Source organism: Varanus komodoensis, unplaced genomic scaffold (assembly GCF_004798865.1).
Source record: "Varanus komodoensis strain SLA01 unplaced genomic scaffold, ASM479886v1 scaffold4, whole genome shotgun sequence".
In the NCBI taxonomy this organism is placed as follows: Eukaryota; Metazoa; Chordata; class Lepidosauria; order Squamata; family Varanidae; genus Varanus; species Varanus komodoensis.
In genome coordinates, this window is record NW_025335941.1 from 49,543,989 (window position 1) to 49,678,306 (window position 134,318).

Here is a 134,318-nt window from a genome sequence, read left to right on the forward strand (position 1 = left end):
AGCTTCATCCAAGAGTGCTTGGAGTTGTCCCGCCACCACCCACTCTAGCACCTTGCCCAGGAACGGGATGTTGGCCACCGGTCTATAATTGGCGGCCACCTCTGGATCCAGGGAATACTTCTTTAGGACTGGCCGGACTACCGTCTCCTTTAAAGGGGCAGGTACCCGGCCATCTCTTAAAGAGGCATTGACCACCTCCAGGATCCAGGTCCCAATCCCGTCCTTGGCTTTCTTAAGTAGCCAAGATGGGCATGGGTCTAGTAAGCAAGTGGTAGGACGTACTTGTCCAAGCACCTTGTCCACATCATCAGGCCGCAACAACTGAAATTCATCCATTAATTGTGGACTCAACAGCATCGATGGCGTCTCCCCAGTAGAATCTGATTCAATAGCAGAGTCAAGCGCATGGCAAATCTGAGCGATTTTCTCCCTGAAATGCTTGGCAAAGTCATCACAGCTGGCCTTTGAGGGTGGCACAAGATCTTTCTTTGGGCCCGGATATATCAGCCCCTGCACCACCCGAAAAAGCTCCGCTGGACGGCATTTTGAGGAGGCAATGGAAACAGAGAAGAATTTCTTCTTCGCCATCCTCACCGCCACAGCATAGGCCCGATAGTGGGCTCTTAAGTGTGTTCGGTCAGAATCACCCCGTGATCTCCTCCATCTACACTCTAGACATCTCCCAACCTGCTTCATCGCCCGTAATTCAGGCGTATACCAAGGAGATGAACGGGCTCTGCCAGGTGGGAAAGGATGCTTGGGAGCGATCGTGTCGATAGCCCTGGTCATCTCCTCATTCCACAGTTCAACCAGGGCATCGACAGGATCACCAGCCTTGTCAACCGAAAAATCCCCCAGAGCTTCCAGGAATCCATCCGGATCCATCCGGCTCCGGGGGCGGACCAATACAATCAGGTCCGCACCCTTGCAGAGGGAAAGGCCGCTCTAGAGCTCAAACCTTATGAGGAAGTGATCTGACCATGACAAGGGCGTCAAGCTTAAATTTCTCACCCTTAGATCACCCTCTTCCTGCCCCGTTGAGAAAACCAGGTCCAGAGTGTGTCCACATTCATGGGTCAGGCCAATGACGTGTTGAGACAGCCCCATGGTCTCCATGGAGGCCATGAAGTCCTGAGCTGTCCCGGTTAGAACTATCTCGGCATGGAGATTGAAGTCCCCCAGGACCAACATCCTGGGAGTCTTCAACACCAGGTCCGAGACGATCTCCGTCAGCTCAGGCAGGGAGTCTGTTGGGCAGAAGGGTGCATGGTACACCAACAGAATCCCCAATCTGTCTCGGTCGCCCAACACCAAGTGGAGGCACTCCAGCCCCAGTCTCGAGAGGACAGGAAGCCCCACAAGGGAAATAGAAGCTCGATAAACCAGAGCGACCCCCCCCTCCCCTCCAGGCACAGTCGGTGCTGGACCAGGTACCTGGGCGGGCACAATTGTGAGAGGGAAACATCCCCCCCGCTCACCCGCCCAGGTCTCTGTGATGCACATCAGGTTGGCCCTCTCATCCATGATCAAATCATGGATGAGTGTTGCCTTATTTTGGACCGACCTGGCATTAAGCAGCAGCACCGACAGGCCTGGAGGGCAGTTGACAAGTCTACCTGGAACCCGCCGGCTGGGGGAATAACCAGAAAGAGGGACAGGTGTTAACCATCTGTCCCTCCTTCTTCTATGCTGACCCGTTAGACCCCCAACGCCATAACACCCATTGCCCATCACCACCCCGATGGTGGCAGCCCCACGCTCCCCAGGCATGAGATAATAAAGCATGAGATAATAATAAAGATCATAATAAGATCATAATAAAGCATGAGATGCACCAATTAAAAACAATCTAAAACCAACAATTAAAACCATTAAAACATCTTACTGTCCTCCATCTAGACCAGCACTAGCCCACAAATAAATAAAACCATGACCAGAGCCCCTGGCCAGCCCAGCCCCCTGCTCGGCCCCCCAAATGGCGACCGCCCTTCGGCCATCACCCTTCAGCCGCCGCTGGTGCTTTGTTGCCCGCAGGGCCCCTCCCCATGCCCCACCCCTTCCCAGCGCATCTCTCACATGCGCCGGGGGAAGCAGGCCGGAGCAGGGTCCTGGGCCGGTGGTCCTGGCCTCTGCAGCAGGGCAGCAGCAGGCAGCAGCGGGCGGTGGAGCAGCGGGCAGCGTTATAGCGTTTAAAATATTTTAAGCCCAAGTTAAAAGCACAATAGTTAATAAACAGACTTACTGGGCAACAGAGACAATTAGGAAAAGCTTGGGTAGAGATATGAGTGTTTGATAGATACTTAAAGTACCTTCCAAAATATCATGTGGGAGGGTGTTGTAGGTTGTGGTGCTTCTAGTAAAGCTTCTTATGATCTCAGTGATTACACAAGTCAGGAAAGGCTGTTTGCCAGTTAACTGGCCCCAATTTATACAGACCTTCATATGTCAACAGCAAGATGTCAATCTTAGGTTGGTAGCTAATAAGTAGCTGTAGACCTGCTTCAACATCCATGTTAATATATCTTCAGCCAGGTGTCCTGTTCAGTATCCTGGCTGCTGCATCACCTTCTGAACCAAATGTAAGTTTAACCCTAAATAAAGCACACTACAGTAATCTAAATGTGAAGTTACCATCTAAATGTGAAGTTACCAATGGATGGATCACAGTGGCCTAGTTATCCCTGTGCAGAAAAGGGTATAGTTGGAATTGGTGAAAAATGCTTATTGTCACAGAAGTTACTTAGATTTCTGATGAAAATGATAAATCCAGGAGTATTCTCAAATTACAGATCTATTCTGTATGAAGGAGTGCAGTCCCATGTGGAAACAGCATACGCCCCCATTTTTGTATGTGGGAGCCACCAATCCATAGAGTCCCTGTATTGTTATGATTCAGACTTATTTTGTTAATACTTGTTCATTCCATCACTGAGTCCCACGTACTAGTTCTTCTGATTTGGAAACAACAGAAAAAATAGACCTAGGATGATACCCCACCTCAAATCTCTTAATGACCCTCCACATAGGTCACACCTTCACATAGCATTGGCAACAAGAAGGTACCTTGTGGCACTGTACAGTATAATCGCCAGGGTGCCAAGTCAGAATTTCCTAATGCTCTGGAAATGTTCTTCTAAGTAGGAATGGAGGCACTGGAAAACAGTTTCCTCAGCTCATGGAATCAATGCAAAAGAATGATCAACAGCATCCAAACCTGCCAAGAGATTAAGAAGGATCAACAGTAATGTTCCCTCTGAATTTCTTCCACAGGAAGTCATCTATCACCACCATCATCATCAATAGTTATTTATTAAGAAACTCAAAGATAAAACAAAGCCTGTATCCATAGCAAAAAGGGTAGATATAATTGGTGTCCTTCAAAAATAACTGCAAGCCACAGCTCTCTTAAGCACTGTGTCCAAAAAGAGTGTATCCATGATTTTGTTAGAGTTGTTAGAAACCTCTTGATTTAGGGACAGGTTTTTTCAGGAATTGACATATCACTGCCTCCGTCAAGGTTAGTGAGCACCATCCCTTAGTGCGAAGATGCATTCACCATTCCCTGAGTCTATTCAGCTGGGTATTCCAAGATGGGTACGGTTCAAGTGTCTTGTTCATATCCAAGAATTATTAAATATAAAGTTTGTCAGGAATATATTATCTGTAGACTTCAGTGGATCAAACAGTTCATATGGAACAGTTAATTCTTTGTCCCCTTAATATGTAGCTGCATGCTGTCTATATGTGATGTTGGATTATTTCTTCACATCGGTTTTGGTTCTCTTAACCTGATTACATGCCAGGAAGCATTATGTTCAAGATCCGTTTTGTTTCTTGTGTGCGCATTTGTAATGAAGGGATCTTTCAATTGGCTCTAATTTGCCTGAGCACTTCAGTTAAAAAAAGACCCATGCTGCTGAATAAATAACCGTTCTGTAGGAATTCAAAGCATTGTTTGAAATCCAAATATCCTATTGGTCTAATCTTTGGGAGTGATCTCATAGTGAACCAGCTCTGATTCTTAACAATACATAAAAGCAGAAGATAACACATGTTGCAGAATGCAGACACAAATGAATTCATCTCCTCTTCAATTATTACACATTAATTGGATAATCGACAATAATTAAAAGCTCTTTTTTGGCATTAGCAAGACATTTATTTCTAAAAACCTTTCTTATTCCTATTAGAGGAGTATTTATGTAAAAAAAGCATTGTACTTAATGCAAACCAGCAATTAAATGTAGTTGTGAAGCTAGATGTATTATTATTCTCCCCAAAGGCAAAATATTGTGATCATTTTTGTTATTTAAATGAAACATACAGTGAATTGTCTAGTTTTCAAAATTCTAGCCTGTGATAAATATAGCACACAGTGTTCTCATTTTTGAGAAAAATAATTGTTTTGTTTCTGTAATGTAAATTTTTCCACTGAGGTCCTTCTTCAATGTTAATTTTGCTTGCATTGTTATCCTTTTTGTGTCATCTACTTTATAATGACTTTAAATCAGTGGTGGAGCACATGTTTTTAGTGCACATGATCTGGAGCATCAGGTAGGGTTGAAAAGTCACCACTAATCGGTGTTGATGGTACTGGACTAGATGGATCAATGGTGTGACACAGTATAAGGCAGCTACCTTTGTTCCTGTAAGGCATTATTTGTAGTTTGAGTATAAATCCTTGCTCAATTTTATGTATTAATTCATTATATTTTTAGACTGCCCATCAGCTCAAAGACTCCCTTGGTGGTTTACACAATCAAAATACAATAATAGATCGAAAACAATATTATTATAGTCACTGCGGCTCAATCAGTCTTAGAGGAACAGTATAAATATAAAAAATGGAAATAAAAATTAACTATTCAAATATTGGGAAAATAAAATGGTTTTTGTGTGATGCTGAAAGGAACATACAGTAGATGCCAGGTGGACCTCTTTTGGGAGCTGATTTCACAGATGAGGTACCACATGTGAGAAGACCTTTCCCTAGTAGCCACTTGCCTTGCTTCCTTTGGAGAGTGCTCTTTGTAAAAGGCCTCTTCTGATGATCTCCAGATTCAGGTAGGCACATACAGAAGGACGTGTTCCCTCAGATAACCTGGTCCCAAACCATTTAGGCTTGAAACTCAACATTAAAAAAAATGGCAAATAGAAGGGGAAGAAATGGAAGTAGTGACAGATTTTATTTTCTTGGGCTCCAGGATCACTGCAGACAGTGACTGCAGCCATGAAATTAAAAGACACCTGCTTCTTTGGAGGAAAGCTATGGCAAATCTAGACAGCATAACTAAAAAGCAGAGACATCACCTAGCCAACAGAGATGCATATAGTCAAAGCTATGGCTTTCCCAGTAGTAATGTATGGCCTTGAGAGCTGGAACCTAAGGAAGGCTGAGTGCCAAAGAACTGACACCTTTGAATTGTGGTGTTGGAGAAGACTCCTGAGAGTCCCTTGGACTGCAAAGAGATCAAATCAGTCAATCCTAAAGGAAATCAGCCCTGGCTGTTTCTTGGGAGGACAGATGCTGAAGCTCAAAAACTTTGGAAGCTGGGAAAGATTGAAGGCAAAAAGAGAAGGGGATGGCTGAGGATAAGTTGGTTAGATAGTGTCACTGATGCAGTGAACTCTGGGAAACAGTGGAAGACACGAGGGCCTGGCGTGTTATGGTCCATGGGATCGCGAAGAATTGGTCATGACTGTTTTACTGAACAACAACAAACTGTTTGGGGCTTTAAATGTTAATGTTACCACTTTGAATTGAGCCCAGACTTAGAAGACTGGTGTGGTGTGTTCATGCAGCCAGTCCCTGTCAGCAGCCTTGCTGCTCTGTTTTGAACCAATTGTAATTCTCCTGACCATTTTCTAAGGCAGCCCCCCTTTGAACATTCTCTATTGTAGAGTGTGTTACAATTGTCTAAACAAAAGGTTACCAAAGTGTTACCAGATGTTTCCAGGGGGTTGAATCGCTGCTGCTAGGCTCTGCCTATCTGTATAGGGTCACAGTTAGTAAATCAGCCTGAGCTGATAAAAGGTGCTCCTATTCACAAAATCCACCTGTGACTCTAGGAACAACTCAGGATCTAGGAGCACCCCCAGATTATGAATCCTGTTATATAGGTTTCTTTGAAAGAGAAAATATACCTGTCACAGTTGAGTAGGAATAATATAGTGAATGCTGCAATATTGATGGTCTGTAAGAAAAGCTTTTGAGATAGTCTTTTCCAGTTTGAGCAGTTTAATAAGATGAAGACTGATATTTTTTTGCCTGCACTAATTGCAGTTGTTGCCATATTATCGAGTGTTTTTCAAGGGAGTGGCTTAAACACTTGACTGAGGTCCTTAGCAGGACTTCTTAGTGCATCCCTTAATACAGTATAACTTCCAGCGTTGGTGGCTGGGCAAGATACCCTTTGCTGCCTGCTATTTTCCTTCTCCTTCCACCAATATCCTGGTCAGTTGTCCCCACTCTCCCAGCAGGAAGGGAATAAACCAGTTCTTTCCCTTTCTTTTTAACATTTTACAAATGTTGTCAGAGCTCTAGGTCACCCAACAACTGTTGTACAATGTTTGAGAGAAAAAGGCATGAAAAGAAAATTGTTTGTTTTTCTTCTTCCCCAGTCTTTTCTCTCCTTCTTCCCTGCCCCCTTACCAATAGTGGGAGCAGGTGAGTATGGCTGTGGTGGCTGAGCATGGGGAGTTAAACAATCTCCAAGTATATATAGCAATAGTGGCCAGTTAAGGTCTATAAAGGAGACCTGCACTTTGGATAGTCTGGCCAATATGTTACCTGCAGTAGAGTGCAAACAGGTTTCTCATTGATGTTCTGCCTTCAATGGTTGTGCAGTCCCGAAGGCAATGAGCTGATTGGTTCACACTTTCAATATGCATCTGCAGCCTGGACTGCCTGAAACAGGGCTTTTCTTTATTGTTAAATATACATTTCCCTCCTATTCTTGCTGCTTGTCTGTGGGGGTTGCTTAGGGACAATTCTGAACTGCATGGTTCTGGACCTATACCACAATGTCTAGTCTCTGCTGTGCCACTACCCCAGCAGCTTTTGAAAGCCTAGGCACTTCAGCTTGAGAATCTGTTATGGTAAATGTTATTGTTAGGAGAAAATGAGGGAAATTCCTGAGTATTCCCATCTAGCAGGTCTCTTTCGATCTTGGCATCATCACTGATGTGTACTGTGGAGGCAACAGGCCATTTTGCATTTCCTAGACTCCTGTTAGACCTAACAAAGTAATTGCATCCTTTCTAACTATTGCAATTAGTTCTGATAGGAATGTTGATCAACTTATAGTGGTACCTCGGCTCACGAAAGCCTCAGTTCATGACCAAATCGGGTCGCGAACAAAAATTTCATTTAAAAAATTGACTCAGGTCGCAAACTCCACATTGGGTGGCGACTGTGATCGAGGCCATCCCCCCACCCCCCCAAGTGGGGAGATGGCCATGAACGTGCTGGGGACAGGGGGGAGATGGCTGAGATCACGCCCGTCTTTCCTGTAGGAGCACAACCGCAATCTCGGCCATCTCCCCCCCCAGCATGATTGCACCCGCCCCCCCCCAGTGTGTCCATGTTCGCGCCCATCTCTCCCCACCGTGCACCCACGTTCGCGCCCGTCTCCCCCCTCCCCCAGCATGCCCGCGTTTGCACCAGTCTCTCCCCCCTCTCCCAGTGCGCTGGGATGACGGGCGTGTGCAGGGATGACAGGCATGATCGCGGTCATGCTGGGGGAGAGGGGAGATGGCTGTGGATCTTTGTTGTTCTTTGTCACTTTGCTTCACATTTTTCTGATTTAAAAAAAAAATAGTTACAGAACGGATTAACCTTATTTACATTGAACTTTATGGGGAGATTTAACTTGACTCACGGTCAATTTGGGTCACGTCCAGAGTCCTGGAATGGATTAAACTCATGAGCCAAGGTACCACTGTATATGCTAGTGTACTAAATTAGTAGACTGCTCTTCCTGCAGCTGTTAGCCAAGTAGATTGCCTTCAGTGATAACTCCCCAGAACCATGTTAAAGACACATTGCCAGTAGAAGATAGGTCAAATGCACAGGGTAAGTACAGTACATGCATGTACCCTGCTGAGTCATTAGAGAAGAAACTATCTTATTTACAACAGGGGCAGAACCTTGACCCTTCTTGTACAACACAGATGATCTCTTTGAGGTGAACTTCTTTGACCTCTGCTCCTGCAAAGCAGGCCACCATTCTTAGGATCCTCTGAGGCAAGCTAACTATAGAATCAGGGTGAAGTTGCTTACAAGTATAATTTTGAATCTCGGTGAAAGAGCATTTACTTTTTCAATTCAATTCTTCCTACTGCAATAGAGCGTTCATTTGCCTAATGAAAAAATAACTAACTAAAATGTATGGAAACTAAAACTAAAATGCATGAAAAAATGCATTTTTCTGGTGTTTTCCTATCCCTTTATGTATGAAACACCCTTTTTCTGTGTATCTATAAAACAAAAGCATCCTTTCTCAGATACTTTCTTGGTTGTCATTTCTACTGTAGAGATTTAAGCAAGTTACTCAGTGTGGGAGCTAGGTGTATTGTCTGCAACTTTAAGTTCTTCTAAGCATTAAAACCTGTGTATAGTATGAATTGGAGTAGTGGTGCTAACATCTGAAATTGAATTTTGAACATAATGAATGTAAAATATATTTTGAATAGACTTATTATTTTACAAGCTCAGAGTAAAAGTATGCCACTGTTTATACAAAACTACATCATATCAAAGGTTGTGTAACCATTAAGTTGAATTTTGAGAAAAGGCTTTATTTGGTTTTATGTACCAAAAGAATGGCATTCAAGGAGGTTGCATGGGAGCCTCCATGCAGGACCTGACTTCTAATGTTTTAGGTTTCAAGATTATCTGTTATCAAATTGATTGAAGCCTTTTTATTTTCCAAGCAGATATCTAAAAGGAACTAAGTTTCTGCATAATGGTTTCTGAAGAGTTATGTGTCTGGTCACACTAGTTTAACATTTTACAGAGCAACAGAACACAGCTATTATAATATGTAGGGTATGTATATTGCTAAGGCCTCAATGCACTTAATAGTAAATATAAAAAACTAATATAAGTTTCATCAAACAGTAAACAGAAAATAAAAATATTTGGAAGTGACCACTTCTAGTTTTGGGCAGGGCAGCAGTACTCTACAAACTCTACAATTTCTCCCCCAAAACCAGTATTTTACAAAACCTCAATTGCTGCCAATTGAAGCTTTTAATAAGCTTGACTATAGCGGGGAAAGATAATATGAGTTAATATGGTTTTGATAGTCAGTTTGTGGTCATGTGCCAGTAGTGAATTGACCCTGCCCACTTTTATTTATTTCATTTTTATACTGCCCAATAGCAGAGCCTCTCTGGGAAGTTAACAAAAGTTTGAAACACACAAACAAGAGAGAAAAAAATTAACACAAGGCAATAAAACTATGGCAATTGCAACCAGATCAGCACAGAGGTACAGGATAAAATGCAACATTAAAATTAAAGTTAAAAAGTTTATTGTTAAAAGATTGGGGAAATAAAACTGTTTTCATCTGACACCAAAAAGAATACAGAGTAGGCACCAGGTGCACCTCTTTGGGAAGCTCATTTCATAGCTGGGATGCCACAGCCAAAAAGGCCCTTCTCCTTATAGATACCCTCTTTACTTCCTTTGGAGGGGGCTTCCAGAGAAGAACCACCAAAGATAGGGTTCGGGTAGGTACATATGGGACAAAGCATTCCTTCAGATAACTTGGTCCCAAGTCATTTAGGGCTTTGAATGTTAATACTAGCACATTGAATTGGGCTAAAACTTCAACTGGTAGCTACTATAACTAGAAGAGGACTGGTGTAATGTGTTCTCATAATCATTTCCCCATTAACAATCATTTCGCCGAGGCTATGCGATGGGACGGCATACAAATGCTCTAAACAAACAAACAAATAAGAACCTTGGTACCCTGTTTTGGATCAGTTTAAATCTCCAGACCATTTTTAATGGCAGACCCATGTACAGTGCATTGCAGTAATTCAAACGAGAGGTTACCAGAGCGTGGATTAGTATAGCTAGGCTCTATCCAGGTAGAGTCATAGTTGATATATCAGCCTAAGTTGATAAAAGAGGCTCCATGCCACCGAGTCTATTTGTGACTCAAGTGACAGTTCTGAATCCAGGACCGTCCCCCAAACTATGAAACTTGTCCTTTAGGGGGACTGCAACTGCATCCAGATCTAACTGAATATCACTCAACTAAATGGATAAAACACCCATGAACCACCCTCTGTCTTGTCTGGATTGAGTCACAGTTTGTTGGTTCTCATCCAATCCATTATGATGCTCTGACACTGATTGAGAACAGCCACTGCCTCACCTGGGTTTGATGAAAAAGAGTGAGAGAACTGAGTGTGATCTGCATGTTGATGGTACCTCAGCATACCTCCAGATAACTGCCCCCTGTGGTTTCATGTAGATGTTAAATAACACAGGGTATTAAAATGAACCCTGTGGTACCCCATGGCATAACTGATATGACTCTGAACAATAATCCTCCAGCACCAGCTCCTGGAATCAGCCAATTAAGGAGAAACAGAACCTCTGCAATGTGGTGTCTCCTCCTCCTAGTCCAACCAGCCTATCCAGAAGGATAGCATGGTTGATGGTATTGAAAACTTCCAAAAGTTCCAGGAGAATCAACAGAGTCTTAGTCTGGCAAAAGCTAAGGGTGGGCAAGGTAGTTTTCATTCCAAAACCAGGTCTGAAGCCTGATTGAAATGAATGTAGATAATCTTTTTCATTCAAGAGGGCCTGGAGCTGTTCAGACTCCATCTGCTTAAGCATCTTGCCCAGGAAGAGAATGTTGGCCACTGGGCCTATAATTGTTAACATCCTCTGGGTCCAGGTTAGACTTCTTCAGGAGTTTACAAGCTCTTGTAAAGAGGCTGGCACCATTCCCTCTATCAAAAGGGGGTTTACAGCCTCCTGGAGCCAAGTACAAATCCTTTCCTTAATTCTTGTAATAAGGCATGACAGACAAGGGTTGAGCACACATATCATGGGTCAGAGTTGACCAAGCATCTTGTTCTCATCCTCAGGCCTCAATAACTAAAGCTCATCCAATAAAATGGGATCAGATGGTGCTCTACATGCCTCTGTTGGTGGAACTGCATTAATTGCGGAGTCCAGTTCATGACAAATCCAAGCAGCTTTATCTTCAAATGCTATGTAAATTCATCACAGCATGCTACTGAGGGCTCCACAATGTCTTTCTCTGGCCTAGAGACCAGTGGGCCACAAACCACTCTGAAGAGATGCATTGCTGGTGGAAAATAGCTGCCTCTTTGCCACCCTTATCACCACACTCATGTTTGATCAGACTCAGCCCAAGTTTTCCTCTACCTGCACACTAGCTGTCTCCCTTCTTGCTTCATTGCCCTCAACTCACTTGTGTACTATGGAGCTGACTGGACTCTTCTGAAAGGAAGAGGATGCTTGGGTGTGACAATGTCAACTGCCTGAGCCACCTCTGTATTCCACAGAGCGACCTTGGCTTCAACAGGAACGCCAGCCATACCAGCTGGAAACTCCCCCAGAGCCCTCTGGAAACCATCAGGATTCATTAGCCTCTGCGGGTGGACTATTTTAAAAGGTCCTCTACCCTTGGAGAGGTGAAGGGAAGCCAAAAGTCTAAACCTTAGTAGGGAGTGATCTGACAATGATGAGGGAGTTGATGATAATTCTCCCACTTCCAGATCAGTAGCCTCCTGCCCACTTGAGAAAACCAGATCAAAAGTATGTCCTTTTACATGTGTTGGGTCAGTAGCGTGTTGAAACAGGCCTGTGGTTGTCATGGCAGACCTGAAGTTCTGAGCTACACCAGGTAAAGCAGTCTCAGAGTTAAGATCCTTTAGAACCATCATGCTAGGGGTTCTCAACAACAGGTCTGAGACCACCTCCATCAGCTCAGACAGGAAATCTGATGGGCAGTGGGGTGAGTGGTACACTGACAGAATCCCTAATTTGTCTTGAGCTCCCAGCACAAGCAAGTGTACGGGAAGTATAGAGAGGAAGATCGTATTCCCATAGACCACAGCCACTCTCCCTTCCTGGCCCTTGAGTATGCTGTTCTGAGTACCGCAAGGGGGCACAGTTGTGAGAGAGTAATCACTTCCAGTTCACTCACCCAGGTCTTAATGATGCAAGTCAAGTCATAAATGAAAGTAGACTTACTTTCACCAACCTGCCATTCAGCACCAGACCCGGAGGCAAGCTAGTAAGACTGCCAGAAATCATCTGGTTGGAGAAAGAACCAAAGGAGGGGATAGCTTTAAGATATCTAGCCCCTCTTCTGCTCAGCTGGCTTGTTTATCTTCCAATGCAATACCTCACCCTACCTGTGACCACAATGATGGAACATTCCTTTGCTCCCCAAAGTTACCCAGAAATATAATTAAACTGGGTATGATCAAAACAATAAAAACACTGAAAGAAACTGGCTGCTACACCTCTAAGCTGATCAATTGCAACTGCTGTGAGCCTGTCCTCTTCCCCACCAAGGCCCAGCACTCAAGCAGTCATCAAACAGGCATCAAACAAGTAATGCCACTTTTGGGTGGAGCCCTGCCCATTGCTGGCATGTGGCTTCTGATGTGCATGCCCTACAGTTTTTCAGTAGCTTGATAATTCCTTGCATTTTCAGAAATAATCCAATGTAATATATACAGCTGTCATTACCTTCTACTGTCCCCTTCCCACAAAAAAACAAACAAAAAACAGTATAAGCACATTTCCATAAGTATAGAAGGTATTATATTGCAAATGCAGAAGATTTAAGGATCCCCTTAGAGTGAACTTGAAAAAAACAATTTTCCAGATGGTAATATGATTTAATTGCTGTGTGCTAGCAATTAACTGTCAATGAATGTAAAACTCTCTGTAAAAGTAGCCACAGCCTTGAACTCAGAAGAGCTGAGCGGGGCTATCATAGATAGGATCTCTGTAAGTCTGAGGCCACTTGACAGCACATAACAACACCTCCCTCCAGGAAAACACATTTTAATTTGATTGTTTCTCTTTATGTTTTGTTGCAGAAAATGTATGGGAAATAATGTCAATAATAATTTTATTGAAATTCTGATTGAAATATGAAAACTCTAGATTTAAATTTTGCATTTTTGTTCTGAGCAGATTAATGTGAGAGTTACTACAATGGATGCAGAACTGGAGTTTGCAATCCAGCCCAACACAACGGGAAAACAGCTTTTCGATCAGGTAACCTTTTTATAATGGCCACTTCAGATATAGCAAGCAATGGTTTGTTAGAACAATGAACAAGTATGGACTTTGGACACATGTTCTCCTTCCTCCTTTATGCAGGAGGGGAAAACCTTTTAATAGCAATCTACCAACAAATCACAATTTTTGGTTTTGTCTAAAAACAAGAAAATGGGGCTTCATCAAACCATAATCTGTTCACAGAATCTTCTTAAGCAAGACTATCCCACCAGAAACTGTAGCTTGCCCTGCACAATCTAAAACATGAAACGAGTACATGGAAAGTTGCATAGGCCAAAGGCTCATATTCGTTTGTCCTTATGATGTCTGTAGTTTGTCTTTGCCTCTTAATCACTGCTATAGTAACCACTGTGCTGTAATATTGCAAATAGAACTATGTTAAAGCACCTGCTACATTTTTAAAAATTTAGAAAATTTTAGAACATTTAAAATCTAAATGTTAAGTGTGGGAAGCATCCTGAGAGAATCTTTGGCCCAAGCCATAATAATCCGTTTTGGGGGACTATAGTATTTTGCTGGCTGAGATGTATTTTGTAATTTGGTAACAATTTTTCAGTAGTGGTTTATATTAACTCGAAGTTTCAGAAAGCAAGATTTGGAAAACAGCCTGATTTGGCTTGGATGTCTTTGGAAAAATGCTTACTACAGCTTGTAAACAGATACAGTGGTACCTTGGCTCACAAACTTAATCCGTTCCAGGACTCTGGTCGTGACCCAAATTGGTTGTGAGCCAAGTTAAATTTCCCCATAAGATTCAATGTAAATAAGGTTAATCTGTTCTGTAACCATTTTTTAAATCAGAAAAATGTGAAGCAAAGTGACAACAACAGAGTTCACGGTCATCTCCTCACCCCTTCCTGAGCACAAGCGCGGCCATCTCCCATCCCCTCCCCCAGCACAACTGAGATCGTGCCTGTCATCCCAGCAGGTGCCCGTTACCACGGCATGTGCCCATCATCCTGGCGCACTGGGGGATAGGGGAGAGACGGGCGCGATCGCAGGTGCACTGGGGAAGGATGAGACAGGTGCAAACAGCACGCTGGGGGATGGAGAGACGGGCGCAAATGGGACTCGCTGGAGCAGGGAGAGATGGGCGCGATCATGCTGGTTGGTGGGGGGGAATGGCCAAGATTGCACCCATCTTTCCTGCAGGAGTGCACCTGTGATCGCGCATGCCTTCCCTGCACGAAAGCAACTGCGATCGTGGCCACTTCCCCACCCCAAATGGGGAGATGGCCACGATCGCAGTTCCGTTCGTGCAGGGAAGATGTGCGTGATCATGGGTGCGCTGCTGCAGAAAAGATGGGCACAGCACAACTGCGGGGGAGATGGCCGAGATTGCGCCCATCCTTCCTGCAGGAGTGCGCCCGTGATCATGCACGTCTTCCCTGCACGAACAGAACTGTGATCGTGACCATCTCCCCACTCGGGGGGTGGGGGAGGTGGCCACGATCTTGGTCACCACCCAATGCGGAGTTCGCGACCCAAGTCAAAATTTTAATGAACTTTTTGTTCATGACCCAATTTGTTCGTGGCGTTCATGAGCCAAGGTACCACTGTATTTATCTTCTTGTTGGAAATCCAAATGTTCACATCTCCTATTGACTGTAATTGGAAATTAATTTTTTTATATAACTTTTTTCTTTTGGAAGTGGGCGGCATTTACAGGCATAGTATCATGCAAATAGGGAAATAATAGGTGCAAAAGTTTTTGTGTGAAATACTTCACAATTCTATATTTTAAAATGGAACCATCGGTGACTTTCATGGCAGATTTGGATGAAAATTGCAGGGATAGTTGCTCCCTGGCTTTATTAGGACAGGGTTATTAATAGGAAATCTGTTGTGCATATTTAAACATGGGATGTTGTTACTTGTAAAGTGGCTTGTCACTATGTTATTACTTGCCCTACAACAGCCTTCCTCAGTCTGGTACCATTCAGACATTTTGAACCAACTCCTGTCAGCAACAGCCAGCACTGTCAGGCCAGTGGCCAGGAATGCTGAGGATTCTTATCTAACATAGTGCAGCCTTAATACTGCTCTCTTTTGTTGCATTTAAAACTTCCCGAATATCTAGATGGGTGACTTAAATGTTGTGAACTGCCCAGATAGCTTCAGCTATGGTTGGTATAGAAATATAATAATAATTAAATCAATGCATTCCCAAATATCTTTCCTTTCTCTGAAATGGCTGTTTTTTTCTTTAAAGACAGAGTGTAATCAAAGAATGTATTACCAAGGAAATCCTAGCAAATGAGATTGAAAAATTAAAATGAGTAATATTGATGTACTTCTTTTTTAGGTTGTAAAAACTGTTGGTCTACGAGAAGTCTGGTTTTTTGGACTGCAGTATGTGGACAGCAAAGGATACTCAACTTGGTTGAAATTGAATAAAAAGGTAAAGGTTTATTATTTGTACCCAATTCAAGATGATTCAGTATCATATAGAGATCAATTCTGTATTAATGGTGGTGATTTATGAAACATAATAAATACAAAGTATAGTTTTTTTACTGAAGAAGTGATGTAGTTTTATGTTGTGGTAGTTCCTATTCAATTTAATTTATTCTTTAGAATTTTCCAATTCTTTTTTCAGCTGAGACAATGTTTTTAGTGCTAGATTTGCTGTACACTCTGAAGATTAAATTGCAAGCTGAGCTAATATAGATATAATATGTAATTTATTTATTTATTTATGAGACTTCTATGCCTCCCCATTCGCCGAAGCCTCGGGGCGGCTCACATCCATAAATAAACTTCCATAGAATAATATAAATTAACAGTATAAATTAAGTCGCCCTGGCCAAAGAATAAAATGAATAAATACTATTAACAATTAAAATGACATTTGAATAAAAAGGTCTTCGCCTGGCGCCGAAAAACAAATAACGATGGTGCCAGGCAGACCTCTCTGGGGAGCACATTCCATAGATTGGGCGCCACCGCAGAGAAAGCCCTCCTCCGAGTACTTACCCTCCTAATTTCCTTCATGGAAGATTCCCGGAGAAGGGCCTCTCCCGCAGATCTCAAGGGGCGGGCAGGCATATATGGACGTAAGCGCTCCTTCAGGTAACCAGGATGCAAGCCGTTTAGGGCTTAATAGGTCATCACCAACACCTTGAATTGGGCCCGGACTTCAATGGGAAGCCAGTGAAGCTGACGGAGAACTGGAGTCATGTGAACATAACACCCAGTCCCCGTCAGCAGCCTGGCAGCTCTATTTTGAACCAACTGAAGTATCCGGACCGTCTTCAAGGGTAGCCCCACGTAGAGCGCGTTACAGAAGTCAAGTCGGGAAGTCACCAACGTGTGTGTCACTGTCGCCAGACAGTCGTACTCCAGGTAGGGGCGCAGCTGATGGATCATCCGAAGCTGAAAGAAAGCACTCTCGCCACCGCTGTCACCTGAGCTTCCAGTGAAAGCTCTGGGACGAGGAGCACTCCCAAGCTGCAAACCTTGTCCCTAAGAGGGAGTGCAACCCCATTCAGGACTAGGTTCAATTCACTCTCCCCGAAGCCCAATCCACCAACCAACAGGACCTCCATCTTGTCTGGATTGAGCTTCAGACAATGCCCATTTTCTTTTCTTGAGTTTTATCTTGGCCAACTCTAAGCCCTGTTTTGAACAGAACTAGTAAATTTCTAGAGTGAATGATCCTATTTCTATATGCTTTCTTTAGTGCAGCCACCTTGTCTGCCAGCATGATGGTATAGTTTTATGAAAGACAATTTAGCTTATGGTTGAAATAATTAGAAGCTTCTGGATTTGTTTTCTCTGAGTTACTATTCAGTAATATTTGATGGTGTGAGCATGTGCAGTAGAGAAGGTAAATTATACAGCTTGTGTTCCTGTTTTCATCAAGAAATAAATTTCCCATACAGGAACTTGTATTTGCCAGCTAAAGACTATCCTGAGGGAAATACCATGGAGCACCTTTAGTTGATGAATCCTGCTTAAACTTGATTGAATTTGCAGGTTCCATGGAAATTCATTTTCTAATACCTGTTGGATTTTCTGGTTTGGACATATACTTCTCCCAGTAGTGGGGGGAACTGTTGATCTCCTGTTTTCTGTGTATGGGTAGTGGCAGTGGGGGCTGAATAACTTATGAGTAGGTGTTCTGTCCATTTTTCTCTGAAGCAAGTATTCCACTTGCCTGTCTTTGAGCCTTTTACTTTGGGGGGGTTTGAAGTGATGGGGTGTAGAAACATGGATGAGGGATGCTAGTCTCTCATACTATGAATTAATTATTCCCTCCAATTTTAAGTGTAACTAGTGGGTGCTGATCAGATTGTAGTCAAAATGGGGTTATTTAAGAAACAAGGGGAGTAGTATCTGCATACTCAGGATCTGCAGAAATTTAAAAAATATTTAAGGGAAAAACATAAGAGGGTCATTCCTTCCACAGAAACAATCCAGTGCTGGCAGAGCGTACTTCGTGGCTGTATTGTGTACTTAGTGGCTGTATTGTGCTATGCATATGTGGATGGGGAATGAAAAACTGGAGGGGGGGGGGAGATTTGAATGGAAGACCCTAGAAGAGGACCTGGCTGCCTTGAACCCTGAATAGGAACCTTCCATACCACCACATTGTGTTTCAAGGCCCATCTATTCATTTGAATATTATCTTAGAATAATATGTTACTATAGTATTTTGTTATTAATCATTTTGATATGAAATTGGGTTTTATAATGCAAAATACTTTCTTAAATATTTAAATGTGACTTTTTGAATGCAAGTTGAATTTAGTTTGGATCCAAATTTTATGCAGAGAGGTTTTTAGAACTCATTTTTATAATGAAAATAGAAATAAGGTAAGAATTCATAAGGATTTCATATGGTCTTCTGTAGCTTCTGAAAGCTGTCGTGTTTTCTTAATTCTCAATTAATTATTTAGAGGACTGTGTAAATCACAAGTCTTTCAGTGTTGTGATTTCTAGAGTTGGATTACTCTATGTAACAATCTTTTTCTGATACTCTAATGTTCTGTTTACCCTTCTAAAAACTTCATTTCAGGTAACACAGCAAGATGTAAGGAAAGAAAGTCCTCTTCAATTCAAATTCAGGGCAAAGTTTTTTCCTGAGGATGTGTCTGAAGAGTTAATTCAAGAAATAACCCAGAGACTGTTTTTTCTGCAAGTCAAAGAAGCCATCTTAAATGATGAAATCTATTGTCCACCTGAAACTGCTGTTCTGCTAGCTTCTTATGCTGTTCAAGCTAAATATGGTGATTACAATAAAGAAATACATAAGCTAGGCTATTTGGCCAATGACAGACTTCTTCCCCAGCGGTAAGGAACTTCTATGCACATCAAAAGTCTAGAAACTCTGTTAGGATATAGTAAGCATGCCTAGTGGGTTCAGAAATGGAAGATTTTTATCTGGATCATACATAAAGCTAATGCATGGTTTACTTAATCCATGCTTAACCCATCATTTGTTACACTACCCAGGGTTTGTCGAGCAGATGATTGAACAACCATGGCTATTTTCTTAATTCCTAGGTTGCTTAGCTTCTTGTTTGTCTACTTCCTCTCTGTATTGCAAATGCCTGTGCAGCACTGTAGTATTGGCATATAGAGTGGCCAATTTCTGTGATCACTGTTATCTGCCATTTGTTTAGCCTGTTTAAACAACTCCTGAACATCCCACAGTTCTTGTTTTACGCATAACAACTACCCATGATTTAATACAAAGTTCACAGTTCAACAACAGGCCTTTGGTACTCTTTCAAATTGTATGTGGTTAACAAACCATCATTTGTTAGTGTAGGTGGTTTCACCCATAACAGCAGCCCAAATTTAAGCAATCCATGCATTAAATAAACCCATGCACAAACCAGGTCTGTGTCTGAGAGATAGTGAACCCTAAGTAAGAGAAAGCCATGAGCTGCTCAGTGCTACTGAACAAAAGATATATCTAGAATCCAGTTTAATAATTGGTGATAATTAGCAGCCATCCACTCATTTGTTCAATTTGATGTTTGTAAGCACCATTTCAGCTTCCTGAGAATTAGAGAGAAGGATTAAACACACACATAAAAACAGTTAATAAAAATGAACTTTCCAGCAGGAAGACTGGGAAGCTTGACTAGTCAGTCCAGTGGTCAGGAGGGCCAAGCCCTGTTCTATGTTTTCATCTTAAGTGGTTGCTATTTATTAATGTTGCTGCTGCTCTGTTTTTAGTCATGCCATTATTCTCTTTATTTCAAGATAAAAGGTAAAAGGTTACATAAATCAATAGAGATTGCTCTTATCAACTGTATCTATTGCTGTTTATTAACAGGAAGCATTTTATTGTTTTTAAATCATTGTAATCTGCCCTGAGTACTGCAGAAGGGCATGATGTAAAGTCTTCTAATTTAAACGAAATACAAGATGACTGGGATTTCTAGAACGTGAAGTAATATTGAAAGCTCAGGCAGACTTTTGGTTCTTGACTATCTTTCTCAAAGCTTTATTATTCGCTTTCAAACATTAGCATTGTTCTACGTGTTCACTGGACTAAATATACACAGAGAGCTTTTTGGAGTCCTCTCTTGTGCTGTTTATTGCTGACTTCAGGCCTATACTGATAGTCCAGGTTTTGCATAGACATATCAGGATAAACATTTTATAATGGTCCTTATTTTGGCAGTGTCTTGGAGCAGCATAAATTAACAAAAGAGCAGTGGGAAGAAAGAATACAGAATTGGCATGATGAACACAAAGGGATGCTAAGGTAATTTTGTAATATAGGTATAGCTTTATTTCATTTGATACTAGCTTGCTTTTGTTTATCTTTTACCTTATTCTATAAACATAATCAGTGTTGCTTGTTACTATAAATAGTCATTTTAGTTCACTCATGTATGTAATTAGCCCAGTTCTTCTTTGTGGTCTCTGTGACTCAGACATATCAATTGTTCACCTGTACAGAACAGCATTTGGGGCATTGTAGAACCAAAAAGAACTTTTGACAGGAGCCCTGGCCCCCTCCTCTGAATATGCTGCAGGTGCAGCTCCTGCCTGCCTCTCATTTCCTTTTATTCCACTACAGGAACAATCAGCATATTGGAACATTTTCTGTCTCATGGCCTAAAAACAAACCCAAATTGTTACATATTCCTATTCCTCCTCCTCCTCCTCCTTCTTTTCTTCTTCTTCTTCTTCTTCTTCTTCTTCTTCTTCTTCTTCTTCTTCTTTCTGAGTTACTCTCTATGTTTGATGGGGGTGGGGGGGTACTTTGGATGGATTGTCCTGCCATATCTGAATTCCTTCTTTTTTCCCTTTTGCCCCTCTTTGAGTCTGATTCTGTAGCCAGCTGTGGATTTTCCTAATAGTTGTTTTATCTAGCCCATATTTAACTAGTTTGCTGATCAGAATGTTATGGGGCACTTTGTCCAAAGCTTTACTGAAGTCAAGACATAGTATGTCCACAGCATTCCCACAATCCACAAGGGAGGGTACCCGATCAAAAAAATGAGATCATACTAGTCTAGCAAGTTTCGTTCTTGCTAAATCCATGCTATCTTCTAGTAATTACGGCACTGACTTCAAGGTGCTTCCAGACTGGCTTCTTTATTATCTTCTCTGGAATTTCCCCAGGGATTGTTGCTGCACTAACTGTTCTGTAGTTCCCAGGATCTTCCTTTTTGCCTTTTGGGGGAGAGGGGGGATAGAGAAAACATTAGCACTATTCCAGTCCTCTGGCACTTCACCCATGATTTTTCAAAGAGAATAGTGGTTCTGACCACCATTTCCTTTATTATTCTAGGATGTAGTTCATCAGACCCTAGAGATTTGAACTCATTCAAAGAAGTTAGGTGTTCCTTGACTGTTTGTTTATTAACCCCAAGCTTATTTATTTATTTATTTATTTATTTATTTATTTATTTATTAAAACATTTCTATGCCGCCCCTTGCCAAGGCCTCGGGGCGGCTTACAACATCGAGCTTCTATCCTGCCCCTTCAGTTTGCACTTCATTTCTGCCAGGAGGAAGGAGGCTCATAGATGTGCTTTTTGGAAAAGACTGAGCCAGACTAGGAATTGAGCACTTTGGTCTTCTGTTTGTCATCTGTTATTAATTTGCCATCCTCATTGAGATGCTAAACAACCATTTCTGCTCACTGTTTTTTACTGTGCACATACCTGAAATTTTTTTCTAGCATCTTGGGTTGCTTCTAGCATTCCTTGCTAGTCTCAGCTCATTTTCGGCTTTAGCCTTCCTGATGTCATTTCTGCAGTTCTGTGCCTCCTTTCTGTACCCTTCTTTTGTCACCTGGTTTACCTTCCACTTCCAGTACATAGTCTGGGACATGAGAATATAGACAATGAAGCACATGAGTTTCATGCCCTGAATTTTTTCCTTCATTATAGTGAAAACTATTTTGGCATGATACTAGAGTTTTTTGTTATGATACTAAAGCCTTTATCCACTGTTGCCTCCAAGTTCATGTTTCCCTTCCTGGCAGGATTCAGTTCGAAGCCTTTCTGATGAATTTCTTCATGCTATGGGCAAACACATTTGTTCCCGTTCTTATGAGGTGCAACCCATTCCTTGCCATCAATCTATCTTCCAAAAAGTACAGTGTGGGATCCCAGAATTCAAATCACTCATGTGGGTGCCAAGAATTGGGAGGATGGATGATAAAACTATCTGGGCCTCAAAGTTCTTGAGTTTCAAAACCTGTTGTGATTTTATTGTAGCTCAGTTTGGCAGTATCATTTGTTTCCACATGGACTAGAAGAAAGGCCTGTGTGTCAGTGGGTTTTATGAGCTTTGGTAAACCTTTGGTCACATCTCTAATCCAGGCTTCAGGGTAGAACATAATGGGTGAGTCCGTAGATCATCACAATACACATGGGTTTCAGTACCACACAACAAGGACTCTCCCACAATGACTACTTTTCTTCTTGGACAACTGAATCTTACTCCCTGTTGTACAGGCTTCCTTGTAATTATTCCTCTGCAGGCTGTCCTTTGGTCTCATCCTCCAGTAGCTAAAAGCAGTTACTTAGCTCTAGTGGTTCTACAGGTGCTAAGTGTTTTTGAATCTGCTCTTTTGAATCTGCTACCCTTCTCCAGGGAGTTTTCTCTTCATTGACTTTCCTCAACTCAGCATTCTCTATATCTGTTTCAGCCTGCTGTTGCTCTTCCATCTCTGGTGCATCTTGTTCCTACAGTCCCTTGTTCTCTCTAACAACTTTTCAGTTTACTGATTTCTGTGGGCCATTAACTTCATGGACTGCTGTCTTTAGCAGGTCAGCTGAAGGCTGACTTCAGGACTGCTTCTGGTGACCTCCTTTCACTTCCCAGAATTCCACAAACATATGCAGATTATCCCTGCTGCCTCCCTGGTCCTTGCATGGTCATCAGTGCACTCACACAAACCCACCCTCCTCTCTACTGCAGTGCCTTATAATGTACTTTTACTGCACCATGAAGGATTTGTAACATGTACAGAGGAGCTGAATGGGGTTCTTGCCAAAAGCTTGGTTAAGTCCTAAACAGGGGTTTAACTTGTAGATATGTGTGACTTCACAAATGACCACTCAAAGAACTGCACTTCCAGGTAATCAGTCTACCTTTCTTTATTATTTTTCCCTTATTCTATTTTAATTTTGCCATAAAATTATAAAGACACATTGGACTTGGTATTAATCCTCAGTTAGAACAGCAGTCCCAGCTGGTTTGTTAGGACAGTTTTCTTCAGATTGATAGAACTTATTTTCAAATAAACATGCATGAGATTTGTTTTCAACCTTTTGCATCTGTCTTTACAGTAAAATAAACTTGCGTTTTATCTGGTTGAAATTATGTTTTCCATTATCAGGGAAGATTCTATGATGGAATATCTCAAAATTGCACAAGATTTGGAAATGTATGGAGTCAACTACTTTGAAATAAAGAACAAAAAGGGAACTGAGTTATGGCTTGGTGTTGATGCTTTGGGTTTGAATATTTATGAACATGATGACAAGTAAGTAGCACTAGAACAATTTAAGTGTTTCCAGAGTACTGATCAAGAATCATCCTTCTTTGTAAGTTTCTAGATATACGTATTTTGTCTTTGAGGAAAATCTACATACGGTACAGGAAAGGAATGTAGTGGGTGTTGACCTGTCTTTTTGACAGAGGTGGATGAAATTACCTGTCCTTGCATCCTTAAGTCTGTGTTTGCCTGATAACTATGTTCTTTAGCATGTTTATCCTTTTATTAAGGGATTTTTATTTTATTAAGGGCACCCCGACTATGGAATGTGCTCCCTAGAGAGGTCCGCCTGGCGCCGTCATTATATGCTTTTTGGTGCCAGGTCAAGACCTTTTTATTTGACCAATATTTTAAAGCTAATTAATTTTAATTGTATATTCATTTAATTTATTTTAACCATGTCATTTTATACTCAATCGTGTAGCCAATTTATTTTGTTTAGGATTATAATATATTGCATGGGTCCTCAAACTACGACCTGCCTGTCGCCACCTGCATGCGCACTTGCTGCATGGGCGGGGAGGTTGTGGCTTGCTCGCTCGGAGATGGTTTTGGATTTGCTGGGAGATCTCTGAGCAAATGAGCCACCACTGCACGTGCCCAATGGCACCTCACCGGCCCACATCCCCAGGCACCCCCACCTCACTGGCCTGCAAAGGTCACCGCAGCCTTTCAACTGGTCCCCTATTCAGAAAGTTTGAGGACCCCTGATATATTGTAAGCTGTTTAGAGATGACAGTAATGGGCGGCCTATAAATTTCCTAAATAAAATAAAATAATAGACAGACAGACAGACAGACAGACAGATAAATATTTTTTTTCTTCCTTACCAAAGGTTGACTCCCAAGATTGGCTTTCCTTGGAGTGAAATCAGAAATATTTCATTTAATGACAAAAAGTTTGTGATAAAGCCTATTGACAAAAAGGCCCCGGTAAGTCAATCTTGTTTAAGTCCAAGATCATTATAGGGTAAACCTGTTACCACATCCTCTCTGGTTCTTATTTCTGTGAAGTGTTTTCTTTCTTATTGTAGCTGTATCGATATTGAATTTGTCACTTACTGATTTAATTTACTAATGCCCCCAATAACAGTCTTTCCCAGTAGCACTGGAAATAATTCCATGTGTTTTTTTATAGTTCCTTCTATAGTCTGCCTCATTTTTTTGAATTACAATTTTAAAACATTTTAAAAATGCAGCTATATAATCGATTTATGACTTCTATTTCCATTATTTGTCTATTTACTTGGAGTGTTTTTTGCCACTCCTCAATAGAAAAGTTTTCTGTGAGTGACTTAAAAATAATCAGTTAAAACAAAACAGTCCCTGCCCACAAACTAACATTCAAAAAGACATGACATACAGAGAAGAAGTAATGTGAACAGAAGAGGGGAAACAGAATTCTTTCCATATGTTGGTGGAATATTCCCACTTTCCCCTCAATACAGCCTTCCAGAATGGCTGCTGGTGCTAACAGTTGAGAAGAAGGCTTCATGGGGATGGTATGCAGCACAGCTGGTGGAGTAGCCCTGCTCCCCCTTTTACCTTCCTCAGCCTGTTGGAATTCTTCATTCCTAATTTGCCTTTTCAATGCAGCACCATACTAAATTTACATATTTCAGAGCTTTCCACAAAGTGTAGTTGCATCCAGTTTAAACCCTGCAGCACCGAAGTTTTCTTTCTTTTATGTCTCTAATGTACAAAACTTCCAAAATGCATTCTGAATTTCATCTGCCAGCCTGTTGCACAGTCATTTGCTTCAGAGATCCTTTGGACACTCTTCCTAGACTGGTTGGGATTTCAGCATCCTTAATAATTTGGTGTTCCCCACAAACATGGTTTTATTGCTGATTTCAGATCATATATTAATCTGGAACTGCTAATGACTAGTCCACAGTATATGCCATTAAAGAGTGGTTAATGAAAGTGCATTAAGTCTTAAGAAGCTGGTATTTTATGTAAGAAGTTTGAATGTCTGTGTGCTTTACAAATCAATAATTCTGAAACATAAATGGGATTCAACCTTTGAAATTTTTTAAATTAGGATTTTGTGTTTTATGCACCACGTCTGAGAATTAATAAGCGGATATTGGCTTTGTGCATGGGAAACCATGAGTTGTACATGAGAAGGAGGAAGCCAGATACAATTGAAGTACAACAGATGAAGGCCCAAGCTAGAGAAGAAAAACACCAAAAACAATTGGAAAGGTATGATACAGGTTATTTGTGAACTTACTGGAGTACTCTTGGCATTAGAACTGATTTCACAGCACTGTGTTCCAAAAGCAATCTAGCATATACCAATTTGAGACTGACTTAATACGGAAAAGAATGATTGCCTTAAGCTCTGTTTTTTCCCTTGTGGAGAAAAATCCCTGCAAACAGTGAGGGGTTGCCCTTTATTGAATCAGTGCCAGTTGTGTAAACTATTGTTGTTTGGGATCTTATTTGCCTGTTTATATGTGCTTATATAGTTCTGGCCAATGACAAATTAGGTTCATGAATTATATAGGAAGAAAGGATGTTTATTAAGCTACATGGTTTTCTTTTGCTCTGGGTAGTAGCTATTAAAGCTCATGTGCTTTTTCAGCCTTGTACCACAGCTAGATTTTTCCTTTGGTAAAGTGTAGTGAGAACAGGCTGTCTACTTTAATTGTACTCTGTGATAGCCCTGATGCTTTGGGGAAAAACAAAACTACTTGTACTGGCATGTTTATCATATACTCCCACAGTGATTTCAGAAGATCCTGTACTAGGTAAGCTTGAATATTAACACACAAGTGCTACTTTGATATTATCATGTTAGCTGCCGGAATTGCCAGTGCACAAACGGACTTAATAAAGGTGAGGAGATTATGGAGAATAAAAAAAAAATACTTAAACTTCAATGTTGCATCATATTGAACCTTGTTGATTAAGCTGTTAATGAAGTCCATGTGAGAAGGTTGAGGTTATGTGCTATTTGGGAGATTCTTGTTCTCTTGCTAGTTGATTATTGTATGTGCCAGATGAGAAGCATTGCCTTATCATTGCATTATGTTGATCTTCATCCTAAAGGGTTTTGCCTGTTCTTTCAGTGAGAGAATAGAGCAAGCAGGAAAAAGTTAACTGTTTCATAGAAGGCAGGACCAAATAGGTAAGTAACTCTGTGTCATTTGGAAGGGGAAGAAACCCATGGTCTTGACTCTCTCTTGTTCCAAACTGCAGAGTTGATCTGGAGGTCTCAAGTTAGGCCTGAGGGCATATCCCTTTATTCCATTTGTAGGATCTTCTTTTCTTTCCTTTGTTATTTTATTTCTTCAATGGGGAAAGCAGGGGTATTATTTCATGGAGGGTGGACAGTCAGGAGACCTTCCAAACATTGTGCTTCCTCTCCAGTTTAACCTTTGCCAAAAAAATCAAACAACTCTGTCTGCTGCATTTTGGCCAAGGAAGTGTGGGACTTAGGAAAACCTGCATCGGTACTAGCAGGAGCCTCAAGATCATTCTGATAGCAGCTCTTCTACCCATTGTAGTGAGTGCTGCTTCATCAGTTGACTCATCACTTGTTTGGTGTTCTACTCCCTCCTAGCTTACACTACTAATTGGGAAAGGAGATCTGCATTGATTAAGATGTACCCATCACATTTGGCTTCGTACTGTGAGCCAAAAATTCTGGTCCCTGCAGGCATCATTTGTGGTGCTACACAAGTACAGGGAGCCTTTCATTCCTGCTGTATCGAGAAATCACCTAGGCTAGATTTCATTGAGGCTGGCAGAGGCACATCTGCATCAGAAAGAGAGAAAAGGGTATTCTTAGAAGGGGAACTTACCTTCCTCCCTCCCAGCTCAGACTTCTCATTCATGATCTATGCCAGTGTCATAGCTGTGGTTCTTGCAGTGGTTTTTCCTGAGCTATGAAAGCCAAATAAGGGTTGGAGACAAACAGTGATTGAACAGTCTCTGCAAAATATATATCCAGCAGTATCTCAACTTCCAAAACAGAAGTTCCTGAGGTATTAAAAGCATAAGACATTGACCCAGTGGCCCTTGGGATTTTATGTAGGTTTTATTCTGTAGGTTGGGAGATTTGGACATTAATGGACATTAATGCCACTAAGAAGGACTTTGCTGGAGTGCTTTCTCGTGTATTCCACCTCTCACCTACTAGATTTCTGTGTTATGCTCTAGGTTAAAACATTATAGCTTCATTCAGATTCTAAGACTGATTCTCCTTCTCAAAGTTACTTATATGTTTGGCACTACCTTCCACAGAAGAGGGAAAGTTGTTCTCCCTTTCCTGCCTGCTCTAATCCTCACTGACCAGAAAAACACTTCAATTTTACCTTTGTAAGTCCAATTTTATCATTTTATATTTTAAGCTGTCTTGGGAGGTATGTGAAATATATTAATTTCATCCTGGTAGTAATGCTGTGAGTTGGACTTTGCTTCGTTTAGATACTTAGGATATAACTTTGAAATCTGCCAGAAGGAAAGCTGTTTTATTGTAGTAAGGTTCTTTCTAGTATATCATATAGGGTGCAATCCGGTTTAGGCAGACAAAATGCTATAGCTCCTAGCTAAGGGATGCTGGGAGTTGTAGAACTTTTTTTCCTGGCTGACCATGCATTGGATTGCATGATTTAATGATTGATACTGTTGAAATCCATTTGGCATGTTTGAGTAAATGGATTTACTTGTAGACTGTAATTTAAGATGGCTATACCTGTATCTCTTTCATTTAGAGCACAGCTAGAGAATGAAAAAAAGAAAAGGGAAATAGCAGAAAAAGAGAAAGAAAGAATAGAGCGTGAAAAGGAAGAGTTGATGGAACGGCTAAGACAAATTGAAGAACAGACAATGAAAGCCCAAAAAGGTAGCAATTGTGTTGCACTTACTTGCTTTGATAAATGGTATGTGTTACAATGTAATATGGTATGTTGTATACAGATGTTACAGTAGAAAGATGAAAGCTAGTTAGGAAATGCATGAATTTGATGTTGCAGTTAAAATAATACGCACATTGTGCCCTTATGCTTGAGCATGATTTATGGATAATGCTTTGTGTGACATTGTGAAGATTGAGAATTTACATCATCTAATCCTGATTTCTCCTTCATGGGTCACTGCCTTGTCGTGGCAAAGGGGCTTGCGTAGCTCAGTGAAGCTATGAGCTATGCCGTGCAGGGTCACCCAAGACGGACAGGTCATAGCAGAGAGCTCTGACAAAACGTGATCCACTGGAGAAGGAAATGGCAACCCACTCCAGTATCTTTGCCATGAAAACCCCATGGACAGTACCAAAAGGCAAAAAGATATGACACCAGGAGATGAGCCCCTCAGGTCGGAAGGTGTCCAATATGCTACTGGGGAAGATCAGAGGGCTAGTACTAGTAGCGCCAGAAAGAATAAAGCGACTGGGTCAAAGCCGAAAGGACACTCAGTTGCTGATGTATCTGGTGGTGAAAGAAGAGTCTGATGCTGCAAAGATCTATACTCCATAGGAACCTGGAATGTAAGATCCATGAATCAAGGCAAGCTGGACGTGGTGAAACAAGAGATGACAAGACTGAACATCGACATCTTAGGAATCAGTGAACTAAAATGGACAGGAATGGGTGAATTTAATTCAGATGACCATCAGGTATACTACTGCAGGCAAGAATCCCTCAGAAGAAATGGAGTAGCCTTCATAGTCAATAAAAGAGTAGGAAAAACAGTACTGGGATACAATCTCCAAAATGACAGAATGATCTCAGTTCGAATCCAAGGCAAACCATTGAACATCACAATAGTCCAAGTCTATGTCCCAACCACTGGTGCTGAAGAGGCTGAAGTTGACCAATTCTATGAAGGCCTACAACACCTTCTAGAATTAACTCCAAAAAATGATGTCCTTATCATCATGGGGGATTGGAATGCTAAAGTAGGAAGCCAAAAGATAACCGGAATAACAGGCAAGTTTGGCCTTGCAATACAAAATGAAGCAGGGCACAGGCTGATAGAATTTTGTCAAGAGAATACAATGGTCATACCAAACACTCTTTTCCAACAACCCAAGAGATAACTCTACACATGGACATCACGAGATGGTCAACACAGAAATTAGATTGACTATGTGCTCTGCAGCCAAAGATGGAGAAGCTCTATACAGTCAGTAAAAACTAGACCAGGGGCTGACTGTGGCTCAGATCATGAGCTTCTGGTTGCAAAATTTAGGCTTAAGTTGAAGAAAGTAGGGAAAAGCACTAGGCCACTAATGTATCACCTAAATCATATCCCTGATGAATATACAGTAGAGGTGACAGATAGATTTAAGGAATTAGATCTGATTGACGGAGTGCCTGAAGAGCTATGGATGGAGGTTTGCAACATTGTACAAGAGGTAGCAACTAAAACCATCCCAAAGAAAAAGAAATGCAAGAAAGCAAAATGGCTGTCTGAGGGGAACAGTGCAAAGAAATAGAAGAAAACAATAGAATAGGGAGGACCAGAGAGCTCTTCAAGAAAATTGGAGATATGAAGGGAACATTTCATGCAAAGATGGGCATGATAAAGGACCAGTATGGCAGGGACCTAACAGAGGCAGAAGAGATTAAGAAGAGGTGGCAAGATTACACAGAAGAACTATACAAGAAAGAGCTTAATGTCCCTGATAACCATGATGGGGTGGTCACTGACCTCGAGCCAGACATCCTGGAATGTGAAGTCAAATGGGCCTTAGGAAGTCTGAGCAACAACAAAGTTAGTGGAGGTGACAGTATTTCAGCTGAGCTATTCAAAATCCTAAAAGACAATGCAGTAAAAGTGCTACACTCAATATGCCAGCAAATTTGGAAAGCTCAACAGTGGCCACAGGATTGGAAAAGGTCAGTTTACATTCCGATCCCAAAGAAGGGCAATGCCAAAGAATGTTCGAACTACAGCAGTATTGCACTCATTTCACATGCTAGCTAAGTTATGCTCAAAATCCTACAAGCTAGGCTCCAGCAGTATGTGGATTGAGAACTACCAGAAGTACAGGCAGGATTTCGAAGAGGGAGAGGAACTAGAGATCAAATTGCCAACATACGCCGGATCATGGAGAAAGCTAGGGAGTTCCAGAAAAACATCTACTTCTGCTTCATTGACTATACTGAAGCCTTTGATTGTGTGGTTCACAACAATTTGTGGCAAGCTCTTAAAGAAATGGGTGTACTAGACCATCTTATTTGTCTCTTGAGAAACCTATATGTGGGTCAAGAAGCAACAGTGAGAACTGGGTACAGAACCACTGATTGGTTCAAAATTGGTTCAGAAAGGAGTTCGGCAAGGCTGTATACTGTTGCCCTGCCTATTTAACTTATATGTAGAGCACATCATGAGAAAGGTGGGACTAGATGTATTACCAGTTGGAATTAAGATTGCTGGGAGAAATATCAACAACCTCAGTTATGCAGATGATACCACTCTCGTGGCAGAAAGTGAAGAGGAACTAAAGAGCCTCTTGATGCGGGTGAAGGAGGAGAGCGCAAAAGTTGGCTTGAAACTCAACATTAAGAAAACTAAGATCATGGCATCCGGTCCTCTCACTTTCTGACAAATATATGGGGAAGAAATGGAGGTAGTGACAGATTTTATTTTCCTGGGCTCCAAGATCACCGCAGACAGGGACTGCAGCCAAGAAATTAAAAGATGCTTGCTCCTGGGGAGGAAAGCTATGGCAAATCTAGACAGCATACTAAAAAGCAGAGATATCACCCTGCCAACAAAAGTGCATATAGTCAAGGCTATGGTTTTCCCAGTTGCAATGTACGGCTGTGAAAGCTGGACCATAAGTAAGACTGAGCACAAAAGGATTGAGGCCTTTGAATTGTGGTGCTGGAGGAGACTTCTGCGAGTCCCTTGGACCGCAAGGCGATCAAACTGGTCAGTCCTAGAGGAGATCAACCCTGACTGCTCTTTAGAAGGCCAGGTCCTGAAGATGAAACTCAAATACTTTGGCCACCTAATGAGAAGGAAGGACTCCCTGGGGAAGAGTCTAATGCTGGGAACAATAGATGGCAAAAGAAGAAGGGGACGGCAGAGGATGAGGTGGCTAGATGGAGTCAACTGAAGCAGTTGATGTGAGCTTGGGTAGACTCTGGGAGATGGTAGAGGATAGGAGGGCCTGGAGGAATGTTGTCCATGGGGTCGTGATGGGTCGAACACAACTTCGCGACTAACAACAACAATCCTTATTTTGGATTTTAAAAAAAGAGATTAGCAACTTAGATCAAAATTACTTCAGCTGTGCAGTGGTAAGTATTCACATAATAGTCTTTCACCAGATGTACATTATATTTTAATCTTTGAACTATATACTATGTAATAGTCGCCTCGGGGCGACTTATTTTATACAGTTATGTATATTTTATATTGTTATTTATTTTATTTATTTATAAGCCGCCCCAAGGCTTCGCCGAATGGGGCAGGCTAGAAATGTTCTAAAACAAACAAATAAATAAATAAGTCTGAGAAATAGATAGGTCTATAAACCCCTGCTTATAAAGCTGAAAAGGGCCTATTTAATTGAAGTTACTTCTAAAATAGTTGTCTTTTGTTTACATGATAGTGAAGGTCTCTTAATCTCATTTGTGTAGGCCAGATGTCTAAAACAATACTAGAAATCTTTATGAAGAAATTACTTTCAAAGAAAAGAGAAAAGCAAGGAGAGAAATGGCAAAGAAGACGACAGTAAAAAAATACATCAAGTATAAATCCCCACCCATAGTGAAGTATTCCATGTTTCAATATGATAGCAAAGTATAGTCAAACTGGACTTACTTCTGGATTATTACTGATCTTAAAAAAAGACTTCATATTTTAGATGTTGTGGTTTCTAGTTTCTTTACAGGGTTTTCCAGCTGCAGCCATCATTTAACTTTTTGCTGTTGATTTTTCTGAATTTTACAAGTATTATAATGAGTCTTTAAAAATAGTTGTAAAAGAATTGAACAAAGACTAACTAGTATTATTTTAAATAATAAAAACGCGTTCCTTATACACATTGCTTTTCACAAGAACATAAGAACAGCCATGCTGAATCAGACCAAAGGTCCATGAAACAGTTGTATGCAACATTCAAAGTTTGCTTATATCTTTAAAAAATGATTTGTAGTATGAAACTGGAGGCAGTAATTCTCCAAACCATTTGCTATGTGAACTGCTAGTGTACAGAAAGAAATAAACAATGTAATTAAAGGATCCTGGGAACCTAAAGTACCCCCTAGAAGACAAATACAATTCATACTGTGCTGATTCAGATTTATTGGCCACTATGGGTTTGTCCAAACCAGGAGGTCAGAAAGGAAATTGGCAGTAGCTGAAAACAAGGTTTATACTATTCGAGTAGCCAGATCTTGACTTCTTTCTGTTATGGTATATATACCACTGGATCTGCTTTGTCTTTGGTGAACTTGCTTGCTTTGGCTTTTATACCAGGAACTATTGTTTTCTCTTTGTAATGTCATATTGACAATTTTGATGGATTTCCATGAGGGCAAATCCTCCTGCAGTCTGAGCAGTGAGGTGTAAAAACAGTTTTAAAAGGCAAGCCAGGCATCATTTTAGTTGAACAGCCTTGTGACTACTAGCTGCATAAGATAGAGGAAACATTGCAATAGCCCACTGCAGTGAAAGGTTTGCCTTGGATTATAATTTGTCAGATTTAAGCTACTGTGTAAACAGGTGCTAGTTAATCTCAGTTGAAAAGCAGTAAATCTATGTCTGATGCTGATCCTTAAAAAGCAGTGTGGGAATCTTAAGTTATGCAGTTTTGGAAAACTTCGTATAACACACTTCTGCCTAGTTAATCTGCAGGGATAAAATCTGAAAATGCTGTTGAAACATTTGGTTCTATTTTATAAACATTTGCACAGAACTGGAAGAACAGACAAGAAGAGCTCTAGAGCTGGATCAGGAACGAAAGAAAGCAAAGGAGGAAGCGGAGCGCCTGGAAAAGGAACGGAGAGCTGCAGAAGAAGCGAAAGCTGCTCTGGCAAAACAGGCTGCTGACCAGATGAAAAATCAGGAGCAGCTAGTAAGAAGTTACATAAATGTTGGACTGCAGAGTTAAATTAAACATCCCAGGAACAAACAAATTTAAATACTTCATGTTTCACCTAAGCAAAAGGGCACCTTCTGTGTAATCAGATGGTGATGTTAATGGTAGAACCTCCCCTATCTGAGTCAGTTAATTCACTGAGACTCAAATACTCCTTATGTTACTGCTTTCTTAACAATGGTGTTTTTCCAAAGGAAGCCTTCCTGATTCTTCGTCGTGGCCACTGTGCATCACACATATGGGGTGCTGTGCCTGCACAGTGCCTTTGGCTGGAAGATTACAAGCTAACGGTTTTTGGCGGGAAAGCTCCACTCCCGCTCCCCCATGGCCTATAAAGAGCGGAGCGTCCGCCATTTTGTTCAGTCTTTGCGACCGCCATTCTCCTGCCTCGTGCCGCTTTCGACTATCGCTCTGACCGTTACTCGTATAGTACTCTTCTTCTCTATTATTCTCCCAGTTATTATATCCTTGTTAGTTCTCGTTGGCTCTATAGTTCTTGTTAGTTCTGTAGTTCTATCGTTCTTTCTTTTGATCTTCTATAAAAAAACAAAACAAAACCAAAAATATATTCTTACCCTCTGCACTGTCTTCTTTTTTCCCATTTCTTGTGATGGCGCAGCGAGCGGCTTTCTGCAAATGCGCAGAATACGGGTCAAAGATGTCTCCATCTGACCTACATGACCTATGCCTCCTCTGCCTGGGGGAGGGGCATAGGAACGACAAGTGCTCTCACTGCCTGGCCTTCTCTAAGCAGGCCAGAAAAAATCATGAGAACTGCCTCCAGAGGCTCCTGTGGGATCGGGCTCTTATGCAGTCAGACCCACTCGTCGTCACTCTGAAGCCTGGCCCTACCACGGTGGTCCCGCCCTCACGCCCTTCGGACGTGTTGGAGAAGGTGTGTCTACCATGAGGGTTCCACCTGCTTCTCCGAAAAAGAAGCGTGAGAAGCGCAAACATGCTGATACCGAGAAATCAGCAAAGAAGGCCAGGAAAGAGAAGCCTCCTAAACCGACCCAGAAGTTGAAGGACCCGAAGCGCCCACGGCACTGTGACTCGGGTTCGACAGCCACCTTGGTACCGGCGGCAGCTACCGTACCGACCCCACCTGAGCCGGTACTCCAGGCAGCTATGAGGGTTACCCCCCAAGGGTCCCCTCGACATGTGGCCGATCTTCCCACCGAGCCGCTGCCAACTCTTCAGCGGGGATCGATTTCTGATGGGGAAATTCAAGACTCTCCCCCCAGGACTAGGTCACCCATGCCTATGCCCATGACCATGACGGAGGCGGATGTGGTCATATCCCCGCCTAGGGTCCGCAGGAGCCACTCGAGGGAGCAGAGATCTGAGGAATGGTATCGCTCCTACTGTCCATCCTGGGGCGAGCCATACTCTACCGGGTACTATCCCGCACCGAGGGATCGGTCCCCACCACCCTCCCGCGACCGCCCGCTGTCGTTGGACCTGAGGCGCGCGTCCCTGATTCCTCGGGATGAGAGTAGCCGGTCCGTCTCGCTGGTGGAGTCCTCCTCTGCAGCTCCCCCACACTACGGCACGGACTCTGACGACTCAGACATCGATTCCACCTCTCCCGACGTCACTGTGACCTCCCAGGGCCCTGCGTCACCGGACGAGTCCCATGTCTCCTTCGCGGAGCTGATGTCCCAGCTTGTCCAATCCCTGGATATCGATGCTGTCCAGCATCTCGGACCTTCGACGGACAAATTTTATGACGTCGTCTGCGGGGAGCAGTCCACCTTGATCGTCCTGCCTTTGATTACCACCCTACGGCAGGCGATGAGGCAACCCTGGGACTTGCCTTTTCACCCTCAACCCACTTTGCGGAGGTACGAAGCCATGTACTGGGTTCGGGAGGAGGACATCCCATTCCTCCTCCGCCACCCCAAGCTGAACTCGGTCGTGTTGGAGTCCTCCCAGGGTAGAGAGGCAAGAGGCCACACCACTCCGTGGGATAAGGAGGGCCATAAGATTGACTCCCTGGCCAGGAGAGTCTATGCAGCTTCAGGCCTGGGGCTGCGTATTTTGAACTACGAGGTGATGTTGGCAAGGTACCAGTACTTTATAATGCAACACCTCCACAACGTCGTCTCGGCCCTCCCAGACCACCAGGGTGACCTGGCCAAGGTGCTAATAAAAGAGGCAATGCAGGTCGCTGTTCAGCAGTTGTCCACAGCCAGGCACCATGTGGACACCAACTCAAGAGCCTTGGTCGGTGCTGTCTCTCTCCGCAGGCATGCATGGCTGAGGAGTGCCAACTTCCCGTAAAAGACTAAGTGCCAAATTGAGGAAATGCCCTTTGACGGGTCCGGGCTTTTCCATTCCAAGACGAATCATAAACTCAAAAAACTCCATGAATCCCGCATGACGGCCCAACGGATGGAGCTCCTGTTGCAGCCGAGGCGTAAGTGGGCATGGACCCGTCCGCCCTACAGACAGTCTTTCCAATCCAGGCAACAGCCTCAGCACAGGCAACAGCAACAACAACGCCGCCAACAACAGCCCCAACAACACTACCAACAGGGCCGTCGCCGATATGACGACAGGAGGCAGTGTTGACGGTACGGGCGAACCATTCCTCTAACCTATCCTTTACCCACCCCTCTCTCATCTGGGGACCGGCTGCGAAGCCGACTCCCCATTTGGGAGTCCATTACATCTGACCGGTGGGTATTGTCCATCATAGAGCACGGCTATCGGATAGAATTCGACATTGTTCCCCCATCGAGTCCGATCCGGTTTACATCATGCTCGCCGGTACTGCTCAATGAAATACAACAACTTCTTCGTAAAGGAGCGATTCGTCAAATAACTCAACATGACGGACTTCACGGATTCTACTCCAGATATTTTACGGTCCCCAAGCGGGATGGTGGCTTACATCTTATTTTGGACTTACGTAATCTGAATCGATTCATCGTGAAGAAAAAGTTTCGAATGACCACCCTCCAAAATATTTTGCCACTGCTAAGGAAAGAGGACTGTTTCTCCTCATTGGACTTGAAGGACGCCTATTTCCATGTTGTGATCCATCCCAATTATAGGCGTTTCCTTCGCTTTGCTGTTGCTTCCGATTTGTACGAATTTACGGTTCTACCCTTCGGTTTGGCCACCGCTCCGAGTGTTCACTAAATGCATGGCCCCTGTCTGCGCTTTCCTACGCCTCCAAGGCATACAAGTTTATCCTTACCTTGATGACTGGCTCCTGGTCTCCAGGTCTAGGGAAGCACTCCTCAATTCCATTCGTATTACCTGTGCCTTATTGGACAATCTGGGCCTATGCATTAATACCGAGAAATCTTCTCTTCTTCCGGTACAGAAGCTTACATTCATCGGAGCCCACTTGGATTCGACGTTGGAAAAGGCCTTCCTCCCTCGGGACAGACAACTGACTCTCGCTCATCACATCCATCGAATGCAACGAGACGGGACGGTTCCAGCGAAGTCCATCCAGAGGCTTCTGGGTCATATGGCTTCCTCCGTTGCTGTGGTACCACACGCCAGACTTCGACTTCGTCCTTTGCAGCTATTTCTCAACAAAGTATTCCATCCACAGAGAGATCCACTGTCGAAGTTGCTCCCAGTTCCATCCTCGGTGCTCCACTCTCTCCTATGGTGGTTGGTCCCGGCCAATTTGACTGTTGGGGTCCCCTTCAGGCCCCAATGCCCATCGATAACTGTTGGTACTGATGCGTCTCTTCTGGGGTGGGGAGTGGTATGCTTCGGCCTGTATACCCAGGGCACGTGGACTCATCAAGAATGCACGAATCATATCAACTTCCTGGAGCTCTTGGCGGTATTCAAAGCCCTACGCTCTTTCGAAGATATTCTTCAACATCGGGTCGTTCAGATAACGCCGGACAACTTAGCCACCGTCTTTTATCTGAACAAACAAGGTGGGACGAAATCTCCAACCCTGGCCAGACTTTCTATGCAGATCTGGGACTGGTGCATTCTGAGAGTCATTACACTAATGGCAGTCCATCTGGCCGGTACGGACAATGTGGAAGCAGACCTTCTCAGCAGGCACATACTTACCTCTCACGAATGGGAACTAGATCCTCAGACACACAATGTTCTTTTCCATCGCTGGGGGTTTCCCGACGTGGACTTGTTCGCCACCCAACAGAACAAGGTGTGCAAGACTTTCTGTTCGAGAGTGGGGATAGGGTGCGAATCCCTAGGGGACGCCTTCATGATCCCATGGAACAACCTGAATTTTTACGCCTTCCCACCAATTCCTCTTGTGATGAGAGTCATAGCGAAGATTGTATACAATCGGGCCACGGGGATACTGATTACCCCTTGGTGGCCACCCCAACCTTGGTTTGCCACACTGCTCAACATCTCTCACGGGGAATACCTTCATCTTCCACTGCTTCCGTACCTCATAACCCAGCAGGACGGTGCGCTTCACCATCCAGATATACTGTCGTTGAAACTAACAGCGTGGTGAATCCGATAGTTAATTTTGCTACATCTGTACCGACGGCAACTTCAAGTGGTTTGAATCCTGCCCTCGAATCCGCTGCATTCAGAACCTTCGAATCCGCTGGAGTCGACGTTGCTTCCTCTTTCGATCCACTAGCACTGTCGGATCCGACAATTGTTCCACTAAATCCGACAACCTTGCATCCGGATATTCAACACATCTTGGATTCCGCTCTAAAGCCTTCCACACGGAAGTCTTATGCGGCTAAATGGAGAAGATTTTCCACCTTTGCCAAGTCTCGTTCGTTCTCTCCACTTACATCATCGATACACCAAATTCTTCAGTTCTTCTTAGAACTACGCCACTCTGGACTGAAACCATCTTCGATTAAGGTGTATACGGTGGCAATCGCCTATCATCGTGGCATGCTAGATGGATCGTCCATCTTTTCTCAACCTACTATTAAGAGGTTTCTGAAGGGGCTTTATAATCTGAATCCATCGATCAGGCCAGTAATGCCTACCTGGAGTCTCTCTGTTGTTTTGCAAGCGCTTACAAGAGCTCCTTTCGAACTGTTAGCAACAGTCGATTTACGTCTTGTTTCGTGGAAGACAGCGTTTCTAGTAGCGGTTACCTCGGCCCAAAGGGCCAGTGAGCTCTGCACTCTCCACGTAGACCCACCTTACCTCAACTTTCATAGAGAAAAGGTTGTCCTGCGGCTCGATCCATCTTTTCTCCCAAAGGTGTCCATTCCCTTTCATATGGGACAAGATATCAATTTGCTGGCTTTCTTTCTGCCTCCGTCAACTCCGCTAGAGAGATCATTGCACTCACTTGACATTGTTTAGCCTTCTACAGATCTAGGACGGAATCTATTCGGCGTTCAAATAGACTTTTCATTAAATATGCTACCAGAGATCAGGGCGCTCCTGTCACTCCTCAGAGACTTTCTAAGTGGATAGTCCATAATATCACTTTATCCTATCAACTGGCTAAGATTGACTTACCCACAGCTCGTCAAAGCCATTCGACTAGGGCTGTTGCTACCTCCTCTGCCTTCGCATCAGGAGTACCGATTGACGATGTGTGTCGGGCTGCTACTTGGGCGAACCCTTGCAGTTTCGCCAAACATTATCATTTAGACGTTTGGGCTTGACAAGATTGCTCCTTTGGCAGAGCCGTTCTTTCATCTGTTCTTCATCGAGGACATCTCCCCTCCTCCATTATAGTAAGCTTGTTAATCTACCCATATGTGTAATGCACAGAGGCCACAACGAAGAAAAGGTTGCTTACCGTAACTGTTGTTCTTCGAGTGGCCATCTCTGCAGTCACACAACCCACCCACCAGCCCCGCTCGGTGTCGGTGAGTGGATATTTTTGTCGGTACCAAACGTTTCCATTTTTCTTGGTACCGATATCGTTTACAGTAGGAATATTTTTTCCACATGGGTTCATACGTTCGGTTGTCAAAGACTGAACAAAATGGCGGATGTTCCGCTCTTTATAGGCCATTGGGGAGCGGGAGCAGAGCTTTCCCGCCAAAAACTGTTAGCTTGTACTCTTCTGGCCAAAGGCACTGCACAGGCGCAGCACCCCATATGTGTGACTGCACAGATGGCCACTCGAAGAACATCAGTTACAGGTAAGCAACCTGCTTTTCTTTCCTACCTTGAGGTTTTGATTGTTACTTTTTGGCCTAGCTATATTCGTTTGAATAACCATTCCAGCTGTTCATTGCATTTTTGTTTTTTATAAAATCCACTAGGATGCAGGTCACTACTTCTAAAGAAGTCATAGCATTATAATGCAGGCAGTTTTATTAACTAGCTTGGCATCACCAGACGAAAACATAGGTTCTTCTATATTACAGTCCATTAAGTGGCGTTGCTTTATTTTTACAGGCAGCAGAACTAGCAGAATTCACTGCTAAGATTGCACTTTTGGAGGAGGCCAAGAAGAAGAAGGAAGAAGAAGCCTCAGAATGGCAGCACAAAGTAAGCATTTTGTGTACTGAATCTGTCATTTGTGAATGAGCAAGCGTTTTGAACTGCCTGCCAGAGCTCAATTTTCTGAACTAACTCGTGGGCATTTCCCACTCATTATAGTCAAATTTTCTGCATTTCTGGAGCATTTTTGGTACTAGTGCTACTGTATCCCTTTTGATATTGCAGAGGAGCAATACTTGGGTTTGCATATGTAAGAGATGTTGCTTTATCTGTTGATTATACCTGAGAATATTTATTTATTTATTAGTTTTATATACTGCCTTTTTCTTTTTTAAAGAACTGAAAGCAGCTTACATCATTTCCCTCCTGCTGCTGTCAGTCTTATCCCCACAACAGCAACCCTCTGAGGTAGGTTGGGCTGAGAGTCTATGACTGGCCCAAAGTTACTCAGTTGGCTCCATGGCTGAGCAGGAACTAGAACCCAGATCACCTGAGTTCCAATCCCATGCTGCTCTTAACCTCTAAACCACACATGTTGTCTTTTATTGAGAAAAAAGAACTTGCTGATTTGCAGAGCTGCTTAAGTTTGGTTTCTGGTCTTTTTTTGAGACTACTTGTATATAATTTTAAATGCACAGGCCTCAAATGTATAAAAAGTCAAAGTGCTTCAGTTGGTTCAATCCCATTCCTTCAGCTTGATCGAAGTGTGAGCTTGGCAGCTTTTGCTAGTTTGTGGTGCATGCATGTTAAGCAATCTATCTTTCTATCCTTAGGCTTTTGCAGCCCAAGAAGATCTGGAAAAGACCAAAGAAGAACTGAAGACTGTGATGTCAGCTCCTCCCCCTCCTCCACCCCCACCTGTTGTCCCTCCAACAGAGAATGAACATGATGAACAGGATGAGAATAATGCTGAAGCTAGCGCAGAATTGGCTTCTGATGGTGTTGTAAATCACAGGAGTGAGGAAGAGCGTGTAACAGAAACACAGAAGAATGAACGTGTTAAGAAACAGCTCCAGGTAATAAAAGCTTGCAGTGACATGTAATATAGGCCACAAACTAGAACATTCTTTGCTTGAGGGATTATGTACACCTGTCAGAAGGCTTTCTTTTCTTGGTACAGTAGCCCCATGAAGACTACATCACAGAGTGCTTTTGAAACTTCCCCCAGGTTACCTTTTTTTTTTTTTTTTTTGGGTGTGGGGGGGCAGCTGTAAGAGGGCATCCCTTTTGGACTTGCAGAGCAAGTAATTCTGTTCAGTGGGTTGTGGACATAGCAGTTGCTGCTCTCCAAAACCATAGAACAAAAGCAAATCATCATATATACTTCCATGCGCTTGTCATCACTTTTATATCACAGAAACATAATGTTTCATGAAGTCTAGAGGAAAAAAAAGTAATGGAAGAATTTCTTTGTTCATTTTATCGTTTGTGCTGTGTCATGAAGTGATATTGTTTTGGAACTGTATAAGATGAGGAAGACTGCAGCCCTATGCAGTGGGTTGATGCACATTCTTATTGTGAAATGCTCAGCACAATAACATTTTAAAGTTCTTGCTGCATGGTGCAAATTATATTGCATAATGCAAATGTTGGTTTTATTCATTTCAAATATTGAGCATTAAACCAGTTAACACCTCTTTAAAAATGCTGAGATCAGATTACATTTTAATGGAAGCTCTTGGAGTGGACTTTTCTGCTGAGCTTCCTTTTTAAATGTCTTTGGTCTCTTTCAATAATGCATATAAAGGCATCATTTACTTTGCAAGGTCATCACAATTTTTGATTCAATAAGTATGCTTCCTGGCACTATAGATGTATAATAAGCATTATTCTCAAGTATAAATCTATACTGTGAAGTAGGCAATTCTTTCAGTTGGGTAAGAAGGCTAGCTTAATACAATTCAACAATATAATTGCCATCTGTTTAAAAAAGTATCTTCAGTGTTCCTGCATGTTTCTGTACCATTTGATGGCTTGAGAATGGATTTGGAAAGTAACAATTGTACGTATTAATGCAAATTATTTGCTTCTCTTTTCCCCCATCATCTCTCTTACTCCAATTCTTTTCCAGAATATGTGCATGAGTAATTTTATTGTATAAACCATAGGTGATTTCTTGAAAGCAAGGAAAAGTTGAAACTGCTATGTTGATAAAATTTATTTAAAAGAAGACAATGAGCAACCTGCGTGCAGTGCTCAGCATTTCCAAGAAACCTTTTTTGCTGGATTGGGGCAGTCTTCCTCCACCTGGTACCCTATACATATTTTGAACTTCAGCTTTCATCAGATTCAGCAAATGGTCATAAATGCTGGGGTGTAGTGGAAAAATCTGGACGGCACCAGGTTGAGGAAGGCAGTATTGATATTATGAGGTATTGATCTTCATAAAATTTTAACAGCAGAAATTTGTATTGAGATGTCATTAAGGGATGTCATTGCCCCCCCTGCAAACGTATGCTACTGTGTTTTGTGTGTGTCTGTGTGTGTGTGTAAATCCAGAACACTGACACAGATTGAGTGACCCTCCAGATCATGATGGATCAACTTGCATTGGTGCCAGCCAAAATGGGCAGTGCTCAGGAATGCTGCGAGCTGGGTACCAGCATGATCTGGATGAGCCATGTTCCCAGCGCATGATGTGTAGCAAATAAAATGTTGAACTTGATGACCAGAAGTGGCAGTGTGTGTAACTCCCAATACTTCTGTTCAACAGGCTCTAAGTTCTGAGTTGGCCCAAGCCAGAGATGAATCCAAGAAAACCCAGAATGATGTCCTTCATGCGGAAAATGTTAAAGCAGGCCGAGATAAATACAAGACTCTTCGACAGATCCGACAGGGCAATACAAAGCAACGCATTGATGAATTTGAAGCAATGTGAGAGCTGTTACTTTGCATATATGTTCTTCATTAAGCTTGAACCAGCAGCAGAGAAACACAGGCATTTCCACTTGTGAAAGGAACACACCCCACCTTGCCAAAGCACTTATACCAGTTTGTGGTTAAAACGCATTTCATGAAAGTCTTTCAACAATAAGGCAGCCTATGTACAATGGCTCTCAGGGTGGTGTTAGCAGTTTCCATGATCTAATATCATGCATCTATATTCCTTGTCCTTTGAAGAACTAGCACAGTCTCAGGCTGACAAAGCCATTAACCCAAGCATTGATCATTTGAAAGAATACTAGCTTTTACTTTACAATAACTGACCAGTTTTGGCATGGGTGCACTTTGGGACATTATTTTCAATTAGAAAATTTGCAAAACTTTTGATACTGCTGGATTTGTCATGGATTTCAGATTTTCCCCCTTGGTGGAATTCTTTGGTGTTTCATGTCCTGTCATCATTGATGGTTTTCTTTGCCCACCTCTTCACAAAGGTCTAGATGGCACATACTTGTTCCAACATACCTTTTTCCTTTTAAAAAGGAAAAGAAAGTGGAACTTTATTTGTAAAAAATAATTGCTTGTGTTACTGAAATCTTTAGTTTTTCAAAGAGAAGTAGGGAAAAAGTAATTTCTCTGGGTTCTTCTTCCTTTGTGTTCTTTTGTCATATGGATTGCAATGAGGGAAACTGGACCTTTCTGATAAGGGTGCATATGAAAACATCAGTCCCAAGCAAGGGACAGTATCCTACCTCATTACTATATATGATGACTGGTCCTCTAAACACCTTCTTAAAATGCTGTGTTAAGCTTGGATCTCCATAGCTAAAAATGACACAAATCTAGGAGCCTTTACTCTTTAATATTCTGTTCTATTGCAGATAGATTTATAGTATTCAAAGAGTGCTCAGCTGCCTTTTTGTCGAGTAAAATTGTGCATCATGTATTTTACGCATTTTTAAAAAATGTAACCTGTCACTGGTATGCTATCCAATGGGAGGAAGTGAAATGTTTGAGCTTGTCTGGATTTCTTTGTATTCACTTAACATTGCTGTGGGGCTCATTTCTTAATGAAGTCTGTGCATAAAACAATGCTGCTTTGCACTTGCTTTAAGGCCCATTTGCACATCATGTTCTTCCTGTTCCTTCCATGATATCTCTGAAGATGCAAAGTCACAGCCTCTGTGTGCTCTGTGTTTTCAGGGAATCTGGTTACAGGGATTGTGGCAGAATACAGGCAAATGAGTTGTATGAACAAATGTTTAGAGTGAAGTTCAGCATACACTCAATTAATTTTGAGTGTCTGTTTTGAACCAATGTTGAATCATTCTTATCTAATACTCCTTGGAATGACTAAGCAAAACTGGGCACCTTGAGTTTGAGGATTGTCTTTATAGAAATTAAACTGAAATTATGTACCTTTTTATAGATCTTTAACTAGCAGTTGGGAGAAAGAAGTGCTGCTTTCTCTGAGGATGGTTCAGCTGACTTCTGTTTGGTATTATGCACTCGACATTTACACATCTATTACAATTGCCATTTTATTAAATTTTCATGCACAAGTTCCTTATGAAACCTGTTGAGGGTTGTTGTTGTTTTTTCTGAATATTACTAGAGATCCATTGAGGGAGGGAACAGTACACATACACAAAGGGAACAGTACATATGCACATATTATTTTTGGGATAAAGGTAGCTGGCTAACCTTGCATAGACTGGTGTGCAAATGCTGGGCACATACTCCGAAATGCTGTTTGATTGCCCTGGAGCATTTCTGTTTCCATTTGCAGAAATTGGGGCAAAGTATTGCATGCTTTCATGCAATGAATCATGAGGCCTGAATTTCTAAAGTGTTCAACAATCTTGCCATAGCAGGTGGGATGCTGTGCATGGTTCTTCTCTGAAATGTGTGCACATGCATTCACATGCTAGTCTGTCAGTGTGAGGGAGGGAAATACCAGTTAGATTTGCTATTCATAATCTATAATGTATAGATTAGTATTTAAATGGGTCTAAATCGTATATAAAACCATGTGGATTTTTCTAAGCAACCAGGACATAACATTTGTTAACAAGGATTTTCACCATGAATAGCATTGGTGATGGTAGTCACCAGCTGTTGGGGAAACATTGCGGCAGAAAGCAAATTATTGGTGAAGTAATTTTCAGTGTGCTTCCCCGCTTCTTTCCACTCCCCTCCTTATCAAGTTTTGTGTTGTAAAATTAAGCTACAGTTAATAACATCTATTATTTTGGATAACATTCATTGGCTAACAATAAAGAGAATACAGTTCATTCTTCTGAGGTCCACTGTTGTTATTTCATCCATCTTCCCAAACAATATTGTCTGGTTGCATTGTAAAATTCTAATTTTCTTGAATACATGTTTGGAACATGCAAAGTGTAAGCAGAAGCTTTGGAGGGAGGGTCTTCAGTTGTGAGCAAAAATGGTCCTTGTGGGTCCCAAAGAGATGAATCAATGCCACGAAAATTCTCTCAAGGACAAGGAGGTGATCCAAAGCACAGGGATCATGTGGCAAAGTTTAGAACCGATTGTTTGATGCATGTCATGAGGTGACTGGAGAGGACTTGCACAGCTGTGTGCCCGCATGTTCAGTTTTGAATCTGCTCCAATTTTGCCACACGAAGGTGGATAGAGTCATAAACAAATTTGAGTTGGAAGTTCATTTCCATGTCATTGGCTAATTGTTGCACATGCAAAGTGAGGCCACCTCTGAGCCAGTTCAGGCTCAACTTCCTGGTTTTATAATATAGTTTATTCTAAGTTTAGTTCGGTCAGAGAAATTTATGACAGTGCATGCAAATGAAAGCATTGTACTGCTTCATTGTAATATTGTACTTTTGCATCTGTCCAGGCAATCATCATGGGTTTTTCACAGCATTCTGTTAAATCAGTAAATGAGCAAAATGGGTTGGCTGGAGTGTTGGACTTGTAACATACCAGATATTCTAGTGTCTGCTTCCTATAGCATATCACTTTGCCTGCTTAACTGGTGTGTATCTGAGTAAAAGAAGTTGCCTTATGTGTAGGAAGGGTTCAGAAAAAGAAGCCTCTCCATAATACTCTTACAGAGGAAACAGCAGAGTTACGTACTATGTAAAAGGGTACTTGAGAAAGAAGTAATGGCAGCTGCCTATATGTAGCACAGGCAGTAAATTTACCCAGGTAACACAAAGGAAATGCAGTCCTTTGTGCCATCCACAATTTTGTATTGGGTATTTATGTGGTTGGAAGATTATGTTCAGGCATTCACCCAAGGATGCTATACATTTCACAGTATGTTTTCTGATAACTGGATTCTCTTAGGGTGCATGTAGAAGTCAAAGAAATGTGTAATGTGTGTGTTAATGTGTTCTGAATTTCAGAAATGGTTTCTTTAGAGCCAAATGAATGGTTCCATTGAGCTCTTTCATATAGCTTCCTTTTGCAACTCTAAAGGTCACCCTTACCTAATTTTTCTCCTCCTTTGTGTGGCATATTTAGGAGGAGTCAGGGATTACAAAGAAGCGTAACATTTGCAGACCAAAAAAATATAAAAAAGCAAAACTGATAAATTGTTGAAGGAAATAGTATGATGTATGTTTGAAGGCACTGTTATTTTCTGCTTTATCTAGAGTGCTTTGAATAGAATTCCACTTAGCCTAAAGAACAATAGTCACCTCTTGTCTTCTGAATTTATTCTTGGCTTTTGAGATCACCCACCACCATATAGGATCGCCAAATAGCTTACTGGAAAATAGTTCTCAGTTGAATATATCCAGCAATTATTCCTGCCTTCTGTGCAAGGCAGGACTGTGTAAAACAGATGACTGCTTCCCTTCCCATGGAAGGAGAATCCTGTCTGCTCTCTGTTTACCAGGTTTGTGCAAACCTCTGTTCCATTTTCACCCTTTGGGGCTGATTTGTCTGTCTGTTTTCCTGCAGGCATGCTTTTTCAAAGCCACATGCCATCTCAAAAACAATGGTTTAACACTATCTGTAGCTATACTTTTATTGCTAATTATTTTATTTATACTATTTTATACTTTATACTATTCTTTTATTGCACTCTGTGCAATGCCCACAGACTCAGACTGCCTCCATTGTGCAACATCTTTGTCAGTGCTCTTGGTCATCCTACAAGCAGGAGTGGGAAGTTGTTCAGCCTGCGGGCCAGGCTGCCATCTGGAAAATCTCCCTTGTCAGCTGTGGGTGTGGCCAGAGCTCAAACAGGGCATGGCCATCTCCTTTTCACAGCCCATTCTCGCTTGTGTGTACCATCAGCTGATCAACGAAGATCAGCTGTGGAAAGTGGCATTTTCCACTACCATAGTGGCACACTAACCCTAAACCTGACCTGCATATCATGGCAGGGGTATAAATCTCTGTTGAGGGTTGAAAGTACATTTCCAACTGCTGATTGGAAATGAGCTCTTCCCTGCTCAGCAAGTGGGAGGGGGATCGGGTGTAGAGGCAAAGCCTGGGGAATTGGTTGGCAGACTTTCACACTAGCTTTCTTTCCGTCTAGCTAACCAAAACTGTCAAGCTGGCTGGGGAATGCTCAGAATGGCAGGCCAGCCCATCTGGAGGGCACCCAGCTGCATATTGTAAAACTGTTTTCAAGTCAAATCTCACAACACTGCAGAGCATGCAAAAGACAAGAACTAAAATGTGTTGTAACTCAGCTGAGGTGTAAAAAATATTGACTGCAGAAGGTTCTGTAAAATAATTTGAAAGTAATATCAAACACTCTATGTATCCAGACTGCAGTAGCAAGCAATAACAGCAGTGTCCTCTCCATGGCTGCATTTCTGATCTGTTGAAGAAATTGTTTTTTCCAGACTTTCCAGCCCCTGCCCCCTTTCCTGACAAGTTCTTTAGACAATAGGAAAAAGTGTAACTTAGGATTCAGGAACTGCTAGAGCAACCTGCCTTGACCTGGAAGCCCACCAGCATGGCAGGTGATGGGAATAGCTCAGCACATCTGAAGGTCACTTGGTTGGAGGAAGGCCACCATAGAGCCTTAAAAGGCAAGCAGTCTCATCTCTGGATATTGTATGATTCTGTTTCAAGTTTGCTTTCTTGCTTACTAAGCACTCAATAGACAAGCATGTTCTTTGTGTATCTGCATAGCAGGTTGCAGATCCAGTTCCTGAATGCTCCTATGTAAATGAGCTTGCAACATCAAAAAGAGTTTTTGCTATCAGTCATGTGCTAATTCAATGTGTATTTGTTCTCTAACTCAGTGCAGACCTATGTGGGTTTACTCATTAATTTGGGCTCCCGAGTGTGTATAAATTCGTGGTGAATTGTGACCATAACTAGCTCAGAAGCCCTGCAGTCAACGTATCCCCACCTCATTATTTCAGAGCCCAATTCCAGGGAAATCTTTTCCATGGAAATTATGCAAGCCCTCTAAACATGCAGGGTTGGGGGGATTTATGATGTTGCACTTTGGCTCCCATTGGCCAGGCTGGCTGGTGCTGAACCCTGCTGTAAATAGGCTTTAAATAACCATGCTTGTGCAGGAGTTCTTTTCCATTTTCTCATTAAATCTGCTTTGGTCTTTCTTCTTCTTCTTCTGTGTCTTTATGCAGGTTACAAAAGTACGCTCTCTTGCAACCTTTAGGATAGAAACTTATTAAGGAACAACAGAAGAACCTGTGAGGTCTACCCAGGCTTGCCTCTGTGCTTCTGTTATTTGGAAAAGTTTACAATCCTTTAAACAAACAAAGGTGCTAAGTCTTTTTCGATTCTCTTGAAGGAGCCAGTCGTGGTTAGGAGATCCGCCTGGACTCAGTTCTCCAACTTGATTTTTCTAAGCATTTCTTCTTTGGGAGTATATGGGAGGGGCTGTCATCTGAAAAGATAATGCACATTTTCAAAATGCTTGATGTGGTGTTGCATCTCTTGGGTGCAGGAAAATGTCAGCAGAAGCTAATCTATTCTGTAAGAGGGTTGCTCAGATATTTCTGCATGAAACCTGACAGAAACTAGGCATTTAAGAGAAATTGCTATTTTACTTGCCGTTTACACATATTTTTAACACATTTTATAATAAGCCCTGATGGCCTAATAACCAGTGATTTGTTACGGGCAAGCGCAATCTCTTCATGAATTATTTTTCTTTTAAAGTGCTGCCATTGGTCCCCCTTCCCCCGCCAACCGTGTCATTCAAGTGGCCAATTTATGCGTGTGTGTCTAGATGAAGATTTATTGTAAAATGTCTCTGCAGTATTTGAATAAATGCACTCTACATGCTATACACACTTGCCTGATGACTCAGCTTTTACTCTGCTAAACCTCTTGCCTGAAAAATAATGGTTGAAATGGCCCCAAGGGAGGGAGAGGGAGAGCTCAGGCTGTAACATTCCCTTTTGCTTTTCACTTAGGGTAAAGAGGTCTCAGAAAACTGGAATGCACTTTGCCATGTGCTGCAGTTGTGGCCACAGAGTTTAGGCCAGGGATTGGCTACACAAAACCTACTGGCTGCATGTGCCCCTTTTTGCCACCCACACCTATTTTTCTTTAAACAAAACAAAGTGGAAGTTACGGCTTACCACTAAGAAGGTTTAGAACTGACACTGTTGAAAACGAGCATTCATGTATAGACTAACCTTACCCAGGCTGGTGTCTTCCAGATGTATTGGACTACAACTCCCATCATGGCCGGCAAGCTTGACCAATGCAGTGATGACAGCTGAAATTCAGCAGATCTAGAGAGTATCCGAATAGGAAGGCTGGTACAGACCAAAAATGCTTGGCAGCCTCATTCAGGGCAATTCTGGATTTGATGGGAATTGAGCATTGGCTGTTAGCTGCACCCAGATCCAGCCTAATATAGGCTATTCATGTGGTATGAACAGTGTTTGCTGTTGGGTTCTAGCAGCAGAACAAAAAACATTTCCTGGGAGCAGCCTTTTCCAACCTGGGTCCCTCCAGAGGCACTGGACTACAATGCCCATAATTCCTTGCTAGGATGCTGGTGGAGGTAATAGGGGCGGTAGTCCCACCCCTCTGGAAGGTCTTAGTTTAGGAGAGTTTTCCCTAGGGGCTCTGTTTTGCCCATGGCTTCGAGCAAGTGGAGGGCACAGCTCTGCTTTGGAAGGGTGGCTCTGATAGTACGAAGAAGCTGACCTTAGAAAACACCAAGCGTGTGCCTGATGCTGTCCCTGCAAGGCCCCTTAGGCAGGGTCTGTAGCTACAGTTTAGAAACCTGCATCCTGCCTTCCTCCACAAATGGAGCACCTTGGGTGAATGATAAATGATGCCTTGAAGGGGGAAAATGCGCTCTTGCTATTTATAGCCATGGATATGATGAAGAAGAGAAGTGATAATTATAGAAACAGACACTTCCATTCTTCATCCCTAAGGCCAGAAATAGAAACGTATCTTTACCTGTCACAGCTTAATGTATTTATTGCACACACTCTTGGATTAATCTTCTGTCTTATCCCCAGCAAGAAAGCCCTGGCCTGCTTGATAGAATCCAACCATCTCCTTGTTCTGGCTAATTCTCCTGAAATGGGGGTGGGCAGCATGTGACCCACAGGCAGCTCTCACACTGCAAATCCTGGCAGGGGCAACCACCAGGTTTTGTAAGCAAACTGCCAGGTGGAATGACAAGCTGTGCAAGAGAAGTTTCTATGGATTTTCCACCTTTCTTTTGGCCACAGGTGCCCCACAGTAGGGCTGGGGGGAAGGTGGGAGGGGGGTGAAGGCCCCTGCATCTCCAGTAAGAAAGGTTGACTAGTTGTGTGTTTGGGAGATAGCGCTGAAGGGGGGAGGGGAAGGAAAGTGGAGGAGAAAAGATCGAGAAGCAATGGGAAAAGGGGTAAACAGTAGAGTTAAGAAGTCAATTAAAGGCGAATGGCAGTCGCAAGCAGGCTGGCGAATGGGCGGGGACGCCACTCACTTATACTGGGGTGGGGGAGGGGTGCAGAGTTCCCGCCAAAACCCATTAAAGCTGTAAGTCCTCCCGGCAACAGGCACTGCGCAGGCGCAGCACCCATAGATGTGTGATGCACAGAGACCACGACGGAGGAGTGTGAGCCCCTAGACCTTGTTGGTCCACAACTTGCCTCACCCAGCCAATTAGCCGTGCTGGCCGAGGCTCATGGAGATTCAAATCCGAAACCATCTGGAGGGCCACAGTTTCCTTCTAACTCAGGGAAGGGAGGACCCTCTCTCACTCAGTTTAAACAACTGCTTGGGCAGATAGACCCCTGCACAATAGCTGGGAAATCAGAAAATGGCTGGAGAAAGGGAGATGAATACAGGGAGAGCAGGTGGCTTGCTGGAGAACATGAGGATCAAATTCTCACATATTTGGATCTATCAAAGCACAGAGGGCTGTGGCCTTCAGGGTGAGAAGATGGAGTGTCCCTGAGGAATGCATCTTCTCTTGCTGTACAATACTAGAACATTGTAGCAGAATTAGCTTTTCATTTAGATATGTCCAGTATTCTGGCATTTGAGAAAGGTCTCTCTTCAGTCCATTAGTGGTGTGCACAGATTTTGATCAAGCAGAGGCTGAATATTACTGATGAGACCTGCATTGTGAAGAACTGCCGCAGGGGCAAAAGGAATGGCAGCAGTGCAAGGCCAATGGGAACAGAGACCTCAAATGTGAATGATGTGCAAGCTGTGTGGGACAACCTATTTTGGACCATAAGAACAATTTTTGGTCATTGATTTTTTTAAAGGTACTATGCATGTGCAGCCCTACAACACCCTGCCTGTCTCTTTGAGAGACAGATTCTTCCATGTTATGCTCTATTGTGTTATCACCTGGAACTGAAAAGGGTTTGACACCTGTTATACAGAAAATACTCAAAGGTACAAAGGTGGAAAATGTTCTTACTGTGCACAAACTGGCACTTGTTGGTTCTACAATAGTCACCCCCCTCCTTGAGTCAATAATTGGTAAAAGCTTCTTTAGCAGCAATTACAGCTGTGAGTCTCCTTGGGGAAGTCTCAGCTTTGCTCACCTGGTCCTGCAATGTTTTCCCATTTGTTCCTCACAAAACTGCTCCAGCTTCTCAGGTTGGTGGGGACTGTTGGTGAATGGCAGCTTTCAAAGCTTGCAACAAATTCTCTGCTTGATTCATTCTGGGGCATTCTAGGACATCTAGGTTTTTCTTTGCAAACTACTCCAGTGTAACGTGGCTGCATGTTCACAGTCACTGTCCTTCTGGAAGTAGACATTTCGCATCATTCAAGGGATGCTTGCAGCCTGCGACAGGTTTTTTTCTGGAGTTGCTCTATACTTGGCTCAACCCATCCTGCCCTTAATCTTGAGTAGTTTCCCAGTCCATACTCAAGAAAAACAAGCCCTACCATAAGGAAGGCTGAGCACTGAAGAATTGAGGCCTTTGAATTGTGGTGCTGGAAAAGACTCTTATGAGTCCCTTGGACTGCAAGGAGATCAAACCAGTCAGTCCTAGAGATCAACCCTGACTGCTCTTTAGAGGCCAGATCCTGAGGATGAAACTCAAATACTTTGGCCACCGAATGAGAAGGAAGGACTCCCTGGAGAAGAGCCTAATGCTGGGAACAATAGATGGCAAAAGAAGAAGGAGACGGCAGAGGATGAGGTAGCTAGATGGAGTAACTGAAGCACCTGGTGTGAGCTTAAGGGGGATGGTGGAGGACAGGAAAGCCTGGAGGAGTGTTGTCCATGGGGTCACGATGAGTTGGACGCAACTTTGCAACTAACAACAACTTGATGTTGACACCACATTTCACCATGGGATGGTGTTCTCTGAGCAATGGGCACAGTTGGATCAGCTCCACGCAGTGTTTTACAGCAAGGCCAAAATGTTCCTTGTTGGTTTTATCAGAGCACAAGACCGTTTCCCACATGTTGGCTTTCTCCCATATGCCATTTCACCAACTCCAAATGGTCTTTGATACAGGCTTGTTTGGCAATGGCTTTCTTCTCATCACTCTTCTATAAAGCCCAGCATTCTGGAGCATCAGGATGGTGGCTGTCCCATGGATGGTTTCTCTCCTGGCAGCTGCACAGCTCTCCAGCTCCTGCAGTCACCGCTGACTTCATGCTTCTTTAACTGATGACCTCCTTACCTGGCCCCTGACTTTTGGTGAATGGACTTCTCTAGGCAGAATCATAGCTGAGCCATATTCTTTCCATTTTGTAATAATGGACTTCACAGTGGTCTGGGAAATGGTCCTAGTTTGGGTTATTTTTTTAACCAACTCTGGTGCTGCTGCATAATTTTACCCTGCAATTGACTTAATAATTATTTGGTCTTCATGATGCTCTTTGCTGAGATTTGCTCTCCAAAAAATTCTAGGGCCTTCCAGAAATGAGTGCATTTGATCTGGCATCATGTAGCACTGAAATTGCACACAGGTGGACATACATTAGTGATCTCTGATGGCAGCGGGTTGCACCAGGGTTTATTTAGGCATATCACAACAAAATGTCTGAATATTTATGCAACTGATGAGTGCCAGTTTGTTTTTACTTAATTTTTGTGCCACAATAAAAATATTTTGCATTTTCAGAAAGTGTTGAGTATCTTGTGTACATCAAGCGGTAACAATGGCAATTAAATCTATTTCAATTCCAGGTTGTAACTCAACAGAATGTGGAAAATTCAAGGAGGGTGGACACTTGTGCAAGGCATGGTATAGTTGCCCCAGGCAGAAGATAGTCCCATACCTGCAAGCACATTAAGGCTTCCAGGGTACTTCGAGGTCCTTTTTATTCTGTGTAATTACATCACACAGCTTTCAGCCATATTTATGAATAGGAAAAAAATGAAAAGCAAATTCTCAATTTTGGTACAGAAATGAGGCTGCAGGGAATCTGAACTAGAAGCAGCTCTAATTACTGCAGTCCCCAGCGTTCAGTGGAAGAATCAGGGAAATGTAGGTCCCCTTTCCTTTCCCAGGAAGTCCTCCTGAGAACTACCCAACCTGTCCTGGCCCAACCCCATCAATTATGCAGAAATGTAGTAGACTAGCAGAGTCTGTTGATCCTGTGCAGGGTAGGGAAGAGCTGAGACCTTTCTCAGGAAGGCACTGAAGAGAAGAGAGATATCAAGTGCAGCATGTAACAAATGAGGTTTGTGTCCATTCCTTCTTGCGGTATGTAAATATGGCTCAGCAGCTACACAACTACGTAGACGTTTGAGGATGACTGACCTCCTGTTGGTTCTATCATTTCTGGAACGTATCATTTTATCCATTTCCTATTTGTCAAGACCGAGGCAGCTTCAGGTTCTCCCTGATGGCTAAGGACCAGCACTGCAACCCTGGTAGTTGCAGGATTACTGCCCCAATCTACTGCAGCTGCCAGGGCTCTCATGAGCATCACCTGGGAACCCTGGGGGAAGAGCTATGTAAGAACTGGCTCTTCCCTGCAGAAGCTGCCTTAGTAATGAAGGTACATTGACTTTCTGGAGGACTCCTTACTTGTTGGACCTTTTTCCTGGACTTTGCCAGCTTCCTAATCCTTGCTGGGTCCTTGTCTTGCTTCAGCCCTCAGTACCTGCTCCCTTTGTTTGCATCAAAGATTTTGGTTCCTTTGGCTTATAAACTATCAGCCTTCAACTCATTGACTCTCCTCCATGCTAAGATTCTCCTAAAAGATATCCTGCTGTCTAATTAAGCACACATTTCAAATATGCTCATAACTGCTGATTTTAGAAAAGCTTGGGGAAAAAGTGGGTGAAAGCTATCTGAACATGGTGAAGGCTTTAAATTAACATTACTAGTTCACCAATTATGTAAAATGCTTAATAAGATTCCTTTAGCTCTGAAGATTTAAACCATGCCAACTCAAGCAAATCAGTCTTACCATTTCACTATAAATTGAACATATTTTTACAATTTTGTGCTATTCTAGCAGTAAGAAACAAAGTCTAATTGTAATGGGGAAAAGCCTAGACATTTTATTTTTACCAGGAACAGAAACAAGGTACATGTTTTGCAATTGTTTTCAGAAGGCCCAAAAACTTCTTTATTGGATGTGAAAAACTACATCGCAGAGAAAGTAGACCAGTGAAAAAGGAGATTAATAATTGCCTTACCAAATGTTTGACCCCGTTTCCTACACATAGGAGTTTCCAAAGAGACATTAGTATCCTACCAAATCAAATCAAACAGAATTGGGTGGAGTGGAAGGAGGCAGGGAAAACCCCTCAATGAACACCAGCAACAGAAAATCTCTTGATAATTTCCAGAAGTAATCACAAGTATAATTTCAAAATGCCCATCTAACTCGATCAGGAGAAAAACTAAACTTGTGCTATACTAATGGCTGCATATCTGAAAGATGCAAAAATAAAGAACTAGAAAGTCTATTCTGAAGACTACAATTTAGTCATCTTGGCGAATTTTGGCCAACAGTGTTTTTTAACAAGCAATCCATAAATTCCAAATGTCACTAATGTAGTTTTACAAACATACTACTTCCATAAACATGTAATAAAGGCTATAGCAATGATCTAAAATGAAGACACTGAGCTGATTCTGTGATTATGGATTTAAATAAAAAACCCCAAATATATCTGAAAGGTCAGTGGACATTGGCTTTCACCTTATCGTCTTGAACTGTCAGCAGCTCAATTGTATTATACCATATTTTTGGAGACACACATACTTTCAGATATTCACTGTAGTATGTTTTCCTTATCTTGTGACTATGCTTTTGGTTAGAAGCAAATATGTAAGTAAACATAATCACACAACCCACATTCATTCATTCATATGAATTCCCATGTACTTGAGCTAATAAGTTTCCTTCAAGGGGTGTGTGATAGGCATCCATCATTTTGTGTACATGAAACTGCCTCTTTAGTCACATGACCACAGTAGTATGTAGAAGTTAGTTGTGGGGTCAACGAACCTGCTCCCTGGCCACGCACCTCTTCAGAGTTACAACCTATTTGCAACCAGTGGCAAGAGTGACCTTCTCTTGTCTCGCTCGGTCTCGGACAGTGGTGTGGATTGACCCAGAGAGGGCAAGTGAACAGGCAATGGTGTCATTGGCAAAGGAGTGCCCCTCCCCTCCAGAACTGAAGCAACACTCCCATGTATATTAGCATCCCATGTCCATAAGGAATTACCAGCCTGTAGCCACTGCATTATTCATTGTTAAACCAAGAGCTGTCCACCAGCATTTGAAAAAATGGAGTAAAATTCAAATTAACGCACACATTTAAAAGATCTTAAACCACCCTAATAGTTACTAGTAGGGCATGTATTAAATCAGCCAATTCAACTGATCAAGGTCAGACCACATTAATATTGGTTGCTGTCTTCTATTCATTACTAACACCACATGACATGTATTCAACTAAAGCTGCTGCACCATGTTGTGTTTATGTTCTCATCTAAAATTGGTATGGACAATGCTCTGCATGTTTACTAAATGGCTAACCATGTTCAACCCTGCAGAAATCCACCATGTAATGAGAGTTAGTTGTCCACGGATGCAGATAGTTAGATTATGCCATACAACTGGGCCTCAGTCAAGAGGACCCTTCAAGCCTAAAGCTCAAATGCAAAGTTTTACTGTGTATTGCCAACAGACTGGACAGTAAACGTTTAAGTGCCTATGAATCTTAAAAGTCTGCCATTGATAAAGTATAATGATGCAGCTCACTTCCTAAAGCGTTTGCCCATTTAAAATAAATCAATGGCCAAAATGAAGCTTTAAGTTGTCTTGTAAATACACTTTTGTCCTTTCCACCTTTTCCCACCTCCACCACTTTCTAAATAGAAGGCTGTTCCTTTTTGCCTTAAAACACAAGGGGTAATCCATTTCCCAGATACAGAATGTATCAAAACAACATCCTTATAACAACTGTAACATGCAGAAGAATAGTTTTAATTGACTGCTTATTCCACATTCCAATACCGTTAGGAAACATCCACTCAAGGGCACAATTTCATATTTTCAAACATTCTAAGGTAAATCTGCTCTAGAAAAATGTGGCAGTTAGAGAGAGAAGCAGTGTCTCCTTGTATGCCTTCTAATGAGCCATTTAGGATGGACAAGGACCTGAATTTGAGATGCAATTTGGCACAGAAACTTTCCATGAGGGACAGCTAGAAACTGGGTAACTCCTGGGAAACCAATATTATGGTTCTGGCAGGCAGGAAAACAAATGTGGGAAGAGAAAGAAAAATGGAGGTGGGGGAGCAAAGAAAGGATGAGACTGGAAGTACTAAAAGTCAGAAAAAGTAGAGAAATTGGTAATGCGGAGAAGATGGAAACGTGAAGTCAGCTCAACAGGCAAGAAAAAGGCACACATGAAATATCAGTTCAAAGTTATGTTTCATTTTAATTCACATTGACAATTAATACAACATACATCCAAAGCTTTGCTTTGTCTTAGATTAACTTGAGACAGATTTAAACTGCTTTATTGCTGACTTACATCAGTACAACAAGCAGAATTTTCACGGGTGCTTCAGAAAGTTGCAGTGATTTGGTAATGATGCTGTGAATACCCACATTATAAAAATTCACACTGTACATTTTCTAACTTTTTGTTAGAAAACCACCATCTTTTAGCGTGGAAAAGACCAGGACAGCAAAGAGGGGAGTCTTAATGTTTCCTTTTCAGCCATAAAGCTAATGTTCCTCCTCACGACCTCATCCAGCTGCAAGTGTAAATCCAAGCTCTTAAATCAAATTTAAACGAAACTCTCAGAAGGCAAATTAAAGTCTAGCAGTGTTATGAGGGAGGCTAAACAGAATCAGTACAACTTGTGCAAAACACACTGCTAGGATTGTAGCCAGACTTAGGTCATAGTTAGAAGAGACCTATAACAGGACAAGTCAATAATTACTATATTAAGTCCAACTGATTTTTTAATAGGGTCTACTCTCAGATTAAGTCTGGATTCAACCCTTACAGTTTAAAAATCCTAACTCAGAGGAATCTAACATCTGGAAGAAATAAATGCTTTACAAGAATAGTATATTTGGTTTTATCTTGAGATACCATGAAGGCATTCTGAATTGACGTGATACATATGCCCAGCATATAGTTTTGAGTTTTGCTGTGTGAGGTCTTCTATGGTATCTCTACTTTTTGACATTATACTCTCCAGAATCTAACCCAACTCTCCATTTCAGCTGCATCTTCCAGTCTGAAGCCTTCCACTTTTTCAACTTTGGATCAGAGTAACTAATTTTTTTAGAAGGACGGGGAGTAAAGATAATTACAGGGACATGGCGGAATAAACAATTTACAGTCACATTTTAGAATGTTTGGAAAATACTGTTACAGAGACTAGATGTCCCAACAGCCAGGATAGCAGAAAATACTTGGAGAACCTAATCCATGCTGAAATCTTAATCAATATTCTCTATTAATTAGCTGTCATTAGATTCAATATGATATTCTAGTGTATGTTGGATAGAGAGAAAAAGGAATCGTCATGGCCACACAACCTTCCGCTGGATCACTAGTTTTTGGCATGGCTAATAAAAGGATAATACTGAAGATACACAGCTGTGAGGAGATAGTTAATACTGTCGTAACTTGTTAAAAGTTATCAAAGCAGAGTAACTGTGCAAGTCTGCTCAGAAATATACCCCACAGAGTTCAATGGGATTTAATCTCAGATACCTGTGTACTTGATTGCAATGCCTCTGGAGTCAGGTTAGGAAGTAAACAAACTGGCACCGTGCTTTGATCATGTGATAATGTGCTTTGAAAGTTTTAAAAACACTTTGTCATAGCCAGATTTAATAAAGTGTTCTAGCTGGCTGGCTGAGTTATAAATATAATGCTGTGTAACTACATACATGAAGACATGCCTATCTACTCAAATTTCACATACTTCAGAGTTTTCAGTTAATTTACATCCCATTTGTTAAGTGCATTCAAATAATAGAAAAGACACAAAAGAGTCAGTTCCATTTTCAGTGTTCAGCAAGGCCCAAATTTTTCCACTAAATTCATCTACTGTGATCACTTAAAGCAAGCCCATATTTGACTCCTAAAATGGTATAGCACATGTTTTGACTTTGCAGTTACATAAGCCTGCATCCACGGCTTCTGTACAAGGATTTCCAGTCCACACAGGGCCTTTTAAGCACCCCGTTCTATCAGCTGCTCTTGGAAATGCCTTCAGGCTCCAGGTCAGGGCAGCTCTCCTTGAGATACGAAAGTCTTCTCCCAGGCTTCTCCTATACAGGCGTGAAGTCAAACTTTCCATTTAAGCACAATGAGTGCAGGTGTTTGTGCTTGTGCGTATTTGAATTCTACCTAATACTTGCATCAAGTAATTGACATAAAATCCACAAAATTTACCTAGTATTGCCACTGTTCTTTGCTCCAGCACTGGTTTATCCTTTCTGTAATCCTATTAGAGTAGAGTCTGGGAAGAACAACTTTTTGAGGAGGAAGAGGAAACAAACTAAAAAATGCTGTCAATAATAAGAGGTCTGTAATAGAAAGAATTAACACCAACAAGATGGTGAAAGATGCCACACAATCCCCACTTAGAAAATTAATTTTGGTACTTAAATACATGTTGGTCATTGGAAAAGCTTTCTAAAAGAATTCTTGCAACAGGGAATGGCTTGCTGCTGTTGGACCTAGCCTAATCCATTTTGAAGGTTAGGATTTGTTTAGAGTTGGAAAAGTGAAGGCCAAGCGAACCATTTCTTATCATGTAGTGTGCCTTCAAAGCATAGAGGGCCTTGCGAAGTATAAAGCAAGTGTGGGAAAGCTACTGCAGCAGAACACAGTGTAACTGGGGCTTTTTGTATCCACTTTTAATGGTGCATAAAGAAGGCCAAGATTAAAGAACAGAGGTCAACAACCAAGGGTAACACCAAAATAGAACTGCTTTGAGTTCTGCACTCTCTAGTCCTGTAAGTTTGTCATCTGATATATATTTAAATCCATCCTTCATTACACATACATGTCAATAGCTCAGGCAGTGCACAAGCAACCCCTTTTTCACAGTCAGTAGGAAATGGTCAAGCCTATACATGAAGTGCACTATCAACCAACTGGGGGTGGGGGATCACGTGATTCTATTCAAGAAGATATGATTTTGCATTTTGAAGTCCCTAGTGGCAGGAACCCAGAGAGACACATGAATTAAAGAATACAGTATAAATGCAGAGTTACATTATAAGCCACAAGCAACACATGAATCAATTATCACCTGTTGGAATAGACTATTAGGAAACTTTTCTGCAGATACCCACTGTAACAAATGAGCCATGCTTCTGTGCAAATTTCATTCAATTGTAGGGATGGGGCACTCAAGAAGAAATATGTAATATAAAACCTTTCTGTTCACACATATTTCACAAAGGCATGCAAGAATGGGGTGGAGGGGAAGAAAAGAAATGGACAGGAAAACAAGTTCCTCTTCAGGAGAAACGGACAGAATAAACCTACAGGAAGGGAAATGAATCTAATGCAGGTTCTCCTACCCAGTACCAACCGAAGGTGTTAGATTACAACTCTGGTCATCATTGGGGAAGCCAGACTGGGGAAGGCTGACCCAACAGAACAGAGATCCTGTCTTGTTAGTCAACAGTGGAATATGTGTAGAAGAGTAACTCCTGAATTAAAGTTGCTGAACATGGTTCAGATTATTGGATACATCTATAAGCACAATGCTTTGCAGGAGCATTTACTGTATACCAAAATCCTACTTCTTGCAACACACAGTGCTGCATGAGTAGTGAAAAAGGTGCTTGGACATTCTTTTTAGGCAGCATTTTACCATTATTTTTATATATTACATCACTTAACAATTATTTTAAGGAAAAAGAAGGTGAGGGATAGTTACATAGAAAAACCGCTGTATGTGTCATAACCACCCAACTATTTGCCTATATGCAATTTTGGGATTTGAACTCTACCCTTTTTAAAATAAGAGATAAAATGTTGCCCAAAAGTCTAAAATCATCTTTACACATTTCTGCATGTGTTTTTTTAAAGTTAGATCTATACATTAAAATAGTTCTCATAGTTAAAGATACAATTTGTATCAACAGTTAAAGGTACTTTCTGGTTCTACGGGGTCTTCAAGTTGCAGCTGTGCACCCAGGTATCCACAATAATATTGTAAACTTGGGAATCATCACAGTGTGTTGTTCCGCAGGGAATCCTAGTGTGTAAGCAGCTGATCACAATGCCTACAGAGAAGTCACTGACTGAGATATCTACTAGTAACTAATCTATGTAATATTACATTTTAAAAGAGCTAGCAGAACCCACGACTTAAACCAGAAATCTCCCTTATTCATACTAGAAGAGACGGTTCTGTCTGCTTCTAAAACTACATTGTTTGTGAAAAGAATCAGGCCTACATAATACAACAGGCCAGACAAACTAACGCTGAGAACATCTACAGTATTTCACCAAAGGGAAAAAAAAAGAATGGACCATTCTTGGCTGTAATACTATTACTACAGTGCAGTCAATAAAAAGTGTTGCATATCGTCCACACAACATAAAACCTTCTTAGGCCAGCCTTGATAAATAGCATGAAAAATACACAGTATCTTATATACAAAAATTGCATTGAGAACAATTCATTTCATTAAAAACAGCTATTTTTTATGAAAAAAACATTTTGTCCAGTATACCTGTGCATGAATTAGAAGAGCAAGAGATACACCTAAAACAAATCTCTGTTTTGTTGCCATTTCTGATGAATCAAAGTGTGTCCATCAACTGGATAATGTTGTTGCCTAAAGTGATATATTGGTAGCTTAATTTTAGACAACTGTGAGTTGGACAAGCTCACTATCTTCCAAACCTGCACGTAAGGCTTTTACGTTCTACATAATAAATTAGTGATAGCAGGTTTTTCCCCTAATGATTGCTTCTGCTTGCACCAAAATTAACAGTAATAAACAAATAATTTCAAATAAAACCCCAAACCAAACAAATGAAAAAGTGCCATACTATAAAGTACTAATATATTGTTACCCACTTCAGTTTCAAAACTGGTAATTCACACATAAAAAATAAAGTCAGTGCTGTAGAAGACCTTTGTTTTCTATAAATAAAATGCACAAATAAAATCACACAATAAAATTAAATAACTTAATTGCAAAATAGTTCCTAAGAAGCTTGGCTTGATAAAACCGTTTGCTGGGTGCATAAAATCCTCTTCAGTTTCTGCAGCTATTAAAAAAACATTTACACTTGGAGGACAAAACACCCAATAATTTAATAAACAAGTAACAATATTAGAAAGTGCTGCATATAAAACCCCCAATGCACCAAAGATTCTTATCTAGAGACGACAGATATAATAATATATTAAACTGGAAAGAGCTTCCAGTTAAGAGATTAAAAAAAAATCAGGTGAGCATTTCTAGCAGATCCTGTTACTTCCAATGCATGGGGTTGTACATACGGATTCCATGGCACAGTATTTCACATAAATGGATTACTAGATGACCTCCTTGCTGAGAAGGAGATCACAAATGCTATTGTAGCAAACCTCCCTCAGCATTACAGCTGAAACTGAACTAATAAGACACCACAAAGATGCATCATTGTTGTCAATACCCTAGCTGAGATTTTTCCACTAAAATGGCTGCAGCGAGCTGCTGAGCGTCTGTCATGTGAGGATTCCTTTTCATGACGATTCTCACAAGGTCTGGGGGGAAAATGTTGCACAGGTTTATGTAAACCTTTTCGCGGCTGTCCTGATACCTTGGAGGGTCCTGTGGCATTCCGCAGTAAGGTATCCGCCAAGGCTGATCTTGCTGCTCAGGTAAGCTTTGGAAGGCAAACTGCTCGTAACATGGCTGGCTGGAGTTACTGGGCAAAGAGTAAGTTTGGCGATAGCCGTACGCATCAACCCCATAGCCCTGCCTATCCCAGCTACCAAGCCCATCCTGGGCAGAGTATGCTTTTCTTTGCCTTAATGGAGAATTATCGTACAAACGCGAGTCTGATATGCTGTCTACCCTCGTGGACACGAGGGCTCTCCCCAGATGCATGCTCTTTGAGGGTTGTGAATTCAGAGAAGCGGGGTAGTCACTGGGACAACTAGAACGGGCACCAACGCTGGGATGTTGAAGATGCACAGCCATGTAAGAAAGGGGAGGCTTGTGATGATGCTTTGGTTCTTCGTGACTGTAACTTTGCACTCTGGTTAGTGTATCGTGGTAACCCTGCAGGAAGGGCTGTGAATTGAGGTGGCTATGGGGATGCATATGTTGGCACTTTAAATTCTCTTCCAGCTGGGGATCAGGAGAACTCATATAGGATCGATCACTGTAGCCCATGTAGGAATCACTGCTGCCACAGCTCATGCTCCCTTCACTACTACAGTCAGAGGCTACAGAACTAATTCTGTAATCTGTATCCAGAGAGAATCGCCTTTCAGGGCTTCGTGGACCAGAGATGCTTAGGTTTGAATATGCACTCATCATAGTATAGTAGCCTACATCCACAGGAGACTCACATTTGGGATACTGCTCATAAGGCATTGGCGTTCCATGATTTTTGGTTCCCACAATCACTGGAGGATACAGTCCCTGTGGTCTTTGATCCTGAGGCGAGAAATGAACTCCAGATGGAAGGCCATTGCTTAAAGGTGCAGTACTTTGGGGTTTTGCAGCAGCAGAATTCGGTATACTAACTAAAGAAGGTACAGACCTGGTTTCCAACTTGTTTTTGGTGGGAAGCTTTTCCTCCAAGTCTTGGTAGACTTGAGTCCTTATACTAGGATCGGATTGCCTCTTTGGAGCAGCTCGCTTGAGATCTGAAGTGCTATCTATCTTAGTGCTACAAGGAACACTGTTGCTTTTCACCAGCCCTCCTTCGCTAGCAGCTTTGGCCACTGTGTTTCTAGACATGGCACGGAGTTCATCAGCTACTGACCTCTGAGGCTGATTCCCTCGTTCTGGATGGTAGTATTTGCATTTGTGTCCATAAGTGCATTTCTTCCCTGTATAAAAACGGAAAACAAAGGAGAAAGGAAACAGATTTTATTTCTATAGCAATTTTAAGAGCTTATAGGAAAGGGACTCAAAATAAAATAGCCAAAACTGTGCATAGTGAATTAAGCAGATCAGGAAGAAGGTTTTCAGGATATCTAAACATTCTGCAGTTGGGTCAGAAATGATATCAGCAATTGTGTGTGCATGTGTATGCTAGACAGTGTGTGTGCATGTGTGTGTGTGTGTGTGTGTGGGGAGAGAGAGAGAGAGAGAAACAATTTCAGAGCAACATAATAAAGCTGCATGCTAATTAGTTTACTATTTATTGTTTTAATTTCTAGAAATTGCTATTACCTACAGCCAGAAAACTGGATAGAACAATAAAGAACATTTTCAAAATGACAAAGTTGCATGTCAAAATACTGTCTTGCACAAGGCTCCTGGGAGCACCCTTGGATGAGTGGGAGTTTGAATTTGAATTTGCACCATAACTACCTGACAACATTGGCTGACTGGACTACAGATTCTGAAATATTTCTTTTGATTCTAGGACTGTACTCAAATCAAAGGACTGGGCTAAGGGCTTACTCTGCATTTAAGTATTATCTAATGAAAGGTCTGACAAAATTTTGTAACAACTTGTCCAGAAAAATTAGCAATCAAACCTTAACAAATTCTTAAATGATTAATTAATCATTTCTTACACTATATTTAGTTAAATACAATTACCATATGGACATGGCTGCTTTTTATGTTCAGGTACAACAGGTTTCTTCCTCAGAAAATTATCCAGACTTGGTCCATGGCGGCCAAGAGGATCATCAGGAGGCATGAATCTACAGGACATAAAATAAATCAGTAAAAAAAAGCATTCAGCCTCCCAAATTTTACATGTATTCCTCACAGAGTTCCGAAAAAACCCCCTAAACTTAAAAACATAACATATAAACTTATGTTTTACAGCAAAGATGCATTAAACTTTAAACTTTTAAAAAACTACTCTTAGATATAAAAACGGAAAATTATGCCTTTGCATAGTACTGCAGATGGTAGCCCAACTTGCACGTCAAGCAGACTGATGTTCCATTCTGGAAAGCAGAGGAGAAGGCGCATGGCCTCCTAATCCATCGCTCAGTCGGACTAGCAACTGATGCACGTGCTCTGTGCAGAGGCCCACACTGCAGCAGGGTGTTCCTCACGGGCTGGTTTTGTTCCTCATGGTATTCAGTATCTACATGAAGATGCTGAATGGGGTTCCCTGTGTTCTGTAGTGCGTTGCCATCGGCTTGTTGATGACTACAGTGCTACTGCTCCTTTTCGTTTTCAACAGGTGGGACTGCCGATGTGCTAATCAGTGTCTGCATGAGACAATGGACTGAACAAAGGTTAATACACTAAACCTTTTTCTAGACAAATGCTGCTAGTAGGCGATTCTTCTGACCAGGTGGAGGGTGCCACTCCCTGGGGTTTTTTGTTCTGGTTTACTTAAATTCTGTGACAAAATAAAAATAGTTTGCACCTCCAGAGTACTGAGTATCCTGTGTACATCAAGTGGTATGCTGTTAAACCATCCTGAGACTACGGTAAGGGACAGTCCAAAAAGGTTTAAATAAATAAATAAATAGATAATGGCAGTTATATCTATTTGAATGCCAGATGTGGAAAGGACAAGGAGATGGGTGGATGAATACTTCTACAAGAGACTACAGGTGAAGGGTACGGCAAGAATGGTAAACCTGCAATTGTAAACCTGCATGTGCTTCAGTCCCATCCAGTTAAATGTGCTCAAAATTCATTCCATTTCATGCGTGTGTGTGTGTTTGCTCATTCATAAAATGCTCAGGTCTTGTTGGCAGTTTCCAAGAAGAGAAAAGAAAAAAATGAAACGTACTTGTCATTGACAAATGAATACATCAGCAGCCGTTCATCAATGAACTTCTTCCACTCTGGCTTTTCATTAGCTAGATCCCTGTAGTTATCGTTAGATACAATTATACCATCTGACTCAAAGGCCAACTTCACTATGAATCTGTCATCATAGCACACCACCCTTCTCCCCTGTACACGGCGGGATGGGGTGAACACAAGAATTTTTTCTTTTTCTAATTTACGCAAGATTTCTTGATCTAGAAATATTAAGAGAGAAAAAAGTAAGTGCTAAAAAAGAAGTAAAGGTTTAATTTAGCCTATTGAACTTTTCATGTAATAGATCAGAATATAATAAATCAATATGAGAGATCAAAATATCAGACTAGGATGACTTGGGTAAACTGAAGCAGCTCTAATTCTGTTGGAAGCAGATGGCTGACACCCAACAGCACATTAAAAGTGTTTCTATTTCAATTGCCATTACCCCCAGGCATTACAGTCACATTTACACTTAGGACCAGGTGTTACTGCAGCCCAAACCAGTCATTCAGATTAAAGAACTTTCTTATTTACTTTGCTGAAGAATAAATTAACATAATGAAGTTTCTACTTTCCCATTTAACAGAATGTAAGTGATCATTAATCACACAGCTATGTATATTTAACTTATTATCAAAATCAGAGTTTGAGCAGTTTCCTTCTCCACAGGATAAAACCAACTCAACAATGAGCTCCCTTTTCATCCCTTGGATACTGCATCTGAAAGAGATGATAAGGAGTCACGTATATAGTTACTTAAAATAAGATGACCCAAGGCTGAATGATGCTGTTACAGCAGTCTGGCAATGGTACCTGTGACCTAGGAGGAACCACACTGGAACATTCAAGGGACAGCTGGATAGCCATTTGTCAGGGAGGCTTTAACTTGGAGTTTGGACTCAATGGTCTTAAAAGTCCCTTCCAGCTCTATTTTTCTATGACTCTATGCAGCCAAGTGTTCAGAATAAGGTCTTCCATCACCATGAAGCAGCTTCTAATGACAACCCTGTACAAACTCTTTACACACCATTTTTACCTGACAGTATTTTACAACAATTTATTTTAGAACAAAAATCTTCCTAAGATGACCCAGAAGGAACTTCAAAATATATTATTTATCATTATTTTTAAAAATCTATAAACCACCCTTCACTCACAAGGGATTTCAGGGCACTGTACATAACAATATAGCAAGCAGAAAGCACAATAATGATTCAGTTGATGATAAAATCAAAACAATGAGCATAACAAAGTCATCTAGATACCTTATCCACAAAGTAATATGAATCAAGTAGGATACTTTATACAAGCCTTTTTAAAGGTCTGCAGAATGATAGTGGGGTAGGTGACGAATTACAGCATCAGAAGCAAAGTAGCCATCCAGTTACTTCATTCTATTGCGGGATTCTGGCTCACTGCACCTGACTTCTGTACTCCCAGCAAAATGAGTGGTATTTGTGCACACAAGTGTCATCCCTACCCACATCAGAGATTACAGTCATGTAGGAAACGTTAAAGTGTGAACTAGTCAGAGGGTTTCCTGGAAATACAGAGAGTGGAGATTTACAACAACTGTGGGTGTGATTCAAAGCTGCACAAATGGAAGACAAAATGTAAAATCCCTTTCTTGTTTCATTCTTCACTTTGCAGCTCCAAAAGTATCTCCAGAATTTGGAAGACACCCATGAACGTAAGTGTGAAGGGGGGGGGGGCGTGCAGAGAAGGCTGCAACAATGCAGAAAGTGACACAGAATTAGGTACAGGGTACTTTCCATGGTGAAGCCCTGCTTCCTCCTGGTTTTCAGTGATTCCCCCTTCTACTTCATTCCCCCATGCTTTTCTGAAAGAACTCTTTGAGATCCCTAAGGATGCCCTTTGGGGTACTGGTGGGAAGAGAAGTCAGGAAAACTCCATTTCACAAGCAACATCAGAACTTCTGATTTCTTTATTTTTGTAACAAATGAACACATTCTCACAGAAATAGTCGAACAAATGCATTGTACCTCATGAAGGCATATTGCACAAATCATACATGAATTTACTGAAGACAGTTTTCTCGAATCGACGTGAAGTTCTTCCCTCTCTCATGTAATGCTACAATCAGGGGTCATCCAATGCAGTTGCATGATAGGAGACTCAGAACAGATGAAAGGCAGTGCTTCTTCACCCAGCATGTTGTTAAACTATGGGATTTGCTATGACAAGTGATGGCTAGCACCTTGGACAAATACATAGAAAATAAGTATGGCCTTTTTTCCTATATGCCCTCCCGCCTCCTAAGATGGGCAGCAGAGGCCCTCCTCCGGGAACCCTCTTTGAAAGAGGACAGGAGACAGAGTACTTGGAGGAGACCTTTCTCTGCAGTGGCGCCCCAACTATGGAACGCGCTCCCTAGAGAGGTCTGCCTGGTGCTGTCATTATACACTTTTTGGTGCCAGGTCAAGACCTCTTTATTTGATCAATATTTTTAATGTCAATCAAATTTAATTGTCTATGATTTATCTAATTTATTTTAAATATGTCAGTTTTATGCTCAGTTCGTGGTATAGCTAATTTATTTTGTCTTCCCACAGGCACCTCGCTTTGGCCTGATACAGGACTCTTGTCACATTTGTAATGAATAGCACATATGCAGTAGTAGTCTACCCTGTATATACATATCAAAGGGTATGTTCTTACCTCCCCAATCTTGATGATATGGCCATTTCTGAATGCGACAAATCAGCAGAGGTCCACTAATTTGTTTCTCATTCAGGATAAGAGCATTTTCATTTATTCAGGGTTACTACCAGCAGCACCAAATCTCTGTTGTATAAGCAGTGGGTGCTGTAAATAGGATGGTGGGGGCACAGCATCTGACTAGATACTACCCTATGCCCTTATTTGCAACTGGAAAAGGCAGTTTTCCATTCATCAGGATCTCCATTAGTTTACACCATGGCAGGGAGGAGAACCATTTATAGAGAACATTCTTCTTGAAAGCTTTGACAAGGAGACATGATTTAAATACTTAATCAGAAACTGATTAAGGGAGCAATGCTATGGCTGGCTAGAGAATGCTTGGAGTCACAGGACTATTCCGCCTAAACTTGCACAGGACTGCACCTGTATTCTTTTTTAAAAATTAAAACGCAATAATCTAGGAACCAGTTTCCCGACTCAGGGCCAAGGTCTATCAACCCTAGCATTTGGCTCCGTCAGTGGCTCTGAGAAGCTCGACAGCAGGTTCTGACAGAAAAGGGCACCTCCTTATCTGCAACATTTGGGAATCAGAAATATAACTGGCTCTGAAAATGCAGGTTCCAATAAATATTCTCATGTATCTTCCATAAATTTAAGATCACTCCCACAAATACCACATCAATCCTGGCAGAATACCTTAAAATGTGATACGTTTGCATTACAGAAGCTACTTCAGAGTGTGCATTTTGGTGTGTGTACATAAGCATTTGGTCTTTGAAGTATTTCCTCAGTCAGCCAAACAAAGTCATCTTAGCATTGCCACAGACTCTCTAAAATCAAGCTGCTGAAGGCAGACCAGAGTATACCTGTAATGAGAGCATCCGGTCGGGACTGTTCTTTTCTCCATGCTGGCACAAACACCGTGACATCTTTGTGGCCTCTTTCCAAAAACCAGTCCACTGCCAGTTTTATCCCTCGACATGAGAATACTTCTTTGTTTCCATGGCTGAAACAGACATCCCAAAATCATTTCTCTCTTATATTACAACCATCACATATAAGTATGGATTAAGTTTACCAAATACATCAGATTATTTGTAACATTTCTTCCCAAATTCAGTTTGTAAACTAAGGTCACTTGCAGTTCTTCCTCACTGCTATAGACAGCCTCAAATCACTTAGGATTTTTTAAAGAAAGACACCTGCAAATTAAGTTAATAGTAAAGTGTGTAAATACAGTACAGGCAAATATTCAAAGCAGAAATGGGCCTTTTCATTTTGAAGTATTCTAAAAAACACAGCAAGTATTTTATGTGTGATTTTTATTATATGAATCTCTCTTTACACAACTTTTCAGACCAACAGTGTTTCTCAAAAAGCATATCTCAATCGCACAAGATGTTGTCCTTGGTGCATTGCTTTACAAGAGAGCAAAGTTCCTTCTCCAATATCATTCTTTGAGAATTACAAAAGTGCATCTTACTTCTCCTCAGAAATGTTCTTATTGTGATTTTCTAATGGGGACATTCCAGGCAACGCAGTATTTTAATCCCGGAAATATTAGGTAAGCAAGCGCAGTGAGGGCCATGACTGGCCAAATGGTGCTTCGGCTAGTGGCTGCTGCTACAGAAAGGACAGAGATGCAAGCATTGAAGCATGGCCAAAATGTGGTTGGGAACGGAATATACTTCACGTGATCAGTCAGAAATGCCCTAATAAAACTTGGGATGCAACTATGTTTTGAGGTCTATTTATAAGTAGAAGGTAGTATCAGTTGTCTGACTGAAAGCCAAGAGACTGCTTCTCTCTTTTAAAAAACTTTTACAGGCATGAACAATCTAGCAACTTAATGGTTTCTTCCAAAAATGCAGTTCACTTGCCAATTTCATTCAGCCACAAGAGCATACTTCTTCATTTCTGTGGCTGAAACAGATATCCCATTTAAAAACTATGACCCTATCTGGACAGGCAGAACATCACAATGGTAATTCATGCTCTGCTAACCCCTTGATTGAATTATTCTAATGCTCTCTATGCGTGGCTGCCTTTGAAGATGGTCCAGAAATTTAGTTGGTCCTGAACAGAGCAGCAAGGCTGTTGACAAGGACTGGTCGTTATGAACACATAACGTCAGACCTCTGTCAGCTTCACTGGTAACCAACTGAAATCTGGGCCCAATCCAAAGTGCTAACATTAATATTTAAAGCCATGAACAGCTTGGGGTCTGGTTATCTAAAGGGATTTGTCTTCCTTTATGTGCTTATCCAGTCCCTAAGTTCATCTTCCGAGGTCCTTCCTGGGGAACCCTGGGATTGGCTTCCCAAAGAGGTTCACATGATACCTATTCTTTTCTGTACCAGCTGAATACCTTTTTATTTACCCATTATTTTAATAAGCAATGTAATTTTAATGGGGATTTCACACAGTATTATTTTAGAGCTACTTGCCTTGCCTTTGGTTTAGTGAACTGAGCCTATGGAATAGTTTATATTATTATTGCTATACATTATGGTTTTAATATTGTTTTATTGTATATTTGTTATTTTCTTACTATACTTTGGCTAATGGGCAGGATAGAAGTGTGTGTGTGTGTGTGTGTGTGTGTGTGTATAAAATAAAACACAACTCCCTGCCTAGACTCTCATTTCATTCCAGTAGAGATGTGCCTCCCTTCCCTGTGGCAACAGTTCAAGTTCCATGCTTCTCCAGCTATTTCTATGACTGCACACACAAGACTGTCTGTGGATTGCCAGTCTTGCAAACCTGAAGGCCTCAGATATTTTCAAGGGTTGTTAATGTGCCGCCACTGGTTTTGCATCGTGCTCAGTTAAGCGTTTTTGGGTTGTATGTATTTCTCTCCAGTATAACTGACAAGATGATGCTAAATTCTTTGGAGGTGTGCAGTGACTTGATTGGCAAAGATAACGTCATTTACATATAGAAACATTCAAACAAGAAAAAAAGCATGCCAGAAGGGGTCTCCTGGGCTATCTGGGCTCCAGCTGGCTCTGCTCATGTAATCCCCAATATGTGGAACCTCTGAGACAGGCTACAACATCTAGGGCTTTTACTTTGAAGACATGGTGAGCGCTTCAGGAGAGCTTTCTTCCTACAGTGGAACACAGAGATATCCACCACTGTGAGCAGCTTTAAAAACTGCATGGCAGCTTTTAGGCAAGAGTGATCCCCATGCACCCATTTCTCAAGCACAATCATGATTGTGGCAGAGGGGAGGATGCAATGGTGAAGCAAAAGGGCAGAAATATTTGGTTGCAATTCTAGCAACAATGCTGGGCAATCCTTGGTTGGCCAGAGAAATGATCTTTGAAAAGCCCCAGATGATCAAGCCTTTCTCAAAGGCTCCATGGATGTAAATGGCTTTATTTTCAAAATGGAGCTCATGCATTGCTCACTCCTACCAAACACATTTATATGGGAACAAGCCTCATTGAATTGGATGGGCCTTAGTCCTAAGATTCATGCATAGGATTGCACTCTAAAGTTTGCTTCAGCATAAGTATCTTGTATAGGAAAAAACCCTTTGGTAACAGCAATCAAACAGATACTAATGGATTTGTATCTTTTGAAAAGAATGGGGTACAATATTCCACATTCCCAGTTAGGACAGAACTCTCGGGTATCTGGTGTCATTGGTTCTTTAAGAAGTATTGACTCAGATTTGCTTTTGTTTCTTGAATTTAGTGACCAATCAGTATAAAAGATCAAATGTCTTATCTTTCACTGCATTTCAATGCTAATCCATTTAATTCTGTATTAGCATTTTTCTTAAGAACTTTCCCACCCATTATAATAAGTAAAACTGCTGAACTCTCTTCCAGTCCTCACATTATCAGCTCTGCATCTCCAGATGCTGCCAAACACCACAGGAAAGTAAAGAGTATATGGAAGCTTTGTCTTCATCATTACTAATGCTTCCTTAAAGATGCCATGTATTAACTTCAGAAACCTTCACTGCCAAAGCATCTAGAACAGGTTTTAGAACTACTTGTTTTCATTTTAAATAAAATGTCAGTTATGCCACTTACCAATAACCCCTAAATGTTTTTCTTAGCTCACCAATAAGCCTAGTTCATCAATAAGGACTTTCCCAGTAAAATTCTGATGCCAGAAAAAAAATAATGCTCATACATGGGGGACTGTGAAACAGCATCCACAACATTTGGAAAAATAAAAGTTTAAAATTAAACTTTTAAAATAATAATAATTTTAATTATTTTAAACTTTTAATTATTTATGTATGTTGTATGTATTCTTTGTGAGCTGCCCCGAAGCTTTGTTGTGATGGGGGCGACATAGAAATGTTTTAAATAAATAAAATCCTAACGGCTCTGTGCTAATATATGTTTTCAGAGCATCTATATATGGAGCTCATAAATTACTCATCTTAGAAGAGCTGATACATTCAAGAGGGCCCAAGTTTGTTTTTGTACCATTTGAAGTAGAAGTTACCTTCAATGAACCCATCAGTTAGTCTTACACTGGAGTACATGAAGCAACTGATTACCTGCAATTAATTCATGTAATTAACTGTCAGTTATATGCTGCTGTAAATAGCAACAATAACTTCAAACATCAAGGCAGCTTAGCTTTGGAGCACATTTTCACTAAGCTATAATCATGTAAATCCTGCCCTGCCCCCATGACTTGGAGCTACAAGATGTTGTGGTAAATATGGCTTGAAAAAAAAATATTGAAGCCTTTTGGCTGCAATGGGAGCAAATGATATTTTTTCTATGTCTTGAGCCAAAAAAAAAGTCCTGTTTATCATTATACTGTTTATTACAGTATTACGTTTGCCATCACCAGTTTCAGGGAAACAGGAACATGTCACTTGATGTAATTGGATGTACTTTTAAGAACAAGCTTAGCATGGTTCAGTACTCAGATGGCAGCTATAAGACCAGCTTCATGAAAGCCTGATTCCATTAAAGGCAGTGGGAAGCCTGCAATTAACTGCCCTAGGATTTCAAGCAGAGGTCTTTATCCTTATATGATCACTATAGGATTATTCAAAAAGAACTGTGTTCTGGCCAAATGTCAAGTATATAATTACATTCAGTATACAGAAAACTGCCCTTTCAGGTGAAGACGACATAAGGTTGCCTCAAATGATAGCTTTGCCTTAGTGGGATTCACAAATCTGGGCAGCTACTTTTGGACAATTTCTCTTACACACTTGTCCCTTGTTTACACACACACACACACACACACACACACACACACACACAGAGTACTCTTTAAGAGGTGGGAGACCTCTTAAAGACCTGATATGCCTCAGAGGGTTGCAATATAGAGGTGTGATTATTACAAGTCAGATACCATGAATGGACACAATCCATTATTCAGCTTAGGGTGTTTTAGTTGGTCCAGTGAAATGAGGGACGGGTCAGAGATTTTATATATTACTTCTTATTTACTAGCTCAACCTAATGAAGAAAATGCAGTCCTTAAAATGAAGAGCATCAACTAATGTTTACGCTACCCAACAGATCTTGACATATTTATGAACTTGGCCAGAAAGTAAATAAAATATTTATATGATACCAACAATGGTGGAGCTGGCTCTGCACTATAGCAAGGTAAAACAAATTGCTTTCAGTGGCATTAGAAGGCAGAGATGGATGAAGACAGGAACTAGTGTTTGAAGAGTACACCAAGAACGTTTGAAATATTGGCCCTAGTACAGAGAGCCCAGTTCAGTGCCATTCCAGTCAGCAAAATGCTTGGTTCCCACTAACCAGTGCTGATGATGTTTTAGCGCAGTGATGGCGAACCTATGGCACGGGTGCCTGAAGGGGCACACAAAGCCCTCTCTGTTGGCATGCGATCGCCCCAGAAGTCACGCGCATATTTGGAAAGATTAAGGGCGCCAGGCAACTAAGTCACTCATTAGCTGCCTGGGATTTGCTTGGACTGGCTGTGATTTTAGCAAAAGGTAGAAAATACACTCAGGTAGAAAATACACTCAGATGCCTTTTTCAGAGCTAGCCAAAAGCTGGTGATCAGTGGAACATTGCCCCCTTGTGCTGGTGGTCAGCAAATCCACGTTTTATTTCAGTGTTGGCACTTTGCGAAAAATAAGTGGGTTCTGAGTTGCAGTCTGGGCACTCGGTCTCTCGCCATCACTGTCATAGAGAGAAGTACTCATGAAACCAGGCAACTGAATGCACATGCAACTGGAACGTCAATGGAACTTCCAATATCATTGGATGCAGCTGGGAAAACATTTAAGAAAGCCCTAGGTGTCTGTGTGGCTCCCTTAGACATATGGAAGCAGTTACATTGAGTTGTGACCCTAGTTCATTAAAGAATTACACTTGAAGAACTATATAGCGGCACCTGAGATCTTTCTGAAGGGTAACAAATGTGTATTTTTTCCTCAGTAACATAATTATTATTTAGCAGGACTTGAAAATAAGATCCCTGGAACTTGGTAGCTTCATGCTAGCATCTAGAAATCTTAAATACGTTTTCTGGCTTATTCAGAGATGTTATCTAAAATGGTGATTCTGAGTCCTAGATAACGGAAGCTAATTCTTGGAATTTGATTTCAGGCTTGGTATTTGGAGTTTCATAACTCATAGTTTTAAAGGACATACTTTTTGCCATTTCTTTTCCCTGCTTCTGTCAGTAATATTTAAAAATATTATTACTTTCACCATGCTGTAAGTCCATAAAATGAACAGTTGCTCCAGTATTTCAACTTCCAGTGTTTTAAAATAATAAGCAAAAGCTTAATCAATATCTTTGGGAAATCCAAATTACTTTGAAGAGACCCTTAATATTTTATTGGTTTTTTTAAAAGAAAGTAAACATGATTCAATTTCAGTGAAAAAACCTACCCATCTGGATTCATACAAATCATTAGACCAGTGAGAGATATTATAAACACTAAACATTATAGCATTATGGAGAAAAGATACATGAGAGTAAAATGGATCAAATATAAAATTATAGACAGTGCAAAAGAAACTTCTGAACATAAATCACATATTTCAGGGCAAACTTGCTGCATTCAGTTTTGCTGTTCTGAACATGACATACCTTGAGGATCATTGTTCCTGGTAGGACAGCAGGGTAAATATCAATAAATAAATGCCTCTTCTCATGGGGCAGAAAATACACTGGGAAGCATCCAAAGGTTGTGTGGAATGGCTGTAGTACAAAAGTAAGCTATTGTTTCCTAGTACAGCTGGAAACTAGCTGTAACTAATATTCCCAGAATAGAACAAGGAGCTATGGGTAACTTCTGGGTAAGTAGCTTTGTAGTATGAGCTTCCTATTATGGTAGGAGTTATTCCCTCTAGCACAACTTGTGCTGAAGGATAGCTGTCTGTTAAGTCTTGTTTGGATTTCCCTCCATATTTTGATAATTATGGTAGAATATATTTAACTTGTAGTTCCATATATTATATGGACAGAGAGTCTGCCCTGGTTAATGGCTGGTACAGAAATTATATGCGCACGCGTGCACACACACACAGACTTCACATGCAAGTAAAAGGTCCTCCAAATAAATTATGTGAATGTGAACTGGCATCCTGAAGGAACTTATATGTCCTGCATAGTCCATTAGGACAAACACCAAGCATTTGCAAAGGCAACCTGTGACTCTCTCTGCATCAACTGCTCAAAGTATTGAAGGACCTTGACATGAATATTCATGATGCTAGAGCATGGGTTCTCAAACTACGGCCCGCAAGCCGGATCCGGCCTGCTATACCCATTTATCCAGCCCACCTCAGAGATTTTGGACTCGCTGCATGCACGCCCAGTGGCGGCTTGCTCACAAGGAGATCGTCTTGGACTCACTCGGAGAAAGCAATCTCTGTGTGTGTCCGCCCCAGCCTCACCGCACGTGCGCCTGCGCCCCCTCCCGCACTCGCACCGCCTTAGCGGCCAACGCCCATCACAGGCACCTTTATAGGTTTAACACAGAAACAAAGCAAGTCAGAAGGGGCCTCCTGAGCCATCTAGTCTGACCCCTGGCTCCATCCCCAACAGGTGGTTGTCCAATCTTCATTTACTGCAAACTTCCCATAGAATGTGTTACTAGGAAATACATACACATATTGCAAGTAAGCAAGTAAGTTACACAGAGACTAGATAGTAAAAGGTGAGGTCAGAGTCCCAGCTCCAACCTCAGAAATTCAAAATGAAAGGCAAAATATATTGGATGAAATCTCATAGCTATGGCAGGTTTTTATAGTTTTCTAGTTAACATTGGAAGCTACTGATTTAGGGAGTCACACATTTAAAGTATAGGAGAGCAGCACTCCCTTTAGGAACAATATTTACAGTAGCCTAGTACCATGAGAGCTACAGCAGCACCACATTCTTTTATGACCCACAGGGACAGTATGAGAAATGACTTAGTAGAAGCCCACTTTGTGGATCCTTCCCAGGCTAGAATTAATCCAGTTTTTTAGAAATAGCATGGGCAGGAGCTCTAAAACAGGCTCCTTCTGTGTGGCCTAGGATGTCTCTAGATACCCTGCTGATCCATGTCAGGCAAGCTCTGCTGTGACTCCTGCACCAGCGCACTAATGTACTAAGCCTAAATAATTATAGAAGCTCATTTAATGTCAGTGCCTAGGAAACTTTTCCTAACTTGTTTTCATACAGCTAAGTCTGCAAACAAGGTATGCTCCAGAAGATTTTCTAGTGCAGTTCCACAAATATTATTATTTTTTTTATTTTGATATTTTAAGCTTTTCACAAAACAGAAACATCCATTAAAAGCAGTGGTAATAGTTAGACAGAATAACATACAGCACTATACACTGAGTAAATCCCTTCTTGAGTTCTAAGCATACATTTTATGGAACAGAACTGCAAACTCTCTGATTAGGAACATATATCTTTCTAAAATACTCATCTCAGACTGCTAAATCTCTACTGTAAGATATGCTTGTCCTTGTACCATTTCACTCTGCATATTGTTCTAAATATATTGTACTGAAGAATTTTAACTCTTTTTGTAAATGTTTTTAAGGCTTTGCAGTTTAGGAGGAAGGATTTTACAAATCTGTAAAAGACTGAGTTTTATTGCTACCATTCTTTTTACCAATAAAAACTGTAGCTAGTCTCCCATGGAGGTTTACTTCTTTTTCTGCCCCACCCAAGCTTTTCTCTAGGAAATTTTCTGTCAAGCCTGAATTTTTGCAGACATCTTCTGTACATGTCTAATAGCCCAATTACATCAGACTTTTAGGTACTGCTATGATACTCTAGCTGACTTTAGATTCAAGAACCTCTCAATCATATCTATTTTCAGTAGTTTTACTCCTGGAATGTTTAAGTCTTAACAACTTCTATTGTACATAGGCAATTACTTACTATTCTGTTTGCGGTGTGGGGGGGGTTGTTGTTGGGTGAATTCCATTTGGAGTGTAGCCACACTATTCATGCATTACTATCATATGCATGAGTAATAGAAGAGTTAACACAGATGCTCTAAGTGTTATAGTTTAAATCTAATATATGAGTAATATCATTCTGCTACAACATACCTCATTGCCACATTGCTGCCATCAATAACTATTGGTCTCAGGTTATCACCATCCACTGGCACATCCTCCTGAAGGGGAGAGTCAGATCTCTGAGACTCGACCGAAGATGCTTCTCGCATTATGCTGGTGTGAATGATACTTACACTTTGATCTGTCTCAGTTTTATTTCCAAGTTTGACAAGTTCTCCTAATATATCATTGATTAAAGCATCAGTACCAAGCTTAGTCAGAACAAGCTGAACCTGTTCTTCAGAGTAACCTAATTTAAGTGCAAACTCCAGTTTAGTTTGATATTCTTTCACCACATCAGGAGGCTTCTTAATTTCTTTAGATGCTATCTGAGCTTCCTCCAGTTTAAGGTCTTGCAAAATTTCATTACGCTTCAATATATGTGGTTCTAAGCAAGGAGACCTGCACAGCTGTCTGTGTGTCTTAGGTAAGAAGCATGGTTCTGTTCCAGTTGCAGTTGGCTGTTCTGATTCATTATCAGAATTTGTGCTCTCTTCAGAATCACAACTGGAACTTGCAGTTTCTTCAGAAGTCTCCTTGTTAGCATCCTCCTTCCTAGAGTTAATTTTATCCATTGTAGGTTTCTCTACCATTGACCAAGGTGCAATTACATTTATTTGAGTCTGTGTAGTGTCCTCATAGAGGTGGCCTAGGTCATGCCCCAAATGATCTTTCAAGCCCATGAAGCTGCTGCATGTACTTGACTCCACTTTGTTGGTTTTTCTGTACTCCTGAATATAAAGTATCCTGTATTCCTAAAGAAAAAATAAGAAAATTAGAACTAGTTGGTTATGTTAAGTTTGGAACTTTTTCTGCAATTTGCTTAAGACCAAGTTTATTTCCCTTCCTAGTATCAGATGCAAACCACTATCTTAATCTGCTCAAAGTGAGACAGATCTAGCACTTAGCTGTGTTCAGAGATCAGTGTACACTTGTGTTACAGACAAATATGCATTTGTCAAGTTTCTGAAACAAGTTTTACCAAATTAATGCTGGCCTCTGACACTTGAATAGGCTTTCAACCAGATGTCAAGTCCCCAATCCAACAAAACCTTTTACCATTTCTACAATGGGAAAGCTTGCTTAATAGTGATTTACTTATATACTTTGAATCATCAGTACTCATAATACAAACATAACACAGACTATATCATAAGAGGAAGAGCTAAATTTACTAAAGCCATACACTGCTATAGTACAGCAGAAATGTCTAAATATCTATTTACAATTAAAATATGAATTTTCTGACAAATATTTAATGGCCATCATGAAATTTGAAATACATGATACACAATTGGCACAAGTTTACAATAGTTGCTCAAATTATTAACAGAGTATGACATGCTACATTCCTCTATCAGAAACAAACAGCTATGAACTTTTCATTTTTGCAATATTTATCACATTCTTTAAGCATTCTGATACAGTTGTAAATTCAGCCCACTTGTACCATCTAGGCAAGACTCCCTCTCAGTTGCAAAATCAGGGAGTTCATCAATGACTTCTCTTTAGTTTCCATGGAACCTTTGCACCCAGTCTGTCCCATGTACTCCTGCATCATCCGTCCTCAGAAATTAGAGCACAGAGCTCCAAAAGCAGACAGCAGGCAAATACAAGGGCATGGTACCTATTGTTCACCTATTTCCAGATGTTGCAAGCCACAAAGCATTGAAAGAGGCCACATGTTACATAGAAAGATTTATAAAAGCCATCATTTGTTCACCATTCTGGTTTTGTTCTTGGAATTCTGACATAATTGCCACTGTACTGCCAGAAAAATAATATTATCGTATGTTTTTAGATGTTGATTGTAACACCATGAGCAGCACAAAAATTACCATTGTCAGCTAGTGGCCATATTTGCAATTAAAATTAACTCAGTGGTTGTAAATGCTGAACCTCTCCAACTGCTGTTGTGCAATCATTTATTTCAAGGGGGTGGTTCACATAAAGCTTCAACTTTGTACACACAAAAGAAGGGAACAGAACTGAGCCCACCCAGATACTGGAAAGCCAGCTCACCACCATGCCCACTTGATAGGCAAACAATATCCATTGTGTAGATAAAGTCTATGCATGCTGGTTGCTTTTAAAAAGTCCTGCCCCCTTAAAAGTGCAAAGCCATTTAGTGTGCATGTTTCGATAGGAAAAAAAAAGTCCTGCAAAGTCTCCATGTTAGCTGGATAATGGTAAGAGTTGTAGAACTTTTTTGTTTAGTTTAGAAACATGTAAAGGATTGCACCCTATGTGTCTAAACAACTATATAAAAAAAAGAGAACACTGAAGCAAACTGATCCCAATTGACTGAAATGGCAATCATCACACTGAAGAAAGTCCTGGCTTGGTGACTACTCTTCCGGACAAGAACCACTATGTATACATGCTCTTTTTCTTTCTCTCTTTTTCCTGTGCTGGAACCCTCTATCCAGCACTACATAGATGTAGTAGATTAATGGAGCAGAGAGAAAGCAACTTATTCCAGACAGCCTGTTTTAACAGAGCTTTTGCAAGATCTCTGCACCGTGAATTAGGGCTAACAGACACAAATTAATTAATTATACTATCCAATAGCTAAACTCTGGTAATTCATAATATATAGTTTATTTTAGAAACAGAGAATTAAGTTGTTATCTAAAATGGATTTTAAACCGTTCATTAAAAATTTAGATTCATAGTTCATCCTATTCTGAAGAATGAAGGTGGACAGCAGCAGTTTTAAATTTACTGAACACTTTTGTTCACAACGAATCAAAATCTTTTGGTTAGAGCCAGACTTAGTCATATCCCCTGAAATCAATGGGACTTAATTATTTGTGACTAACCTAAATCCCATTGTATTAAATAGGTCTACTCAAAGAATGGGCAAGTTTGGCTCTAACACTGAGGGTGGGGCAGGGATCCAAACAGACAGTAATTAAAACAATGAAAGTACAGGAGAGGAAGAAGAATTTATTTGAAATGATTGTTATGGGCATACGATTTTAAATTGTTTTACTTGTTTGCCAAGTGGGAAGAGTGTCAGAGGGCAACTAATAAATGTAAGAGATACAAGTTAAAACAAACAAGATGCTTAATTCATTCCCATTTAGTAATTCTTATCCTTAATATTGCTGTTTCCTCTCCTGTCATACCTGGCTCCTTGCCCAGTTTTTAAAAACAAGTTTTCAAAGTTGCATAGTGTTAGACAATCATTGTCTCATTCTGTACCTTGTTTGTGGTATGCCTAATCTAAATCTCTTGTTCATTTTCTTGGAATCCCCAGTTGTGTTTAAACAATGTCCAATTTTAAAAATGGCTATTAAAAAGATACCGATTTTAATAACAATAAGACCTAACAGACCTGACTTTATAAAAATAGCAATCTTTAGGTTCATTCAAACAATGCTGCAGTTCAAATATATGGTGAATGCAGGAAGTAAAGCTGAACAACATGGTGATTTACTAACTGCTGTAATTCACTCGTACCCATTGCCAGTAAGAAATCACAACAGTATCCTAATAAAAGAATACAGTTCAAACCCACACTTTGGCGGCCTTCATAAAACTACCACCAAAAAGTATCTTAAACAAGAAAAACCTATGGAAAGCTATGTTGCTAAGCAACCAGCCTTTCGTTGCTAGGATGCGTTCCTTTAACAAGCTATCATGAATGCTAGCAGAGTGCAAGAATAATTTGGTATGAACAAAGCCTATGAAAAAAGACGGGGACTTAAGTGTGTCTGGTATACCCTTGGAGAACAATGCAGCTGCCAAACCAATCTGGAAGCTCCGACATCATTGTTCTACAAACCCTGCAATCTGCTCTGACTTGAGGAAGTATTTTAATGGGTAACACTTTTAACTACATTGAAAAGTTTAGGCTGGCTCAACTATTGCATTAGGAATACACTGAGATGACAAGTCACTCACTAATCCATGCAACATAAAATACTGCCTTGGCACTTAATATATTGCTATCTGGAAACTACCACCATTGATTTCAGTTGTATTTACTTCCATGTAATACATTTCTGATTGTGGTGTCAGTATATTGTTTGGACTAGAACAGAGGTAAGAAAGATGTAAACCAGAGAAGCAAGCACTAGAAATATCTTTTTGCTTGATTGATTCAATGTACAGCTACCTTATAAAAGAAAGTGTGACTATTAAATAAAGAAAAATACATGGCACATACAAATTAGTCAATGTGTAAAAGTCACAGAGTTCCAGCTAGATGTTATAAGAGGATCTTCATAATTAGAATCACAAACACACAAATTAAATTCAGCTCAAGCACACTAATACATTTTACAAAAGAACTGTTTTACACAAAAAGCATGAATTCTAATCAAAAACATATTTGGCAAAAACTCACTGATTATGATAAATTTTATTGAAAAATATATATTTGGAATAAGACAGTTATATCATCTCAACATTCTCTAGAAGAAATTGTCATCATTTATAGTTACCAAGATGGGGAAAGCATAGTACTTTATAAAAGTAAGTAGTTAATCAGTATAGCAAAATCATATGCACAATTGTTCAGATCCACTGAATTCAGTGGGATTTACTGGGGGGTAAGCTTATCTAGGCTTACAGCCAGGGTAAGCTGGTTATCTGTAAAACATGACACCACTTTAACATTTGCAAGAGTATATTCTACATCTCTATATTGTGTTTTTAATGAGTCATGGCTGGATATTTGAACAAAAATGTGCAACCACAGTTCCATGAGATGTCAAGTTCTGGAAATACCATTTGATGCCCTATACAGTATAAATAAATGACACCCCATTCCCTTCTAAGGGGGCAACCCTATATATGTTTAGATGGAAAAAAGTCCTACAACTCCCAGCCCTTCCCTGCCATTAAACTGAAAATATTAGGCACTCCTCCTTAAGCATGCAGGCCTTACTAAAATCCTGACTTGAATGTACACTGATGTACAGTAAATGTGCAACTTAAATGGGCAACTGGACTGAAATATTATCTTTTATTTAAATATTTTCATACTGAACAGGAAAGAAACATTTAATGCACTTGTTAGGATATAATCTTGGCAAGTAAGTCTATGGAAATGTGTGCCAGAACTACCTGGCCCATTTCATCCAGTGCACTCTAGCATTATTAGTAATTCATTCCACTATAGCATCAATGTTAATAATTTAATGGATTTATTTTAAATGAAATGCTTTACTGGGGGATGAAGAAATCACACAAGCTTTAAAATATGGTTAAGATTAGAATGTGGCAAGTGTTATAAGTGCCCAAGATATTGTAAACAAAGCAAATGAAAATAATGAATATGCAATAAATATCTATTGCAGAACTTTTTTTGTATTTAATTACCATTGTATTTCAGAGAGTGATGCAGACAGCAGCCCTCCATCTAACAAAGGAAAGATGTCCCATTGAACAGATTGGTTAATGCTCTGGGGCAACAGATGTCTACTGGAACTGCAGGAGACCAGCAACTGGTGGCCTGCCCATCTTCTGAAAACTTTCAATAGACTTATGCATATGTTCACACAATAGGGCATGTGGCAGAAATGCAAACCTCTTTTTAACCCTTTCATATGGCTCCCCTTCCTTCCAACTAATACAAGAACATCTTCACCCATCTCTTTAGGGGAACTCTGGCACTGGCTCAAAAAATAAAGTGTTAAGTATTGCTTATCCAAATGCCTGAACTGATCATAGAAATGGTAATTCAAAAGAATTCAACACACACCTACATATATAAAATACATAAATACTATGTATACACATGCACCATACATACATATACGCACGTACATACATGTAAGTTTATACCTATGCCCATATGTTTACACATGCATGCATGCATGCACACACAAACACAGATTTGAGAACACCAAGATCACCAACTTAAATGGCAAAAAAATACTTTGATTTTAATGGAGCTAGACTGAATCTGGCAATGCACATTATGTAGTCACATGAAGTTCAATCCATCACTTACATACAGACAACTGAAGTTCTTCCCAGACTTATAGCTGCTCATTTTACCAAACAAGATTAATATTCTTCTAGGTCTGTTAAATGCTGAATATTAGCTTGCCAAATATATATACTGAGTTATGAAAAATTCCCAATGAGCATTAGCTGTTTCCAAGCTTATGGCAATGTATCATTCCTCTCACATTTCTCATTAAATGTATTAAAATTAAGCAACACATTTTAAGGAGAAGGGAGACTGCATTTTTTAGTTAAAAAACAAACAAACCAGATCTTAGCATGTATTTTGCTCTTTTTATTTGGGATGAAGAACAACCACCCAGTAGGTCAAAAAAGTAAAAATGGTCAATCCTTGGCAAAGGCAAGTCCAAATACTTACGTTAACTGGAAAGTGCACAGATACTAGTTTTTTCGAACAATTCCAGAAGCAACTCCTTAATACAATTTCAGCTGCAAACTTCCAGGCAGGCAAGCAGAACAATGAATGGATGTCCAGATGGAATAGCAATGTCTTTGCTTAACCTATTACTGAGCAGAACAACAACCAATCACAGGCCAGAAAGGGCTCACAATTAGTTGGTCAGGCATATGCAAGGCAACCTCCCCACCCTGTGTCAGGTTTGTAGGTTTCTAAGAGAAGCAAGTTGATGTCATTCTCAGGGTCTGCCCCGGGCAGCATGTGTATTAACGAGGGGTGTGCAGCAACAATAGGCCATACAAAAGAGACTAGCAGGCAGCTGCTGTATGAGAGCCAGAGTCATTAGAGAGCAGGCTGCCAACAAGAAACACCTGGCCTGGGCAGACTTCAGCTTTTCCTCATTGTTTCTAATTCATGAAACAAAGAAAGGGAATTATTTTTGAGTACTAAAGGTTGCAAGGTTCTACCAGAAGAACTCAAAACAAAAGACACAGCTCACTCCTTCACAAAGAACATTTCACTTCTATTGCAACAATGGTGGAACAGTGGCATAATCATACCTGTACTCTTCTCCAGCTTCAGAAAGTAAAATTGAATTGAGACAGTGAGAAAACTGTTTAGTAGAATCCATATTACTTGCCAAATTACTTACCAAAGTATTTTATTTCCTGAATCATTTGTTTAAGTACTTTCTAAAAAACCCACACTCCTTCTGCTCATAGATTATAATGTGCATTAGGCTATATGCATTCAAGTAGCAATGGAACCAGGAAGTGACAGATGACAACTGGGAGGCTAGTGCCACTTTTAGAAATCACTTAATTGGGAAATGTCTGATAACATGTGCAAACAAATCAAGAAACCTGGAGTAGAAGGAGGAACAGTTGATAATGCTTGCTCACTGGGTTTCATAACATTTAACAAGCTTTTAAAGAGAAAACATTATTATATGGATTTATTATTCATTGCTGTCTCATGGTTGCATGCTGTCTTGATAATAAGAAATAGTCAAGCCTATTTTCACCCTTTCTATAATGCACAAACAGAACGGCATTCAGTCTATAGTGACAATATCAATCTCGAGTAAGTACAGCAATTCCTCTAAGATGATTTCCATTCAAAGGGCAATATCCAATATTGTCACTGCAGCATCACTTGTTCTTTTGCATCCACAGGGCAACCATTACTGCAACAGGAAGCTAAAACTTCCTAAAGCAACTCTTGGAATGTGCAGAAACAACAGATTCTCGACCAGACCAGGTCAGCCAGATCCAGATCCACCCTCTTTAAGAAATGAGTATTTCAGCTTGCATCCAGTTGCTTCAGTAACCACTAATTTTTGTTGCACTCATGATGGTTTCTACCACTACAGGAACAGCATGGGATACTGCTAAAAAAACAAACAAACAAGCCTATCATTTTAACAGGATACCCTCTTGTATTGGACTTAGGGAAACTGAAGTACATTAAATAATATCCTCCATTGTTCCATACACATATAAATTCTGAATACTGGCACTGTACAAAAATGACTATTTGTCTATTTCTGTACTTCTACAGGGAAATATGGAGTAAGATTTTTTTTATAAAGAGAAAATGAAGAGTTTATTGTGAGGATTATTAGAATCTGTTCATTGTTGAATCACAGAACATTTCAAATTAAAACAAAAAGAGCTGATGCTGTATAATGCAGTAGATTAGAATATGTATCTTTTTCCAGGTGCCTCTATTTTAACATCTTAAACCAAGAGAAGAATCTAACTCTACACACTGTAGCACCTAATCCTTTTGATAATGGTGCTGGCAGCAAGAAAATTTACAAAGATGAAAATAAACCAACCACACAAATAGATTCACAAAAATCCCACCCATATTCTGAGACTGTCATGGCTGTTTTGAGGCTTTCAATCAGAAACATGCAGAGCCCCTCCTTCATTTCTGCCACTGTGAACACAAAGAATCAGAGAAAACTACCTCAAACCACAGCAGGAAGCCTGATCTCCAGCACTGGATTAAGCTTCTTTGCAAACAGCAAATAAAGGCAGTGATCTGAAAAAGCTAATCAGTCCCTGCTGTGGTATTTAGACTACCTCGGTTACTGGTATTGGATAATGTTAAGCGCATTAAAAACATCTGTAGGTGAAATGAGGGATCCCAGTCTGTTTTACCCTGGTTTAGTCCTTATGAAACTATTGTTATGGTTCTTTCTAGGTATTTTTCATATCACTGTAGCATTATTTATTTTGGAAAGAGAAAGATAGCTAAACAACAAACATAATGCCAATGAGAAAGACATAGTTGAGTAAACTAAATACAAAGTTAATTGATTATTTCTTTCTTTTGCAGCTTAGATGGAAATATCTATCTGCACACACACTTTGTCTGTGCTATGTCTATATGCACCTATTTCACTGTGTACATATTGCATCTGACAGGCTGGGCTCTAGCTCACAAAACTGTTGCTTCATATTATTGTTTTACTCTTTTAGTTTTGTAATATGCCTAGAGAAAGCGTGTTACCAGGTAGATTGAAAAATATATAAAAATAAAGTTGATTTCACTATAAATATACTCTTTTTAAAAAATTGTCATAGAATATTATTTGGAACTTATTAGCCCTTTACAAACAAGTAGAATTATATTTAAATAACTGAAAATGGATGTCACACAACTCTGATAATAATCCAGGATTTGAATCCTAAAAGTACTTAAGTTACAGGGTTCAAATTGCTTGGTTTGAAGGCCATTCCTCCCAGTGTCCATGGGGATGATCTACTAAGGAAAGTTAGTGCAGAAACAGCAATCCCATCCTCCAATGTCCTACTACTCTCACCCCAACTAAGTTTACTTTGTGCAATTAAGGTAGTACAGGACAGGGCCTTGCAGGTCTCATCACCAAGGTAGAAACATTCTTCTGAGCATGCTTTGCTACTGTGACAGATGACAACTGTGGTTTCCATAAGAACATAGGTCAGACTATTTTTCCACATGGACCACTCTGGCAGTGGGGCTCATGTAGAATTTGTCTGCATCACCTACTGTGTGTTCCCTTTTAACTTAAAATGCTAGAGTCTGTACCTGGAACAATACGCATGCAAAACATGTCTTCTGTCACTGACCCATGATCTGGTGCCAATTCACTGAATGCTGGGAGATGCTGGAAACTATAATTCCCATATAATCCAGAAGTAATGAACACCTGAGTGTCCTTATGAAGGCTCAGGACTTAATAATGGGATTTACAAAGTCTCTGCTATGGGCAACCATTATTCCAATTATTTATTCTGGTTTTCTTATAAATTTCTTATGTAACTGGTTGGCATGAATCCAGCTTATAATGGACCCAAGAATGCCAAACTAAGGGAGTCAGTTTCTGAATCCATTCAAGTTTCAAAATTCATAATTTACATATCATTCTAGAAGGAACAGTTTGTAGCTGCAACTGCACATCTTTCACAGTATAGCACCAATATATTCAATTTATATTAGCAAGTGGTCAAGTAAAACATTGCAATCTCTAAAGATAGATAGAAGATTGAACATGTGTCTAAACATTTAGACATAATTTCCTACCTCATGCACAAATTTCTCCTCCCTCCCTTTGTTTCCAATAACCTATAACTATTAACTATAGTTTGTTGTAGCAATAGGGAAAACTATGTTTAGCATTAACTAGGACTGCCTCCATACTATGGTTTCAATCCTACCAAACCATGCTTGGAAGGTAATTCTTGGTTATTACTCTTTAGTTTATTTAATGTTTTAATGGCAAATGTTGGAAGCAAGGTAGAAGCTGCATGAGGAAAATTATGTGAGAACTGAGGAAGATTAAGTGCCTATATCACATTCCTGATCCCCCAAACATGATTTTGAGATGACATTTTAACATCTCAACTATGTCTGCACAGAATTTAAAATCAACACATGTACGCATATGATAAAGATCCAAAACCAAAATATTATAGTGTATACAGATCTCTCTTGACAGTTTTCTTTCAATAATTTCTACATTGCTCCTAGAATGACCTGGACATTGTCTAAGTTTAGAAAATTACCCGAATTATTGTTTTAAATGTCAGGACAATCTCATTGTCAGAAAAGCATTCATTTTCAGTTTTTAACTAGTACACTACATTTCTTAGAGGAAAAGTAAATACCAAGAAAGGAACCTAAGCAGGCATTAATGCAGGTGTCTTTCATATTGGTGATAAGGTATAATGATATCTCTAGCAACTACAAAGAACAGATGAACAAAAAAGCTCTAGTTCTAGACCAAAGCCTTCAGATACTAGACTATGCACTCTAGCCATTATCCATTGCTATATTTAAAACAGAATGCTGAAATTTAAGAGGTTGTGATAGATAATTAAAAACATAACCTGCAGAGTTGATCTCTACATTGCAGCTCTCCACCTTGAGAGGCCAGATACTGACCTTAGTTCCAGCAACACAAGAGCAACACCAGTAATATGTTTCAGAGTTCTCCACTGATTATCTTCAGAAAAGGCTAAAGTGGATTCTAATATTCCATATAAGAATTATTCAGTGGCTTAGTCCAAGGTTGATCTAATCCAGTATTTTTGTCTCCAGGAACTGGTCTATGAAGCAGTACATACAAGTGGTGGCAATTTTCTGCTGATTGTCTGATTTAAAAGGTACTATGCTTAAAAGATTTCATTTTTAGCTAACATAGCTAGTAGCTGGGGTATGCAATGAATTTGGATGAAGTCAGAGCTCAAGTGAAATTGGGCCACTTTGGTCAGTTCTGTTGTCTCCCAAGGTGAAGCAAGCTTCCCCAAAGTCGACTATGAAATGAACCTGCTTCAAAAGGAGGCTTTATTTGCAGCATGTGTTTTGGATATAATACGCACCCACAGACTTTGTTTCCAAACAATACCTTTTGTATGTCATTTCTCTAAACACAGCAGTGGAAGGAGGCACTGCAGATGATTCACTGGCAGGTGCATCTTCTAATCTTAGGGCATTGTTTTAGCACTGGTTCCAATCACTGTGTTTTGGGAAAAGCCAAGGATGGGACTTGAGAGTGCTTTTATGCCATCATGCTTCATTAAAAAAAAAAGCCTTAAACTGATTTTGATGCATCATAGCTTACTATCTTCCTGAAACTCTGATAGTTTCCTAAACTGACACAAAATCCATGGCGGGATGGGGGAATCCTCCCAACTGAAGCACTTCTCTTCTGCTGTTCCTATCCTTCTGAAACTTTGCAGGTTTCCTAAGACCACCTCTATGTTGTCTGCCCTTTTTAGAATAATAGACTCTAAAAGGAAAATAAGAGACAAGCATGCCATTTTTTGATACCTTCAAAATGTAAAGATACTTCTTTACAGATTTCTCCTTTGCAGAGAAATCCCTGCACTTTATCTGATACTTAACAGGCCAGGTCTCCTCAGAAAGACATAATTACCTTTTAAGGATTACTATGTATTCAAGGATCATCAATTTCTGGCATACTTAAAGTTATCAGGAGGTTTTCTTTAATTTCCCATGATAATTAAGGGGAGATATGCTGTATCAGATTTCCAAATTACAAGCAGGGCTTGGTACTTGAAGTGGATGGCTTCTCAATTGGTTTAAGAAGGATTAGGGCATTTTCTGAAGTACAGTGGCATCTTGGCTCATGAACTTAATCCATTCCACAACTCTGGTTGTGACCCAAGTCAAATTTTCCCATAAGATTCAATGTAAGTAAGGTTAATCCATTCTGGTCCCTCTGAATGTGGTTGTGAGCCAATTTTTGGTCACGAGCCAAGTCAAATTTCCCCATAAGGTTCAATGTAAATAAGGTGAATCTGTTCTGTAACTATTTTTTTTTTAATCAGAAAAAATTGAAACAAAGTGACACTAACCTAGGTGGGGGGGGGGGAGTTATTGTTTTGAGGGAGAGTTCCCCTCCATAAGGACATTGGGGAGATCTCTTTCAGGGGTTTCCTTTCTTCTTTGTCTCTTAGCTGCAAGGTCAATTTTGGTGAAAAATCTGTCTATAGTCACTTTTTTCCCCTGTGCTGCATAACCTTCCGGAAATGAGAGACCACATTATCGTTCATAAGATTCAACACTCTGTTTGTTACAATTATGTTGGGGTGGTGCTTCTCAAAGAAATCCTGGCACTCATTCCATTTTTCCATAACGGATTGTATCACATCACTGCTAACCTCCTCCCTGTCTTCCTCTTCCTCAGTGGAATCTCCTCAGCAAGTGCCTTCTGCTGCTCACTCTGGAGTTCAGCAAATTCTTCCATTGTCAGCTCCTCTATGTCTTCCCTGCACGAATGCAACTGCTATCGTGTCGTGGCCATCTCCCCACAGCGCGCCCGTGATCACGCACATCTTCCCTGCACAAACACAACTGTGATCATAGCCATCTCCCCACTCGGGAGGGGTGGGGGAGATGGCTGTGATCTTGGTTGCCACCCAATGTGGAGTCTGTGACCCAAGTCAAATTTTTCATGAAATTTTTGTTCGTGACCCGATTTGGTTGTGAACCAAGGTGTTCGTGAGCTGAGGCACCACTGTACTTAGCTACTCTAATATTTTACCAATATGCCAGTGTTTTAACAGTTTGTATATAATATCCTTATACTTAACAGTCTGCTTCTCCTATTCATAATTTCTCCCCTCACTGCCCTCCCCCATTCATCATATATAATACACAAAAATCCTGCAACTCCATGCATCTGATAAAATGGACCATAGTTCATGGAAGCTTATTCCAGAATATATAAGATGCTACAAGAGTCTTCCGCATTCTCACTGCAGTACGCTACCTTGAGTACCCTCAAATTTTTTTCAAAATATTAAGACAGTACTCAGACTGTTTCAACAAATCCAAGTTTTGATGCAGAACAGTCTGTTACTTATAAGAATGCACTTTGGACTAGAAGAAATAATTAGGCAACTATGTTCCTTTAAAAAAATGGGATCTTAAAGCTATACAAAATAACACTGAATGACAATTTTAAAAATATAAAGACACCATTCTAAGAAAAGCAGCAAATGAGACTTAGTAGATTTCAATCATTTCATAGGAAAGTAATTACTTCATAGTAAAGTGGCACTGCAAACCCAACACAACTGGCACTCAAATCTAATCCAATATTAAGCTTCTCACAAAAGGGAAAGCAGATTGCCCCAGGAGAAAGCTTAATATTCTATCCTCCCTGGCTCCACTGCCTTTTAGTATTGTGTGAGGAGCTGAATTTTCTGTGACCTCAGCTTTCATCAACAGGCCCTGAGGCAAATCTACCCTTCACCTCTGTGATGTTCCCCTAGTTGGAGGAAGTAGAAAACACTCTTCTTATTCACATCCATCTAACCCAAGCTTTGCAAAAATCTATGAGCAGCTCATGTCATTAAAGGTGTCAGCAAGTATTCCCTGAGTAACCAAGTCACTAGCGTAAACCTTGAAAGTTGCAGTTCCATTTGAAATGTTTCTAGTACATTTTGTTGCAGGAAGATTCAACATGAAACTGCAATACTGCTTGAGACATGGTGTTTTAACAACAGTGACCTTCTCCTCTTTCTCATACCCCAGTCACACCCCTGAGCACAGGGTCTGTTAAGAAAAAATGGTGGCAGCTCATTCTTAACCATGGCTATTCTATCTTCCTTGGCATACAAGGCCACTCTCAACCCTCCTCTGCAGATTGGCCTGGAATAGCCAATCCTGAACAAGAGATGAGTAGAATCTGCTTGAGAGAAGTGGCCTTCTGTAACTGGGAAATCTGCAAGCTAGGACTGGTCACCTCATCCCCATATCAAAATGCAATAAAATCTGGTTTTATTTGGTTTTATTTTATTTAAATGCTAACTTTTTCTTCTCTTTTTATTATCATAGTTTTTAAAATGTCATTTTAATATCCTGTTCTATGAATATCTAACTTGTGCTTTTATTTTAAATGGTATTTTTATTGGTGTTAGTCCCCTTGAATTCCACTTTCTGCTAGAAAGGCAGGGTATATTTAAGCAAGCCAGTGAGAAGTGATGGTTAGAGTATTGACTGCAACTGGAAATATGTGGGTTCAAATGAAGCTCACTGGCTGACTTAGGCCTAGCCAGTAATCCTAAACGTACCTCATATGGTAATCAGGAGGATAAAGTGGAAAGGAGGATCATGAACAAAGCTTTGGGCTCCTTGGAGGGCATAAATGTATCAAATAGTAATTTATTAAAAGTTAAACATGCAAACTATAATTAACAAGGTTACATCTTTTAAAAAGGCTTGGTTTGAAGTAAATCTGGAACTGAATTTAATGCAAACATACATGTATCAGTATATACTGACAATCACTTAAAATCGCATCATGGTTTATTAAAGTCTATTCCCTACTGAAAAGCCTAACTCTCTGACAACTGAAAATAAGCAAGATAAAAATGACACAAAGTAATACATTCTATTTCTGATCCTGATCTTCCTCCTAGGCTGAGCAACTAGCACAAATTCAGAAGTGGTAGCATCCATGTTGTATGTTATCAGGATTATCCACAGAACTGACACAAGTAATACTGTACTTCTATTTTATATCTTCTAACTACCCGACCTCTGTGATTTATTCTTCAAACTACTAATAATTATAATTTTACCAAATAGCACAGAAATTTACTTTGCATCTCAACACTATCTGGCCCAATTACTCCTCTTTTGTAGAAATGTATGGCCATTTACAGCTTAATCCTGTGCATGTTTACTCAGAGTTGAGTGCCACTTTGAGACTTGTTTGCAAATATGTAAGACTGTGGAACTGTAGCCTTACTCTTCAAGTAAGTCTTCGTCAGTATTTTTTGCATATAGCCAAAAAGAAACTTCCCTCTTGTGTTCCAAGCAGATATAATTCTGCAGTGCATGACAAAGGTTTTGGATTTAATTTAAACCAATATGTTTCAACCATTACAGCAACCGGTGTTATGCATAACTGTTCAGAACTAAAAATTATTTAACAATAGGGAATAATTTGAATCACTAAGTTTTCAAGACTACCCAGAGAACAAATTTTGGACTACCAAATCAAATTCAAATTCAGCACTATCTGTGAGTAAACACATATAGCACTAATAAAAATCCTCCTCACATCCCAACTAAAAGTTTTCTCAGTAGTCTGCCTATTTAGCTCAAAGCCTTAGACAGCTATTGAGGCATACCTCCATATAAGACCTTTTCAATAAATGACTGTGTAAAATATATTCAGTGACCCTTATGTAATTAATATTTACTTTCTGTTGAATACACAATTCCCTCTGAAATACATTCAGATTTAAGGTCAGTTTAGTGTATTAAGCTTTTTGGTATCTAGAAATACTCTCAACACAATCCAGTTTTACAAGTGTGTGTGTGGCGGAATGACACATTTTTTCTGAATATACATATGCCCCCTGCCAGTCTAATACTTTAAATGACTATAAATGGGAGATTACAGAGAAAGTCTCTTTGTTAAAGTTTACTTGATGCATAGTAATTAGTTTCTATTAAAGAAAATAACAGATCCCACAAATCCTCTGCCAATTTATTCAAATTCCCAAAATTTATTCTGCTATTTCCCAACAGAAAATAAAATATAATTACCTATTAATTAGGTTTTAGTCCATTGTGACACTATTAAAACCAAGTTTAGTACTTTGCTTACAGGTGCATGACCAGTGCCCTACCAATTTGTGTTCAAAATTTACAGCTTGCCAGGCTGTTCTCTCCTTGCTCCCTTGACCCCAGCTGTCCTTATTAATGAATATGTGATATATTGATATATTTTGCAAGTAAGGCCAATTATGTGAAAATGAACACTCAAGTAAATTTTGCTTTGTAGTGTGTAAATCCATTTTAATGTACTATTTTGCTGCTAATCAGAAACAAATGTTCATTTACAACTATACATTCTGAACCCTATCTCTAACAGACAATACCAAGTATTATTGGTATATATTAATATTAAGAATTATTACATTGCACTTACATCCCATATTTTCCACTTGTGAGGAATACAACATTGCTTTTTCAGTTCCATTTTATTCTCACAACAACAATTCTGTGGGTAGGTTAGGCTGAGAGGAATGACTGACCCAAAGTCATCCAGTGAGCTTCACAGCTGAGTGAGGACTGGAACCTGGATCTCCCACATGCTTAGTTCAACACTAACCACCACACCACACTGTACATGAAAAATGTAATCATATGCAGTTCAATGTGAGTGGGAAATTTCCTACCAGAATATTTTTCTTTGAAACTTTTACCACATTTAAAGACTGATCAACTTTAGACGATGCAACATAATGAATAAATGCATTATAAATTAAATTGGGCAACTGTAATGGATATAATATTAAGCAAAAATCAGACTAGTTAATTACTTTTCTTCAGGTGCCTATTATTTGGAAGCCTCTTTTGGATGCACGGCTTAATGTGGTGGAGCTTTTGAGAATGTTGGAGAAGCTGAAAACAATGCTGCCAGAAGGTCAAACTCTCACTATGCTGGTCTCCCAGCATTGTCACCCAAGGTGGAGTGGTCAAAGACAAACACCAGAGTAAGAGACATCCATTTTCTGAAGGAGTAACAGTCACATCAGCAGAAGAGAATTGAGGGTGGAGAGATACCCTCTTGAAGGGTAGACTCCTGGACAGCAATGGTAGTTAAAGAGTTCACTGGTGGAGGATCTTTCACAAACAAGGGCAATAAATGCCCAAGCTAATTCTAGTTAATACTATGCAGAAAAAGACAATGATAAACCACTTCTGAATATTTCTTACCTTGTAAACTCTATAATGAAACAATCCAAAATGAAACGAGATAGTGCTAGAAGATGAAACTCAAAAGGTCGAAAGATACTCAACCAGCTACTGGTGAAGACTGGACAAGTACAAACAGTGCTGATGTGCTAGATCAAAGCTAAAGGGAAATCTATGCTGCACAACAAACACTGCAAAAAAATACAATTGGAACATGCAATGTGAGAAGTATAAATGAGGGAAACTAGAAATCATAAAGCGAGAAACATTAAATATATCAGTACTTGGTGTGAGCAAGATAAAGTGGACTGGAATGAGACATTTTCAATCAGACAAAGTGTTTTACTCAGGAAATGAGACACTCAGAAAAAATGGAGTGCTCTAACACTAAGGCAAGATATAGCATAGGCAGTAAGAGACTATAATGCAGAGCCTGACCAAATAGTATCAATCAGAATTTTCAGAAAACCTATCATCATCAACCTATCAAGTTTATGTTCCAACAAATAACACACCAAAAAAAGACACGCTGAAAATCATAGGTGACTGTAATGCTAAAGCATAAAATGTTACAGAATCAAATACTGTGGGAAAATTTGGTGTAGGGGTCAGAAACAAAGCAAGATAATTACTCCTAAAATGTTGTGAAGCCAACAAACTTGTTCATTGCAAATACATACTTCATATAACTAATCAGACAATCATTCACATGGATATCACCATATGGCCATCTAGAAATTAAATAAATGACATAATTGGAATTAGCAGATGAAGAAGTATATTTTCACTGCCAAAGCAGAGTTAGAAGTGACTGTGGTGGTGAACATAAACCATTAATATATATAAATCAGGATTTGCTGAAAAAGATCACTAACAGAAGTTCAGTACCAAGATACAGTACCAATTCCTGAGGAATGTTAAATTCCACACAAATAACAGATTTGGATTACTGAATTCGGCTGAGCTTGAACCAGATGAAATGTAGACTGAAACCTGAAATATTGTTTGAAAAGAATGGAAAAGGACAATTACTGTAGCAAAAAACTAAAAATAAAAGGCTAGATGGATGATGGAAGAAACACCAACAATTGCCAAGTCATGGTGAGAAGAAAAAGCAAAAAATGTCAGAAATAGGGTCAAAATCCTGAATATAACTTTTCAGTCACTATCACATAGAGACAAAAAGAGCTATTACAATTACCTGTGTACAGAAATAAAAAAGGCAAAACAAGCAACTTTCTTCCAGAAGACTGAAGAAATCAAACAGAAATTCAAACCTTGATTAGGAATTCTGAAGGACAAACAAGTAGGCATATTATATAAAAGGAAAAACAAAATAAAGAGAAGGTGAAAATGATATATGGAAGAACTATACAGAAAAGATAAAAAAATGACAGACTCATCTGAAGAGGAATCTCATGATTCTTTATATACAATTTCTATTCCTTTCTGCTCTCAACAAAAGCATGTTTTTTCAAAAGTTCAAACCTGTCAATTTCCTGACAATGACAAATGCATGTAATGCATTTCAAAATCCTGCACTGGAAACTGGAACTGGCAGAACAATCGGCATCAATATATATTGATGTATACAACATCTTGTATTGCTGAGAGATGGCATACAAGATGTTACTTTCCCAAATTAATTCCCAGAATCAACAGATGGTTGGTGGGCCAGTCTTAGTAAAAGCTTTCTCTCATAAAAATCAAACTATTATTTTCTTACACATTTTTCTATAGACATGGGAGGGAAACCTACACATTCTGAATGTTCTTCAGATGCAGTGAGATAAACCACTTATATGCTAAATGAACAGCAAGTAAAGGTCTTATCAAGATCTTAAAGTATTTATTACCAGAAGTTAAAGGGTTTTTTTTAAAATGAAATATAAGCATACAATAATTTTAGCAAAGTATATGTACATCATGTGTACAAGACTAACTGCATGTACATCATGTGTACAAGACTAATTGCATGTGGTTTCTGAACTAGAATGTCTGGTTTTATTATGAAAACAAAATATTCAACACTGTGAAGGTGCAGATTATTTTTATTGTGGCAGGAAGTTAAAAGTAACCCCCACTTTTACTTCTCCACCTTTTTTTGTGTTACACCAGAAACTGAAATGGATTTAACTGGCATTGTTACTATTTGTCATATACAAGATACTCAGAACTATGTAGGTGCAGATTATTTTTATTGTGGCAAAGTTAAATGTTCATGGCTCAAAAACAAACTGGGACTTGTTGGTTGCATAAGTATTCACTGTAAAATGCCTAAATAAGCTTTGCTGCCTCCAGATTGGAAGTAGCGGAATTAATTCGACCTGTATACAAGTCCAGTGCTACATGGTATCAGATTAAATATACTTGTTTCTGAAAAGCACCTGAATTTCTTGGCGAGCATTTCTAAACAAACAGCATCATGTTTCAGGAAGGACCAAAACAACACTGGAATACAGCTATGTAGCAGCACCAATCAGGGTTGGGTTATACAAAAATCCTAAACTACTGTATGACTATTCCCTTGTTAAATCTGTGTGGCTTAACTGAGATTTTGCCTAGAAAAGGTCATCCACCCAAACTCATTGACCAATAAATAGCGCATTAGTCAAACATACAACCAAGTGGACAATCTGACTCTGAAGAGCTGGAGAGATCAGTAGCTGAGATCATGGGACAACTATTCACAATGACATTCTACAAAGCTAGGCTTTCTTTATTTAATTATTTTTAAATAAACTGCTCCATTTCCACAGGCACTGGGAGGTTTACAAGAAATTAAAACCAAACAAGGAGGTTTGTGGAGGAGCACCAAGAAGAAAGCCATTGCTGAAACAAACTTCTATCAAAAACCATTTGTAAAATTGCATATGGGACAGATCAAACATTTGGGAAAAGGTCCTCTGGTCTGATGAGCCCAACACTGAATTGTGTTTGGCTTCAGTATAAAATACTGTGTGTGGAGCAAAGCCAATAATGCTGATTCCGCTAAGAACACCATCCCCATGGTGAAGCATCTTGGCAGTAGCATCATGTTGTGTGGCTGTTTTTCCTTGGTAGGAATTGGAAAACTGAACATGATTGAGGGCGAGATGGATGGAGCCAAATACAGAGCAGCTCTACATAAGAACCTGTTTCATATTGTTAGGATCCTTGAATGGGACCGAGCAGGAAAATGACCCTAAACAAATAGTCAAATACCCTGGAGTGGTATTCAAAAAAGAACTTGAATATATTAATCTATTTTATAGCCTACCTTCTTTCCTTTCAAAGAACTCAAGGTGGCTTACACAATTCTCCTCTTCCTCCTATCAGTTTTGCCACACAACAACACTGTGAGGTAGGTTGGGCTGAGAGTCTGTGACTGGCTCAAAATCACCCAATTAGCTTCATGGCTGAAGCGGGGACTAGAACCCAGATCTCCTGGGTCCTAGCCCTGTACTCCACTACTCTACATTGTCTTAGTATGGCCTAGTCAAAGCCTAGACTGAATCTGACTGAAAATCTGTGGCAATCCTTGAAAGGTACTGTTCAATCAACAGTCACCAACTAACCTGACAGAGCTGGAGCAGTTCTGCCAGGAAGAATGGGCAAAACCTGAAGAATCCAGATGTGCAAAGTTGACCCACAAAGACTTCTAGCTGTAATTGCTGCCCAAAAGTGCTTCTATCAAGTATTGACTCAGAGGGGTGAATGTTTATAGAACCAACAAGTGCCAGTCTTTTTTTGCTCACTTAACTTTTGTGCCACACTAAAAATATTTTATAGCTTCAGTGTTATCTTTTGTAAGTCAGTAATAATGCTAATTAAATTCCTTTCAATTCCAGGTTGTAACATAACAAAATGTGGAAAAGTCAAAGGAAGGTGAATATTTCTGCAAGGCACTGAAGCTGACCAGATCTTATTCTACATTATTGGCAGCTCCTATTCAGAATGAGAACAGCATAGTCAAAATAAGCCCGTATTGTAGCACTCTGACTCCATCTCTCACATGAAGTCTGGAGCTAGCTTCTTGCTACCAAGCTACTCCCTCCAACAGAAAATAGGAACATTCTCACAACCTCCAAAATTCTGCTAAAAGGCATAGAACAAAAATCTTTTATAAATTTCCAACATAATTTGCTTGTGCAGATATACTTCTTAAACAACTTTAACTATCAAGTTCAGTTTTTTCTAAACCAAACAGAAACTGTGACATTTATACTTTCCATCATTTCAGCTGACTCATTAATGTTTACTTACTGTGTAGAATTAGTGGACAAACTATTTTTTTTCTTGCCCATAAAGAAATACATGGACATTTATTGGAAAACTATTAGGTTATGTTGAAGAAAAAGAACCCCCAAGATATTTCTAGTGAATTTACTTGTAGATGTTTCCTACATACCATGCTTCTATGATGACTGCTTTTATGTACCTCTAAGTTGCTTTGATCATGTACCTCTAAGTTGCTTTTTAGTAACATTTGAAGGGGCAATTTTCCAATGAGTATTAAGCCAATAGCAGCTAAACAAGAGAAATGAGAAAGCACAAACCAATTAACTGCATTTCAAAGAGCTTGGTAAATGAAAGGAGAATTGCCATATGCTAACTTAGGACCTTCAACCCAGATAGATAACTACTATATTCCTCAAAGATGATACTGGGTTTTCCCCTTTACTAATACATAATAATTAGGTATACACAGTATTTTTAATGGCATATGGAGCCCTTCCTACCACATATCAGATCTGCTCACCAAGCTGAACATGTTTCACGACTGGCAAACTACACTGATCTCTAGTAACTCATTTCCTGAAAGGGCATCATACTGAACTCATTAATGGAAAAACATGCAGGCTATCAATTAGCATACAGAAAACACAGTCTAAATTGCATGCATTTATTTTCCTCTTAAGTAGGCCTTAAGCCAAAAGAAAATTAGATAGTTGATATGTTTTTTCCCGAAATGGTAGTTTATGCAAAATATATTAGTTTGTTCTCAAGTTCTGCTGAAGAGAAACATTGAAATTTTACCACAAATGTAAGTATTAAAGGGGGTATCTTTTTAAAAAAATGTGGATGACACTTAGGTATGAACCAACATTATCTTAACAATGGATGGGAGACAGCTGAGTTAATCAGATAGTTAAAATAGAAAACATGATTTCTGGACATCATTTTTTTTACATGCCGAACACTAACCCTTCTTCAATCTATCTCATTCTTCACTCTCTGCAACTGGGTATTTACTTCATATGATAAACACAGGACTGACTAAATGCAATTAGAACCAAGGTGTAAATTTTAACTTAGTATCTTTTCAGAAATAACAGGACAAATTAAATATGTCCATATGAAGCTGTCATAGTTTAAGATAAAGTATTGATATGCCTGGCCCAATATAGTCACCCTTTAACATGCAGAAGCTCTGGAAGGTCTAGGGCAGAAGTCTAATCCAACTACCTGTAGATGCTGGAAATGGAATCTGGGGTATCATGCATGCACGCACTGTTCTCCCAACCTCTCCAGCTCTTGTCCAGCTTTCCTATTAGCGATTGATGTCCAACTTCTAAGGATACTTTCACAGGATTTACATTATGAATTGAGGCAGTCAAACTTTATTTGGGGCATGAGAGATGACCAGCTGTTTCACCATGCTAGTAATCACACACTTGAGGAGAAATGTAGCTCCCAGATTTTGTTTGTTTCTCAACAGGTGGAAATCCATGCCTACTCCATCCATAGAAACCTCAGGAGTAGATTGCAAGAAATTATTACATCATTAAGAAATGCTAATAAACAGTAGATATGGGGCCAAGACAGTAAACATGAGGACATACAGTGACTGCATGTTATCTGGGAGCTGCAGAATTTGCTGCAGAACAATTGCTGTCGAAATTAAACAATCAGCATTTGCCACAGTGACTAAACATCCACAAAACCAGTTCTGATGTGGAGTTAATAGAAGGAGAGCTCATTTCATGCATATGTGAAAGAATGATAAGCTTATCTAGACCAACATTGGACTTTCTATAAGCATTTCCTCTAAGTAAACATGTAACAGCTGGTTACTCAATTCTGAGCTTGAAAAAAATAGATGTGTCATAGAGCAAACTCATTAGGTAATATAAGTCTACTTGAGGACAAGTATGGTCAGATAGAAACAGAAAGCCCATATCAATCTCCTGTTTTTATTTTCTACCAGTTGCTCACGATTGCATTGAATCATCCAACTATGTAGGGATATACATTAATATAAGTTTATTCAGTATTTATATACTCTAAAGTATGTCCCATTGAGTTGAGTTCAGATAAATAAATATAAGGTTTCAGCATAGATTAGAAATCATTCTTTCTGAACTCCTTATCAGGTAATTAAAGCTGTAAAACGAAAGTTAAATAGCTACTGCAACTATGAAACTACCTGCAAGATCCCCAGTGCCACTGCCAATTGTGGACCAAGAAATAAAAACAACAGTGAGCTGACTCATTTTTAAAAGTTCTCTCATATGCGTTCCAACAGCAGCAGAACTGGAACAAATAATATTTCCTTTGAGATGTGGGTGAAGATATTTTTGGAACAAGATGTTTTACTGCACAGAAGTAAACTATAAAAGACAATTAGGAAACCATCCAATAATGTTGAATAACATTTGCAAATTAAACAACTATAGGTTATATACTTTTGTGATTTGTCACTTACAGTCAAAGAATGGATGATGCACATCATGGCACTATTACCCTGGGTACCTGAATGCAGAACCCAGAATTCCATGTTTGGATGTCATGGTAAACATAACGGAGATACAGGTTTTGCATCCTTGGGATGCTTAGCTCAGTAGAAGTGATTAGGTGGCCAGGAGACAGGATGCTTTCTCATTCCCACTCATTTGCAACTATTCAGGGTTTTGTAAAACCTGGGGTAGTTGTGAAGTGTGAACAGGGTAAAAATCACTTTTCTTTAAGGCTGCCTTTAAAGGCAAACAGATAGAAGCAGTTGAAAAAAATAAGTCTGCAAAAACATTATAAAGTTTTACTGCTTAGAAGGGGATATAGTGTGGAAGTTCCAACTATTTATTAAATAGATTTGTAATGTATATCACAGAGAAATTTGGTTTAAATTACATTCAAACTGTAAATTTAAATGCAATTTAAACAATAAATATATACATGCATACTGCTGTTGGGGGAGAGTCCACTGCATCTTAGTTTTAAGAGAAACAGTGGTGATGACAGGAAGAAAATTAATACATTTGAAACATGGTTCTGGAGGAGAGCTTTGCAAATACAGTGGACTACAGAAAAGATGAACAAGTGGGGCCTAGATCAAATCAAGCCAGAACTTTCCCTAGCAGTAAAAATGGACAAAACTGAAGATATCATAATTTGGACATATCATGAAAGGTAAGTCTCACTGAAGAAGACAATCATGCTAGAGAAAGTCAAAGGGAGAAGAACAAAATGAAGACAGAATACAAGATGGACTGACTCTATAATGAAAGCCACAGCCTTGAATTTGCAAGAGCTGAGCAGGACTGTCAAAGACAGGATATTCTGCATGGTGCTTATTCATAGAGTCATTAGAAGTAGGAGACAACTTGAAGGCATATAATGACAAATAGTGGCAATGCAGTGGAAGATAGAAAGGCAAGTAACCCAGGCAAGACAGTGTGTTTGCCCTGCCCAGCTATGTGTGTTCAACCTATTCTGAAGTGTGTTGAATTCCTCCAAAAGTGCAGGCTTGGAGGTATTCTTGGATCCAGTACTGTCACTAGAGGAACAGATGGGCTTGGTGTCATGGAGAGCCTTGTTTGGACAGACATAGCCTGGTGAGGTAATCTCTTATCTAGATTGCTACAGTGCACTACATACACATGGGTCAGCCTAAAGTCATGAAATTTCAGCTAGTCCTAAATAGGGTAGCAAGCTTTTTAATGGGGACTACTGGCTAACATGACTACGTTATGGCAGTACTTTTTCATCTGTATTGGTCGCCAGTCAATTTCTGGGCCTGATTCAAAGAACTGTTATATACATTCAGAGACCTAAATGGCTTGGGGGCAGCTTACCTGGGGGAGCATCTCCTCCCATATACCTGTTCAAAACTTACATTTATCTCCAGTGGTCCTTCTCTGGGAGCTCCCACCAAAAGAAGTCAAGTATGTAGTTACTAAGAAGAGGGCCTTTTCTGTTATGGTGGCCAGAATATAAAATAAACTTCCCACAGAGGCACACCTAAGCACCTAAATTCTGTGGGTTTTTTGACACAGGTGAAAACCTTATTTTTTCAACCTATTTTAATCTTTCTGTTTCTGTATTTTAAATCTTTGCACTGCTGCTAGGTTTTAGTTGATGATTATTATTTCATACCATAGTTTTAAACGTTTATCTTGTATTTAACTAATGTGAATAGTTTGGATAGCTTTGGCTGTTGGATGATATGAAAAATAAACAAAATTTTACATTAGCCAACTTACCTGGAAAACTCAGATCCAAATGCCCTTTCACATGAGTTTTATGTGTGGCTCTGAACAAGTTACTTGCTCAGCCTTGTTTAACACTTTACTATTTGCATCCAGCACAATACCATGTCTAGAATATATGAATACCATTTTGGTTGGAAATACTGTATGTACACTTCTTTTCCACAATTTAAATATTGGATTTTTAATCCTATTTTCCTCTGAAAAATTCAGGTTGGTGAACATGTCCAATTCTTTTTATCATCACCATCATCACAAGAACCCTATAAGAAGAGTTAAGATGAGAGTGGCTCAAAGGTCACCTAGTGAGTTTCATGGCTGAGTGGGGATTTAAGTCTGAATTTCCTCAGCAAAGTCTACTCCAATGCCCACCTAAACATCACTAATTCTCAACGAACGCTGCATATTGCAGCAAAAAATCCCAATCAATATGTATTCTGTACTTAGGAAACCAGAGCCAAGGGGAAATAGTACAACCCCCCCCCCCCCGGTCAACTAAATAGGGGCTTTGTGTTGCAATTTGATATGTTCACTTGGAACACCTGCGGAACTGATGAAGCTCATTCCCAAGTTAAATGCGTACTGGGGATCTCCGTCTAATAAGTACAATCCTAAACAGAGAGCAGCCGCCTCTGCCCCCCAATTAATTTGGGCGGATTCCTTTACGAAGGTTTTTGCCAAAACATTGCTAAAACACCGTTCCTTGAGAAGTAAACGCGTACTGGAATAAAGCAACTGATTGGCAAGTGGGGAGGGAAGGTGAGCGCGCAAGCGAAATTCACTGCAAAATGAGGCTTCACTACTAGGGCGGGAGGAGCAGCGCGGAAATTCTGTCGAGGTAGAAATAATAAGCAAGCGATACGGGTCAAGAGGGAATGATGCTTTCCAGTGAAAGCAGGTTCGCTTTTCGCGGGCAGGTGACTTTTTTCAGGGGGCGGGTAGTGGGGCGAATGAGGCTCGGAGTGTGACTCTCACCTTCCGTAAATTCAAGGCGAAGCGGTCGTTTCTCCTCCTCCTCCTCCTGCCCGTCCGGCTCCTCCAGCCCGACCTCTGTCCACGTCACGGCCTCTCTGGCCGGCAAGCTCACCAACGCGACCTCGAGGAGCCGTCCCCGTCCGCCTGGGCCTACAAAACAGCCGGCCAGCCGCCCCATGAAGGAGGAGCAGCGGAGCGCGGGGTACGATAGGTCCAAAGCGCCGGCCCGGGCCAGGCCAGGCGCAGGGCCGCCTCCTGCCTGGGGCAACGGGGAGTGTCCCCCGACCAAAGCCAGGGCTCCCGGAGAAGCCCCAGGCTTCCTCCGCTTCAGTCACCGCCCCTTCGCCCGGCCCCGGGGCCTTCTTGTCCCGCGACAGCGACAGGCTGGAGCGGCTACACCCCTCCCAACGGTGCCACCTGCCGCGGATAGGCCGCTAGAATAAGCTGAGGGAAGAGAGGCGCAAAAGTGCGGTTCGGGGAGTTAGGGATGGGGATGGGCGCCATCCTGCCCCCTTCGTTTCCCTGCCGCTGCCCTTGCGGGCTCTGCCCTTACCGTGCGCGGTTTACCGGTGCCCGTAAACGGTCTTTATGCAAGTTCTCCCCACACTGCATCCCTACTAATGGGGAAACAAGAAGGGGAATAATAGGAGCGTTCTGGAGGTCCATAGGAAATAATGGGAACTAAGAATGCCAAGAGACATGACCTGGCTTCATTGAAATCCATGCAAGCTACAAAGAAAGCATGGGGTGGATCATGAAAAGGAATGGAGTTAATAGAAAAATAAACAGATGGTTTGTTTATGTATTACGTTTGCAGCCCGACTTTTCGTTTTGCGGGCAAACTTAGGTGGCTTGCTGATTCTCCACCTCTCCATTTTCTCCTCACAACAACAACCCTTTGAGCTATTTAGGCTGAGAATCAATAAGGGGTCAAAAATCACCCTGTGAGCTTCCAAGAGCAGCTCAGAATCCAGATCTCTAAAGTCCCAGTCTCTAACCATCATGCCACACTGGCTCTCAAGTTGAGTATTACCCTTTCTATTTCATCATCTGTAATGTAATTTTTGATGTGTAATATTCATTAAGAACTTTCTCACTCAAAGGGAGAAATACTGGCTTGAAAGGGCTGTGACAAGCCTGATCTGGGCCTAGAATTGTGGCTGGTGTGGAATGGTGGCATGGTGCATGGTACCCTGACTACACTTGGGGACAATGCACATCCCAGTCTCAGAAGGCCTGGTCATTCCAGGACTATTATTCAAATTCCAGGAACCAACATTCCCATTGCAAGCCTGTGCTTTCACTCCAGGGAACCATGATTCTAGCTTGAGGCGGGAATAATTTCAATCCCAGCTTTATCAATACAGCACCAGCAGCCATAAATATTTTTCTAAACTTGTCATTCAATACCTAGGGCCCCTAGTTCCAGTTTCAGGAGCCTCAAGTTCTTTCTTTCCAGTCCAAGGAAGGTGTTCCTTTCAGTACTTGTCATTCTACTCCCAGAGCATATGATAAAAATCTCAGTGCTGTCCCAAAGTGGCTGTGATTCTATTGCTATTGCTATTCCCTGGGAAAAATATGCTAGTCCTGTCTTTGCAGACTCATGAACCATTATTCCATTCCTGGGACTGTCATGGTTTGTGGTTGTTATTACACATTATATCCCTTTCTAAGCTTTTAATACAGATTATTTATTTTTTAAACCTATTACAATAAACATAAAAATGACTTTGAAATAATGACATAGAAAGCACACTATAAAATAGGACTAGGTAGAACAGCTGGTAGATCTTTGTGTTATTTGCAGCATATGGGCAAGAATTTCTGACTATATTTTTGAACAATAGAAACAAGTTATTTTCATCTCTTGCCCTAAATTATACTACTGGCATGAAGAAAGCTTGGGATAATCAGGAATGAATTTTAATGTAGAAGAGCACTGAGTTCAGTTCAGTACTAATACTCAAAACAAATTCCTCGACTCAGACTCCTTTAATTTTTCTCTTACCTGAAGATCTGTAGTTCCTTAAATCTGAATCTTTTACACTGGGCTCCAGTTGGATCTCAGAGGTTCAGTAAATAACAAAGGTGGTTCCATAAAACTGGAGTCTTCCTGCTCCTGCTATAAGTAATCTCATTTCATTTTGGTCCCTGTGACCCACTCCTTTTGGTGATCCATTCTGTGCTTTATTTGTAGTGGACTGGAAACTTGCATTAATTTCAGTGAATCCCCATCCTGTCAAATGTCATCTTGTAGCTTCCATTATTTGTTATTTCTTTTAGACTTTCAGTTCACACCCATTATCCCTTCCTTTTCTTTCATTTTAGTACATCCCACCCAAGATGTAGAAAAAGTATTGGTTTTGATGAACTGAGTGCTATGGATGATGTACTTTGCACATGCTCAGAGTTACTCTTGCCTGTGCTAGGGCTGAGCTCTCACACTGACAACAGACTTGGTGTTGTCTCTCAGCCATCCAGCCTATCTTTTGCCTCATCTTCTCCCATAATGCAACAGACACATGAACATACAGCTAGCAACATACAAATAGCACCACGTCTTTATGCCCTTGAGTTGAATTAATTAGAAATCTTAATAGTGGTTTCTTTCTAAATCTTTCCCTACCCATCTTCCATAGTCAATGAAACATGGTTTTGAAGCCAATTCATAGCTCACCTTGCCTGGGACTACAGCAACACTACAGGCTTCAAGACAAGTCAATTGTGTAAAGCAACAAGCCCCAGCCCAGCAGATACAGTCCAGCCAATCAGAAGGTGTACCAAGTTGGGAAAGCCTGGCGCAGGGCAATTTTGGGTGTGCACCCTTTCAAGTTCTTGTTCTCCTTTCACTCCCTCTGCCAGCCAACCCATGCCTCACCTCTTCTCCCATCTCCACACCACTCATATTAACTCTTCCTATCCCAACTATTCTGTTACCCTGTGTCCTCTAACCCTGAGAGCTTGCCTCCATCACAGGCATCCCCTGCCTTTCCAGTTGCCCCCACCTTCCTAGCTTCACCTAACACTGATTCTTTCCTGCTATGATCCATTTTCCAAGTTGCATCCTCCATATGGATCGCTGTGATTTTGGTCCAGTAAACCCACTTCTGCCACCCCCAGCTGCAGCACACCCACTCACCATTGACACTCGCTGAACACAGCTGCCCTCTCCCTGACTCCTGAAGCAACTTCTTCATCACCACCTTCCCCCCCTCTGATTCCCATTTACTTAATTCCATTATTTTTTCTGTCTCCTATATTGTGATATCCCCCCCCCCCCCCCCCCCCCCTTCCCCCCCTTTTTTTTTTCCCTTTTTTTTTTTCTCCCCTTTTTTTTTGTTTCCCCCCCCCCCCCGCAAATACAGTACCCTGCACTTGTCTTACCTGGTGGTCTTTGGCTCCATTGTCTCCTGCTCTTTACTTCCAGCATATTCATCAGTCCTGCCAGTGATGGAATTACAAGGGATCCAGAGGGTCTTTTATCATTTGAAATGGCTGCCTTGGCTAGTATTTGATTTATTTTATATTCTTCTCACTTTGGATAAATTTGGGAAATCACCAGGTAATGCACATAAATGTCATTAAGGCTAATCCCCTTCCCCTTCCTGTATCTTGCTATTGTCTAAGAAACCCAAAAAGAGCATCCTGTCTTAACAATAATACAGCCTGTAAAAACTGAAGCTGGCTTCTGTCATAAGCTGCTTTCTGTAGCAGACTCTTCTGGGGGCATTTCAAAATACTTTCCCCTGTAACTCTGCTATGCTCCAAAAGCAGGCTTGCTTCTTCTTTTTGAGACACTCCTGCTGTTTCTTTGCTTCCCTTAGTGCCACTGGTAAGCCGAGGGAGACTTCCTTTTGCAAGGAGAATCAGGTGTTCAGAGAGCCGCTCCCTCCTCCCACTACTAAACCTCCTCCCCCTGGAGGGAGGTTAAGAAAGGAATCTCATTCAAAGAATGTGACAGTCTCACTCCACTGGCATGCACTTGTCGGCAAAATAGGACCTGTTGGGGTGGCAGGTGGAATACAGTCCTAAGACATCTGCTAGGAAAATGAGAAACGGATGTGTGGCTTGCTGCAAAAATTAGTCCCCAGATTTGGCTTCAGTGTCAGTTGTGGAATGTGTGAATAACAATAAGAAAGAAATTCCCATTTGTTGAACTGACATATTTCCCATGCCCAGGTCACATAATTTTAGAAGGACCAAAGGGGCTGGTTGCAGCTGATGGTCTTCTACTCATTACGCTTCCATGTTTTTTTTTTATTTTGCCAATTTTATTTCAAATTCTTTTTTTTTTCATAAAACAAAGACCATCTTTTTATTCAAACATCATTTTAACTGTTAATAGTATTTATTTATTTTATTCTTTGGCCGGGGCGACTTATTTTATACTGTTAATTTATATTATTTTAATTGAAGTTATTTATGTTGTAAGCCGCCCCGAGGCTTCAGTGAATGGGGTGGCATAGAAATTTTCTAAATAAATAAATAAGGAGAGAGAGATGGAACAGCTGCTCACTGTGTTTTGACTGGTAGCTTTCTGTTTGGCAGTGATTGGAAATCAGTTTTGTAAAGTTGGATTTAAGAATGGATTTTCAAGTCACACAAGCCATTTCATATTTGTGGGACTCCACCTCCTCCTTCCACTTATAAAGTGTTTAACATTTTCTAAGTGATGTACATATACTGAAAGATCAAACCAGCAGGTTTACAATCTGACTGAGATAGAAACATAGAAACATAGAAAAAAAGCGATGAGATATATAGAAAGGCAGGAAAAGGTAGCCCCAAGAGGGGGAAAATCTGTAAATGAGCTTTCTCCCACAAAGAATCCAAAGCAGAAACCTCAGTAAAATGATTAGTTAAAAGCTACATGTAGAAAAGCTCATAGTCCCCCAAATCTCTCCACATGTGAATAGAGCTACCAACTTTACAGATTTAGCCAGTGCTTGGATTATGGAAGGTGGAGGAGAAGCTTTAGGTTCATTTATGATTCTTTATTCGTTACAGAAATGTACATTTTGCCTTTCTATAAAATATTCTGGATGGTTCATAATAGAACATTTAAAATTCCATCATAACAATAATAGAAACACTATAAATAAAATCAATAAAAACAACTGCAAAATTAAAAAGAGTAAAAAGTGGCAGCAACATAAAAATCATGAAAAATTTAACTTTGCAAGAAGTAACTGAAAGAAAATCCACGAGAACAAAGTGGAACATCACAGAAGGAAAGAGGGCAATTACTTTGTCCCTCCCCCACTGCAATTGCAGCACTTGGTGTAGCAGTCCCTTAACAAATCCTTCCCAACATGGTGCTTTACAAATATGTCAGATGACAGTGCCCATCATTCCACCTACACAGGATCTGCTGATTTGATATGATGGGAGTTGTCGTCCAATGCATCTGCAGGACACCAGGTTGAGGAAGGCTGACTTACTATCTGGTCATTTGGCATGCCCTTCATCCAGCTTCTCCACCTCCTGTCTATCTTTCCCAACCTCAGGGAGTGCTGCTCTTGTTGAAACACCAACATAGAAAATATGGCACAGGGCCATTATTTTCCATGTGAATTTTCCACTTTGAAAGCCACATCATCTTAAGATGATGCAACCACCATAATCTCCGAAATGCGGAAAAACCTGCAGGTCCTCTTTCAGTGTTTCCTTCTAGCACACCGTTGGAAATCTGTGTTCAGACATGAATCAGTAGGCACCCTGACAACCACTGTTAGTACCAAGAGAAGGTTTTTCATTTGGTAAACACCGTGTGCATGCCCAAAGGCATGCGGAAAGTTCATCGAAATATTCCAAGTTAAAGAGTCTGGCATTAACTGCTGCCTCGGTAAGATGATTTTGCTAAGTTGGATGTGGGAGTGCTTCCAAACAGACACTTCTTAGAGTAGGAGTGCAGAACCCCTCAGACTAATCTGGCCTGCTGGGTTCCCCAAATCCAATCCACAGAACCTCCTTGAATTCATCCAAAGGGCAGGCAAGTGCCTGACACTTGCACAGGCCATTTGGGACTTGCCATGTGAATTCAGGACTCAGCTGGCACGGTGGGTGGGGTCCTTCTCCACGCAGCAGCAGTTCCCTTTCTTCATGCCTTTCCTCAACACAGGGAGTGAACATGAGTGGGATGAAGAGTTTAACGAGAATGTCTGCAACTACTGATATTATCTAGCTCTCAGAAACCCTGGGGGAGAATAATCCCCCACTATATTAGATCTGCAACCCTGCCTTGCAGCAACCATCCAAAAGGTATTATGCAGCTATTCAGTATTTCCCCACTTTGCAGATTTTTTTAAAATGTTACAAAAAAGCATGGAAGAACCATTGTGAAAAATAGGAGGATTACAAATGGAAAACAGCATCATGGGGGTACTCCCCTCCCCTCCCCACCTCTCTATACCACTCAATAATTGAATCTTTCTCTGGTGTAAGAGAAAGGATAAAGTCCTTTGAGTCTTAGTCTACTGGCTTAAAAGCCTAGGACATGGGTCCTCAAACTATGGCCCACAGGCTGGATCTGGCCTGCCATTCCCATTTATCTGGCCCGCCATAGCTCACCACGTTTGCATGGAGATCATTTTGGACTCACTCGGAGAACAAATGCACCCCCCGGCCCGGCCCACCCCCCACCCCCCGCCCACACCACCTTGGCGGCCCATGCCCATAGCTGCCACCTTTCAACTGGCCCCCTATTCAAAAAGTTTGAGGACCTCTGGCCTAGGAACTCAAGGTACCATCCTCTCGAAGTTAGACAGTTATGAATTCATTGGCTGAATTTGCACATCATGACAAGTGGTGATAGGAATGTGTGAATCCAACAAGCATGGTATGTTTGGTTACCTTGAACCCCCACAGAAAAACAATGGTCTGTTTTAGGGTTTCCACATTTCAGTGTTGCTTGTTGTGATGTGAGGATTCAGTTATATTTTTTGTAGTTTTCATGCTTCTGCCATTGCATTTGGTGCAAAAGCAGGTGTGGTAGCCACGGTCACTCTACCCACCATTTTCCTCTGCCCTGTTCACCTGGCAATGGCTGAATTGCTGGGGCACATGGTGCTGATTGTCTCTCTTCATGCTTCCTGTCCTCTGGCACACTGGGATTGATTCCCAGCTATGATAGGACTGATAGGATACATGCCGTCATTTGAAGAAAAGATGGAGGCAAGTGGTAACTATTCATGCATAATTACATTGCGAATGAGTGAACTTGGCACACAAGAAAAGATAGGTAACCCCTTAGTAATAGTTCGTGTTATGTGTGAATTCAGCCACTGAGTTGAGAGGAGAAAGGGCATGAGCTTTTCTGTTGTCTAATTTTCCACCCCTTACAAATAGGGCTGCTGGTATCATGTCCTCATTTGAATGGTCAAGAGATAATTGTATCTGTAGAACTTAAGACCTTTCTGCTAACCTAAACATCTTCTTAGAAGAAGCATCAATATGCTTTGAACAGGTAAACACTGTGACAGAAGCAAGTCCAGGTTGAGGTTTGTGGTTTTGTTCTCTAAGAATGTAACAGTCCCAAAGGTGGTATCACTTTCTTCTACCTTCTGAGCTTCCTTGAGAAGTAGAACTTAAGAGGAAGGCCTCAGGTGTTATTTATTTTTAACATAAATAATAAAATAAAACACATGTGGATTGTAGTGTCTGGGTAGATTCAGGTTGAGAAAGTGTTTCATTAGGTATTATGTTCCAAAGCGGTATATGGTCTCATAGGTAATATGCTTTGTTTGAGGCAGGGCAGTTGCCCTGTGGAACCTTTCCTAGACATATTCTGGATCTTTAGGATGCTTCATGTAGAGAATTTTAGAGTCTGAACCTGCTGGAAAAGTGGAAGAATTTGTTTCTGTAAACCAGGGCTGCAGAAACTCAGGCTCACCAGCCACAGTTGGCCAGTGGGACATCCCAGTCCAGCCCATGCAGCCTCTCTAAGTTAGTTCAGAGATAACAGCAGGGATTCCTGTGCTGGTATGCAGCAGAAGCAGGACCTGCACTGTTATCTCAGGTGAGAGGCAGCAGCAGGGGTGCTTGGCAGCCTGGGCCTGACTCACTTGCAGTTGCTGACCCCCATGTGAATGAGTTCTGCCAGCCCTCATTTCCACTGCCGTCTCCAACCTGAGGTCAATGATAGCAGGCAGACACAGGGTTGTTTGGGTACTGGGGACCCTTCATGCTAGGGCCTCCCTATGCTCAGGCAAGACTGAATATCATCTGCTCCTCATTCCCAGTGCTGTCTTCAGTGGAATGAGGTGTTGCAGCTCTCACAGCCATTCTTTCCCATTCAGATATGTCCCAAAGCCCAGGCTATCTCACATCCCAGTTGCTATCTCCAATCTCAGATCAAAGGTAGCTGTGGAGATAGGACATGGCCTACGTTTTCTTTGTGCTGGGATGAGCCACAGTTCCGTGTTTCCTTGCAGAACAATACGAAGAAACAAAGAAGGAAGGAAGGGGGGAGGAAAGAAAAGAAGGGGGTGATGTCAGGAGAAAGACCATGCCATGGAACAGAATATCAGTGGTGGACCAGATCCCCTGGTGCCATCCAGTTGTCAGGGTACAGGGTATCTAGGACAATCTGATTTCCCCACTTCAAAATTGTGTTGCATCCTTCATATAAACAGAGACTTTAATTGAATATAATTATGGAAGTTTTCTTTGACTACAGTGCCTTGCAGAAATATTTACCCTGCTTAGACTTTTCCACATTTTGTTGTACTACAGCCTGGAACTGAAATGATATTCAAGATATACAAAAAGTACCCATTTGTTTTGGTTTATTTAACTTTAAGTCACAATGATAATATTCTGCACTTTCACAGTGTTGAGTATTGTGTCTACATTGCATGGTAACAATGCAATCAAATTCCAGATTCCACACAATGAAATGTGGAAAAGTCAAGGGGATGTGTGAATATTTTAACAAGGTGCGGTATTTAGATGCTGAAATTAATTGGAGACACAATATAAGTGTACTCAGAAGAATGTATCCAGTATTCATATAGTGATGCAATTGGCACAAGTAATTGTGTCATAGGATTCATTCTGGACATATGCCAATATGATCACTGCTGGTATAACTGATCAGTGTTGGAAGGAAGGATAAAAAAGTAGTTTTGTTTTCATGTATTTCCCATTAGCCTGCTTAAATAGTTACAAGATCACTAATAATGCCGACATTCAGTACACCTACTGATATTTATGGTAGCAGATAGAAGGCTTTTACCCAGATGTTAATATGTGTATCGGAAAGGGAATGCATGCCATATCGTTTACTTACAGCTGCCATAAAATGTATTATTACCACAGAATTGCCTTCTCTAAATGTCTCATGATACAGTTCTAAGGTGCAGTTTTAATGTGATTATTTGTACCACTTCAAGACCTTTGCTTTACTTGAGAAAGCTATTGTCATGCTCCATGAGTACCACCCTTTCCATGGGTACCATTAAGATGCTGACACTTTTTGCTCTTGCCCTCTCCTAGTGAAGGAAAGGACAGGACAATTTGATCATGGCTTGGCATGATCATTTATGAATATGCATTGGACCTGGATGGCTTCATGAATGAAATTTGCACTCCACTACTAGCTTTGATATTCATAGGAGAGCCAATCAACATTCTGCTTAACAATTATTGGCTCTTATTTTGTCCCTAGAAGGGTTACATTTTAGACAGACATCATCACTGTACTTCATGAGCATGCCTGGTCAAATGCTTGCGTATGTACTCCTTGAGAGAAATAATTTCCTTTCAATGTTTAGGAATAATTATAGTATAATAACATACCAGCTGCCCCTAAATTTATGTAGTCCTTGTCTAGGTAAGTAGATCATTTATCACAATATCCTATAATTACTGTCCCTTGGGCATCAACAAAATGAGCATATAAGAATGAAACAGAATTTTTGAAAAAGCTGCTGATGGCCTTGAAGAAACATAAAATAGAGAGAGAGCAAGAGCAAGCGAGCGAGTGCTCAACTCATGACATGAAAGGGAAATGGATCTTAGAAAAATGAAAGATTTTGTTGCTCCAGTTTTGGTTGTCATGGATGAAGGTTGACAGCGATTTGAATGTATGCATAAAAAACAAAGCACGCCATCCTACATATTTTTCAGTGGCAATTTGTTATGCAAATGAATACATGTGCAGAGCTATCTTGAAGGATATGAAATATTTTAATGCCCTCTGTTTTGTAGGCCTTCAGAACTCTGTCCTTCCATGTGAAAACCAAATGGGATTTTGTATAATGGGCTGCTCTCTTACTGATACTTGTCATAGATTAGGAACTAGTCTGTTTCAGTTATTTTACTATAGTCTTCCCCAGTATAATATCCCAACCCCTCCATGCCAACTGGGTGATGGAATATGGAGTCTAACACAACTGGAGGGCATCAGGTTCAGAAAAGCTGGAAGGGATTTGTATAAAGCTGCAAGAAAGTTTTTGTTGCTGATCCCAAAGGGATGGGGAACCCAGGTGATTAAAAGATGATGGAAGCAGCTCCTGGAATTTGAAACTTCTTGTCTGGTTCCTAAATGATTATTTATTAATATATGGCATACTTATACTGTTCTTCATAAAATCTATCTCAGAACAGTTGATGAAGGACTGAAAACAAAAACACAACAATAAAATGTGCAATAGCTCAATTCAGATCATCATCAACAACAAACTATCATTAAAATGAGAGAGCACAAAAGAATAGTTTTAAATACAACATCCTTCCAATATTTAATATACAAGCAATTGAAGTGTCCATGAGAAGAGAAATGATTTTAGTAGGCAAAGATTTAAATGCCTCGCCTAAGACTTAGTGGTGGGAAGGAAGCAATGGAAGCTGTAATTCCAGCATTCTGGGTCAGTGTGAACATTAAAGTAGCTTTTCATAGGCGTGAAGCCCAACCTTCAAATAGGTTCAACATCACAGAATAAATAATCTTATTTCAAGAAAAGATTTGTTCTTTCTCTCAGTACTTCCATTTTGTTCTGAAAAATTACCGCAGCTTTTCTGTGTTCTATTCCTATCTCATCCAGAAAGGCCTGTGTGTGGTGTGACATGTAGTAGTCACTGTGTATTATTAGTTTTGTGGCTTGTGGGTTTGTTTCTGAATTTGTGGCCAGATGGATGGTCTGACCCCTTTTACCTTAATGCAATATATGTCCCTGCTTATGTTATTGGACTTGCATGGCTTTACCTTAGTACCTCTGGCAAGGTGCTTTTTCTGTAAGTCCAAAACAAACTTTGGATCACAGTAACCGAAAAGCATCTATGCCAGAGTTCTAGGCTGTGCTAATCTCTGTCTTCATTTGTTTGTTCACCTTGAGATGTAACTGATAAACAGCTCGGTTTTCATAGGCGAGTGTATACAAGACATCATATCAGTACATTTTCTTCTTCTCAGGCATGCTTTAGAACCTGTCCTATGCAATGCAGACATACTCAGATAACTCAGGTACAAGAAATACAACTTTTTTCATTAGTGATATTTTCATTAGCCAAAGCACAATTCAAAAATCCAAATCTTTTACCTCTGAACTTCATGTGTTTGCCATTTGCTATTTCCATTTCTCCCTGAGCATCAGTATCAAGGTTGTTAAAGCAATTAATATCAAATGTGGAATGTGAACTGGCTGCACTTTCTAAAAGCCAGACAGCCTTTCAGTTTCTGATCCAATCTGTTCTCTATGAGGCCCTTTTTTTCAGTTATCAGGTTGCTGCGGTGCTAGTTACTGGCCTTTCAAAAATCATGCCTTTGGCTAATCTTTGGGAGGTCTCACTGACCTCTTGCTTCCTTTGTTCCCTTTGTTTGAAATCTGTTCAGTTCTTATTGGTAGATGAGTGAGTGAGGAGCATCATTGATGGGAGGAGACCCTCTCCAGTGAAGTGTCCTTTTCCATCTCTGTGGTAGTGATGAAATTTGGTTGCTTTCCAGCTTGGGGCAGAACTTACTTTTTCAAATTCTCCAGAAAAGGAAACTTGGTCCTTTTGATCTCTGGGAATCCTGAACAAAGGACAACACAAACTCATCCCTCAAACTTTTAAGCATAATCAAGTGACTCAGTTTTCTGGGTCACAGGTTACAAACGTGGCAAACTTTTTTCTAAGGTGTCTGAATAAGAAACTGGATTTTTGCTCTTCTGCTTAAAACCAGTCTCTCTTAATTCTTCAAAAACATGGGACATTTTATTACCTTGCAAATCACACTCAGAATGTTCTTTTAGTTTTAATTTGCCCATTTCTTGGATTAAAAGAAATTGAGAGCTTTTGCTTTTAAATGAGCATATTTCTTCAGTCTTACAAACTACTATTATTTCCCTATTAGTTTCTAAACAAATAAAAGGTCTGTATCACACCCTTGCTAAATACTAAAAATCAGAGTTACTGCAATGTATCATGCTTATCCCATTTTTATACCTCATCTTAAGAGTGTGAAGTAGAAAGCACATATTTTGCCTGATTTGCTTGAAGATGCAAATTCTTGTAGTTAATATTAGAAAGTATTGGTTGTGTCAAAACTGCAGTGACCCTCCTTTACTGGAGGGCAGAGCTCAACCCCTGTCCCCCAAATGTCTCTCTTCAGCAGACTCACAAAGAGATTTCATTAGAGGAACTAGTAACTATAGTGACAAATTGATTGGAGGCAAGAAACCAGGGAGTCAAAAAAGATGTTGTTAGTTGCAAAATTGTGTCCGACCCATCGCGACTCCATGGACAACACCCCTCCAGGCCTTCCTGTCCTCCACCAGCCCCCGGAGTCCACTCAAGCTCACACCAACTGCTTCAGTGACTCTATCCAGCCACCTCATTCTCTGCTGTCCCCTTCCTCTTTTGCTGTCAATTGTTCCCAGCATTAGACTCCTCTCCAGTGAGTCCTTCCTTCTCATTAGGTGGCCAAAGTATCAGAGTTTCATCCTCAGTATCTGGCCTTCTAAAGAGCAGTCAGGGTTGATCTCCTCTAGGACTGACCAGTTTGATCGCCTTGCTGTCCAAGGGACTTGCAGGAATCTCCGCCAGCACCACAATTCAAAGGTCTCAATCCTTTGGCACTCAGCCTTCCTTATGGTCCAGCTTTCACCGCCATACATTGCAACTGGGAAAACCATAGCTTTGACTATACGCACTTTTGTCGGCAGGGTGATGTCTCTGCTTTTTAGTACGCTGTCTGGATTTGCCATAGCTTTCCTCCCCAGGAGCAAGTGTCTTTTAATTTCTTGGCTGCAGTCCCCGTCTGCAGTGATCTTGGAGCCCAGGAAAATAAAATCTGTCACTACCTCCATTTCTTCCCCATCTATTTGCCAGGAAGTGAGAGGACCGGATGCCATGATCTTAGTTTTCTTAATGTTGAGTTTCAAGCCAACTTCTGCACTCTCCTCATTCACCCAAATCAAGAGGCTCTTTAGTTCCTCTTCACTTTCTGCCATGAGAATGGTATAATCTGCATATCTGAGGTTGTTGATATTTCTCCCAGCAATTTTAATTCCAACGGGTGATTCATCTAGGCCTGCCTTTCTCATGATGTGCTCTGCATATAAGTTAAATAGACAGGGCGACAGTATACAGCCTTGCCAAACTCATTTCTCAATTTTGAACCAATCAGTGGTTCCGTAACCAGTTCTCACTGTTGCTTCTTGACCCACATATAGGTTTCTCAGGAGACAAATAAGATGGTTAGGTACTCCTATCTCTTTAAGAACTTGCCACAATTTGTTGTGATGCACACAATCAAAGGCTTTAGCATAGTCAGTGAAGCAGAAGTGGATGTTTTTCTGGAACTCCCTAGCTTTCTCCATGATCCAGCGTATGTTGGCAGTTGGATCTCTAGTTCTTCTGCTTCTTTGAAATCCTGCCTGTACTTCTGGTAGTTCTCGGTCCACATACTGCTGGAGCCTAGCTTGTAGGATTTTGAGCATAACTTTGCTAGCATGTGAAATGAATGCAATGGTGCGGTAGTTTGAACATTCTTTGGCATTGCCCTTCTTTGGAATCAGAATGTAAACTGACCTTTTCCAGTCCTGCGGCCACTGTTGAGTTTTCCAAATTTGCTGGCATATTGGGTGTAGCACTTTTATTGCATCGTCTTTTAAGATTTTGAGTAGCTCTGCTGGAATACTTTCACCTCCACTAGCTTTGTTGTTGCTCAGACGTCCTAAGGCCCATTTGACTTCACATTCCAGGATTTCTGGCTGGAGGTCAGTGACCACCTCATCGTGGTTATCAGGGATGTTAAGCTCTTTCTTGTCTAGTTCCTCTGTGTAATCTTGCCATCTCTTCTTAATCTTTTCTGCCTCTGTTAGGTCCCTGCCATTTTGGTCCTTTATCATGCCCATCTTTGCTTGAAATGTTCCCTTCATATCTCCAATTTTCTTGAAGAGATCTCTGGTCCTCCCTATTCTATTGTTTTCTTCTATTTCTTTGCATTGTTCATTTAAGAAGGCATTCTTATCTCTTCTAGCTATTCTCTGGAATTCTGCATTCAATTGAGTGTATCGTTCTCTTTCGCTTCCCTTCTTTTCTCAGCTATTTGTAAAGCTTCCTCAGACAGCCCAGAAAAGATGAGCCCCCTTTAAATCTTTGTTCCTTGAATTCCAAATCTCTACAAATGATAACTCCATATCTTGGGCTTCCAAGTTTCATAAAAGTCAGTTAAAACAAGCCAGCCAAATACCAGTTTTTGCACTGATTTTCTAGACGCACAGTTTGTTATAATCCTGCAAGGAGTCCCAACCTTGGCATAATTTCTAGCCCTGTGCCTGGGCCTGCAAATTGTTGGGAAAGGGATTGGTAGAGTGTAACAGAGGTATGTAAAAATTTTACCACTAACTTACTCAGCTGTTAATGTGGTCTGTTAAGACTCAGAAATATTCTTTAGGATATGTAAAATGGATAAACCAGTTACAATAAAACCTTTTTGTGATTGTAACTAGACTGAATTACTTTTAATCCTAAAGTGCCTTACTGGATGCTATCAGATCACATGGCAAATAACCTTGTACCTGAATAAGCTAGTGGTAAAAAATCTGCGTATCTCTACTCTTGTACATACCTTTGCCTACACTGACAACCCCACACAAGACAAAAAAGTTCCACAGGATGAGATTCTGAGGATACAATAGTGGCAGAGAAAGACTATTTCTTTGCCATCATCGTTGCCACTGGGTGGGTGCACATGACATGGCAAACCATTGTGTTGTCTGAATGCTGTTATGGCTTTTCATCATGGTACATTTGGTTTTTAGAAATTATAATAAGAAACAGTTGTTTTTATGATTTTCACGCTTTAGTATGATTTCTCTGGTTGTCTGAACCCAGCATTGTGTATTCCTCAGTCCTGGTTATCAGCTATCACAGAGTCATCTGGAAAGAACAGTTGCTGTTGTAGGAGCTTCTCCAGCCATCCAGCCTAGGATAGGATTTCAGCCATATGCCAGGAACAGGACGACTGAGAAAGAGTGTGGCAACTATGCTAGTGTCAGGCACATTCAGTCAAAAGACCATGCACCATAGAAACTATGCAGGTGTGCTTGTTATGACATGTGCACCCAGCCACCAAGTGGGTTCAATGGGTCCTTACTTGTGTTTGGCCATGCTAGCTGTGAATTTCCCTCCACTTGCATTCTAGCAGCGTCTCAAATCACTCCATTGCTCTAAGCTCACTGAAAAAGCATGGAGCTAACTGAACTCTGCAGTTTGCGACAGAACTCTTAAGAAAGACCATATCCATTGTCCAAGTCATCTCCCTATTCCACATAGTGACCCTTTCATGAAAGCATCAGTTATACCAACAGGAAACATCTCAAGAGACTCACAAAATCCCTGACTCCATCAGCTTCCAGCAGTGAATCACCTTAGTAGATTCCCCACTGTTGCCGAGGGGAATAGCCAACTCAACCCTAAGTCTTACCAGGAAATGGCAAATATTGTTCTAAAATCCAAATTTGAGAAAGATCTACTTCCCCTAGTTCATTGGCTGAAACCTCAGTAATGTATGGGGGTGGGGGGGATCAAAAAACACAGGAATTATCTTCTGGAGGGTGGGCCCATTGTAGTACAGGCTTTCCCCACCAGGTGAGTGTTCTAGGAACCCACCTGCATCAGGATACCAAGCAGGGTTGTTGTGACAGGCTGCATTCGGCTTCAGTGAGATTTTTTTGGAGACGCTTTTAACACATTTGCCTGTTTCGTGATGGCTGATTTACACAAACAATGTGCGGCAGTGAAATTTTGTTCAGCTGAGTGTTCAGCAGTTTTTGACTAAAACAGCACGATCCTTGGGCCCCACCCAATCTTGCTCGTGTGTCTTTTTTTAGTTCCCTGGATGAAAAAAGTCCTCAAAGGGCAATGTTTTGCCAATGTGGAAGAGGTGAAACAAAAAACGGCAGAAGCACTAAAAGGCAACAAAATCAACGAGTTCAAAACCTGTTTTGAGCAGTGGAAAAAGCGTCTTGATAGGTGTTTCACATCAAATGGAGAGTACTTTGAAAGTGACTGAACTTTGAACAAGTAAAAATAAATACATTATTTCTTAATAAATAAATTCCTGTTTTGTTGGGGTTCCCCCTTGTACATAGTTGGGTTCCTTCTAAGTTAAAATAATAGATAACTTATCTGCTATTATAGGATGACCTAGCATTTACTGACAGCCACAACTGATCCAGCAGTAAGTTGGCATATATACTCAAGTTATCAGGGTAGATAAGAATACTGGAAGAGGGGACAACACTTAATAGTACTGGTCTATAAATTTTGGGAAATTATCGACCTCCAAGATAAAATGTGCTAATTGTTACATATTTTGATTAGATGAATTAGAAAACAGGTGATAAAGGTGCTGGTTGGCTAAAGTTTTCAAAATATTTCACAATGAAGAGTGAGTATATTTGCCTACAAATACAGGTGAGTATATTTGCCTACAAGGGAGGGAGATGTCTGATGATCATGATGCCTTCTGACTTCTCGGAAAGTATGGTAGAACAATGAAAATGGTACCACACGGAAGTATATAAATTTATCTTCACTTTGAGACTAAAGATTATTACCTAACTGTAATTTATTGTTCTTTTATTGCAAGGTACATTTATCTTGGTCAGATCTATGCATCATACAATTATATCTGGTCGCTTGTGAAAGTGTCATTGCCTAACAATTCCAAGGAACAGTTGTGTGATCTTTTCCCTCAGAAGCCAAGACTCCTCAAAACTGTGTAAACAATGCAGATAAATTCTGCTACATTTGTGGCGAGGTGACATTTGCATGTAAAAGTGCAGTATGATGGCAGTGGTAAAGAAGGCACACCGCCTATATTCTGGGTGCAAAATAGGGGATCAGGACAAGAGTTGGGCCCCTCATTATTGTTGCATTCCATGTGCAACTTATCTGCATCATTGGCTAAACAAGAAGAAAAAGTTCATGCCTTGCACAGTCCCGGTGGTGTGGAGGGAACCCACCAATTTTAGTAGCGACTGCTATTTTCACATGGTTCCCCCAGTTGCAAAAGGTATCTCAAGAAAGAAGAAATGGACTGTAAAATATCCAAACATTCCATCTGCACTGCATCCTGTACCCCATGGTGAGGACTTGCCAATTCCAGATTCACCAGAATCCTATTCTCTAGACTCTGATGATGAGCAGGATAGAGCTGATCAGGGACCGTCGATGTCAGCCGACCCAAACTTTAGCCTACTTTATGCTCTTCCTGAACCACATCTAATTTCACAGAGTGAACTAAACTAAATGACCATTCTCATTGCTATATCATATTTTGCAGAAAAGTTATGGAGAATAATCGCACATCCCCCTCATAATTTTGAATTATTTTGATGCAATTTTGACCAGAAGCTGTATCTTGGAAACTGCAGCCAATTAATACTCCAGACTTAATTTTCCTTTATTAGTGACCCAATTCTGGTAAAATTTAGCTACTTTCATTTCCGAGTCTTTCTCCTTGTAGACCAGTGTAGTCTGTACCCTCTGTTTATACCTGGCTTGTCCAGTGTCCATCTTTTGCCTGTCCGTCTCTAAAATCTGGGTCCGAGGTCCATCTTCAGGAGCCCACTTTGAAGCAGTGGCATGCCATGTTAAAGGACAGGATAAAATACTTAAAAGAAATAAATAAAGCTGGAATAAAGATGCCTTTTCAGTGGAATCAAGTCCTGCTGACATCAATTCATTCTTCTCGGTTTTCTGAGTTGCAATTCTCACAGCAGCTGGGGGGGAATGGATTTTGCCCGCAAAAGCTTACTTTTCCCTGCTGTAATGCAAAATATTTAGGGGTACCTTGGCCTTGCTTTAGATTTCATGAGTGATTTACAAAAGACCTGCTCCTTGTGGAGATCAAAGCTTCCAGAACTGATTTGTTGATATGGACCAACAGAGCTGTCTGTATTTCTGCCTCTCCTTGGGCTATGGGGACTGAACTCAGAATTTACACTTACTGTTGTGTTCTCCTCTTGTCCCTCCTTGTAAGAGATGATGATGGGTATATGATGATAAAACTCTAATATCTTTGTTATTGCACTACAGAAGGCCAAGGTATCAAATAAGACAGATATGAAACTGCAAAATGCTGCAATTTTAAAGTATGGAGCATTAAAATCTTAAAATGTACCTGTGAAATATTCACTCATTTCTGAGTGCTTATTTACCAGCCTTGAGAAGCTTTTTAAACATTAGTCATTTTGCTATTAGAGCACTTCGAACTCCTCCAGTATCTTGTCTTCTTTCCAAAAAAGTATCTGTGTAGCAAGGAAAGCATCTTGGAAATGGGCCATGACTGGGGGACAGGCAGTGGGGGAGAATTCATCCATTAACAAATAACTATTGATATGGTTGCTTTACGGTCAGACAAAAGGTATTTCTAAAGTCTCAAGCTTCAGAGAATATTCCTATATTAGCTCTTCTTTTAGGGAACTCCACCACGTGAGTCACAAAAACCAGGAAATATTGCAGGTTCTTCAACTTATGGCAACCCTATGAATGTGAGCCCTCCAAAATGTCCTGTTCTTGACAGCATGATCATTTATGAATATGCATTGGACTTGGATGGCTTCATGAATGAAATTTGCACTCCATTACTAGCTTTGATATTCATAGGAGAGCCAATCAACATTCTGCTTAACAATTACTGGCTCTTATTTTGTCCCTAGAAGGGTTACATTTTAGACAGACATCATCACTGTACTTTATGAGCATGCCTGATCAAATTCTTGCGTATGTACTCCTTGAGAGAAATATGTATGCTTAATTAAAAAATAAGACATGGCAATACTTAACAGTCGTAACATCGCTAGATTCGAGGTTTGGGACTGCAGCATTTTCAACCTCACAATCTCTTTTATTTGAAAAGCTTATTGAGGCTGGTCATTTACACTGATCTATGTCTATAAATAAATATAAATTGATAGATCTATTAGCTTTAATGGAAGAATGGAATAGAGAATAGGGATTTCCTGTTTGATCCAAGCAGTGGAATGCTGCTTTAGACTTGAAACCTAAAGTTTCAATAGATCTCAGATCATCTCTTATTTCAACAAGAACTTGTGTCCTGAATTTATTAGAAATCATAGCATCTCACTAGTAAGGGTTTGTCTAGGTCAACCAACTGTTGGAGCAGTAATACTGCGAATGCTTCTTTAAATCATATGTTTTGGCAATGTCCAGTAGTTGCTTCCTTTAGGATGGAAATTATAGTACAATTAAACTTTGAATTGGAGCACTCTTTGATATTTTCTGATGTACACATGCTTTTAAATTATTTACCTGCATCTTGGTAGTTAGAATGCAGTCAGCATAAATGGATTTTCTATGTCCTTTTGACAGCTAAAAGACTGATATTACAACACTGGAAAGTTAAAAGCTCTCTTATAATGCAATGGATTGAAGATTTAATGACACTTGCAATATTTGAGTGGATGACTTAACAGATGCCACTCATGAAAGGGCATATAGGTGGATATTCAGCCTGCTTTTGTTGACGCTAATGTATAATTGACACATTTGGATTTATGCTGTAAATTGCATATTTATATATCAGTATTTGTCAATCTCATTCTTTTCGTTCCTTTGTGAGTGTGTGTGTATTTCAATTTTTTGTTGAATTCACAATAAAAATTACTGAACAATCAGTAAGGGGCACAGTATACATGAATAATATTGGCTAATTATATCCAAGTGAAAATGTACAGAATAGCAAGACAGAGTGTTAGACGTTTGACAACCTTTTTGTGTTTGATGGAATAAATTATATATTAATATACATGACCATCTTGGCAATTCTGCTATCAGTTCAATAGTCTGCCCCTTTCTCTTTCTGCTACAGAAGCACTGTAATAAATAAATGAAAAACATCTCTATTAATAGGCACTTTGTGGGCTGAAGCCACAGTAGCAGGTGTTGTCCTCTAAATGAACCCAGCTATACTGAATAACATCCTCTGGTGTAAAGGGATACTGTGAGCAGAGCCGAGAAGTTCAATGGCCAAAATGACCTCGTCAGTCCCAAGTTTGCCTCCATTGCAGTAAGTGCTGTGGCCATTCGCAGAGAATTAGTGGCAGCTTGCTTTTTGACCTGAAATGTCACTCCAACCAGGTTACAAACACTAATCAAATTTGATTAAAACAGTAATAAAACAAATATATGAAACATAATACATAATCAGTGTGGTGTAGCAGTTAAGAGTCCTGGACTGGGCCTCAGGAGATCCAGGTTCTAGTCCCACTTGACTGTGAAACGCATTTGGTGACTTTGGACTTGTCATGGACTCTTAGCCTAACCTATCATAGTGGATTATTGTTGTGATAAAAAGGAGAGGATGATATCCTTGTAAACCACTCTGGGCTTTTTGCAAGAAGAAGGAAGTGCATGAATGTAATATAATAAGAAGAAAATATAGTAATATTTTCTGCAGGCAGAAAGAGAGCAGAGAGGGAGCAAACATATTCTCCTTTGGCAGGGAGTTCCACCGCTAGGGAATGGCCACCTCTTTCATGTCACCAGCAAATGTGCCTGTGATGGTGCCTGTCTCAAAAGAAGGGCCTTTCTGGCAGATCTTAAGAACTGGGCTGGCTTATACAGGAGAAATCCCTTCTTTCCCCCTTGCATTGCTCAGTGTGATAGTGCTCACTTCGCAGCTGACTATGGACAATTTCTTTAAAACATTCAATGAGAAGAGTACCTTAGGTGCTTTGTTTGACTGACATGGGGAATACATTCATTTCCTGCAACATCCACCTTCTAATTCTAACATTTCCCTCCACATGTTCCTGGAATGCTTGTTCAGCCATTAATAATTTGGCTACTAGATGGAGTGATTTCTTCCGTTCATACAGAACCAAAGGCTAAAGAAGTTTCTGGGGTTGTCTTATTTTTCTTTTGCAAAAGAACTGCTGGGCTATTTTCAAAAGTTGGTTGCAAAGATGTAGAATTAATAAACTATCTGTTCACATTGGGTGCTCGTGTACTTATCTCTTCTTCCAGAAATGTATCACAGAAGCAGGTAGGGAAGCACAATTCATCACTGAACAAATTTGCTTAAGCCCTTCAGTCAAAATCAGCACTTGGACTGGGACTCAGAAACAAACTGGCAGCAAGTAGAAAGTTTTATGTACTAGTGAGATGTGATGACTTGAGCTTCATAAGTCTCAGCTAATTTCCTGGTTAGAGTACTCTAAATGAATGGCACTTTCCAAGCAGTTTCCATCCTTCATAGTTCGCGCCATGAACAATGCTTTGAAGTAAATAAAAGATAAATCCTGGCAGGGAGGGGCTGCAGCTTGTGGATCACCAAAGGTATGGATATTCTCCTCCCAGAGGGACCTGTCTCATATATTTCTGCAGTTCAAAATGAGGAAACAAAGAAGAAAGGATGGCTTGATGCTAGGTGGAGCTGCAGAGGTACTAGGCTATGGATCCTCTCATTGGATGAATGGATGGATATGGAGCTTAGTGTGTTTATCAGGACTTGCTCCACAAGAGCAGATGCTGCAGGGGGAAAAGCCTGGCTCCATCCCAAGTAGCAAGGGTAAGAGTAACATGGGGGGGGCATATGCCCTCTTTTACAGAGGATATTCCTCTGTTTGAAGAACAGCTAGAGAACTGTATGTTTTGAACCCATCCTCAATTTAAGAGTTGATAAAGAACCATCAGAAGGAAGAGGTGGGCTGGTAGCCACACCGGTCACCTCCTTTCAGTCTTCACACTAAGGTGAGACATACTCTGTTTCTCTTCAAATGACAACAACCATTGCTAACTTTTCATTAGTAAACTGCATAGACAAATTTCATCACTTTTTGGTGATGCATATCCTCATTTTTATGATTCGTTAAGTGGCCACCCTAGAGAGAGGAGATGTAGTCAAAGTCTGGCTGAGGGTCAGAATCTAGTGGAGGGAGATAAATAGTCAAAGCAGGGAAGGACATGAAGAAAAAATGTTCAGACTAACAACATAGCCTGGTCTCAAAGGCCTTGTAGGTCCTGGTATGTGCTAATTGACTTGTGGAATCAGTTGACAGTAAGAAAGTTTGGAGAGGGAAAGCTGGTTCCTTTTAGGCTGGGACTGTGGCCTTGGATTGAAGCTTAGGCATGGTCAGGCACTGCCAAGGGGCCCACTGCAAAGACAGTTTCCTTCCTCTCCACCCTTCCAACCTGCTTGATCACTTGCATCTCACTCTGGCCCAGGCAACCCTGGTGATGAGGGGCAGGAGCACAGATGGCACTGCCTGTTAAAGAAGTGTGGTGGAAGAAAAGGGGAGCAATAGCAGTGCTAGCAACAGCTGTGTGCCAGTGTGGTGTGGTGGTTAGGCTGCTGGCCTGGAGACACGGGCTCTAGTCCCCCCGTGGCCATGAAACTCACTGGGGCATTTTGAACTAGTCATTCACTCTCAGCCCACCCCACCTCACAGTGTTGTTGTTCTGAGGATAATATGGAGGGGAGGAGGACTGTGTTTGTGGCCCTGGTTTCCTGGCAAGAGGAAAAAAAGACAGGATAGAAATTCAATATGGCGGTAACAGCTGACACTATCAGAGGGGGGCCACTGAAGGCTGTCAGAAGTTCTAAAGCTGGAGCTGAGCATCTGGGTGCTGATGGTGCAGGAGTTCAGGCTGGCCATGTGGTACTGCAAGAGTAGGGGAAGTATTTATTTATTTATTTATTTATTAGAACATTTCTATGCCGCCCCTTGCCGAAGCCTCAGGGCGGCTTACAACACAATAAAATACAATAAAATAAAATACAAAAATAATATAAAATTAAAATTAACAATATAAAATAAATAAAAAATATAATAAGTAACTGGATATGGGAGGGGAATGCTTCATTGAAGCATCTGGTGAGCCTTCTTTCTGGTCACAACTCATTGCTCATATACATTTTGTTCTTGAAAAATCTACAATAGCATAAACTTTTAAATTACATCCCTATGAACTGGGTATTAAGAGATAGTAAAAGTAAATGCAGAGAGTTAGTTTACTTATACTTTCAGACTGAAGGATAAACACCACCTGCTTCCTCTTATTCTAAAGCAGTCTTCCCCAACCTTGTACCTTCCGGACAGGTTTGGATTACAACTCCCAGAATTCCCAGTCAATGGCCCTGCTAGATGGGAATTCTGGGAGTTGTGGTCCAAATGCCTTTGAAGGCCACCAGGTTGGGGGAGGCTGGTCTAAAAATCTTACCACTCTTGCTACATACGAGCTTATCTTGTCCAGCCACCAACCTCATTTGAAACAGAACTGTTGCATCCTTTTCCCATCTTTCTCTTTTTTCAAAATTAAATATCATTATTGTTTGTGAATATATTTCTGATATGTCCTGCCTTTTGCAAATTAAAAAAGGTGAGACAACTGAGCTGGAGTATAGCAGGAAGATCCAGAGAAGGGTAAAGGCACCATTTTCGTATTTTGTCTAGCAATATGATAAGTCTGAAGATACACTTCGCTTGAATTCTCAGGATACTAGAGCTGACTCAAAAGAGTTGTTTGTGCTGCATTTATACTGGTTAAAGAAATCAGTTTGCAGCTCTTGCAATCCTTCATGGAAACAAATCATTGTTCTCTCTTCCACCCCCAGCTACTCAATGGCATCTTAACCTCTTAAATCTTCATAAAACATGCTTTTGATTGCTGTATTTTCTATCTCTGGAATGGAGAGAAGTGAGCACAATGGAGTTCTGTTCATTCTTCTGTCCTTTTAAAGCTTTGTGAGAAATTACTTAAAACCAGAAAAATAGGAGCCCTTTCTCAACTAAATTATACTTGTATGCCTTAATAGTTAAGTGCCTTAATGGGTTGCTTTTACAGATATATGGAAGAATTGCATGAAGCCAGTAATTTATTATCAAAACAATCTCTTCCATTTTTAGGGTAGGCATGCTACATGGTAAGCTGCAAATATGGTATGTTATTTTGTATTCTGTTCAGCAGAAGAAAATATGTGAGCCCTTAAATATCTAATCCTGTTCTTTGTGTTGGTTTTTAGAGATGAGTTGGGTTTAATTGCCCTTCCTGAATTCAAAAAGGAGACTCAGTGGGAGGGGAAAATAGCAAAAAATAAAGCCAAATACACCCAGGTATAACCTTGTGAAAAGAATCTTTTTATTACTGGAAATAAAAAATGAGTCAATCAGCGAAGATCATAAAACATTTGGGGACAGCTTCTCTTTAAAGATAATTTGGCAAAACTTGGGTCTCTTCAAGACCTTAACTGAAGGATCTGAGACATGTACTTATATACCTTCCTCTTATTCAATCTTCAAAACATCTATATGGTGCAAATTAGAATGAAAGAGACTGAAGGAAACCCAAACCCAGTGCAGATCTAAAATATTCAACGCCTTAACCATAGGCAAGAGATTTGGAGTGGGTCATAGCTCTTCTGGATGCTTGCCTCTCTGCTTCTTTTGGTGGAAGGGTGTCATTGCACACATGCCTTCTTGTAGGATCCTGTGGGCAGATGGTTGGTCATGATGGGAACAGAACACTGGAACAGAACGACCCTTGGCCTGATCCACCACAGCTCTTATGTCCTTATGATCATAGAGCCACAGGCAAAAGTGGGTGAGACTGAAAAAACTCCTCCAAATTCTATTGTTATGAACTTATGATAGAAGGCATGTCTACCCAAAATTAAGAAGGAAATAATCACTCAGCAGCATGCTTAAATTGCTGGCCTAGTTGAAGAAACAACAGCATCATGCCTGTTCACATCTCACAAGAGCATGTGGCATGTCTACTCAGAAATAATCAGGAAAAGTCTCTGGAGGACAAGGTTCAGAAAGAAACGGGGCCGAAGCACTAACCATCTTTAGAGTCTTGCAGTTTCTAAAGGGCACATTCAGGCATCAAATCCTACCTTCATCTATCCCTCCTCATCTGTTTGATTATTATCTAGTTTCTGTGCTTTGTATAAGACAGCAACCCCACTGGAATTTTTCACTCATTTTATGCACACAAGCATAATTTAATTGAATTTCGCTACACCTACATTTCCTCGAGGAAGAAATTGTTAAGTGCCAGGACAAGTCATTCAAGGAAATTGAGAGTTTAAAAACTCTCAATAACTAGCTATACCATGAGATAAGGGAGGGGTTGGGTAGGAAATAATGCTACCTATAAGAACTCCCTTTCCTTGCCGGAATAAGAACACCCAGCCTCCATGATTCTGTAGCAGAGAAATCTGATGAACCAGATCCATGGACTACAAGTATCTCATGCAAAACGAAGGCATTCAATGAGCCACTTGCCACATTTTCTGCCCCCACACTGTGTGGGAGAAAGTGCCTGCCATTCACAGGTAATTGTCACCAATTTTCTGTGTTCTTTTACGGGAGCTTTTAAATGACATCTTCCATTATTTATAGGTTCGTCACTTCAATAAATGGCTTTAAGAGCTTGGCATTCCCTTCAGTCCAAAAAGTAATGAATTGAATTTCTTTGTTGCATACCCTATTTTCATTGAAATGTGCGCTATGAATTCCAGGTTCTTGGGTCTGAATAGAAAAATAACTAAAATTCCTGTTTTAAGATCTAAGAACCTTATTTCTTTTTGGAAGTAAAATGGGCTATATTCTCCTGGATTTGCTAGTGTTACACTTGGGATTTGTCTGTGTTGGTTTGTATGAGAAGCTCAGCATCTTTTGCTAGAGTCTAACATGAGTCTAACATGACCATCAGGTATACTACTGCGGGCAAGAATCCCTCAGAAGAAATGGAGTAGCCTTCATAGTCAATAAAAGAGTAGGAAAAGCAGTACTGGAATACAATCTCCAAAATGACAGAATGATCTCAGTTCGAATCCAAGGCAAACCATTCAACATCTCAGTAGTCCAAGTCTATGCCCCAACCACTGGTGCTGAAGAGGCTGAAGTTGACCCGTTCTATGAAGGCCTACAACACCTTCTAGAATTAACACCCAAAAATGATGTCCTTATCATCATGGGGGATCGGAATGCTAAAGTAGGAAGCCAAAAGATAACCGGAATAACAGGCAAGTTTGGCCTTGGAGTACAAAATGAAGCAGGGCACAGGCTGGTAGAATTTTATCAAGAGAATACGATGGTCATAGCAAACACACTTTTCCAACAACCCAAGAGACGACTCTACACATGGACATCACCAGACAGTTAACACAGAAATTAGATTGACTATGTGCTCTGCAGCCAAAGATGGAGAAGCTCTATACAGTCAGTAAAAACAAGACCAGGAGCTGACTATGGCTCAGATCATGAGCTTCTGGTTGCAAAATTTAGGCTTAAATTGAAGAAAGTAGGGAAAAGCACTAGGCCACTCAGGTACGACATAAATCATATCACTGATGAATATACAGTAGAGGTTACAAATAGATTTAAGGAATTAGATCTGATAGACAGAGTGCCTGAAGAACTGTGGACGGAGGTTTGCAACATCGTACAAGAAGTAGCAACTAAAACCATCCCAAAGAAAAAGAAATGCAAGAAAGCAAAATGGCTGTCTGAGGAAGCTTTACAAATAGCTGAGGAAAGAGGGGAAGCGAAAGGCAAGGGAGAAAGAGAAAGACACACCCAATTAAATGCAGAATTCCAGAGAATAGCTAGATGAGATAAGAAGATTGCTTTCTTAAATGAACAGTGCTAAGAAATGGAAGAAAACAATAGACTAGGGAGGACCAGAGAGCTCTTCAAGAAAATTGGAGATATGAAGGGAACATTTCGTGCAAAGATGGGCATGATAAAGGACCAAAATGGCAGGGACCTAACAGAGGCAGAAGAGATTAAGAAGAGGTGGCAAGATTACACAGAAGAACTATACAAGAAAGAGCTTAATGTCCCTGATAACCACGATGGGGTGGTCACTGACCTCCAGCCAGAAATCCTGGAATGTGAAGTCAAATGGGCCTTAGGAAGTCTGAGCAACAACAAAGCTAGTGGAGGTGAAAGTATTCCAGCAGAGCTACTCAAAATCTTAAAAGAAGATGCAATAAAAGTGCTACACCCAATATGCCAGCAAATTTGGAAAACTCAACAGTGGCCGCAGGACTGGAAAAGGTCAGTTTACATTCCGATCCCAAAAAAGGGCAATGCCAAAGAATGTTCAAACTACCGCACCATTGCACTCATTTCACATGCTAGCAAAGTTATGCTCAGAATCCTACAAGCTAGGCTCCAGCAGTATGTGCACCAAGAACTACCAGAAGTACAGGCAGGATTTCGAAGAGGGAGAGGAACTAGAGATCAAATTGCCAGATACTGAAGATGAAACTCAAACACTATGGCCACCTAATGAGAAGGAAGGGCTCACTGGAGAAGAGCCTGATGCTGGGAACAATTGATGGGAAAAGAAGACAGGGACAGCAGAGAATGAGGTGGCTAGAAGGAGTCATTGAAGCAATTGGTGTGAGCTTAAGTGGACTCCGGGGGATGGTGGAGGACAGGAAGGTCTGGAGGAATGTTGTCGATGAGGTTGCAATGGGTCAGACACGACTTTGCGACTAACAACAACAACATCAGTTTGGCCTAAGTGTATCTATTCCTCTTCTGTTTCTACTAATACACAGAGTTTAAATAATACCTTTATTTCATGAAGGAACAAATGTAGACTGCACCTTAAATGCCATCACTTTGCAATTACATAGCAAGATAGTGAAACATAAATCTTACACGCTTGTAGTTCTTAATAAGAGAACAAAGACTTATGCCCTCTATATTCCATTGAAGGAGGATAGTGCCCCAGTCTGAAATGCCTGCAAGGCTATACCTGTTTACATTGCATCTTTAGTGTTAGAATTGAAATTCCAAGCAGTGACGATACAGGAGGCAAAGTGCCAAGCATTAATAGTTTAATACGTTCTTGCAAGAGCGGGCGCCCACCACACAGGTAGCGTGCTGTTTCCACAAAAACATTGTCTTTTATTCCCTTTTCCTGGCTCTCAGACCCTGCCTCTTTTCTCCCACTGGCTGGGTTACTAAGAGGTCACAATCTTCTCTGTCCACCTGCCTCATACTACTGCTTGTTGATATGTTCCCCCTCCTGTTCATACATCCCATGTTTCAGTTATTATTCATGAACCTATTAAGTGTGCACACTACTTCCTAAGAGTTCAGTAGGTCGTCTTGGCCTTGTAGCAGTCCTGCTTGATGACCAGTTATCTCCCAAAACTTGTAGGAGGATGAGATAGAAGAACAGCCCTTCCTCCAAGTTCATTACGGCCAGTTGTAAGAGGCAATCAATTTCCTACTCCCTTCCGCAAAAGGTGACGGTTTTGCCATTGCCCCCAACCTCACCTCTCTTGTGTTCTTCAGGACTTTTTATTATATTATTATTATTATTATTATTATTATTATTATTATTATTATTATTATTATAACGTTTCTATGCCGCCCCTTGCCGAAGCCTCGGGGCGGCTTACAACACAATAAGATACATTGAAATACAATAGAACATAATAAATTACCAATAAATACAAAAATACAAAAAATACACTGAGATACAATAATATAAAATTAAAATTAACAGTATAAAATAAGTAAATAAAGAATATAGGAGGAGGAAAGAGAAGGAAGAAGAAGTTGCCCTGGCCAGATCATATATTTTAACAATTAAAATGATGTTTAAATAAAAAGGTCTTTACCTGGCGCCGAAAAACCAGTAACGACGGTGCCAGGCGGACCTCTTTGGGGAGTGAATTCCATAGGTTGGGTGCCACCGCAGAGAAAGCCCTCCTCCGAGTACTTACTCTCCTAATTTCTTTCATGGAGGGTTCCCGGAGAAGGGACTCTCCCGCAGATTTCAAGGGGCGGTCGGGCATATACGGACGTAAGCACTCGTTCAGGTAGCCAGGACCCAAGCCATTTAGGGCTTTATAGGTCATAACCAACACCTTGAATTGGGCCCGGGCTTCAATGGGAAGCCAGTGAAGCTGATGGAGGACTGGAGTCATGTGAGCATAACGCCCCGTCCCCGTCAGCAACCTGGCAGCTCTATTTTGCACCAATTGAAGTGTTCGGACCGTCTTCAGGGGAAGCCCCACGTAAAGCGCGTTACAGAAGTCTAGGTGGGAAGTCACCAGCACGTGTGTCACCGTCGCCAAGCAGTCATACTCCAGGTAGGGGCGCAGCTGATTAATCAGCCGAAGCTGAAGGAAGGCGCTCCTCGCCACCGCTGTCACCTGAGCTTCCAAAGAAAGCTCCGGGTCGAGGAGTACTCCCAAGCTGTGGACCTTGTCCCTAAGAGGGAGTGTTGCACCATTCAGGACCAGGTCAAATCCACCCTCTCCGACGCCCAATCCGCCAACCAACAGGACTTCCGTCTTGTCTGGATTGAGTTTCAGTTTGTTGGCCCTCATCCATTCCATTACCTCGCCCAAGCACCGGTTCAGCACAGCCACTGCCTCACCTGGATTAGTGGAAAACGAGAGGTGGAGCTGGGTATCATCAGCGTATTGATGATTCCGCAGCCCACACCTCCTGATGACCTCTCCCAGCGGTTTCATATAGATGTTAAATAGCAGAGGGGATAGAATGGAGCCCTGTGGTACTCCATGGCATAGCTGCCATGGCGCAGAGACATAGTCCCCCAGCACTACCTTCTGGAATCGACCGTTGA

General features: G+C 40.7%; 2 protein-coding genes across 5 annotated transcripts in view; one reads left to right on the forward strand and one right to left on the reverse strand.

Moving 5' to 3' along the window:
- Positions 1 to 48,896, forward strand: part of RDX (radixin) — a 61,922-nt gene extending 13,026 nt beyond the window's left edge. Inside the window, exons 3-15 of the mRNA XM_044441954.1 lie at positions 13,205 to 13,288; positions 15,618 to 15,713; positions 18,333 to 18,607; positions 19,953 to 20,036; positions 23,133 to 23,279; positions 24,127 to 24,223; positions 25,335 to 25,498; positions 28,015 to 28,145; positions 33,169 to 33,329; positions 39,702 to 39,794; positions 40,520 to 40,762; positions 42,460 to 42,620; positions 48,227 to 48,896. Of these exons, the coding sequence (XP_044297889.1) occupies positions 13,205 to 13,288; positions 15,618 to 15,713; positions 18,333 to 18,607; positions 19,953 to 20,036; positions 23,133 to 23,279; positions 24,127 to 24,223; positions 25,335 to 25,498; positions 28,015 to 28,145; positions 33,169 to 33,329; positions 39,702 to 39,794; positions 40,520 to 40,762; positions 42,460 to 42,620; positions 48,227 to 48,263 (1,773 nt within the window). The 3' untranslated portion in view covers positions 48,264 to 48,896. The remainder of the gene's footprint in view (positions 1 to 13,204; positions 13,289 to 15,617; positions 15,714 to 18,332; positions 18,608 to 19,952; positions 20,037 to 23,132; positions 23,280 to 24,126; positions 24,224 to 25,334; positions 25,499 to 28,014; positions 28,146 to 33,168; positions 33,330 to 39,701; positions 39,795 to 40,519; positions 40,763 to 42,459; positions 42,621 to 48,226) is intronic.
- An 8,027-nt stretch (positions 48,897 to 56,923) lies between these two features.
- ZC3H12C (zinc finger CCCH-type containing 12C) lies at positions 56,924 to 104,929 on the reverse strand. 4 transcript variants are annotated; one of them, XM_044441950.1, is made up of 7 exons: positions 104,791 to 104,929; positions 104,238 to 104,387; positions 77,673 to 78,436; positions 69,006 to 69,145; positions 65,441 to 65,675; positions 64,279 to 64,385; positions 56,924 to 63,557 (listed from the first exon to the last, which is right to left on the reverse strand). In XM_044441950.1, exons 3-7 carry the CDS (start codon positions 78,362 to 78,364, stop codon positions 62,161 to 62,163), a joined length of 2,571 nt encoding a protein of 856 aa, XP_044297885.1. In that variant the 5' UTR covers positions 78,365 to 78,436; positions 104,238 to 104,387; positions 104,791 to 104,929; the 3' UTR covers positions 56,924 to 62,160. The 4 variants fall into 4 exon arrangements, with proteins under 4 accessions (XP_044297885.1, XP_044297886.1, XP_044297884.1 ...); XM_044441951.1 differs by lacking the exon at positions 104,791 to 104,929 and adding an exon at positions 84,022 to 84,164 and having other exon boundaries at positions 104,238 to 104,625; XM_044441949.1 differs by lacking the exon at positions 104,791 to 104,929 and adding an exon at positions 84,022 to 84,170 and having other exon boundaries at positions 104,238 to 104,625.
- Between the last annotated feature and the right edge of the window lie 29,389 nt (positions 104,930 to 134,318).

Bases quoted from the DNA above. Each gene is read 5' to 3' on its own strand.
- ZC3H12C (XM_044441950.1), bottom strand. From the start codon at position 78,364: ATGGGCTTGAAAGATCATTTGGGGCATGACCTAGGCCACCTCTATGAG. The intron at 65,676-69,005 runs GTATACTCTGGT...TAATATTTCTAG, and splicing joins ACCGGATGCTCTCATTACAG to ATCAAGAAATCTTGCGTAAA. The intron at 63,558-64,278 runs GTAATTGTATTT...GTTTTTATACAG, and splicing joins AAAGCAGCCATGTCCATATG to GGAAGAAATGCACTTATGGA.